Source organism: Cavia porcellus, unplaced genomic scaffold (assembly GCF_034190915.1).
Source record: "Cavia porcellus strain 051 isolate PalLab524CR breed Dunkin Hartley unplaced genomic scaffold, mCavPor4.1 scaffold_11, whole genome shotgun sequence".
In the NCBI taxonomy this organism is placed as follows: Eukaryota; Metazoa; Chordata; class Mammalia; order Rodentia; family Caviidae; genus Cavia; species Cavia porcellus.
The window spans coordinates 45,513,133-45,657,311 of record NW_026947494.1 but is presented as its reverse complement, the minus strand read 5'-3'; the positions used below and the strand labels follow the sequence as shown (position 1 = coordinate 45,657,311).

Sequence of the window (144,179 nt, the reverse complement as noted above, 5' to 3'; positions counted from 1 at the left end):
GCCCAGTATGCCAGCAGCAGAGGCCAACACTGAGTCCCCAGTAGGACAGCATCCCCCGGGGTAATCGACCTGTAAGTTGGTGGCAGGTTGATTATATTGGACCACTTCCACCATGGAAGGGACTGTGCTTTGTCCTCACTGGCATAGATATGTGCCGCACATATTGCTTCCGCTAAAACTACCATCCATGGACTCACAGAATGCGTTATTCACCATCATGGAATTCTACATAGCATTGCCTCTGAACACATTTTACAGCTAAAGAACTGAGACAGTGGGCTCATGCTCATGGAATTCACTGGTCCTACCATGTCCCTCACCATCCAGAGGCAGCTGGATTGATAGAACAATGGGATGGCATTTTGAAGACACAGTTATAATGCCAGGGGTGGCAACAGTTTGCAAGGTTGGGGTAAGGTACTTCAACAAGCTGTATATGCTTTAAATCAACATCCATTATATGGCCCTGTGTCTCCCATAACCAGGATTCATGGGTCCAGGAAAAGGGTCAAGGTGTGAAAGTAGGAAAGGTGTCACTCACCATTACCCCTAGTGATCACCAAAAACATTCTTGCTTCCTGTCCCCATGACTTCATGTTCAGCTGGCCTAGAAGTTTTGGTTCCAGAGGGGAGAAGGCTTATACCAGGAAGCACGACAATGGTACCATTGAACTGGAAGCTTAAGACTACCCCCTGGTCATTTTGGTCTCCTCATGCCTCTGAGGAAATAAGCTACAAAGAGAGTCAGAGTATTGTCAGGCTACCAAGGGGAAGTTGGATTACTACTCCACAATGGAGGAAAGGAAGAATGTACATGGAGTGCAGGAGATTCCTTAGGATGCCTTTTAGTACTACCATGCCCTATCATTAAGGTTAATGGAAAATTACAGCAACTTAATCCAGACAAAGTGACAAGTGGTCCAGAACCTTCAGGAATGAGGTGCTGAGGTGCTTGCTGAAGGCCAAGGGAATACAGAATGGGTAGTGGAAGAAGGAAGTTCTAAATACCAGCTATGACCCCATGATCAGTTACAGAAAAGGGGATTATGATTACTATTTCTCCCCAAATATAGCTTTAATGTGACATAAAGTTAGACTTAATGCTGTTTTGGGGGAATTGTTAAACTTGTGTTATAATGTTAAGGTTATAAACTGATAGGACTAAGCATCAACCAAAGAAAAGTTACATTGTGTATTCTGGTAGGGAAATTATTGTGTTTCTGTTTGTAGGAAGGACAGTTATAACACACTAGGTGCAATTATATGCATGTCTGTGCATCTGGAACTAGTTTTAAAAAATGTGTCTGGTTGCTAAGTTGACAAGGGGGTGGACTGTAGTGGTTGATTCATTGTGTCAACTTGAGACATTTAGAAGCTTAAGTAAATGGGTTTAGCAACTCTACACCCAAGGGTGTAGAAGACCCACCCTAGGGTGGATCATTACTTGGAGGTATAAAAGGGAAGGAGGAAGGAGGAATGCATTCCATTATTGGGGGAAGCTCCAGGCTTCACTTTTGGTTTGTACCTCATCTCCTGGATTCCAGTGTAGACTCTTCAGCTTTCTGGCATCGGCTCTTCAGCCTTTCATCATAGAGCCTTTGGCCTTCTGTTACATACCCATTAGCCTGCTGGTGTGGACTTGCACAAGACACTAGGGTGAACTCCACACTTTGGGTTGAATCCTTCGGCCTCCAGTGTGTAGACATCCTCTGCACGCTTCTTCTTTGGACTCTGTGGCTGACCATCATAAGCCAATCTTGTTTCTTTTACATCTGTATATCTCGTGTTATATCTGTTCTCTCTAGTAAAACACTGATTAATACATTGGCCATGAGTTATTTCAGGTATTCTTTACCATGGAAGTATGTTATTCATCATTTAAAAGATAATTTTGCAGGGCATATTGATCTGAGTTGGAGATTATTTTCTTTTAGTGCTTGAAATATTTCAAGTTCTCCTTAACTTAAGGGTTTGTGTTAAGATTTTGATAGGTTTATTAATATGTCATTTTTTTCTCTAAAAGTTTTTAATATTCTTATTCTTGTGTTAGATTTGATGGGTTTCTTATAGTTTTTAAATAGGTGATTTTTTTCTCTTTAATGGTTTTTAATATTCTGTTCCTGTGTTGAATTTCTGAAATCTTGGCTATTATATGCCTTGGTGTATTTCTTTTTATTATATTGGTTAATTGAGCTTCTGTATGACTCCTTTATATGTAAGTCAAATTTTAACCATGCTTGGGGAATTTTCTGCTACTACTTGTGTGAACAATTTTTTATATCCTTTGTGCTTTGTTCTGATTTTTTATTTATTCCAATTAATCTCAAGTTATTCTTCCTTGCATTATCTAGAAGCTCTTGGATTTTCATGTGTGTGAAATCTGGGTATTTTTAAGAGCTATTTCATTTGGTGACTGCTAACCACAAATCTGTCTTCTGGGTCTGATATCTTGTCTTTCTACGGACTGATTCTGCTTCATATACTTTCAATAGATCTTTTAATCTCCTGGATATTTGTTTGAATCTGTTTTATAGACTCCAGTTCTTTCCTACTGGGCACACATGGTTTCTATCACTTTCCTAAGCTCCTTTTTTTTTCTTTATTTGTAGCTACTCTAGATTCACTAATGATATCCTTCATTATGAGCACCATATCTTTAGTAAACTGCACAGTTATTTATATTTTTTTTCTAGAGACTCATTCATCTGATTTACTACTTTTTTTTGAGACAGAGGTGCTGCCCAGGCTGGCCTTGAACTCACAGAAATACTCCTGCCTCTGCCTCTCAAATGCTGGGGTTATACCATGCTTGGTTGAGTTGCTACTTATGTTCTACCATTTTAGAAAACCCAGTTGGGTGGCTTTTGATTTCTTTCACCTCAATGTCCCCTGCTTTTGCCTTAGGTGAGCTGTAGGACTGGGCTTGCAGCTTGGTTCCATGGTCCTCATTTTCTGTTTTATAGAAATGTGTTTTCTTCATTGATGTTTGTAAATTGCTGATGAAAGACAGCTTTGTTACTAGCACCAAAACCTATTTAGAAAATAATTACTTTTCAGAAATGTCTTCTACATATAGCTAGATTTTGGCTTTTGAGTCTGTCCCAAGTTTCTTCTCTTCAATTTATTAGTGATTAAGCCTTGATGTTTGCTTGCCCTAGCACCCAATTATTTGTTATAGGACCCATGGTATTTTTTATAAGCCCCAGAAAATCATTGTATTGGTATACAAGGAAGAACAACTGGTCAGAACAACTATGTCACTTTGACTAAAGTAATATTCTCAGTGATAACCATAGCATTAGCACAGCCCAGAAATTGACAAACTATGGTTACTATTAATTTGTCACCTTTAACCTTAAGTGCAAACACTGTAGCTATATAATGAAGTCTAAACCCAACCAGAAAATTATACACAATAAAAATTTATTTACTAAAGTAACTTTACCCTTAGGGGAGAGAATTTAAAAGTGATCAGAAGAAAAAAATGGAGACATAAAAGAATCAAAAATAGACTAGAAACCAGGCTGAAGGGCAAAGGAAGATTATGCAAGTTTTGAGAAAACATAAGACAGGAGAGAAAGAAGGAAAAAACAAAAACAAGAACAAAGCAAAACAAAAAAACTAAAAACAATGTTCGAATTCATGAAAAAACAAAATCAAGAAAAAACAAAAGAAAATCAACAAACAACCCCCCCAAAACAAAGGAAAACAAACAAACAAATAAGCAAACAAATGTGTCTCTCACTTCAAGCCTATGGTTATCTATTGGTGTCTACAGCTTTGTCACAGTTAGTGACAAAGACCTAGATCTGTGCTGGGTAGCCACAGTAGGTGTGCAGTAGAATTGGGGTGGGGTGCTGTATAATCCCAGCAAACCTACAGTCGGATTGAGGTGGGGTACTGAGTCTGGTGCTTCCAGCTCCATGGAAGTTCAGCTGATCCTGGCCTCTGGTTGTGGGGTTGGCTGTCTGAGTTGTCAGCCTGCAACAATCTGGGTGTCTTTCAGTGATTTTCTCATCGCTCCCTGATCTTATACATTTCCTATGGCTGTTGTTTACCCAGTTTCTGTGAGATTTCAACTCTGAGAGCCCTAGTTTTAGTTGGGGGGGGGTGCTAATCAATGGCTGCTCTGAGTCCCAGGTTCAGTTGGCTTCTCGTTAAAAAGGCATACAACCCAGCACCCTCCAGGGCATACAGCTTTGCTTGGAGTCATTCACAAGTCCTTGCAGTGCACAGCACCCACTGCACTGCTCCTCTGGCACACCTCACCTTGAAGGCCTCTGGACTCCCCAATCCTCACTGTGCCTTCCCCATAGATTTATACTCCTCTCTCATTTCATAAGCTGGGAGTGGGGTGGAGGGAGTGCAGTTTGCCTCCTCCCTCTGTACCGTGTTCTGTCTCCTCACTTTTTCTGCAGCTTCCAATCTTTCCTTTGGATCCTCCCTGGCTCTCAGGGATCCATTTTTCTACTTCCTCTCTTTCTCAAGTTGTTATTCTCCAGTATCTCAGAGAATAATAAATTTTGGAGAGGCTGGTTTGTTGCTGCTTACCACTCGCCATCTTCCCAGAAGTCTTTCCTTTAAACACATTAGATAATAATTTTTATACTCCTTTGTAAGTCAGTGATACTCTTCTACAATACAAATGTACATGTTTGGGACATTTAGAATAAATAAGAGGAAAATGCCCAAAGATCCTCAAAGGAAAAAACTAAAAGAGGCCATATTAGCATATCAGAGAGGAAAGATCTGCATTATGAAAAACCAAAAAAGACATCTCCTTATTGTCAACTATTCATAATGCAGAAATGATATAACTTGAGAGAAGAAATGAACCTAAAAAGATTCCAAAAGTAGTCAATTATTATAATAATTCTATGGGTGGTGTTAGCAGAGTTGACTAACATCTAACAAGCTATTTTGTAATCAAAAATGAGGAAAAATATTATTATAAAATATTTATGCACCTTCTGGGACAAATATAGAACTCATTTGTTATTTGTTCAATAGAAAAGGGTTCAAAAAATCATTTTCAATTTAGATTATGTTTAACAGACCAAATAATTGAAAAATGCAAGATAGTGAAATGTCAACCAGGACTTCCATCGTCGACATCTTTAACATTATATTTAATGGCTAGACATTTTATTGAAGTTATACGATCCACAGAAAAAAAAGAAAAAGCCAACACAATAAGTGTAAAGTGTGTTGTTCAAAGAAAGACAATAATGCAAAAAGATTTCAGAAAAATACTGTGTTATTTTTCTTATTGCTGGGACAAAATACCTGACACCCAAAATTAAAGGTTTATTTGACTTACAGGTTTTAGAGGTTGCAGACAAACGTTGAATAGCTCCAAGGCAGGGTGGCGTGGTAGAGAGGGATCACTGAGGAGAAACAGTTCATGCAGGCAGAAGGTAGCAAAACAAGCAAGCCACAAGCAAAAAATAGCAGCTTCTTTCTGCCTCTTTCACAGTCTATTTAGTCTACTCAGCTTAGGCAAGTGCCAAACCAATCGGTGGGCTAATGCAGTAATCACACACCCTTAATCACAGAATCTCATATTCTAGCTCTAGTGACCTCTGAAAAAGCCCCACCTATGACAGCGTGAGGCTTTTCGGGGACCTCTAGATACAAACAATAACAGAGATTAGATACTACTGTCCAGATTTTAATCTTGAGTTGTGTATCAACTATTTAAAAATATACCATACACAGAAAAATTATTTCTTGTTCTATTATTGCAAAAATACAATCTTTGATCATCCTATATTTAAATAATTTGACTGGTAGGTGGTTAATTCACAATGATGGGAAAAGATGCCAAATTTTACCTTAAGCACTGGTTTAGCATGCATCAGAACTATCTAGGAGAGTTTCTAGAAATGAAATTTCTAGGCACCATATCAAATCTGTAGACAAAAAGTATCTAAAAATCTAAAAAAAAGCTTGGGTGGAAGAGAAAGGGAGAAGAAGTGTTATGGTTTATGTCTGTGTCCCCCAGGCCTCATGAGTTTGAATTGTGCATTTGTTACTCGTTCAATGTATAGTGCTTGGATTGATGGTGTTAATGCTACACCCACTTAAGGGTGGAATCAGGATGTGATGTAATGGCAGGAAGAAGGTGTGTCTTTGCCAGTTCCTGTTTGCTGTTTGCAGCCGCCATGAATCCCAGCCATGCCTGCCTGCCTTGGAGTCAACTGAGTGTGGACTGAAACCTCCAAAACTGTAAGAAATAAACCTTTCTTTTTGCAGCTTTGGGCTTCAGGTGTTTTGTCTTAGAGACGAGTAAAAAGTAACTAAGACAAGAAGATAGAGAGGCAGGGAGCTCAACTACTTTTTAAATTAGCAAAATAACTTTAGTAAGACATAACAGGTAAATTCAAAATAATTAATGATCAATATGTTAAATAATGCAAATATTAAATAATTGTAGAATAGTAATTAGTATGCTTTCCTTATTAAAGTTTTTATCTTGAGATAATTATAGAGTCACATGCAGTTATAGGAAATAATGCAGAGAGGTCTCGCGTTCCTTTTACCTGATTATATCTTGCAAAGCTATAGTTCAATATCATGACCATATATTTGGATATTGATACAGTCAAGGTATAGAACAGAATATCTCTGTCACCGCCAAGATCTCTCATGTTGGCCTGTTGTACACTTAATTTCTTTATCCCCATCCCAATCTTTAACCCTGGCTACCAGATTTGTTTCCTGGTCATTTCAAAGATATCACACAACGGAATCATACATTCTGTAACTTTTTGTGACTGCTTCTTTTCTCTCAGTATTATTCTCTAATGGTCCTTCCAAAATGTATGTAATCAGTAATTTGTTAAAACCCCAATAACAATACAAGACAAAACAAAAAAATCTGGATTATTTCCAATTGGGGCTATAATGAATGTCTTAGACGTTTTTCTTTTTTTTTATTTAAAGAGAGAAGGGGAAAAAAAGAAAGGACATAAAAAAAACAATGCAGTAAAAGGGTACAAATAATACAGATTTCAAGAAAAAAATATATACAGTACGAAATCACCAGTTAATAGGTTACATATTATCTTCCCAGAAACAGTTGTCCATATCACTAAATTAAAGCATATAAAGTGAACATTCATACAGTGGAATTGGACACAGTTACGTTCAATGATCCAACAAAAGCTGTTATATGGTTTTCTGTCCTACACTCTCGAACATACCTGCGGTTATATCCCTTTGTCCACCTTACTTTCCTTTCTTTTTTACAGTAACAATTAAACTTTTAGGGTTTTATTACTCTCACGGTTCTTATTACTTTTTTGAAGAGAATAAAAACAAATGTGACTAAGCAAAACAGAGTCAGTTAGAACAGAAGGGTGGGCATAGCACATGATGCAAAAATAGAATAGCAGGTGATCAAAAGTGGTTACCATTGTGCCTCTTGCTATTTTCAAACTGAGTTGTCTATATAATCAGGTATAATAGAATTGATCAAAACAATACAGAACAAAACCAATAAAATCTACACTGAGGACCTTACAGGACTTCAAAAAAACAAACAAACAAAGGATGATAGTCAATCCATATTGGGCATCATAATATTTCTTATTGCCTTCAAAGTGATTGCCTATACCCTCAAACTTGATACTATCAAACAAAATAGAATATATAATAGACAGAACAAGATGGGGAGAGCAATACTGGGGTTCAAGTCAGGTTAATAGGACAACAAAAAAGTTACTATAATATGTCTCGTTATTCTTTAGTTTTCCCTTAATTAAAAAAATGAGAGAAAATAGATAAATTTAAAAACAGGGGAAGATTGAGATAAGAGAGGATATTGTAATAGAACAATGCAGGGCAGAACCGAGCAATTCAAGCATCATTGTGTTTCACCACCAGATAATCTAACATAATAGTAGTCACCATAGTGCCTCTTTCCTTAAATTATTTGAGTGTAACTTCATGTGTTATAATATGAAGCATATCTAGACAGTGTGAAGCCTTTCAAGAGAATGCAAGAATTACAGGGTATTTAGAACCTGCTAATAGAAAACGAACAATGATTTCTATATTATCTCTTTGCCTATAAAGAATTTTGTTTATACTATAGCATATAGTGAAATATAGTAAGATACAACATGTTAAAACCAGTGGAAACAGATGTACTACAGCTTGATAGGACTTCAAAACAAGACGATATTAAATCAGCACTAGCTTTTATGTTGTGTTGCTTTCTTCAAAATAGCTATTCGTGCTATCATAGATACTAAAATCAAACAACCCAGTTTAAAACATTAGTGAAAGTGAAAACATTATATGGCTTCAAACCAATATGATTGGGAATCATGATTACTACATACTTCTATGTATTCTTATCATTCCTTACACTAGGGAAACTATTCGGTATTTATACATGTGAGTTTGATTTATTTCACTTATGAGTATGGTCTCAAGCTGTGTCCACTTATTTATAAATGTCTCAATGCAGTCATTCTTTATAGCTGAGTAGTACTCCATTGTATAAAAATACCACAACTTTTTTATCCATCGACTGAAGAGTCAATGGACACTTAGGTTGTTTCCAAGATCTGGCTATTACGAATTGTGCTGCTATAAACATGGGTGCACACATATCACTGTGGTATGATGCTTTCAGTTCTTCTGGGAATATGCCTAGAAGTGGTATAGCTGGGTCATATGGGGCTTCCAGTCCTAGTTTTCTGAGAAATCTCCAGACTGACCTCCACAGTGGTTGCACTAGTCTACACTCCCACCAACAGTGCAGGAGAGTTCCTTTTCCTCCACAGCCTCTCCAGAATTTGTTGTTGGTGGTTTTCTTGATCTTGGCCATTCTTTCAGGAGTGAGATGAAATCTCAGTGTGGTTTTGATTTGCATTTCTCTAATGACCAATGATGATGAACATTTTTTCATATATTTATTTGCCATTTGTATTTCTTCATCTGAGAAGTACGTATTCATCTCAGATGCCCATTTTTGGATTGGGTCTTTGAATTTTGGGGGTCTGGTTTTTTTTAATTCTTTATATGTTTTAGACAGAAGTCCTTTGTCTGAGGGACAGTTCACTAAGATTTTTTTCCCAGTTTGTGGGTTTTCTTCTCATCATGCTGGAGACTTCTTTTGATGTGCAAAACTTTTTAATAAGAGGTGATCCCAGTTGTTGATTCTGGAAAGTATTTCCCATGCGGTTTGAGTCCTGCTCATGAATTCTCTACCTACTCCTATATCTTCAAGGTTTTTACCCAATTTGTCTTCCAACAGATTTAGTGTTTCTGTTTTAATATTTAGACCTTTGATCCATTTAGATTTTATTTTAGTCCACGGTGATAGACATGGGTCTAGTTTTAGTTTTCGACATATGGAGAGCCAGTTTTTCCAGCATCATTTATTAAAGAGACTATCGTTCTCCCAGTGAACATGTTTGGCCCCTTTATCGAAGATAAGGTGGTTGAGTGTGTTTGTAGTTGTGGTTGTATCTTCTAATTGATTCCACTGATCTTCAGCTCTGTTTTGGTTCCAGTACCATGTTGATTTTACTACGGTTGCTTTGTAGTATAATTTCAAGTCAGGGGTTGTGATACCTCCTGCCTTGCCTTTGCTGCTTAGAACTGTCCTTGCTATTCTAGGTCTCTTCTCACTCCAGATGAATTTTAGGAGTGATTTCTCAAATTCTATGAGGTATGTTGATGGTATTTTTACCAGGATTGCATTGAATCTGTATAAAAGCTTTGGGAGAACGGCCATTTTCAGAATAGTTATTCTTCCTATCCATGAGCAAGGGATGTTTTTCCATTTTCTGAGATCATCCTCAGTTTCATTTTTCAGTGTATTATAATTGTCCCTGTACAGGTCTTTCACTTCTTTCGTGAGAGTAATTCCTAGATATTTCATTTTTTTGGTTGCTATTTGAAGGGTGTGGCTTCTCTTATTTCTCTTGCTGTGACTTTGTTGTTAGTGTATAGGAATGCTATTGATTTTTGAGTATTGATTTTATAGCCAGCTACATTACTAAATTTATTTATTATATTTAGCAGTCTTTCATTGGAGTTTTGGGGATCTTCTATATAGAGTATCATGTCATCTGCAAATAATGATAGCTTAACTTCTTCTTTTCCTATCTTTATGCCTTTTATTTCTCTCTCTTGCCTAATTGCTCTGGCTAATATTTCCAGTACTATGTTAAATAGGAGTGGTGATAAGGGACATCCTTGTCTTGTGCCTGATTTTAAAATAAAGGCCTTCAATTTTTGGCCATTTAGTATGATATTGGCTGTTGGTTTGTCATAGATGGCCTTTATTATATTGAGGTAAAGACCATCTATTCCAATTTTCTGCAGGGCTCTTATCATGAATGAATGTTGGACCTTATCAAAAGCTTTTTCTGCATCTATAGAAATGATCATGTAGTTCTTACTTTTGGCTCTATTGATATGGTGTATTACATTTATTGATTTACGTATATTGAACCATCCCTGCATGCCTGGGATGAATCCCACTTGGTCATGGTGTATAATCTTCTTGATGATTTGCTGCATCCTATTTGCCAATATTTTATTGAGGATTTTTGCATCTGTGTTCATTAGGGAGATTGGTCTATAGTTCTCTTTTTTAGTTGGGTCTTTCTCAGGTTTTGGTACTAGAGTAATATTTGCTTCCAGGAATGACTTAGGAAGGATTGCTTCCCTTTCAATTTCATTGAATAGTTTGAGGAGTGTTGGCATTAGGTCTTCTTTGTATTTCTTGTAGAATTCTGCAGTGAATCCGTCTGGGCCTGGGCTCTTCTTTGTAGGTAAGGATTTAATTACATTTTTTATTTCATTAATAGAAATTGGGTTATTCAGTAGTTTTACATCTTCATGACCTAGCTTTGGTACTTCGTATGCTTCTAGGAATCTGTCCATTTCCTCTGTGTTATCAAACGTTTGAGAGTAGAGGTTTTTGAAACAGGTGTTGATGATTTTCTGTATTTCTATAGGGTCCGTAGTGATTTCTCCTCTTTCATTCCTAATTGCATGAATTTGAGCTTTTTCTTCCCTTTTTTTAAATAAGGTTGGGTAGGGGCTTATCAATTTTATTTATTCTTTCAAAGAACCAACTCTTTGATTCGTTGATTTTTTTTTTTTTTTTTAGTCTGTATTGCATTGATTTCTGCTCTGATTTTTATAATTTCTTCTTTTGGTTTTGGACTTGACTTTCTCTTCTTTTTCTAGATGTTTGAGGTGTAACATCAGGTTATTTATTTGTATTTATTCTGTTTTCCTGATGTGTGAACTCAGTGCAATAAATTTTCCTCTGAGGACAGCTTTCATTGCATCCCACAGATTCTGGTAAGTTGTATTTGTGTTTTCATTTTCTTGTACGTAGTGTTTAATTTCTTCTTTGATTTCCTCTGTGACCCACTGATTACTCAAGAGTGTGTTATTCAGATTCCATGTGTTTGTGGGAATTTTGTAGTATCTTTTATCATTAATTTCTAATTTCATAGCGCTATGGTCTGATAGCATGCAAGGGATGATTTCAACCCTTTTGCATTTATTTAGATATGTTTTGTGAATTAATGTATGGTCTATTTTAGAAAATGACCCATGCACTGCTGAGAAGAGTGTGTATTCTGTTGTTGTTGGGTGGAATACTCTGCACATGTCTATTAAGTCCATTTGTTCACAGGTGCGATTCAGTTCTTTTATTTCTTTGCTGATTTTCTGTCTGGTTGATCTGTCCATTGGTGTCAATGGTGTGTTAAGATATCCTGTTAGAATTGTGTCACTGTTAATTTGGTTTTTCATTTCTGTTAGTACTTGTTTTATATAACTGGGTGCTCGAATTTGGTACATATATATTTAAGATAGTTATCTCTTCCTCTTGGAATTTTCCCCTACCCATTATGTAGTGACCTTCTTTATCCCTTCTGATCATTATTGGCTTGAAGTTCACATTGTCTGCAAACAGAATAGCCACCCTCACTTTTTTTTGGGGGGGGGGGTTCCTGTTGCATGAAGTATTGTTTTCCATCCTTTGACTTTCAGTTTGTGACTTTCAGTATCCTTTTGGGTTAGATGGGTTTCTGGTAGACAACATATGGTTGGATTTTGTTTCTTGATCCATTCTGCTGGTCTGTTTCTTTTAATTGGTGCATTGAGACCACTTACATTAATGGTTATAACTGTTATATATTGGTTTATTGTTGACATGCTATCTTTCTGCTGTTGCATCTTTGTCTTTCGGTTCTGTTTGTCTGCTTTGTTTAGTGTTTTTTTTCCTAGATGTGTCTAGGGTATCTTTCAGTATTCTTTGCAGGGTTGGCTTGGTGATCATGTAGTTTTTCAGTTGTTCTTTGTCATGGAAATATCTTATTTCTCCATCCATTTTGAAGGACAGTTTTGCAGTATATATCAGCCTAGGTTGGAAATCATTTTCCTTTAGGATCTGAAATACTTCGCTCCATGCTCTTCTTGACTTTATTGTTTGTGCTGAGAAGTCTGCTGCAATTCTGATAGGTTTTCCTTTATAGGTGATCTGTCTTTTCTCTCTTACAGCTTTTAATATTCTATTCTTTGTTTGATTTCTGGGATGGCCATTAATATGTGTCTGAGTGTAGTTTTATTTTGGTTATGGCTATTTGGAGTTCTATATGCTTCATTGATCTTGATATCGGTTTCCAATCTCATGTTAGGGAAATTTTCAGCAAGTACTTCTCTAAATATCCTCTTGACATCCTTTATGTTGTTCCCTTCTTTTTCATTTATCCATATTAACCTTATGTTGTTCCTCTTTGTGTCATCTTGCAGGTGTTGAATTGTTATTTCCTGATTTCTTGTTATTTTTAAAAGATCTTTCCTTTTCTGTTCACTGGCTGCAATCTTGTCTTTGAGGTCTGAAATTCTATCTTCACATTCGTTGAGGTGGTTTTTACAACTTTCGATGGAGTTTTTGATTTCCTGTATATCTCTTAACATCTGCTTTATATATTCTGTTTGTTTCTTATATTGTTCATCCAGGGATTCTATCTTTTTGTTTATCTCCTCAAATTTTTTAACTGTGTCTTCTTTAGATATGTTCAGCATCTCCTTCATTTCTTTTATCATTTCTTCTTTTACCTGAGAGATTATTTCTAGTTTGATTTCCTTTAAGGCTTCCCAGAGTTGCTTCTTTATTTCAGTTACTATTGTTTCAGGTATTTCAGGTATGTGGCATATATTTTCTTCTATGCACATGGCTCCTAGGCTTTCTTGGGATGGGCTGCATGTTTGAGACTGCATTTTGGTCTTTTGTTTTGTCATTTTCTTATATTTTTGAGCTTTAAGTTTTGTTCCAAGTGAGGTAGAGAGGTCAGCCAGGCTGGGACAGAATTCCCTGCCCCCTCCTTACTCACTGATTTCAACAGGAAGCCGAATCCTGGGCCCCAGACAAAGAAAACAGTCCATTGGCCTAGGGGTTCTCTGCCTCCACTGGTCTTACTGGACCACAGGGAGCCGGAGCCTGACCCGAGGCGAAGAAGAGAGTTCCACACCTCTGCTGGATTTACTGGACCCACAGGAAGCCGAATCCTGGGCCCCAGGCAAAAAAAACAGTTCGAAGGCCTAGGCAGGGTTCCCTCCCTCTGCTGGTCTTACTGGACGAACAGGGTGCTGGAGCCTGGCCCCCAGGCAAAGAAGAGAGTTCCATGCCTTCCCTGGACTTGCTTGACCCACAGGAAGCCCCTTAGTCATTTTTCTATCACTGGAAACAATTACCTGACACCTATAATTTAAAGGATTAGAGGTTTATTTTGGCTTACAATGTTAGAAGTTTCAGTTCTTGGTTGTCAGGCACAAATGCAAAAATGGCAAGTAGAAGGTCCTGCTAGGAAGGAAAGCTGCTCTCATTATGGCCACCAGGAAGCAGTATATCCTTCCAGGTCACACCCTGCATCTTAAGGCCCGGTCTTACTAACAGTACATTCAGCTATTAATGCATCATTGGATTAATCCACTGATAAATATAGCACCCTGTGATTCAATCATCTTCCAAAAGCCCCACCTCTAAACATATGAAGCCTTTGAGAGGCATTCTATATTTAAACCATAATAGACATAGTTACTAAGACATTTGTGGACAGCTTTTGTATGAACATGAATTTTCATTTATCTGGAGTAGAATGCAGTTGCTGGATAGTATAGTAGTTGCATAGTTAGTTCTTGAAGAAACTATCAAAATATTTGCAGAATGATTGTACCATCTCACATTCCCACCAGCAACATATAAGCCATTGGGATTTTCTACATCCCTGATAACATTTGGTATTGTCAGAGTTTTGGATATTTTTAATGGCATTTGTTTCAGGAAGTTTGTACATGCATTTAATACATCTTAATCAATTTTAATCCCATTATTCTCCTTTCCTTTCCGCCCCATTCTCACTTGTCCCCTTTCTCATCTCCAGAAGTATACTTCTGATTTTTGTCCTCTCCTTTTCAGTTTTTTCTTTCTTTCTTTCTTTCTTTCTTTCTTTCTTTCTTTCTTTCTTTCTTTCTTTCTTTCTTTGTTTTTAAGCTTTTTATATAAGATAAATCATTCCATATTTAAATTTCTGGTCTGGCCAATTTTACTTAATATAATGGTTTCTAGTTACATCTACTTCCCTGAAAATGACATGATTTCATTGTTCTCTGTGGCTGAATAGTATTCATATGTATTTCCTTTATCCTTCCATACACTGACAGAAATATGGACTGCTTCCATAGTCGAACTATTTGTTAATTCGACTGCTTTAGACATGGGCATACATGTATCATATAGTATGCACCTTCTAATTCTTTCAGAGTATGATGACACGTGCTTTAATTGTGTCAAATGCTACTTGTATGTGTAGTCCTTGGAGAAAATCTCCATACTGATTTCACTCACCAACAGTGTAAGAGAATTCTTTTTTCCTTGCATCCTTGCCAACCCTGAGTAGCTGTTCTGTAGTTTCACTAATATCACTACCAGTGTAGTTTTAATTTGCATTTGTCTGGTAGCTAGAGATGTTGAACTTTTCTTTAACCTTTTAGCTATCTGGACATCTTCTTTTGAGAAGTATTTATATGTTGGTTTTGCTTTATTTTGATTTGATTTGTTTTTTGAGACAAGGTCTTGTTTTGTAGCCCAGGCTGGCCTTGAGCTTGCAGTAAACCTCCTGACTTGGCCTCCCCAGTGCTGGGATTACAGGTGTGCACCACCACACCCAGCCATTTTCCTTTTTAAATTGGGTTCCCTGAAGTCACATTTACTTCCTTAATCCACTTGTTTATGGAGGTTAATGTTAAGTTGTTTATATATTCTAGATAGTAGTCCTGTATCGAAAGGGAAACTAGCAAAAGTTTTCTTTTGTTCATTGGCTCTGTCTTCACTCTATCACTTCCTTTGATGTGCAGATTTTTAAATTTGATGCAGTCCAATTTGTTAATTCTTGATGTATTTCTTCTGTTTTGGGGGTCTTGTTAGGAAGTCTTTGCCATGCCTATGGCATCGTATGTTTTCATTATGCTGTCTTCCAGAAGTTTCAATGTTTCTGGTTTTGTGTGTGTGTGTGTGTGTGTGTGTGTGTGTGTGGTGCTAGGGAATTGAATTCAGGGCCTTGTGCATGCGAGGCAAGAACTCTGATTCACAGTGAGTCACATTCCCCAGCCGTTATATCTAGAACTTTAATTAGTTTTCATACTAGCACAGAGTGAGAGGTAGGGCTCTAGTTTCAGTTTTCCGCATACTGATCTCCAGTTTTCCTGAGAACATTTGTTGAAGAGATTGCCTTTTCTCTAGCATGTTTTTGGTTTGTCAAAAATTAGAAGACTACAGGTGCTTGGGTTTGTTTCTGTGTTCTCAGTCATTTCTGTTTTGTGACAGTACTATGTTCTTTGCATTACTATCACTTTATGGTATAAAGTGAAGTTCAGTATTGTGGTTTATGGTATAAACTTGAAGGTTATGATATAAACTTGAAATTCAGTATTGTGAACACTCCAGACTTGCACTATTTTTTTTAGAATTGTTTTCACGGCTTTGGAAATTTTCAGATTCCAGATGAAATTTAGTATTGATCTTTCTACTTCTCTGAAGAATTTTTTGGTATTTTAATAGGAATTTCATTGAATCTATAGATAATTTTTAATGATATGGCCATTTAAATGACATCTGTCTATCCAAGAGCAGGGAACATCTTTCCATTTTGTACAGTCACTTTCAGTATCTTTCTTCAGAGCTCTATAATTTTCATTATGGAGATCTTTACCTCTTTGGGTAGGTTAATTTTTAGGTATTTAATTCTTTTTTAAACTATTGTGAATGGAATCATTTTTGCAATTTCTTTCTTGGTAGGTTCATTATTGCTGTACAGGAAAGCAATTGATTTTTGGATATTGATTTCGTACTCTGGTGTTTTAGTCATGCTGATGTGTGTACATTCCACCACATTATGGATTTAATTTTTATTTCCCTAATGACTGATAATGTGGAGCATCTTTTCATATGCTTATCTGCCATCTGTACGTGTTCCTCTTTGAAGTGTCTTTTTAAGCATTTGGTCATTTTTCTAATTGATTACTTTTTCCTTGAAGTTTAAGAATTTTTAAATATATTCTAATTACTAACTCTTTTCATACCTACAAAAGTTTTTCTCCTGGTTTATGGCTTATATTTTCCTCCTCTTAGCAGAATTTTTCACAAAACAAAAAATTTATATTTTATGCTTTTTTAAGAGGAAAAGAAAATGAAGATCATGAAATAATTTCAAAACAAGATACTAGGAAATTAACAAAGGTTAATATATTGTGTATTGCCATCTTCAAAGTAGTTGCTCAGATTAAAGATATAGGCATGCATAACTGATCAAACAGTGTAAGTGTAAACCATTTGTTCAATGAACTAAAAAAAATCAGTAGTATAACCTCAGCTATTTATATATATATGTATAGAAGTATATATATATATATATATATATATATATATATATGAATAGAAAGAAGGGAAAAGAATATATAGAGAGAAGATATATATATATGGTATGTATGTATATACATATATATATGTGTGTGTATGTGTGTGTATGTATATATGTTCTTTTCCTTTCTTTCTCCTTTCCCTTATCCCAGTTGTTCTTTCTTTTTCAGTAGTTTCTTCCCCTTTCACCTTCACAATATCTATTGTACATTTTGTATACTTTTTACCTTTTCAGTTTTTTACAATAGGGAGACAATACAGCTGTTTACACATGTGAGTCTGATTTATTTCACTTAAGAATATAGCTTCAAGGTCCATCCATTTATATAAATAAATATTACCAGTTTATCCTTCTTTATAGCTGAATGGTATTCCATTGTATAAAAATACCACAGCTTTTTTATCCATTCCTTGGTTGATGGACATTTGAGTTTTTTCCAAGATTTAGCTATTACAAGTTGTTCTGCTATAAACATGTGCATATATCACTGTGGTACGAAGTTTATAATTCTTCTGGCATTAATGTTTCAAATATTAAAAATACCTTGAATAGTTGGGTTTTTTTCACTACATTATGGATTTTTCTACCAATATTATGTATTTAATAGGTAGGTGATTGGGAGTGGTGGAGGAAATGGCTGTTTTCAGTAAGCATCCTAAGTGGCTCTGATATGGTCCCAGACCACATTTTGAAAATGTCAGACTGAATTAGAGGTAGAACTAGTTGTAACAACCAATGATTTAGGTACAGCAAGACTAACAGAATCAGGAGAAGCAGTTATAAGCAAAGCTGTCTGTGTAGTCTAGAAGACTTCTTCATGTTAAGAAGATATGACTAAAATGTCAAGGGACCAGGTAGAATACACTTTCCTCCAGAGACTGGGGCTGCTTCATAGCACATGAGCAGTGTTTCTCAGGGCCAGACAAGATAGGCTAGAGGTTGATGTGGATAAAAAATTATAGGATTCTGGGGTAAAAATGCTTTATTTTACCTAAAAGTTTTCTAATCTCAGAATTCATGCAGCTTTGTGTACTATCCAAGTAAAATAACACCAAAGAGAAAGATATGGTCTCTATGAACTCCAGAATTATGAAAACAATTTGGGTCTCTTCTAGTTTCATTAAAATCAAAACCTTGTTTGGTGTAAATAAGCCAAATTTTTTATGATTTCTATTGATCATTTCAGCTGCAGACTAGAGATATCAGAGTGCCTCTAGAGGTGGAGATTGGTGGTGTCAGTAGCTTTCACACCTGGCAAATTTAAATTGCTAGTTGTCTTGAGGAAATTATACAGGAGAGAACTTTGTAGTGCTGGAGTCTGGGACAGCTGTAGTAGCTTATTTAGTTCTTCTCAGAAAAACATACTTCCAAGGGAAGACTGCTGGAGTATTAGTAACTGGAGCAGTTGCCAGATTAACTACCACCACTCCACAAAGAAGCATTCTGGATACATGATTAAAACTCACAAAATGGCAACTGACTAGCACACAGCAGTGTGAAGGCCATCTAGCCAGCGTGCTTCAAAAGAACTGTAACCAACAAAGAAAGAAACTGGGGCCTTCTGGAAGAAGCAAAAAAATGGGAAGAGGAAGCAACAACAAAAAGTCCCCAGGTCCCAACACTGAGAACATGGACCCAGGACAGGTAAATACAAATGAGAATGAGAACAGCAAACATGCAATATCAGACAGTGTCAGTGGACATAAAGAGATATATTCAGGACCTCATAGATGAGTTTAAAAGTGAAATATTTAGCCAAATAAAGCGAGATTATAATAAGATTAATAAAAGAGATACTAAGCACCCCTCAAGCAGACACAGACGGAAGAAGGGAGGAACTCAAACAAAGGAGAGAACCATTTGATGAAGAATATAAAAAAATATAGAATGCATCTAGCAGATTCAAAGAGATCACCAGGAAATTTAAAAATCTATGGAAATATAGCAAATCAGCTTGAAAGAAACTAAGGATAGATTATCCAAACTAGAGGACAATTTTGCAATGTGGGAGTATGAAAGAGAAAACTTTTTAAAAATAACAAGGAAACAAGCAGTAACAATACAAAGAATAGAAGATGACAAAGGATCTATAACTAGAGAATAAAGAATGTGAATGAAGAAGTTGGGGTACAAACAAAGGAACTACAAATGTTATTCACAGAAGTAATTAGGAAAACTTCTCAAACATAGGAAAAGTAAATGATATTCTGATATATGAGGCATACAGAACTCCAGGCACCTACAACCAAAACAGAGCTACACCTAGGCATATAATAATCAAGATCCCAGAAATTCAATACAAGAACAGAATATTAAAAGCTGTTAGAGACAAGAAACAGATAACCTATAGAGGAAGGCCCATCAGAATAACAGCAGACTTCTTGACACAAACCATCAAGTCAAGAAAAGCCTGGAGAGAAATATTCCAAGCCCTGAAAGCAAATAACCTCTAGCCTAGATTGATATACCCTGCTAAACTATCTCTAGAAATTAATGGAGAAACAAGATGATTCCAAGACAAAGAGGAACTTGGGAAATCCACGACCACCAATCCATGTCTACAGAGAATACTGCAGGGCATTCTAGAGAGAGAGAAAAGTACCAGGATTCCAGGAACAGTTGCATAGAGGCCTCAATGAATGAAGCAGAAAACAGAATGAAGAAGATAAGCAAACAACTGATGGCAAAAAAAGCATAATAGAAATGAGGCAGAGAAGATTTTATTCCAAACTGATATGATTGATAGTATCAAATCTGAGAGTATAGGCAACTACACTGAAGATGACAAGACTCTACAATACACATTCTAGTTTGATAACTGCTGGTTTTTGAAGTTCTATACTATATACAAAGTTGTGTGTTTATTAATACTGTTGTGTAGTGACATATTCAGTTATACTCCATCTGATGATGTAGCCAATTCTATTGGTGATAACAAGAGACAACACAGGAACCATAGTAGAACTCTTTGTACAATGGTCTTATATGTTTATTTCATTTCATATGTTTACAGGAATATGTTTTGTTTTGTCTCACTTTGTTTTGTTTCTCCCTCTAACACAGAAAGGATAGACATACATGTTAAGACTCATGCATGTGCATAATCAATAAACAGTTTATGAGAACTGATCTTATGACACATGATAAAATGAACACATACTTTGCAGAAAAGAGACACTAAAATACCCAGTGCTGATCCTGGAGTGTCATAATGTGAAACCCAGCAATAGTATTATTCTTTGTTCAGAGTGATATTAGCCTGCTTGGGTTTATTCAATCTCAACATAATTGAAGATATGGATAACTGCATATATGTTTAAGTGTAGAGGATTGATAACTATATTTCTAAGTTTTTGTTGCATAGTTGAACAAAACTGGTTGCAGCCTCACTGTTTGGATCCCCATTTTATATGCTCCACTTTAGTATCTTGAATAACTATTTTTAAGAAGACAATCTGTAATCATCAACTAGTGATTTCTTACTGTTTATTTTTTCTTTGAAATTATGTATTATTTATACCCATTTTCTATTTTGTTTAGTCTTTCTTTAAATTAAATTTTAAAAAAAGACACTAAAGTACCCAGTGCTGATCACAAAGTGTCATGATGTGAAATCCAGCAATAGTATTATTCTTTGTTCAAAATGATTTTAACCTGCTTTAGTTTATTTAATCTAAACATATGAAGATATGGATAACTGCATGTATGTTTAAGTGTATAGGATTGACAATCATGTTACTAAGTTTTTGTTGGACAGTTGAACAGAACTATTTGCAGTCTCACTGTTTGAATTCCCACTTTACATGTTCCATTTTTGTACCTTGAACAAGTATTTGTAAAACGACAATATGTAAACATCAACTAGTGATTTTTTACTGTTTATTTTTTTCTCTGAATTTATATATTATTTCTACCTATTTTCTGTTTTGTTTAGGCATTCTTTAAATTTAAAAAAAAACACAAAATACAGAAAATTGAAAAAGAAAAAAAGCTATGCAAATAAGACTGTGGCTACTTGGGTGCAGCAGAGCCAGCCCTTTGTAATCACAGCCCAAATTTAACAAAAGCACATTATTGTGTTATCTGTGACTTAAAAAATCTAACAGGTACAGGAAATGCTTTCTGCACATGAGGAATTGTATAGTGATGTATATATCATGCCACAGATAAAAGATTGTGAGCACATTAAATGGAAGCATTGTCCAAAGTCATCCTTAGGGCCAAGTCATCCTGTAGATACCATTTCAGAGCCACCTGTGAAACATTCACAACAAACTGCAAGTCACCACAGTTTTCCATCTTGGATCTTTGTCTATACCGTTCCTACTCTTTAAAACACTTTATCACCTGCACTCATCCTTCCACTCCCAGTTTAGATGTCATTTCCACCGGGGTGCCCTTCTTGGTTCCCAAGTCAAGGCTACGTATCCCTTTGGTTTTTCCACAATAATACTGGTTAATATTTTAAAGTGTATATTGTTGTAAGCACTTTTCTAAGTAACCTCTAGTATGTGTTAATTCATTTATTCCTTACAACTGTATCACAAAGGTGCTATCGTTAGTCCCAATGTATTTGTTTAATAATTTACTTTTTTTTGAGACACGGTTTTATTGTGTAGTTCAGGCTGGACTTGAACTCACTATGTAGCCCAGACTGGCCTCAAGCTTCCAAGTGCTGAGATTACAGGCATGTCCGACCATACCCAGCTACACCCTTAATTTACAAAGGAAAGTGAGTTATGAAGCAGTTAACTGACCAAAGTCACACATAGTTAATGATGGGCCTAGACTTGGTGCTAACAGACAGAATCTAGAACCCACACTGTTAATTACTGGGCTAAATTACTTCCTGTCTCAAGCTACACTTGGGCCTGGAGCACTCACAGTGCCTGGTACACAGAATGTACTTACAAATTCTACCAGATTTTAATTAGTCAGTTTATTAGTCTGTGTAGAATTAGAGTCCCAAGTCAGTTTTGGCTTTTGTTTTGTTTTTTTAAAGAACGCTGGGAGAGAAGGATTTTTTTCCTAGCTTTTGTTTTGTTCCCATCAAATTCTTACATAAGATTGTGTTTTAATGTCAAAGATCTGGCTAAGAATTTCTTGCACACCAGGATTTATTATCCAGCTTGCTTTGGGGAGTTTCAGTGTTCATGTGATGAAGGATCTAACAGCACAACTGCAAAAACCATTAATGGTATCCACTTCAGCATTTATTTTTATCATTTCTCAACTGGGAATTCAAGCTCTATCCTTTGCTCACATGGATGTGCAGTAACTTATGGATCTGATGTAGTGTCTGACGCCACAGTTTCTGCAAAAACCATTAGTGGTGTCTGCTTCAGCAGTGAGGTACAGGAATTGTTTCTTGAAAGAAATCAAAGAAAGGAGGAAGGTGGCTATGTAGATGAGTTGTGGGAAGATGGCCTAATGTACAGGAAGAAAACCATTCTAAGGGGGAAGATAAAGATGGCATATTGGATTTAATTAGATGAAGAGTTAAACTAGGCTGTTATGAAAATGAAGAGTCAAGACACTAAAATTTTAGAGTACACCTTTTATATGACAGGCATCACACTTTAAATTATTCATTTAGTAATTTGAACAACACTGAGAGCTGTTTTTTTGTTTTGTTTTGTTTTTGTTTCTTTTTGCTTAAATGAAGGTCAGATAATTTAAGTACTCACCCCTGGTTATCCTGAAAGTGGCCTCGGTGGAATTTAAGGTCTGCCTTCTTTCTAGGGATCACAACTGTCACAATGCATTGCTTGGTGCTATCATGTTAAGTACAGAGGCTAACGCACCATTCAATTACTCATTTATTCATCCCATTAAACAAATACTGACTGGATATGCACACTGTGCTAGGCATTGCAGTAAGGGCTAAGGATATTACTGGGAAGAAAGCATATTCACAGCTTCAAGAATTACATTTATGATTGTGTGTCATCCAGTGATAAAATGCTATCCAGTGCAAGAGCATCTACTACAGTCTTAGTGACAGTGGAAAGAGACCTTGACCTCAAGAAGGTTTGTAAAGGAAGTATACCCTTACTCAGTCTTTGAAAACTAGAGTTGTGTGAGGAAGAAAGTGGGGCAGGGAAAGTTTACAGCTGGTACAAAAGCCTGGAAATTTTCCAGAACTACAAATAGCTCAGGTGGAGGTAGGATGATTGCTAAGAGATAAGGTGGGACACTTAAATGTACAGTCTTGTCTAATATATAAAATTTTGGATTTTATCTTGAGAATTATGAGGAGCTAACAGAGAGATGATCAAATCTGCATATGGAAGGATTGCCTGCATGTAATGTGAAGAAGAAACTACAAGACAGGAATAGAAGCAAGAATAAAAAGCTGAACTAGCACAGTGGTAGTGGGAGGAGCAGAGATAGATGGCAGGTACCAAGAAGGCAGAATCAATAGAAGATGCTGACTACCTGGCTGTGGTAATAAGCTGGAGAAAAGAATTGATCATGATACTAGAGTTTCTGATTTTTACCAAGGAAAGGAGAAAAGTATTGACACTGAAGTAGGGAACATACGAGAAGAATGGCCTTAGGGTAGATTGTTTGGCTTTAATTTTGGGACATCCAAATAGGAAGATCCAAGAGGTAGTTAGTTCTATGGAACTTGACCTCAGGATGGAAATCTGGACTGAACAGAACAATTTGAGTTATCAGCATACAGATTATTGCTCTTACAATTGATTAGGAATCAGAATTACCCTTGTGACTTTTTTTTTCAAATGCAGATGTCTGACTTCATTCTAAACCACTGGATCAAAATTTTCAGGAATCCACATGTTGTATTTTTTAAAGAGCTCCACTGAGATCCAGTCACTCTCCTAAGATTGACATTTATTGGTATGTGTGATAATATTAATATTAACTTCATTATTATGAGATGCATTGCTCAGACCTCCTACAAGAATCAGCACCGGCTATGTGAAGCATAGTTGACCAATAGAGCAGGCACTCCTTTGGATTCACCTGTTCACTCCAAGACCATACTTCCTGTGTGCTACAAGGCTACACACAGGCAACTGGAGCTCCAGGAATCCCTCTGGGCCTGACTGGGCCCTCCTTAGAACTGCCTGACAGTCTGAGACTCTTCCTACTCAGTTCTATTTTTTTCTCCTTTGCTTTCACAGATGTCAAAGTAATGCTATAGTCTGAATACTTTCCTAGGCTATACTTGCTCTCTCTTTATCCTTCACAGACACTAATAAATCTCTTGCTATAGTACTCTTGCTCCAGAATGTTCCAAAGGCCCATGTGTTGAAGGCTTAGTCCCCAGCGTGGTACTATTGGGAGGTGGTAGGATCTGTAGGAGGTGGGGCCTAGTGAGAGGTTTTAGGTCACTGAGGACCTGCCCCAAAGTGGATTATCTGGTCTCTTCTTTCTCTCACTTTGCTTCCTGGATGCTGTGAAGTGAACACCCACTCCTTGCAATGATGTATTACACCATCAAAAGTAACAGAGCCAACTGACTTTGGACTGAAACCTCCAAAACTGTAATCTAAAAGAACCCTTTTCTCTTGATAAGCTGATTATCTCAGGTATTTATTATAGTAATGAAAAGCAAACATCTAGTATCTTGGTGGATGCTTCTTGGAAAATCTAATTTGATAGAATATGGATGACAATTGAAGGCATCCAAGTGTTGGAGATCATTTAGTAGAGGACAGAGAAGAAACAAAGTAGAACTCTGAGGACCTCCTGCATTCACCAGGTTGGCAGCCTATAAAAAAGACTAAGAAGGAAGTCCAGAAAAGAGAGTTTATAAAAGGGTGATATAGTTAAAGAAGCCAAATGTAACCCACTTAAAACAAGGATGCAGATGTATCCATTGAATTTGACAGTAAAGATATTTTTGAGTGTTTTCAGTAGTGAGCAAATTCTAGACTGTAGTAGCAGAAGAATCAATGATAGGTGAGGAAGCAGAAATAGTGAGGAGAGTTAGAACCTTGTCTGTGAAAGGGAGAGAATAAGAGTCTGAATATGGAGTTGACAGAGGGTTTTTTGTTATTGTTTTATTTTTTGTGTCTTCAAGATGGCAAACACTGGAGCCTGTTTAAATGCATCCAGGAAAATGGTACAGTGAGTTACAAGTGAAAGTATAGTGTTGAGAGGTATCACCAAGTGAAATCAGATTATGAGAAAGAAAATTTAAATCAAAAGACAGACAACTTTCTCATTCTGGCAATGGAGAGAATAAGGAAGAAGAGGAATACATACATGCATTGGAAGCAATTCCCATGCAATTTCTTGTTCCTTGAGGTAAAGTTCAGTGTGAGTGGAGAGTAAGCAGTGCTTACATATAGGTTAAAAATAGAAGGGAGAAGTTTAGCATTTTTTTTTGTAGACTTTTGGAGAAAGCTATCCAAACAACCAAACAATTTCTAGGCAGCTACTGAGGATCTGACTGAAATCCATGAGTTCAGAGTGGCCTATATGTATTCGTACAGTTTTTGTTTTCTCTCTCACTCATGCTCAAAAGACTATGAAGCAGAAAAAGGTAGGAAACTAGTTGTTCCAGGCTTGGAGCTCTGTGGGGCAGCCGCGATGGAAAGACCACAGAAAGAGGCAATAGAGGAAAGTGGAGAGAAAGTGGTAGAAGTGATGAGCTAGAAGATCCAGATTAGATCGAAGAGAAAATGCAAAGAAGGTGAAGAAACAAGAAAATCAAGAATAGTAGTGGAATTTTCAGAGTAAGAGAAATATATTCATGGAAGATCATGATCAAAATCATGAGATGTCCAAAAATTTTAGAAATAGACTAATTTCAGATTGTAGTGAGATTTAAGGTGTAGCCATTAGCGTAGATATTTGGAGTTAAATAGGTAAATTATCAAGTTCTTGCCAGGTATTTTATATGGGCATTGAAGTAGTCATCAGTGATGATACATATGAGAGAAGAAGGAGTGGTGGGTGGTGAGCCAGGGTCTACAGGACATGATGAGACACACAAGGCAGTAAGAAAAACAGAGAGATGAAAAAGAGAGGGTAGTAAATGCAAATTCTGGCCTTAAAGGGAAAGATGTCCTCAAGAGGAGAAGAACAATGGTTGAATGTAGTATTGTGAAAAGGTTCTATCAAGCTAATCTCTTGATTTCCAGACACATCAAGTGTAGAAGAATGAGTGCAAGTGTTCAAAGGGCTGCTTCAAAGTTTTCTTCAGGTCTGGGTTTTAGTTTAGGCAAGAGATATACAGAAATTTTGTGATGCTAAAATTTCAGTGGACTTTGTATGTAGAAATATGACTTCTCACGAAGGCAGTGGATAGATTTGGGAAGCAGAAAAAAATTGAGGATAGAGAAGAGTAAAGAAGGACAAAATGGCATGGGAAAAAGAGTAGGAGAGAAGAGGTGATAAAGACTGCTGCGTCCAGCATAGCTCTCCAAATCCTCTGCAGGGAGGACTGTGGAGAGTGAAGGCAACTGTGAAAATGCAGAAAGCTGAGGTCAGGGAGAGCCCACGCTTGGTGGAGAAGAGGAGCTGCCCAGTGACTGCAGTGTGTTCATTTATACACTTGGCAGCTCATGTCAGGTGAAACCCCTCTGCCTAACAGTTTGTTTGCCTAGCTCACCCCAGGCGCCTTCTGTTCTCAGGGCTAGATCACGATTGCTCACCTGGTTTACCTCTGTCTGGTACTCTGAGTTCTCTGGGTTGGCCTTGCTCTAGCCTCACACATATGATTGAACTTCAGCTTCAGCTGCTCCCCACAAAGGACTTCATCCTGAGTGGTGTGCAAGACAGAGGTTAACCAAGAGGCACTACCAGCAGGATTTCTGGAAGAATTACTTTTCCACAATAGCTTTAAACAGAAGGGACTTGGGATTCTGAAGAGTCAGGCATGCCTCCATTCAATTATATGCCCAAGGAAACTAGTTGGAATGATCCCCTGAACCCATAAGCAAATGGTAGTATGCTGATTTCTCTGTTCTAAGATAATATGACTTGTGAGGCCATCCAGTTAGGAGCATCTTTTGGGGGATACAAATCAAAGCCTTACAATATGAAACATTTAAGACAGATTTAAGAAAGTATGAAAGCTTCATTATGACTCGTTGTTGAAGAGGAAAGACACAGGCCTCACGGGAAGATTCTACATTTCTTAAATAAAAACTGGAAACTTTGAGAGGTGATCATTCAGAGAGAATAGAGAAAATGATATGGAAGTGCAGCCAGGATAAAGGTGAGAATTTCCTGGCACTTATCATTCTGTTTCAGGCTAATCTTTGTTAATCGCAAACTGGGTTTATACAAAAACTTGGTTGTGTCCTTCCAAGGGACTCTAAAATATGGTAGACTTTTTACTCTTTTGAAATGAGTTTTCTTACTATAAGACAAAATCTAGATAATTTCTCAAATTCTCTACCAAGGTAACTATCCTCATAATTCCTAACTCTGCTTATACCTATAGCACAGTTTGTGTAAATAAGTCTTCATTCAGTCTTTCTCTGAGTCTTGTTTCTTTAAATTCTAAAAGAAAAATTAACAGAAAATTCTCCTCCACTCTACTTACATATCAAAATGAGCCCAATCTTGGATTTTTTTTTTTTTTTTTTGTATTCTCTAAGAGGAAAACAAAACCCCTACTTGGTGTAATTTACTTAAATGCCAGATTCTCCTGAGGAAACTGGGTTGTCTTTATAACTTGATTCAAATAACTACTCTGATTCTCAATAGCTTTTTATGAAATTACCATGTAGAACCTAAATTGATGCAGCTGAATTAAATAAATATCAGAGCTTAACATTCTTAATCACAAACCCTCAATTTAAACAACCATTTATTATAATCAAAAAGCAATCAATATGTTGATTGTGGTGACATGCAAAATGGATATAGAATTATTAGTAATTACCCTATATTTGTGGTTCAGTGTGATGGAGGAATAACTAGAAAGAAATTTTAAAGTACATTTCGGTTAAAATACTGGCTGTTATGTTTTGGAGCAGCGTGCTATATTGATTGTAGTTTTTAAATAAATTAAATAACATAAGTTGCTGTCAAACATATGAATTATTCATAAAGTACAGTTTTGGAGCACTAAAACAGCTCCTGTTTATGAATATTCAGATGTGTCAATAGATGAATGACTGACCCAACGCTCAACAATTCTTGCCTTCAAAAGAGGTATCTGGCAAACTCAGTCACTTGATTGAAATATGATCAGTCTGAAGGATGGAAAAAGAGCTTGAGCCCCAATTCAGAGAGGTACTAGGTCATGATGGGAAGCATGAGGAGCATTTGCATCGTGCATTTGTGATTGGTTCATTGTCTAGCACTTAGATTGGGGGTGTGAGTGCTACACTGGCCTAGGGGTGGAGCCAGGATGTAATCTAATGGCAGGAAGAAGGTATGTCTCTCCCTCTTGCTGGTTTCTGCCTTGCTGTTTGCAGCCTCCATGGACTGGGGCCCTGCCATGCCACCCTGACTTATAGCCAACTGAGTATGGACTGAAACCTCCAAAAACTGTAAGAAATAAACCTTTCCTTTCCCAGCTTTGGGCATCAGGTATTTTGTCTCAGCGATGAGTAAAAAGTAACTAAGACACCTGGCATATTTAGAAGCCTTAAAATATGAGTTAAATGAATATTATCTAAAGTTACGATCTAATGTCTCTCCATGAATGGTGAAGAAAAAAATGCCAAATTCCTACTCTTAGTTCTTCTTTTTACTAAATTCTTTGAAAGTCATCTCTATTTTCTTCAGGGGGTCTTGCATCGTTAGGTTGCAAGTTAACCTATTTGGTTGCTTTAGTGTCTGTTCCACATTTCATCTCTTGGTATAAAAGTATTTCTAAGATGAAACCAAAGTCACCTCAGTTCAGCATGAATGCTATCAGACTTTCATTCATTTGCATCTAACAAGTCTGGTTTATGTCATAGACAGCATGAAGCCTTTCTATTCTGGCAATGTAATTATGAGTTAAGTGTTTAAGAAAAGTAAATCTTGCAAAACAAGGTGATAATGTCCACCTTCACAGTGTTCATTGGATTCTCTCTTGTTCACTTCTTAAAGAGGTGAGCATTAGATAAGTTTCTTGCATTTGGTTTGGTGCTGCCTTGATTGTTTCATTTCCCTATTTTCTAGTTCTTAGAAAGATGTCCTCTTTCACCCTTATTACTAAGTAGAGTTACCATGAAGAAGTTGGCCCTATTATTGAACATTGATATTTTTCTCATAATTACCTGCTATAATGACCACTGTATGTTAATCTTTGTTCTCATCTTTATTGTCTTAAAAAAGTATATTTAAGTGGGCATTGCAAAATGTAACATTTTATTCTTGTAACTAGTTCACTTGCTTGGTTTCACTAGCTTTGACCAAAACCACAGCCTCATTTTAATTTCATAGATTGTAAATGAAATTGAGGGTGGACTTGACGACTTTTACTGCAATATCCTGGGCAACTGAAGAAGAAATGTTGAGTCTTATCACTTAGAATTATAATCTCTTACCATAAAATGTTTCTTGGGGATAGTGTACTGCAGCTGGAGCTCCTTGGACTAGCCCATGAACTGCAAGGCCATGCTGGGGCACAGAGGATCACTATCATTCCTTCACACATTCCTGTGCCCGAGGTCTCTTGGCAGGATGTGGTTAAATATGATACACATTAACTTAAATGCTTCTTTTAGCATTCTGTAAAAATCATTCTAGTTGGAAGGCTATTTGTTTTCAAACTTGTATGAGTGAATATTTGGTTAACAAAAACTTTTAAAATTTTTGATTATTTTAAGTAATTGACACCATATCTAGAGAAAAATATGAGGGAGTGGGTAGTTTTCTTTATCTTAGAATAAACTTGTAGAATGCTGTATGTACTGCAAATCTGGCCTTTTGAAAGTCTTTATAGCATAGTTGACTGGTAGATTTAATACATCAGTTATCTTAAGGCAAGCAAGGCAGTACCACATATTTCTTAGTTTCAGAACTGACTCCTTGGTCTCCTGATACCACCTGTCTGGTCTCACGGACACCGTGCATTGAGCAACCATGTAGCTGCACACGGTTGCAAAGACTTTTATCTTCCATCTACAGTGTATGTTATATTGGGTGTGATTAGTCAGCCTAACTCACAGGGAACATGTTTCCCTAAATATGTTCTAAATTTGTAATCAGGATTAAACACAAATATTCAAAATATTTCAGATGTTGATACATAGTTTTGGTTTAAGCCATTTGAGTGGATAGAAAGCTCAAAGACCGCTGGTACAAGGGTTTCATGGAACCCAATGTCAGAAGGTGACCATGTTATCACAAGGATATCAAAAGGGGTCATTTGCTGGATAAAGTTGCACCCCACTAAATGTGCATTCCCTTCTACTTGCTCAAATACTAAAGGAGAGTGTGAGATTATTGTGCCCCTTCTATAACTTCTCTAGGTAGTGTTTTAATGGCCATGTTTCCCTCCTGAAAGGGAAAGGAAAGATACAAAATTTGTTTGTTGTTTGCTTAAAGTAGCAACCTGCTTTCTAGCAACCAAAAGCCAAGTGGATTTGTTTGTAGAACTTTGGAGTATGAAGAACTGAAATGAATTTAACCTCAAAATGGAAGCTGTGGCTTTTATTTTGGACTTTACCTACTGAAAAAGATGTAATTCAGAGTTGAATTATTTCTTAGATCTTGACAATAGGAATAGGTAGCTTTACCCTTGAAATTTATAGATGTGTTACTATCACTTTACTGTTGCTTTATAAAAACATGTTCTAATAATCATGTAGGGCTTCATAATTGATACCATAGGTCTCAAAATAAGCCCACCTAAATTATTCTTGCTGTTTGCATCTCTCTTGGAATCTTCTCTGAAGCTCTTGTGAGTTCCTATTCAATACCTGCTCCCTTTCTCCTGATAAGATGATAGCTTTCTGATAAACCATGCACCTGTGCTATACTTTGTAAGAGTTCAGAGAGAAGGCTTTGTTGGCAGTACAGCTTCCCAGAGTGGAGAAAGCAAGAACTCAAGGGGGCAAATCAATGACCCTTGACCTTCTTAGACGAGTGTGATCCTAGCATACCTTTTCTTTCTTCCAATCAGTTCATCTGTCCAGTTCCCTAAAACTGATGCTCTGCTCTTTGAGAAAAGTTACTGATTAACCTATACATTTACACTTACTATTTGAATTCTGCAATTCTGTACCCACATTCAGCCATTTGTTAGATATATAGGACTAAACAAAAATTTAACTATTGTGGGCCTAATTTCACTATTAAATGATGAGGTAATTGATTAATGTCTAGGATCCTTCAAGCTCTAAATTATTTGATCATTTTAAAATCTAAGTTTTTCATTTATTAAGGAAACACCAACCCCAGTCTGTGTGGCAATTGCACTGGGTGTCAGTGACACTGCAAACAACATCTGGTCTAGTCTCACGCAGTCCAATACCTTATGTCTTAGGTAGGGGATATGATAACAAGGACTGGGATGACTGGGGCATGTGAAGTTTAATGAAGCTCCCCAGATGATCCTGGTGCTCACTTACTCACTTCCTGTAACATTTGGGAATTTGATGTCCACTCAGAAGAGGGTGACCATCACAGGCTGTTCAGGAACTTTTCCTTCTAGACTGGCTAGATGACATCAAACTGGGGCTAACCCCGCTCTGAATAGCACAGTTTTACCACTCTAGAATGTTTTTAAACAGTATTGTTTCAGCCAATGCTGGGTCCTTAGTCTTTCAGAACATTGGATTTCATTTGCATTTATGCATTAGTTACAGAATCTGTGACTGTCCTTTTGTGGCATCAGTGAGTTAACTTAGGAACTTATCAGAGAAAGGGCTGGTTGAGTGGCATGTCCTTGGACTTGGGCATCTCTTTGCTCCATTCTTTATGGTTGGGTGGGGGAAAAGAGAAAGTTGAACATGATAGCTGTCAGCTGTGAGAGCACAGCTGTTACACATGCCTGTACCCCATCTAGGGTTGAGAATTTCTGAGCAACTTTGGGACTCATGACTCGCATTTAGTTTGTCTAAATAAGACAACATGCTGTTTAGTTTCCCTAATTCCCCTGTTTACATTCTAATCCCTCTAAAAGAGCCAGGGTAGCCTTCTGTACTTATTACACACATCAACCCTTTGAACTGTTTCTTCTTCATACACACACACAAACACTGACACACATGTTCATACTACCATTTTCCTGTACACACCAATTATTCACCAGTCCATTGACTCTTGATTGATTCATTGACTTGTTCAGTCACCTACAATTCACTTACTCATTCCTTTGTAGATTAGACCTCCAATTCCAACACAATATACTTGGGACAGCCTAATTTCTCTCTATACCACTGCCTACTCAGTGCCTGTTTCATTTAGACCTGATACTAGAGCTAATCCCGTCCTCCTTTTTTCCTTTTCTCCTGTCTTCCCTTCCACCTTGATGCCTCTGATTGCCTGTGTTCCAGGTTCCTGAAGAAAACCTCTGTGAGTTAGTTAGTGGCATACTTAAGGTGACACCAGGGAGCAAAATAAATTAGCTAATGATCCATTGCAGAGAATATTACAAACACTTAAAATTTTAACCCAGCATTTCCAAATTTTCCTTTCCCTTTCTAACAGTGGTTCTGTCATATCACCTGTGAGAATACTCTAAGGACATACATTGTACAGGAATGTGCTGGATCCTGAGTCGCCAGTGTGTCTGCTACAGTGCTCACACTAGGGCAACAGAAACAAGCAAGGATCCCATCAGCTCCTGACAATCATTAGTCCTCTTTCACTGTGTCCAGAATCTGATTCCTTTGTTTTCCATATTCTAGCTCATCTACAAGCAACTTTCACAGAATCTTAAGCAGTATCTACTATGTTCTTGATTCCTATCTTCTTTCACATGCCACATTTCTTGCATGTGGGCCTCTATCTTTGAACCTGTTCTCAGTAACTTGGCCACTCCCTCCCTGCTCAATTCTTAGAACAGGAGCCTCCCTTTCCCTTGCCAGTCACATTCCCAGGTTCATAAATATCCCCATTGCTAACCAATTCCTGACTTAGCCCGGACTTCCAAGGACGTTCCACTTTCAGTGAGCCATCCCTGTGCTTCATACACCTTTACCGCTTTCCTTCCCTCCTCCGTAGCTTTCTCAGTTCTTCTACAGTTGCACTTTCCTGGCCTCATACTCAAACCAAAATTAGCCGCAGCTGCAACTGCTTAGTTCCTCCTTCCTCCCTCGTGTTTTACCACTGGAGACGGAGAAACTTCCAAGTCCCGGTGCCTCCTTCCCTCCCATCCATCTGTAAGTATGCTGGGCCTGGCTGAATCCCACAGACTGACGAAGGCAACAGTCATGCATGAATTAAAAGTTATAGCATTTGCTGCTCTGTAGATTCATGCCGCAAAAAGAGAGCCAAAACTTGAATGAGCAGAGAAATTTTAGGGCCCCTTGCAAATCCTCTCCAAGTAAAATGTTTCAAAGCAAGGAAAAGACAACATGCTGTTTAGTTTCCCTAATTCCCCTGTTTACATTCTAAAGTAGGCCTATAAGTGTACCCTAAGGGTATGTGCTACACAATTCCCTTTTATGCCAACACCCCTCAGAATGTGATTATTTTGTGTTATTTTGTCTAAATCATCTTGATATGTCTTAAAGGGACCTGCTTAAAAACAGGATTTCAAGGCCACCGTTGGGACTCTCTGGCAGGTCGCCAGTACAGCAGGGAGAAACAGTCAGCCCAGCCCCCACTTGCACATAGGCTTCCATCGAGATGTCCCGCAGGCAGCCAATACAAACCAGCAAAACCAGCCAACAACAACCTCAAATGTCTGGAGAAGCGTGCATCACACCCAACCATCTCCTGTTGAACCTGGGTTAGGAGAAACCCAGGGGCCTGACCCATCCCCTGTGGGTGGATAGCCAATGTGGGAAGTGCCTGGGACCCCACAACCCACTCAGCTAGAGGAATCCAGGAAAATATGAAGACAAAGGAGCAAAAGGCAATCTCTGGCCTCCAACCCAAACAAGTCTAGGAGACACGGACCTGAAAGAAAGCAAAGTCACACACCTGAAATTTCTGGGATGATGGCGTCTGAAGTAAGAAACTGCTTCATGAGGCTGTAAAAGAAAGCAGACTAGAAATACTATCTCAGGTATAAGAAGAAATGACAAACCTAATAAAAAGGTTGCTGAGTGTATCTAAAGAAGATATAGATTTATGCACAGGTTTATCTCAGCTGTGCTTTCACAGGTTTATCTATGCTGAGCATAGAATAATAAAGGAAACCTTAAATGAACAATATAGCAAATAATTGGAATGCATGAAACAGACTCAGAACTATCTATGAAATTAAAAACTCCATTTAAAGGTAGCAAAACCATTTGAAAGAAACTGAAGATAGACTTTCAGACCTTGAAGACAGGATGGCAGCTTGTGATTGTGAAAGGAAAGATCTTTTAAAAATAATAAGGAGGGGCTGGAGATTTAGCTCAGTGGCATAAGCGCCTGCTTTGCAAGCAGGCAGTCGTGAGTTCGATCCCTGGTACTGATAAAAACGAAAAAGACAAAACAACAACAACAAAAAAAAATAATAAGGAACCAGAAAATAAAATTCAACATCTGTAAGACAACTCAAAGAAAAGTAATTTAAGAAAGATAGGTGTCAGCAAGAAGGAGTAAACATAAATGACATAAAGAGATTGCTTATAGAAGTAATAGCAGAAAATTTTCTAAGCATGGAAAAGGACCTGACATGCAGAGACATATAGAAGGCCAATAAATAAATAAATAAATAAATAAATAAAATCTACACCTATACAAATAATAATCAATTAATAATAATAATCAAGATTGCAGAAATTCAGCACAACAGAATATTAAAGACTAATAGACAAAAGAAACAGCATGCCTATAAAGGAAAATCCACCAGAATCATGACAGACTTCTCAACATAAACCATCAAGTCAAGAAGAGCTTGAATTGAAGTATTTCAAGTTCTGAAAGAAAACAACTTCCAACCCAGATTGATATACCCTACAAAATTATCTTTCAAAATTAATAGAGAAGCCCAGGCATGGTGGCACACTACTGTAATCCCAGCACATGAGGCCAAGGCAAGAGGATTGCTGCAAATTCAAGCCAGCCTTGGCTACAAAGTGAGCCCAAGGCCAGCCTGAACTACATAGCAAGACCCTGTCTCAAAAAGACAAAAAAATTAATGGAGAAATAAAATACTTCCATGACAAAGAACAACTGAAGAAATTCATGACCTCCAAACCAACCCTACAAAGAGCACTAAAAGATATTCTAGAGAGAGATCAAAATTACTATGGTCCCAGGAACAGCAGCAGAGTGGGATCGCTGAGCAGGGCAGGCAATTGAATGGAGAGAAGAGTAGGAAGCAAACAGCGGGAAGAAAGCACAGCAGAGATAAACCTGTGCATGTTGGCCATAGCCAATAATGTAGATGGCCTTGATTCACCAATAAAAAAGAAGAAACACAGGTAGAGTGGATTAAGAAACAAAATCCATCAGTTTGTGGTATATGAGAAACATATTAACTTGAAAGGAAATTCATAGATTGAAAGTCAAAGGAGAGAAAACAATGCTCCATGGGACAGGGAACCAGAAAAAAAGCAGAAACAGCTTGTTCATCAACTGCAGAATGTTAAGAAAGATACGGCATTTTCATACAATGGAAAGCTACTCAACTATAAAGAGAGATAATCATGAGGCTCTTATAAGTAAATGGCTGCAACTTGTGATCATGCTTTTGAGTGAAATGGTTTGGACTCATTAGGTGAACATCATGCTGTCTCCAAGACATAAGGGCATCTATGCCTTCTTAAGTCATCTGAGGATTATACCCAAGGACAAGATACTTCTAAGCATAAGATCATCTACACCTTCTTAAATCAGCACAGGATTATACTCGGGTCAAGATACTTCAAATGTAAAGTTAGCTATGCCCTTTAGAGTCAGAGTCTTTGGATGAATTGTAATCCTTTGCTAACCCCATTTATCACTGTATAGAGCAAGTAATCAGTGGCTGTTTTGGGAGTGGTAGAGATCAGATCCAGAGACATTGACTTCCCAGCGGTTTTTGGAATATGATACTTGTCTCTGTTTTTTTATTTTTCTCACTACATTCTTGACACTGACAATCTGGATTGTTGGCCTGGTTCTTGATATTGACAATTGGGACTCTTGGCTGAGTTCACAATGAAACAACAAAGTACCACAAGCCTCAATTTGAATTTCACTTCAATAGCTATCTTTGCAGCCCATGTTTCTCTGGATCAGCCGGTCAATTTTGGGAGTTGGTTCTTCTTATTTGCCAGCCCATGTGCTAGAAGGGGCTAGGATCTGGCTGTCCCTCTACTGGCAAGTGGCCCGCACATGGCATTGATTCACAGTGGGACCTTGCTTCCAGTGAGACCTGGTTCCTTTTCCATTCCAGTGCCCTGAGAATGGTGCTGACTCATGGGGAGAGGGTTGGGCCTGGCTGTCCCCAGGCCAGCAACAGCCCATGCATGGTGCTGATTCACAGGGTGTCTTGCTTCTTGGTGAGGCCTTGTTCTCTCCCCCTGCAGTCCACAAATGGCCCTATTATCTTGTTTTGAAGTCCTGTATCGCTTTCACTGTTTTATTTTGATTGGCTTTATTCTGTTTTATTTTGTCGTTTTATTCTCTTAAAAATTAAAAAAAAAAAAAAAAAAAAACCAAACAGGATTTCGTAGTGGGAAGAGCCCCAGGCTGTGAGCTAGTCCAGTCTTCCTGAAACGTATTAATTTGTATTCAGACTGTGCAAAGCACTAGCTTTCGTGGTACTCAGCTTTTCCACCTGTGAAATTGGAATAGCATTTGTTTGCCTGACTTCCAAGATCATGAAAATCAAAAGATAAATCTCTTTATTCAAATGTCATATACGGGTGTGAGAATGCAATAGTATTAAAGTATTAAATCCTTAACATTTTTAAATACTTAACAGTGTTTAAGCTTTAAAGATATATAACCTGTTTTCTTTAACTTTGTTACCAAAAATATTTATGTTAAATTATTTGTAAACCTTTCTGAAAATCACCTCTGTCTTTATTATTTTAATCCAAACCATTTGTGAACTAGAATGAAAAGTATCATCGTTTCCCATTTTATGGATGAGAAATCTGAGATTACAAAAAGATAAATAGGGGATTTACCCAAGATATTGCTGCTAAGTTGTCGCTCTCAGTGAGGCTTCTTTTATCCTCTTCACTTTGTCCTCTCTCTAGCCAGCTTTAACACCCACGTCTGCCCCTTGTCTAGTTTCTGCCCTATGGAAGAGCAGAGGTAAGCTGTTGGTATGAGGCAGGAGAGTACAGAGCTGAACACTAGAGGACGGGTGGAGAGATGGGCTCTCCAGAGCAGTGGGCCAAAGTTGAATTGCAGGGAAGGAGCAAAGTGCAGACGATCTAGCCTGAGATCAGTTAGCAAAAGAATAAAAAAATCCAAGTGAGTAAATTTGACATGCAAAAGCTTTATGAGCAGATCAGGATATACTAACTGTATTTAACCAACTGTAATAAACAGGAGTCAGGCACAAGGGTCTGGGTCAATTTTCTGGAAAGTATCTGTTGGCACTCCTTTTAATCTCAAGCCTACCTGTGTGCTCTTACTCATCTGAAAGGCCTCTCACTCATTTATTCCGTTTGCATTAATGCATCAACACAGATTCCTTGAGATGTGGTAAGTGCTAGAGAGGAGTAAATACATGTACAGCTCTTGCTCCCCTGAAATAGTCTAGGGCAGGATCTCCACCTAGGCACTATTCACATCTTGTGATGGAGGAAACCTCTGCAGTGAGGGTGTAGAGGATGTCTGGCCTCTGCTTACTACAGACTAGTTCTACCTCTCTAGTTGTGACAACCAAAAATATCTCCAGATGGTATCAAGTGTTCCTAGGGGAAAAGGAACAGATCATTGAAGGTGAGAATGGCTAACAGTTACTAAACATTTATTAAGTACCAAGCAGTTTTTGGCACAACCAGTTGAAAAGTGGATATTGGAAACATCTATGCAGGCCTCCCTTAAACAACACATCAGATTCTTCAGAGCTATCCCTTTGCTCTGTTAATCACAAGCACCAACTATGTGGGTGTGGAAATCATTTGCAGCCAAAGACATTGGTTTGCCTGTATGCTCTTGTTTGGCATGATGCATGCTGGGTCATTTGCTTATAACAAAATGAAATTTTATTTTTCCCAAATCTTCCTGTCCCTATAACAGTACTTATTATCATTTTACAATTTAATTAAATAATATACAAACTGATGAAGTATGACTGTGGAAAATGCTTCCTAATAAACTTAAGTGGAATGCTCTGGAAAAATAGGATAACTTTCTGATAAGTTAATTGAAAATAAAAGCAAAGAAAAGGCAAAGAAAAATGTAAAACTATAGAAGATAAAAGTTCTTGCTACATTTTAAAGAATGGTAATTGTCATTAATGCATTGTGGACCTGAATTAGGTAATAAAGATATGGAATTTAATTAGCTGATCATTTTCAAAGAAGAAACCTGTGTCCTATGCAAAGACATATAAATAAATGCATAATTTTCATGTTTTAAATTAAAAGAAAATGTTTAATTCATTTGTGATATTTAATGATCATTTTCAGTTTATCAACCAGCTATCTCAGTTGCTTCACATGAAGAAGATTCTACCATGTTATCCCCATTTTTGAAATAGGAAGTTGAAAAACAGAGAACTTGCTAGGCACTTATTAGAGAAGATGTAGTCCTCAGACTAAGCAATCAAATGCAGAGCATGGCTATCAGACTAAACCATGATATCCATGATGTGAGTGACAAATTTAAAAAAGAAGAATTAAAGAAATATCCTTATAACGCTCCTGTTTCCTCAGCTTGTCATATAGTAGATATTGTAGCTTTAAAGACCAGGAAGATAAGGAGTCAAACCTTTGCTGTAGTCAAGAAACTCAGCTAGTCCATACATGCCTTGAGATAGCTACAAGAGTTTCCATTTTATGGTAAACCAATGCAAAGCCAGTATTCAAAAACATAATCTAGGGCAGAAGCCATACTGGATCTGGGAAGAGTACAACAAGAAGCCAATCCACCTTTCCCATAAGCCATGCAAACCATGCAGGGCCCAGGAATTGAGAAGTCATTTGCCCTTTCTGTGAGTTAGCAGAAGCCATGCTGGATCTGGGAGGCATACAACAAGAAGTCAATTCACCCTTCCCATAAGCAACACAAACCATGCAGAGCCAAGGAAGAGAGAATCCAGTTCACCCTTCCCATGAGCCAACCAGCATGTAGGCTGAAAATCAAAAAGCCTTCCCTCTGCCAAGAAACCAACTGGTTTGGAGGACAGGCTGAGTTGATAGTAACTGAAACACAAAAACAACTTAATGTCTGTATTGTTCGATTGACTTTGCAGGCCTAAGGCTGGTAGTCTGAGTATCTATTAGGAGAATAATAGTATTCAATATAGCAAATATGGTAGCTATCTTTCTGCCTTGTTTTTGAAATCCAATATTGCTCTCACTGTTTTGTTTTGTTCTGATTTATTGTTTTGTTTTATTTAATGTTCTGTTTTGATTGGTTTTATTCTTTTTTCAAAATTTTACTATCTCTGATGGTATGGACAACAATTGTGAAGATAACAAGGTATATTATGGTAGTCATTGTTGATTTTTTATTATGTAGGAGGTTGTTGAAGCTGAAAATTGATCATGTGTGGGACTAAAGCAAAGACCAGTCCTCAAAACACAGAGAGCCCAAACAAGCCACCTTAAACAAGCTGTTCCAGCTCCAAGAAGGCAAGGGGCCCAGGCCAGCCAGGCAAACACGTTGTTAGGTAGCAGGGTTGAAATTAACATCTTCTTGAATGTATAAATAAATGTGCTACAGTGGTGAGCAGGTCTCTTCTCTCTCATTAGGAGGGAGGACTCCACTTGACCTCAGCTTTAGTAACTTTTCTTTATTTTCTCATCCTCTCACTTCCCTTTCCTCTGGGAACATCTAGAGCTGCAGCCAGTGGCAACACTATTATCCTGTTTTGAAGTTCTGCACCACTTTCACTGTTTTGTGTTGATTGGCTTTATTCTGTTCTATTTTGTTAGGTTTTATTCTCTTTAAAATAAAAAAGAAAGTACACATTAATGGTAACAGATTTCTGGGAAAGATGAAAAGAAGACAGTTCAACTCAACTCCCTTAGACAAGCTTCAGACTGTATCCAGTATCATGAAACATACCCACATTCTGAAGATAAAGCCAAGCATGAGATTCATAATGATTGCTGAAACAGAGCCCCACACTTGATCCACTTCATCACTTCCTGGTAATAAGTGTGGGATACAAAAAGATTTTATTCTGCAAGCAAAAACATTTTTATTCATATATATTTTATTCATGAATTTTAGATCTAAGGCACAGATAAGAAAAAAGAGAACCTAATGAAGCTCACTTAGGAATTGTCAGGGAAGCAGTGCTACCTGGGTTAGTGGCTTAGGGCCTGGCACAAGTTCCAGGGAAAGGGTTTTTTGTCCCTTAATGATGCAGCCAGGAAGAAAGACCTTCAGATATCTGGATCTGGACCCACTACCTTCTCACAGGTATCTGTTTGTCTCTCATTTCTTTTGTTTCTTCCAAATAAAGTATTTTCATTTTCCCTTTAAAAAAACATTTTTTAATATCCAAAAAGAATCTCACTTTGCTGACATTGAAAACAAAATCTCAGAATTTTGAAGCAGAATACAACTATCACAATGACAAGCCTGGTCAGCACACACCAAGCTCAGTTACTATTCAAGAAAATTCAAAACCAAACTTCAGTTTCTTGATTACCCTTAACACTATATTTTATACCTTCATAATTTACTAGCAGAGACTAATGGGATGATATTATCCATGCTGTTTAACAGGTTTCCTGGTTTAAGAAAGTACAATTAGGACTGGGAGGCATGGCATTGATTTGCTGAATTTGAAGTGACAGGCATTCTGGAACTGCTACAAGTATATATTAAGATTGCTTTGTCCCAGGTCATGAAAATCGCCCCACCAAGAACTAACACTTGGGAAGGTCTTCTTTAAAGCACTTGGGGTTTTTCAGTGCTTTGGAGGTAAAGTTTGATTAGATCATTTTAATAGTTGGGGTGCAGAAGTAAGTTAATTAGGTAACATCTAGAACATGGGGAGCCTGAAATGAAGTTTTGGTGTACCTGGCTATGGTTCAAATCTTTTACTAAGATGGGGTGCATAAACTCCTCATACCCCGTAATTATGCTCTAAATTACATTAAAAATAAGAATTTCTGTTCAATCAAAGATGTGGACAAAGTTACTAGATAACAAATTGAAAGATTTTGCAATCTCAGAAACAAATATAATTTCAGTATCTGGAATATACAAGAAATTCCTAAAATCAAGAAGAAAAAATAGTAATCCAAACATAAAAATGGGCAAGGTATATAATAAGCAATTGACAGAAAAGGAATACCAAAAGACTAATACGCATGGTAGACATGATCAATGATTTTATTAGAGAAAGTTCAAACAACAGAGGGATACTATTATATGCCTTTTAGGGAGGTGTAAAGTATCTGGAAAATGCCCTGAATATTAAGCAGGGATGCAGGGATTTTCAGCATTACCTGCTTGTGAGAATAGAGGGAGCAAAATTCTAGAGATAATCTGTCCTAACCTGTGACCCAATACCTTCCCTTCTAGGTGTGCATCCCTGAGGAATCTCTGTGCGATTCTTACTAGAGGATGTGTATGAAGACATTCGGTGTAACAATTTGAACTGACATGGGTCTTCTAAGACACAACTGCCAAAATATGAATTTAAGCAGTTAAGTATACAAAGATTTCCTGAGGGAATACCTGGGAGTGCAGATGGGGAGGGGAGGGACACCCCATTCCATAGCAAAAGCTTGCCCCAACTGAAGGGGACATGGAAGAAAGATTGGTGGATTTATTCAAAGAAAAGTAGTTAAAATCCTCCAGAAAGTCTTCAAGCTTAACTAACCATGGCCAGGAATGGGCCTGCTTTAATGTCTTGCTGCCTTGGTCATTGGCTTGGAGCAGTCCTTGGGGAGTGTGGTTTTGGGCGAAAACCAGAGTTGAATTTTACAGTGCATTTGCTGAAGTCTTTTGTGTTACATTCCTGTGGATGAAGTTCTGTGAGGCATAGATGCCAGACATCGTCTGGAGTAATAGTTACAAAGACTGTGAGTAGGTAATATATAGTAGCACACATAGTGAGATGCAAAGAATTAGATGTATACCTAAGAGGATGGGTGGACCTTAAAAGTACAGATCAAAAAAAAAAAAAAAAGTATAAATGAGACAGCCAGGCTTAGGATTTAGCTCAGCAGTGTAAGTGCCTGCCTTGCAAGCACGAGGTCTTGAGTTCGACTCCCTGCACACACACAAAAAAGACAGCCCGTATAGTAATACTAGTAATACTTACTGTCTTGGTAACTTTTTACTCGTCGCTGAGACAAAATACCTGAAGCCCAAAGTTGGGAAAGGAAAGGTTTATTTCTTACAGTTTTTGGAGGTTTCAGTCCACACTCAGTTGACTCCAAGACAGGCAGTTCATGGCAGCCACAGACAGCAAGCTCGAACCAGCAAAGAGCAAGACACACCTTCTTCCTGCCATTACATCACATCCTGGCTCCACCTTTATGTGGGTGGAGCACTGACACCATCAATCCAAGCACTAGGCAATGAACCAATCACAAATACACAATGCAAACTCATGAGGCCTGGGGGACACAGACATAAACCATGACACTTACCAAATTTAACACACACACATACATATATGCACTCAATAAGCAAGTGTATACATATCAACAAAAATATTCTCATTATACCCATCAGAATGACTGTTACACAGGAGTAAAAAGGACTAAATAAAAAATGTGAAACCAAAAAAGTTCCACATAAGGTCAAAAAAGGTAAAGTGCCTTGAATTGCATCTAAGTATCTTAATTGCCTAATTCCAAGGATTTAAGTGAACACAGAAGCACAATGCCCACCTCCTGACTTCCCCAAAATCCTGAACACAGAATCAGTATCTTTGAAGTTCTTTCACAGCCACCACTCTAACACCTGCTTTTTTTAAAGCTGCTTTTTCCCCCCCTCTGATGCTTACCCCATTGTTAGACCTTTAAATAATTGTGCCTAATTTTGCAGCAAATACAGACCCAGGCATGGCAGTAACAAACAATACCCAGCCTAGCACTGCCTTAAGTCACCTACATGTCTACTTTGTCTCTCTCAACCTTTCCCTTTTGGCTAACTTTTGGGTTCTGCATCCCTACCCTGGTCTCCTGGTTCTTTTGTTTGTTTGTTTGTTCTTGCAATAACTTTTTTTGGGGAGGGGGTACTGGGGCTCAAACTCCTGACCTTCCACTTGCCAGGCAGGCGCTTATGCCACTGAGCTAAATCCCCGGCCCCTGTTCTTGCAATAATTTTGTTCAAATATAGGTCACACACTATACAATTAATTCATTTCAGGAATACAATTTCATGACTTGTGGTATAGTTGCAGAGCTGTGTAATCACCACAATCCGTGCTAGAACATCCTCTTCATTTTTAGATGTACACTTATCTATCACTTCCCAGTCCCTGTACTCCCTATCTCTAGCCTTAAGCAACCGTTAACCTACATTCTGTCTTGGAAGATTTGCCTGTTTTGGTCATTTCATATAAGTGGATTCATATAGTATGTGGTCTTTTTGACTGGTTTCTTTCATGTAGCATAATACTTTAAAGATCCATCCATGCTGTAGTACATACGTCATTCTTTTTTTAGGACTAACTGTTGTTTTGTATGCCACATTTTGTTTACCTGTTCTTCAGTTGGCAGATGTTAGTGTCATTTCTACTTTTGGCAATTATTAATAATACTGCTTTAACATTTGTCTACAGACTTTTGTATACGCATATGTTTTGGTTTCTCCTGGGTACATACCTAGGTATAGTGGAATGACTGGGTCATTTAACTCTATATTTAATCCATCAAGGAACTGCTACACTATTTTCCAAAGTAGTAGCACTATTTTGCATTCCTACCAGTAGTATATAAAGGCTTCATGTTTTTTATATTTGTGTCAACACTTGTTATGATTTTTGATGCTAGTTCTCTGGCTCCTGTTATTGGTCCCTAGCTCCTCCTGGACTTGCTGAACTTAGCTGTCCTGTATTATGTGGCATATACTTGTGACTGCAATGCACATCAGAGTTTCCTGTGAAAGGTGTCCTCCCTCACCCTAGAAGAACCCACCCCTTAGCATCCTTCAATAGGAAAAGGACATTGAAGATAGTGGGATTCTCAAATTTCTTCCCCAAAATGAAAAAGTAGAAAAAGAGAAAACCGAATGTGACTAACAGTTACTTTGTACCTTGCAATTAATTTTATGTTAACTTGCCTGAGCTAAGGGATGCCCTGATAGCCAGAAAAGCATTATTTCTGGGCAGTCGGTAAAGATCTTTCTGGATGAGATTAGCACTGAATCAATAAACTGAGTAAAGACTGTCCTTCCTAATGTGAGTGGGCACCATCTTATCTATTATACAACTTAATAAAACAAAAAGGCTGAGCAAGATAAATTTACTTTCTCTTCCTCAGCTGAGAGATCCATCTTCTTCTATCCTCAGACACTTAATCTACTAGTTCTCAGGGTTTTGGACTTGAAATGAAACAGCCTTGGGCTTCCTGAATCTCCAGCTTCCAGAAGACAAGTTGGAGTTTCTTGACCTCCCTCACAGCAAATGCCAATTCCCATAACAAATCTATCCATCTTCCATTGTTCTCTCTCCCTCCTTCCTTCCCTTATTTCTGTTCTATTATGCAAGAGAATCTTGACTTATACAACTCTGTTCTTTCTGTTCTGTGCCAGCTGCTGGAATGACAGGTTGAGGCTGCTGGAGGGGCTGAGCTGGGATAGCTAGTTTTCTGGATTTCCAACCTGACAGTGACGAAGATGATAGCACACTCAATACAATTACCAATATACAGGTGGACTCTCGTTTTCTTTTTGCAGGTGCAACTGTAAGAGAGGGAAGGATATAGTAATAATTGATAAACCACAGTTTTCACTTTTACACTGGATGATGTCATTTTTTTCTCTTCTCAGTGACTTCTCTTTTATGGCTGGCTCATTTAGAAATCACTATTGGCAGTTACAGAATTTCTATGTGTTCCAGGCTGAAGAGTCTTAGTTCAGAGAGAAAAGGATTTCAAGACTGTCATAGCTAAAGAAGAAATCCTGTTAGTGTAGAGAAAAAATACCAGAAAAATTGTGGATTAGGTTTCTGTGTATCCTGCCATTTTGAGACGGGGTCATTGACTAGAAGTTTCTGCCTTGGAAAGTTGACCTGGGTTTTGACTTCTCAATATATTTGAATTTCATCCCAGGAAAGCAGTCTCAAAGAGTGTACTTTCCTACAGTAGCACTACTATAGGTGACAGAAATCTTCACTTGGTATCTTGGTTATTTTTCTCACTGCTGAGATAAAAACCCAACACCCAAAATTAGAGGAGGAAAGGTTTATTGTAGCTCACAGTTAGTAGAGATTTCAGTCCATAGTTGGCTGTTCCATGGTTCCATAGGTAAGGGGGCATGGTAAAGCAGGCAAACAGGAGGTGGTAAGTGACAAATGATGACTAGAGCCACCCTCTTTCCATGTCTTCTATTTTATGCACACTGTCTGCCCTTAGGGCCAGTATCACTCATACCCTTATTCCTTACATCTCACTGTAAATCAGTCCCGCATCATATCCTTGATCCCAGCATCACACACTCTAGATCCAGCCACTTCCAAAAGCTCCATCTATGACCTCATGAGGCTTTGGGGGGACATCTAGATACAAGTTGTAATACTTAGCAATTATTTTACTGTGAAAATAGATTAAATCTATTAATTAAGCCAGTGTTTTCTCCTTACTGTAGTCATCAACCAAATTTTTAGCTTTATTTGGATTGTTGTAGAAAACCATATTTAAAGATATCCTAGATCTGTTGTTATAATATTTTTATTTTTACTTATTTCATTTATTTATTTATTTATTTTCGTGGTACTGGAGATAATTACTCATGACCTCACACTTGCCAGGCAGGTACTTACACCACTGAGCTAAATCCCTAGCCCTAGCATTTTTATTTCAATAGGCATGACCAAGAAATACATTTTAAATTCTTTTAGTTTTATAGAGTTCAAGTATAAACTTTTCTTTTTATTTTATTTTTCTAATTTTTTTGAGATAGGATCTTGCTTATATAGTTCAGACTGGTCTTAAATTCATTACTGGTGTGCAACCCAGGCTGGCCTTGAACTTGGAGTAAGACACTTGCCTGAGTGCTATCATTATAGGTGTGTGCCTCCATCCCATCCCAAGCATAAATTTTTATTTATTTATTTATTTTTTGTCTTTTTCTTTTTTTATCGGTACTGGGGATCGAACTCACGACTGCCTGCTTGCAAGGCAGGCGCTTATGCTGCTGAGCTAAATCCCCAGCCCCCAAGCATAAATTTTTAAATCACAAACTCTCTTAAAGTGTAATTCACATATAAAGTTCATTTATTTTAAGAGTTATAGTCAATAAGCTATTTACTTTCATGAAACCACTACTGTACCCTTTCCTTCTGCCCTCTGAGGTCAACCCCTACCTACTATCTAGCTCCAACAATCACTGATCTACCTTTTTGTTAATAAGTTAATTTTTTATCATTTCAAGAATTTAATATGAAAGAAACCACATTGTTTTTGAGAATCATCAATGTTGTTGAATATACCAGTTATTGCTTCATTTCACTCTGCACTAAGATTCCATTCTGTGAATGTACTTCAGTGATAAGGTAAAGTGCATTCCAAGAATGACGGGTTTAGCTGGGCGTGGTGGCTCACCCCTGTAATCCCAGCACTCGGGAGGCTGAGGCTGGAGGATCGTTGTGAGTTCGAGACCAACCTGGGCTACAAAGTGAGCTCAGTGCCAGCTTGAACTGCATAGTGTGAGACCCTGTCTCAAAAAGACAAAAAAAAAAAAAAAAAAAAAAAAAAGAATGACGGGTTTGGTTTGTCACTGAAAATCAGTGAATGTTCATATGACCAGAATAAAGATGAAAAACCATATGATAATCTCAAAATACATAGAAAAAATGCTTGACAAAATCCACATTTATTAATGATAAACACTTCAACAAACTAGTAATAAAAGGGAATGTCTTCAGTATGATAAAGGGCATCTAAAGAAAACATGATCCTTAATGGCTGCATTGATTATCTGTTGTTGTATAACAAATTGCTTCCAAATCGTAGCAGCTTAAACAATAAACATTTATCATGTCACAATTTCTGGGTGTTAGGGATTTGAAAGCAACTTAACTGGGTTGATGTGGCTGAAGCTTTCTCAGGAGGATGTAGTCAAAACATCAACTTGAGGCTATTGTTATTAAAAGGCTTGAAGGAGGCTGGAGGGTTCAGTTCTAAGATGGTTTGTTTGCATAGCCATTGGCAGAATACTTAATCAGTATTTAAGGGGATCTTCCAGTCTTCACCATCTGAATCACTTCACAAAGTTTAAATCTTGACGGCTTGGCACCTGACTCCCCCCAGAATGTATAATCCGTAAAAGCAGAGTTGAGAAAGAAGCCACAGTGACTTCTATGACCTGGTCTTTGGTAGTCACATGCCATCATTTCTACCAGTATCTGTTCATTAGAAGCCAGTCACTAATTATAGCCTTCATTCCATGGGAAAAGAATTTGCTCCACTTTTTGAAGGGAAGAATATAGGGAAATTGTGCAAATACTCTGAAACTACCACAGTGGTAAAAGATAGATGTCCCCCCCCCCAGGATTATCAGTGATAAGGAGGGATAAGCACTCTGAACACTGGTTCAACATTATCTTGGAGGACTTAGCCATTGTAACACAATCCCTTTTGTAAAACAAAAGGAAAAGGATATGTGGATTAGAAATGTGGATTAGAAATGTAGAAGTAAAATGGCCTTTATTTGGAGATATGTCTGTGAACATAGAAAGAACATAGACAATCTTAATCATTCTACCTAAAAACCTAAAAATTAACAGCAAAGTTATAGGATATGAAGCTAATACAAAAAACTTTAATTAAATTTCTATATAATAGCAACAATGAATTTTAAAATATATTTTAAATGCTATTTAAGATAGTATCAAAAGTACATAAAACACTTTCAGGTAAGTTTATCAAAAGATGTGCAAGATCTTTAAACTTAAAGTTTTAAAATCTTACTGAGATAAAGTAAATAAGCCTTAAATAAATATCATGTCTGAGGATTTGAAGACTTGCTGTTTCTCCAACATCAGTTCTTTCCAACTTGATCTATAGATTCAGCACAATACAAATCAGAAGAGAAGCAGACATTATTGACAAGCTGAATCCAAAATGGAAAATAACAAAGATGAAGAGTGTATGTTACATGATTTCGAGATGTATTATACGTCTATAGCCAACAAAACAATATAGGATTGACATAAGCACATATTTAGAACAATGGCACCAAATGAAGAGCCTAGAAATAGATATTCGATTGATTTTGTTTTGTATTTGGAGACAGGATCCCACAATGTAGTTCAGATTGGCCTTGAACTATGTAGTTTAGCCTGGTCTTGAAATCAAAGTGATTCTCCTGCCTCAGCCTCCCAAGTGTTGGAATTATGGATGCATGCTATGATGCCCATCTTCAATCAATTTTTAACCTCACTATTTTAATGGGAAAATTTTTTTAATAATTGGTGCTGGAACATACATCACTTTGTAATAAAAATAATTGAATTTTTACTTTTAAATCATACCACAAATAAAAATTAACTCACAATGGTGCATAGATCTAAATGCCAGAGTCAAGGCTGTAATATATTTTGAAGACTTTGTTTTGTCCAGATTTCTCAAAAAAAAAATAGAACCAATAGACAATACAATAGATAGATAGACAGATAGATAGATAGAGACTTAAGAGATTTTGGAGGCTATTAAGACATATGGACAGGCCATCTGTTAGCTGAAGAACCAGAGAAGTCCATGTCTCAGTCATGTTATGAAGGATTAAAAACCCAAGAGAGGTTCTTACATAAAAGTCCCTGGTACCAAAAGTCCCGCGGAGTCCAAAGACTGGAGTATTCGGAGTTTTGATGTCCACTAGCAGTAGAAATAGCTCTAGAAGAGACAGTGAATGTCTTTCCTGTGCTTTTTTGTTCTATCTGGGCCCCCAATTCATTGAATGATGTTAATCCATCCTTGCATTGTGTGAAAGGCATCTTCTTTACTTAGTCCATTGATTTAAATGCCAATCTTAAAAAAAAAAACAGCACCCTCACAATCTCATCTAGAAACAATGCTTCTGAAGATATCTGGGTATCCTTTAATGCAATCAAGTTGGTACCTAGAATTAACCATCAAAAAGTTATAGAAAAGAATCTTTCAAAACTTGGATTAGGCAAAACACTATTTGGGTACAAAAAGAACAAACCATTAAAGAAAGAAAGAGGCATTTGGTACTTCATGAAAATTAAAACACCATTCTTTGAACATAACTTTAAAGAAATACCAGGAATCAAGTTGAAGAAGGCGATGTGTACATTAGTGCAAAGGCCTTGTTGATGAAGGAAAATGAACAAGTAATCAATATGACAGTGGTGAGGAGTGGAGGAAGTATGAGTGAATGTTCAGGTTCTCAGAAGACAAGTTATCTTGACTTAGAATCAGAAGAGCAAGAACACAAGGCTGACCTTCTGACACTGAGCTCAGTCAGCGCAGTCTGAAAGTTTGGGGTCCTGGGGAAATCCAGGAGAAGAGGCAGATTTCGACTGTGGCAAGTGGTACAGGAAAATAAGTACCCAGGCAAGGGCATTGATCAGAGTGTTTTAGTGTGTCAGGGCTGCTACAACAAAAATACTATAGACTGAGTTGTTTACAAACAAATATTCTTCCCATACTGTTCTACAGGAGAACTGGAAGTCCAAGCTCAAAATACCAGGAGATTCAGCTTATACTGAGGTCTGCTTCCTGGTTCATAATCAGTCTTCTTTTCCTTGTCTTCACATGATGGAAGGGGTGAAGGAGCTGACTGGGGTCTCTTTTGTAAGAACAGGAACCCTGTTCCTTATGGTACAATTGCCTCACAAAGGTCCCACTTCCAAATGCCATCGCCTGGGAAACTAAGTCCCGACGTTGGAATTTCAAAGGCACACAAACATTCAGCCTATAGCACACAATGTGATTCCCAGAGATCTGGTAGAAGAATTTGAAGGAAAATGAGCCAAGAGAAGAAGCAGCCCTGAGGAGAGAGAATTGGGGAGACAAGTTTTGGAGCTTAGCTGCAAGAAACAAGGTCATCAAGCCAGGAAGAGTTAGTCCTTTCAGTATCCCAAAGTACTGCTCTTTAAATTTTTTGCCTTTTTTTCTGCAAAAGAATTTTGAAAATTGAAATATAACTTAAATAAGGTATCTCTAGAGCTGAGACGCAAGGCTCAGGGAAGTTTGGGTCTGTGACTCTGACCCAAAGGTAGATGCAGAGCCTTTCCCACACCTCAGCAGGCTCCCACACACTCCCTTCTTGTGCCTGCCTGCTTTTTGTACCCACTGTTATCTTAGTAAGTAGCCACTATCTTGACCTCTGTCAGCACCTCCCATGTGCTAATATGTAAAGTGTTCTATCATCAGTGCAAGTAGTTACAAAGGCATATTGTATATTGCACCTTGTCCTGCTGGTTTATCCAAACTAGTTTATGAAAATGTGAGTCATGTGATGTAACTGGCAAAGTTGGTCCTTATGTTCAGACCAATTAACTAGATTGGATGTTGAGTGATAGACTTCATTTACCAATTCCTATACAATGTTTATATGTTTCTTCCTAATTCTATTTTTATACTCTAGCTCTGAGATATAGAGAATGGGCACATAAAGTTCAGAGATTTGCTGGGAGTTTGTCATTGGGATAAAACGAGGTGCTGCCTTCTCAGTATTTTTATAAAACTCTTTTACTTTGCCTTCATGATGCTACCTCAAAGTTTCTCCTCAGAGGAGAGAGTGACACATTCTTAAACTGTTGATGAGTGCCCTGGACACTTTTTTACCTAGGATGTTGTCATGGTTTATGTCTGTGGCATGTGCATTTGTGATTGGTTCATTGTCTAGTGCTTGGATTGATGGTGTCAGTGCTCCACCCACATAGGGGTGGAGCCAGGATGTGATGTAATGGCAGGAAGAAGGTGTGTCTTGCTCTTTGCTGGTTCCTGCTTGCTGATTGCAGCCACCATGAACTGCGGCCCAGCCATGCCTGCCTGCCTTGGAGCCAATTGAATGTGGACTGAAACCTCCAAAAACTGTAAGAAATAAAGCTTTCCTTTCCCAACTTTGGGCTTCAGGTATTTTGTCTCAGCGATGAGTAAAAAGTAACCAAGACAGATGTATACTTGGGATTTGGAAGAAAAAGCATTGTGAAAAGGAGGTAGGAAACTGTGGAGGGCTGAAAGGAATACAGATGAAAATTTAAAATATGACCAAACAGCTTATAGTGACCTGTGCCTACCCACCCCTGGGAAGCTGATGAGTAACTCTACGGCAGGACCAAGCATTGTTTTATTTTAGGGAATGTCTTGTGCCATACTGGCATGATTTAGCAACATCCCTGACCACTACGTACTACAAGCTGGTAGCATTGTCCCTACCTAAGTTGTGACAACCAAAAAAGTCTCAAGACATAGTTAAATGTTCCCTGGAGAGCAGTAACAATGTTGCCCTGGGTTGAGAACCAATGCCATGGGGTTCTCCAGTTTGATAGAGAAGATGGTTGCTTCCCAGAACTCTGAGACCTCGAAAGGGACTCAAAAATTGCAGTGTGGGGCCCACTTTTCCTTTTCTTCTTGGTCCTCAGGAGTGGCATCTAAACTTTATTTATCAGTAGGGGGTAGCATCAGGGACTGGGGGGCAGGGAGTGACAATATGGATCACATGGTCATTCTTGCAGAAATAAAGGATATGTATAGAGATCTTCTCCCTCGTTTGGCTTGTTGGTATAAGAGAAAGGAAGGGCAGTGTGTAAATGTGTTTTAGTAGCTTCATTAGTGATATATCTATGAGGTTGCCAGAAATACCAAGTAAGGCTGGTTGGAGGTTAGGGAACTTTTAACCAAGAAGGGCAAGTGTTTGAAAAGCTCTATTTTGCTCCTAAGTCCACCTTTACTAGATTATTTTTATTATTGTTTATTTGTTTTTACAGTGCTGGAGATTGAACCCAGGGTCTAACACTTGCTAAGTCCTCTACTACTAGGCAACATTCAACCTTTAAGCCTGTTTAAAAAGGACTCAAGTGCAGTATGGGTGATGCTACTCAGCTGTGGACCTACAAACTCAAGGTCACCAATCTCTAAGTGGTTAAAGGATTAGAGCCAAAATGTCAGTTAGCACACACTACTCATTCATTGAGAATGGCTTATTATAAAAGTCAGCTGACATTAGTGTTTAACAACTGTGATGCACAGTGCTATAGATAACTCACATTCTTGTTAACAAGACAATGACCTTAAGGTCATTGTCGTTGTAGTAGTCCACACTCTGAATAGCTGAGATGATGAAGTAAGGGCCGTTAGATCAATTTTTGGAATTTCAAACCTTCCTAAAACATCTAATAGAACAAGAAAATAGAATATGTTCTATCTAGAAAGAGTGAGATTTGTTTTCTTTTCCATGAGTATTGGGTCACAATCTAAAGTATATTGCTAACATTGGGTATGGTTTAGAAAAGTTTGAGAACTGATGCAGGAAAATGTCAAAGTACAAATGTGCTGCTTTAAGGCTGGATTATAATTCTAGATTTTTCAGCTATGCATCAGCAACAGGTATTGACAATAAGTGAGCCATCTTCCTAAGGCCATGCTAGAGTCTCCTGCAGCATGGTTCCAATATCTCATCATAAGGGTATTCTCTAACCGAGAGAGTAGGCTCTGCTCTAATGAGCAGGGTAAAATTACCCAAGAGTTAGTGTAGGAATAACATTCAGCATGGGTGAAAATGGGATAAAATTCCCACATCAAAATACTTTATTATTCTAAGATGTTATGCAAAGTTCCTAAGAGAGTCCTAGATAGGACTGAATTCTCTTACCCACAGAAGTAATCTCTCAATTTAATTGGCATCATCCCTTCTCTGTCTCACCCCTGGCAAAGAGATCCTATTTCAAATGGCCTACTTCATCCAAAGCTATTGCTTTTGGAAGAATCCAGACTAACACAACTAGATATTGGTCTCTGTTTTATTCTTTTAAGAATTTCCTTTTACTGATCACTTACTAGGTGAAAGGTAGTATGTTAAGCACATTATATAGGTGAGCTTCCATAATCTTAAAAACAATGCTTGATAAGAGTTCTCAAGTTCAGATAAATTAAATGTTTAATCTGAGGTCTCATGGCCAATAAATGGGAAAATATTGTACCTAAAGTCGGGTCTCTTTTATTCCAATGCTATAACTGTATTATTTTTTTCTCTCCCAATGTACATGTCTCTGACTCATAAAGTTATTGATCATGGTGGTTATGGTGGTATTTCTACTTGCTTGGCTTTGGGATCCATCCCAGGATTGGTGCAGCATACTTTCAGGTGTGTCCGAGTAGGTTGTGTAGGCATGGCCTGAGGTCTTTATCTGGTCCCTCACCCCTGCTTCTCTGATTCTCTTCTCTGCTCTGCCTCCTGGCTGCCATGTACTAAGTTAAAGCATCCTTTTGCCCTATGCCAGTGGTGGCACACTTATGGTATGCTTGCTGCAGAGGGCACACAGGACTCTCTCGCTGGTACAGGAGCTAAATTAATCCAGCATTGCCCCAGCAGCTGGATATCGGACAGCAGCACACACAGGGACTCTGTGCATGCTCAGGAAGGAGTAGTGGCACCAAGCAATGATCTCACAAATAGTTTGGGCTCTTGGTTTCTAAAAGGTTTGCCACCACTTCTACGCTTCTGCCATGATGTTTCTGCCTAGGAGCCGGTTAATCATGGACTGAAACCATGAACACGTAATCTTCTCTTTTAAGATGTGGGTGTTGGATTTTTTTTTTTTTTTTTTTTGTCTTTTTCCTTTTTATCGGTACTGGGGATCGAACTCATGACTGCCTGCTTGCAAGGCAGGCGCTTATGCCACTGAGCTAAATCCCCAGCCCCTGGGTGTTGGATATTTTGTCTCAGTGAATAGAAGGTAAAGACGTTCACCATCTGACATTTTCTCTAGGTTTTGGGGAGCAGATCTCAGCCCTTGCCATTTGCTCCATTTGGTCTTTCCTGTATGAGTCTGTATGAGGGAGGCACCAAACCCCACAGCTGCATTTCTCAGCTAGCTTCTTCTTGGGCTCAGGCACTGGACGGAAACAGCAGAAAATTACAGGGAGAAAGAGAGAAGCCAGAATATGCCTCCCTCTCCTTCTGCCCTAACTGCATTTCTAGCCCAGGTCCATCTTCATCCTCATTTAGTCAGGCACACTCTCGATCCAACTTCCCCCAGATGCTCTGCCTGTAGACTCTGGTGACACCAGTTCCTCTTTTTGTCTCTTAAACTTAGAGGTAGGAGCAACTTTCTTTTTCTGCAAACATTTGGATTGCAGTCCTCCATTTGGCATCACAGCTCTTGCATTCCCTGTGTCAGCAACTCATAGATTCTATTTCTTTGTGTTTTTTTTTCTATTTCTTTGTTTTAATACTTAGAATGACTTCTGTTTTTCCAGTTGGAACTGACTGCTGTACTTTGTAATCCTGCATTTTATGAAGAGTGATGCTCGGTCATCTGAATGCCACATGCATAATGCAGGAACTTGTCATTGATGAAATGATATGCAGCAAAGAAGCAGTCCCAAGATTCTGTGTCAGTATTTATATCTAACTATCAGAGTTTTTATTTTGTTATTTTTTATGTCTGACTTTAGAGCTGACAAGTATGTCAGTGTTCTAGCCAAGGCTTTTATTAAATAGAGGTGAGGCAAGGGTTAAGTGATGATGGTGAATTTAGAAGTGGTTCTGGGGAGGTAGAAAACCACAGCCGGAAGACTTGGGTGGGGGGAGGAAAGTTTAACAATCCGATATGAACCAAGGCATGATGATGAATTGCTATGAGAGTCAGAGTCTCACTTCGTAGTGTTGGTCAGCCCTGAACTCACTATGTAGGCCAGGCTGGCCTCACACTTGCTCTGATCCTCCTGCTCTCAGCCTCCTGAGTGCTAGGATTACAGACATGCACCACTATGCCCAGCTATTGTGTAACTATACAAAATACCTAAAGCTAACCCTATAAAGAATTCCGTTCACAATTTTAGAAACTGAAAATCCAACGTTAAGTGGCCCTATCTCTTTGGCCTCTCTGATGAATACTGCCTCAGCTGGGTCACAGTGTGGCACAGATGCAGAGAGGGAGATGGCCATGTACAGAAGAGGGCAAGCATGTAGAGTGGTCTGGTCTCTCTCTGTAGCAGTTCATTCAGTCCAGAACTCACGCACTCTATGAAACCAGCACCAGTCTCCTCTGAGGGTGGTTCCCCCAAATGACCTAACTATTTAAAGGTTGTACCACCTTTCAACATCTCCAGACTGCAAACGAAACTTCAACCCCAAAATGATTGGAGGACACACCAAAATGTATCCAACCACAGCAGTACTGTGCAACTCTGCTTTCCCTAAATATACTATTATGGTAGTAAAGTTAATCTGATATTCATTTTTCCTTTCATCCAGTTCACAGGTTGTTCCCAAACTCAGGTTTCTCAGTTTGGCACATTTTTCCCCCTCAAGTGAAATTGTTTAATCTCATTCCTAATCACCAATTTCTCACATAAATGTTAAATGTTAAATGTTAAAATGATATTAGAAATTGAATCCAGGCACTCTACCCCCCCCCCCCGCCAAGCTTTTTTTATTCTTTAATTTTGAAACAGGGTCTTTCTTGACCAGGCTTGATCTTGAATTTTCAATATTCCTCCTGCCTCAGCTGCCTGAGTGGCTGGGATTACAGGCATGCACCACCACTGTGCTCAGTCTGTTTTTTGTTTGTTTGTTTTTTAGTGGTTCTTGGTTTAATCTTTAACTCCTTGCAATGAAGAAAGTTCTTAGCCTTTAGGTTCTAGGAGACTTGGGCCCAAATTTAGCTTTATCATTTATAATCTGTGTAGCTCTTAATTTCTTGATTTAATTTTTTTAATCTGTAAAATAGAGATAGTAACACCCATATCACAAGTGAGTAATATAAAGTAATATGCATTTGATAGACACTTCCATGTCTACAATGTGAAGTCAGACTATATTCACATTTAGTTTGAACAAAAGGAAAGAACTATTTAATGCCATATTTTGTATATTCCTGAAATATTTCATAATAATAATTTTTGAAGAAATTAAGTTTTAAAAAGAAATGTTAAGAAAGTGACACATTGCCAGTGGATATACAGCCCCCCAACAAGTCCAAGGCAGCCAACTGTCTGTGTGTTTCCTTAACTGAATGACAGCTGATGGTGTTGTCTTGTTTTCACAGACCATATGATCCCCCACCCACAAAATGTTCCTTTAAAGAATTATACTCAAGGCAGCAAAAGGATCCCACTATGTGAAGCCAACCAACACTATGAAAGATTTCACTCTTCCATCTCAACCTAAAACTGGAAAGAACTCATTGAGGGAACAGAGGGCAGACGCACTGGAACTCCTAAACTTGTGCTTCTTTCTTCACAATAAGTTTTCCAGCCACTGAGTAAGACTGGTTTTGCCACTCCTTGTTTTGAGAGGGTCTAGCAATCATTCATTAAAGGAAATCCTCAGTTCTCTTGCAGTGAAAGTCTTAAACTGCAGTTGAAGCTTCTCCAAACTTTCACTAATGCCTATTCTCAGTCAGTATAACATAGGATTACAAAGAACAGTCAGTAATGATGGTTGGTTTGTGGATCCTTTTTGGTCACTCTTCAAGGAATGAAAAAAATTTTTATTCTAAAGAGGGTAAAATTAAACAGAACAAAACAGAACATAAGAAAACAATTTAAGAGACACATATTTCAAAGCTAGACAACCAGAGATCTTCACTGTCTATCGTATTTTCTTTTTGTTTTCTTCCAAATAGTTATCCATATACTCACATACAATGAATTCATACAAACAACATAGTGTAAAACTGATCTGAACAGGATGAAGAAGGCATTTTATGTCTTCAAGACCAGACAATAAGGAAGTCAACAGTGGCTGTCATAGTGTTACTCATTCTCTTCAAAATAGCTGTCTATACCTTCACGTATGTTGAAATTAAACAAAACAAAACAGACTAAAATCACCCTGAAAAAAGAAGAGTAGTGTTGCTGGATTTCACATCATGACACTACAGAATCAACACTGGGTACCGTAGTGTCTCTTTTTCTTCAAAGTAGTTGTTCATTTTATCATGCATTATATAATCAGTTCTCATAAACTGTTTAGAAGTTCTACAAATACCTCAGTCTCTACATGTATATCTATCCTTTCTGTATTAGAGGAAAAAAACATAGCAAGACAAAACAAAGCAAATTCCTAGATAAACATCAAATGAAAAAGTCATATAAAAACCACAATACAAGATGATCAACAATGGTTACTATGATGTCTCTTGTTATCTTCAATAGAATTGTCTATATCATCAAGCATAGTATTGAACATAGTAGTACATAGCACTATTAATAAAAACAAAACATTGTAGACATTATAAGACTTCAAAAGCAGGTAATAATCAAACCAGAGAGGGTATCCTCATGACTCTTGTCATCTTCAGAGTAGTTGCTTACACTCTCAGACTTGATACTATCAATCATAACAGATTAGAATAAAATAAGTCAGTAGAAAACAGCAACCTAACAAACCAGGTTCAAATAAGATAAGTCATAATAAGACAGTGTAAGCTATACAGGGCTTCAGATTAAGTTAATAGGTAATTAAGGGTGGTCACTGTAATACATCGTGCTATTTTTGGGACAGCAGTCTGCATCCTCAACTCTAGGATAAGTAAACAAACTGGCACAGAATATAAACAAACTAAACAGTGTGGTGAGAATAATGTGGATTTTAAATCCTGATACACTATTAACAATATCTTCTGCCTTCCTTTTTTAGACAGTTCCTCCCCTTTCACTTTCACAGGGTGCATTGTACATTTTGGGGCCCACTAACTCCTTTAAATTTTAGTTAAGGGTACAACCTGCTGTTTACCTAAGTGATTCTGAAACCTTTTACCCCTGGGCTTGATCTTAAGTTGTATTCCTTCACCTACTAAAGCCTCAAGGTTTTCTTTCATTATAGCTGAGCAATTCTCTACTGCACAAAAGTATCATGTCTTTCCAACCTATCTGCAGGTGCTAGACAAGTTTCCCCTATTTCTCTCTGGTTCCCTGTCACATAGAGCATTGTTTTCTCATATTTGACTTTCAGTCCATAAACCCTCTTTCAGGTTAATTATATTTGCCATATAAAGCATCTTGTTGGACCCTTCTCCTGATCTACTCTGCCTGTGTTTCTTATTGTTATTGTACCAAGGCCATCTATGTTAGAGATTATAGCCAACCTTCTCTGCCTCATTTCTGCTATGCTATTTTTCTATCATTGGTTGTCTACTTTTCTCCTTCATTCCACTGTCTGTCCTGTTCATTGATTGCAGCCTCTCTGCCACTGTGCCTGAAATCCTGGTGTTTTTTTTTTTTTTTCTCTCTTTCTCTAGAATGTCCTTCAGTATTTTTTGTAGGGTTGGATTGGTGGCCACGAACTCCCCCAGTTCCTCTTTGTCATGGAAGCATCTTGTTTTTCCATTAATTTTGAGAGACAGTTTTTTAGGGTACATCAATCTGGGTTGGAGGTTATTTTCTTTCAGGGCTTTCAGGGCTATACTCCAAGCTCTTCTTGCTTTGATGGTTTGTGTCGAGAAGTCTATTGTGATTTTAATGGGTTTTCCTTTATAGGTGATCTGTTTTTTTCACTGACAGCTTTTAATATTCTGTTTTTGTAATGAATTTCTGGGATCTTGATTATTATATGGGTGTAGCTCTGTTTTGATTGTAGATAGCTGGAGTTCTGTATGCCTCATATATCTGAATATCATTTCCTTTTCCTATGCTTGGGAAGTTTTCCTTAATTATTTCTGTGTATTTCATTTGTGTTTACCCCTGCTTCTTCACTCACATTTTTTATTCTTATTATAGATCCTCTTTTCATCTTCAAGTCTTTGCATTATTACTGCCTGTTTCCTTGTTATTTTTAAAAGATCTTTCCTTTCATGATCACATATGGCAAACCTATCTTCAAGTTTTGTGAATATATCTCTAGTTTCTTTCATGAAATTTTGCCAGCTTTCAATGGAGTTTTTAATTTCCTGGTAATCTCTTTGAATCTGTTACATATATTCTAGGTTTTTAAAAAATATCTTCATTGAACATTTCTCTCCTTTTTTTGTGTTCCTCCATTCTCCCATTTGTGTTTTCTTGAGAGGTGCTTAGCTTTTCTTTTATTAATCTTCTTATATCTTGCTTTACTTGTATTAATGTTTCAGTTTTGAGATCATCTATGATGTCACGAAGATATTTCTTTATGAGCTGATGCCATGCTCAATATTGCATGTTTGCTGCTCTCAATCTCTTCTGTATTTACCTCTCCTGGACTGATATTCCCTGGGACAGAGGCTGAGGGCTTTTTCTTATTTCTTTCTCTTGTCATGTTTCTGATTTCTTCCATACAGGTGTATAGTGGAGGTCTCAGTCCCTTTCCCTTGTTGGTTATAGTTTTTCTGAAGTGTGCTGGCTAAGGATTTCTGCCCTCTCCAGTTTGCTGTTGGTCATTGAGGTGCAAACAGGGGCGATGTAGGCTGGCCCTTCCCCTCCGAGCCAGTCAACCAGTGGGGGCCTTCACCACATTAGTGTGTGTTGCATGGGCAGAATCGATTCAGGACAACTTTGAGGACAGTTTCGTCCCTGGCTATTGGATCCTGGCCAGGGACATGACCCAGCCCAAGCAGATCCCACCAGTTTACTCTGGGCAGGGAGCAACCAACTGAAGACACTGTCATTTCTTATTCAGGCCCATCCTGCCCCATACCAATATGTTGTCCAGTTGGTCACCCCTTTCCTGCAGGAGTGTCAGGTTCCAAGCACTCACCAGAAGTGGGTTAATGCAGGTCCCTGTGATGGCTCTGTTCTGCATTGGAGTTGCCTACCCCTGACATTAGTGCAACTGCAGCTCCCATGGCAAGAGCACCATGACCACAAGTCTGAGCAGCCCTAGTGAGAGGTCATGACCATGAGTTTGACCACCAGCTCTTTCCCCTTTAGTTTCTTCCTGGGCTAAGAGGATCTATCTCCCTCAGTTTGATCTTCTCTAGGATGTTTTATTCCTGCATCTGAGCTGTTTTTCTCAGGGAGGCTCCCTATTTCACTGCTTACTGATCTGCCATCTTTAGCTCCACAAGGAATGAAATTTTTAATAATTAGATTTAAGCTATAAAAGTAGAAATTGTCATGGTGTATAGAGTATATTTTTCTGTATTTTACTCTTTCTTTACCACTGATTCTGTAGAGCGAGCTTGCTGGGTAAAAGAAGAAAAAGTAAGATAAAAGAACACTCTGAACCAGGAATATGGTTCAGTGGTGCAGCACCTGCCTGGCAAGCATAAGGTCCTGAGTTCAATCCTTAGTCCAAAAAAAAAAAAAAAGAAGAAGAAGAAAACTCCAGAGAAATCAGAGTGGGTTGTCATGAGGAAAACTACATTTAATATGATCACTTTAACTGTTCCAAAAAAAACTCAAAAGAGGTCTAACTAGGTTAAGTGGCATTTCTATTTTTTTAGTTTTTTGAGGAATCTCTTACTGATTTCCCTAGTGGTTGTATAGTTTACATTTCTGCCAACAATGTCAAAGATTCCTTTTCAACCCACAACCAGCATTTGCTATTTTTGTTGTTGTTAGTGTTGTTGGGAGTGTTTTTTGAGGGGAGGGGAGCTTTAGTAATAGCCATTCATATGGAATGAAATGGACTGTCAATATGGTTTTGATCTGTATTTCTCTTATGACTGAGGATGCTGACCATTTTTTCATGTACCTATCAGCCATTTGCACTTCTTCTGAGAAGTGTCTATTCACTTAAATTGTTAATTTTTTTAAAATCTTATTGAAAAGGAAAAAGAGAAAAAACAAAACAAAAAAAGGGGTGTAAGGGTACAAGTAATACATAATTACATAAAAAAACCACTAAGAAATCACCAGTTAATAGATTACACATTATCATCTTAGAGATAGTTGCTAAAGTCACAATATCAAAGCATACAAAGTGGACATTCAAACAGTGAGACTGCAAACAGTTGTGTTCAATGATCCAACCAAAAACATTAATATGGTCATCTATTTAACACACCTAAACACACTTGCAGTTGTATCCTTTAGAGCACTTTTTTTCCTTTTTTACAACAAAATTTACACATTTTGGGTTTTATTACTCCTTAGTTCTTACTATTTTTTTTTGGAAGAGAATAAAGTCAAATATGACAAAACAAAGCTATCAGTCAAAACCAAGGATAGATATAGCACATGGTGTAAAAACAGAGTACAAGGTTATCAACAATGGTTACCATAATGCCTCTTGCTTCCTTAAAAAGAATTGTCTATCTCATTAGGTATTATAAAGTTGAACAAAATAGTAGAGAACAAGACCAATAAAACCTAAATCTTGTAAACATTACAGGACTTCCAAAGAAGATAATAGTCAAACCAGAATGGGCAACATAGTGAATCTTATTGCCTTCAAAGTAGTTGCCTATACCCTCAAACTTGATACTATCATACAGAACGGAACAAAGTCTAATCAGTCAAAACAAGATAGTGGGAGTATTACAGAACTTCAAATCAAGTTAATAGGAAATCAAAAAAGTTACTATAATATATCCTGCTAATTTTTTTGATTTTTCCCCTTAATTAAAAAAATCATAAAAATAACTAATTTTTTAATGAATAAGGGAGAGATTGAAATAAAAGAGGACATAACAACAACACAGGTCAAAGCATGACAGTTTCAGCAATCTAGTGCTTCACCACCAAATAACCCGACTTAATAGAGTTACCATAGTGTCTTTTTCCTTGAAATATTTGAATATAGTTTCATATACTATAGCTTCAAACGTATCAAGTCAGTGTAAAACCATCCAAGTGGATGAAAGCATTGTAGGGTATTTAGAACCAGCTAACAGAAAATGAGTAATGGTTTCTATATCATCTCTTTGCCTTTTGTTTTTACTATCACATATAATAAAATCCAGCAAGATACATCATGATAAAACCAATGGAGACAGACGAGCCATAGTTTGGTGGGGCTTCAAAACAAGATGATAGTAAATCAGCACTAGCTATTATGATTACTTATTTTCTTCACAGTAGCTGTTCATTTCATCACAGGCAATAATATCAAGCAGCCCAGAATAAAACCATTCCATTTAATAAGTGACAACTTTATAAGGCTTCAAGGCCACATAATGGGGAATCATGACTACCACATATTTTATATATTTGAATCATTACTTACATTAGGGAAACTATTCAGTATTCACACATGCGAGATTGATTTATTTCACTTATGAATATGGTCTCAAGCTGCGCCCATTTATTGATAAATATCTCAATGTGATTCTTCTTTATAGCTGAGTAATACTCCATTGTATAGAAATACCACAACTTTTTTATCCATTCCTCAGTTGATGGACACTTGGGTTGTTTCCAAGATCTGGTGATTACAAATTGTGCTGCTATAAACATAGGTGCACATATATCACTGTGGTATGATGCTTTCAGTTCTTCTGGGAATATGCCTAAAAGTGGAATAGCTGGAACAAATGGGACTTCCAATCCCAGCTTTTTGAGAAATCTCCAGACAGACCTCCACAAAGATTGTACCAGTCTACACTCGCACCAACAGTGCAGGAGAGTTCCTTTTTCCCCACAGCCTCTCCAGCATTTGTTGTTGTTGGTTTTCTTGATCCTGGCCATTCTTTCAGGAGTGAGATGGAATCTCAGTGTGGTTTTAATTTGTATTTCTCTCAAGACCAATGATGATGAACATTTTTTCATGTATTTATTTGCCATTTGTATTTCTTCATCTGAGAAGTGTGTATTCATCTCAGATGCACATTTTTGGATTGGATCTTTGAATTTTGGGGGACTGAGTTTTTTTTAATTCTGTATATGCTTTAGACAAAAGTCCCTTGTCTGAGGGGGAGTTCACAAATATCTTTTCCCAGTTTGTGGGTTTTCTTTTCACTATTCTGGAGGTTTCTTTTGACATGCAGAAACTTTTTAATAAGAAGTGGTCCCAGTTATTGATTCTGGGAAGTATTTCCCATGTGATTTGAGTCCTGTTCTTGAATTCTCTACCTACCCCTATGTCTTCAAGGTTTCTACCCAATTTGTCTTCCAATAGATTAAGTGTTTCTGTTTTAATATTCAGATCTTTGATCCATTTAGATTTCAATTTAGTACATGGTGATAGGTGTGGGTCTAGCTTTAGTTTTTGGCAAATGGAGAGCCAGTTTTTCCAACACCATTTATTAAAGAGACTGTCATTCTTCCATTGAACCTGTTTGGCTCCTTTATCAAAGATAAGGTGGTTGAGTGTGTTTGTAGTTGTGGTTGTATCTTCTAATCTATTCCATTGATCTTTGGCTCTGTTTTGATTCCAGTACCGTGTTGATTTTACTACTGTTGCTTTGTAGTAAAACTTCAAGTCAGGGATTGTGATGCCTCCTGCCTTGCCTTTGCTGCTTAGAATTGCCTTTGGTATTCTAGGTCTCTTCTGGTTCGAGATGAATTTTAGGAGTGATTTCTCTAGATTTATAAGGTATGTTGATGGTATTTTTATTGGGATTGCATTGAATCTGTATAACAGTTTTGGGAGAATGGCCATTTTCACAATGTTTGTTCTTACTATCCATGAGCAAGAATGTCTTTCCATTTTCTGAGATCATCTTCAGTTTTTTTTTTCAGTGTACTCTAATGTTTCTTATATAGGTCTTTCACTTCTTTCATAAAAGTAATTCCTAAATATTTCATTTTTTTGCTTACTAGTGTGAATAGTGTGGTTTCTCTTATTTCCCTCTCTGTGATTTTGTTGTTAGTCTATAGGAATGCTATTGATTTCTGAGTACTGATTTTTGTATCCAGCTACATTACTGAACTTATTTATTATATCTAATGGTCTTTCAATGGAGTTTAGGGGGTCTTCTATGTAGAGTATCATGTCATTTGCAAACAATGATAATTTAACTTCTTCCTTTCCTATCTTTACCCCTTTTATTTTTCTCTCTTGTTTAATTGCTCTGGCTAGTACTTCCAGTAAATAAATAGGAGTGGTGATAAAGGACATCCTTGTCTTATGCCTGATTTTAAAGTAAAGGCTTTCAAAATTTTTGGCCATTTAGTATGATGTTGGCTGTTGGTTTGTCATCAATGGCCTTTATTATATTGAGGTAAAGACCATCTATTCCAATTTTCTATAATGTTCTTATAATGAATGAATGTTGGGCCGTATCGAAGGCTTTTTCTGCATCTATAGAAATGATCCTGTGATTCTTACTTTTGGCTTTATTGATATGCTGGATTACATTTATTGATTTACATATGTTGAACCATCCCTGCATTCCTGGGATGAATCCCACTTGGTCATGGTGTATAATCTTCTTGATGATTTGCTGCATCCTATTTGCCAATATTTTATTGAGGATTTTTGCATCTGTGTTCATTAGGGAGATTGGTCTATAGTTCTCTTTTTTAGTTGGGTCTTTCTCAGGTTTTGGTACTAGAGTAATATTTGCTTCCAGGAATGACTTAGGAAGGATTGCTTCCCTTTCAATTTCATTGAATAGTTTGGGGAGTGTCGGCATTAGGTCTTCTTTGTATTTCTTGTAGCATTCTGCAGTGAATCCATCTGGGCCTGGACTCTTCTTTTGTAGATAAGGACTTAATTACATTTTCAATTTCATTAATAGAGATTGGGTTATTCAATAGTTTTACATCCTCTTGATCTAGCTTTGGTACTTCATATGTTTCTAGGAATCTGTCTATTTCTTCTGTGTTATCAAACCTTTGAGAATAGAGGTTTTCGAAATAGGTGTTGATGATCTTCTGTATTTCTATAGAGTCTGTAGTGATTTCACCTTTTTCATTTCTTATTGCATGAATTTGAGCTTTTTCTTCTCTTTTTTTTAATAAGGTTGGGTAGGGGCTTATCAATTTTATTTATTCTTTCAAAGAACCAACTCTTTGATTCATTGATTCTTTGGATTGTTTTCTTAGTCTGTATTGCATTGATTTCTGCTCTGATTTTTATAATTTCCTCCCTTCTGTTGGCTTTGGGCTTGACTTGCTCTTCTTTTTCTAGTTGTTTGAGGTATAGCATCAGGTTATTTATTTGTATTCATTCTGTTTTCCTGATGTGGGAACTCAGTGCAATAAATTTTCCTCTGAGGACAGCTTTCATTGCATCCCACAGATTCCGGTAAATTCTATCTGTATTTTCATTTTCTTGTAGGTATTGTTTAATTTCTTGTTTAATTTCCTCTGTGACCCACTGATTACTCAAGAGTGTATTATTCAGTTTCCATGTGTTTGTGGGATTTTTGCAGTATCTTTTATCATTAATTTCTAATTTCAAAGCGCTATAATCTGATAACATGTAAGGGATGATTTCAACTCTTTTGCATTTGTTTAAATATGTTCTGTGAGCTAATATAAGGTCTATTTTAGAGAATGGCCCATGTACTGCTGAGAAGAATGTGTATTCTGATGTTTTTGGGTGGAACATTCTGTATATGTCTATCATGTCCATTTGTTTACAGGTGTGATTCAGTTCTGTTATTTCTTTGCTCATTTTCTGTCTGGTTGATCTGTCCCTTGGTGTCAATGGCGTGTTAAGGTCTCCTGTTACAATTGTGTTACTGATAATTTGAGTTTTCATTTCTGTTAATAGTTGTTTTATATAACTGGGTGGTCTGGAGTTTGGTGCATATATATTTAAGATAGTTATCTCTTTCTCTTGGAGTTTTCCCCTAACAAGTATGTAGTGACCTTCTTTGTCCTTTATGATCATTGTTGGTTTAAAGTTCATGTTGCCAACGAACAGAATGGCTACTCCTGCTTTTTTTTTTTTTTTTTTTTTTTTTGATTCTTATTGCGCAAAGTATTGTTTTCCATCCTTTGACTTTCAGTCTGTGAGTATCTTTCTGGGTTAGATGGGTTTCCTGTAAAACGTATATGGTTGGATTTTGTTTCTTGATCCATTCTGCTAGTCTGTTTCTTTTGATTGGTGCATTGAGACCATTTACATTAATACTTATAGCTGTTATTTGCTGATTTATTGTTGACATGTTATCTCTCTGCTGTTGCATCTTTATCTTTCTGTTCTGTTTAATTATCTGCTTTGCTTAGTGGTTTTTTCCTTTGTGTATCTAAACTGTCTCTCATTATTTTTGCAGGGTTGGCTTGGTGTTCATGAAGCTCTTCAGCTGTTCTTTGCCAAGGAAGTATCGTATTTCACCATTGATTTTGAATGATAGTTTTTCAGGGTACATCAGTCTAGGTTGGAAATCATTTTGCTTTAGGATCTGGAATACTTCACTCCATGCTCTTCTTGACTTTATTGTTTGTGCTGAGAAGTCTGCTGTGATTCTGATAGGTTTTCCTTTATAAGTGCTCTGTCTTTTCTCTCTGACAGCTTTTAATAATCTATTCTTGTGTTGGATTTCTGGGATGGTGATTATTATATTTCTGGGTGTAGTTTTATTTTGGTTATGACTATTTGGAGTTCTATAGGCTTCACTGAACCTGATGTCAGTTTCTGATCTCATGCTTCGGAAATTTTCAGCTATTACTTCTCTAAATATCCTTTTGACATACTTTATGTTGTCCTCTTCTTTTTCATTAACCCCTATCAATCTTATGTTGTTTTTGTTTGCATCATCTTGCAGTTGTTGAATTGTTATTTCCTGATTCCTTGTTATTTTTAAAAGATCTTTCCTTTCCTGTTCACTAGCTGCAATGCTGTCTTCAAGGTCTGAAATTCTATCTTCACTTTCATTGAGGTGGTTTTTACAGCTTTCAGTGGAGTTTTTCATTTCCTGTATATCTCTGTGCGTCTGCTTTATGTATTCTGTTTGTTTCTTATATTGCTCATCCAGGGATTTTATCTTTTTGTTTAGTTCCTCCAATTTTTTAACTGTGCTTTCTTTAGATATATTCAGAATCTCTTTCATTTCTTTTATCATTTCTTCTTTTACCTGGGAGATTATTTCGAGTTTGAATTCCTTTAAAGCTTCCTGGAGTTGCTTGTTTATTTCAGTAGCTATTATGTCCGATATTTGAGGTGTATGGCATATATTTTCTTCTATATACATCAGTACTAGGGTTTCTTGAGATGGGTTGGAGGTTTGAGGTTGTAATTTGTTCTTTCGTTTTGTCATTTTCCTATTTTTCTGTGTTTCAGGTATTATTCGAAAGCTTCCTCAGGGCCTGTTGGAAATCCACTTCTATGTTTGCAGCTCCTAGGACTCTGGCACCCAGTTCCTCCAGGCCACTGGGCCTCTGGAACCAGTGCCGTCTTGAGCCTGTTTAGAACTCTGTAGTTCCAGATAAGCTGGGCTCAGGGGATATTGTGAGCCTGCCTGCTTGCTGGAAACTCCACAGTTCTCCAGGCGCAGCTGGAATGGGGAGGCAGATGTAGGTGCCTCAGACCCACTTAGCCACTTCACTCTACCCGGAAGCCTGGAGGGTCCCAAACAGTCTGGGCTTGGGGCAGAGTGCACTGGGCACTTAACCACAGGCCACGGGGCCTCTGGAACTGGTGATACTCGTCTGCTTGCTGAGAAATCCACAGTCCTCCAGTCACACGGGCAGGCGGATGCAGGCACCCCAGATCCGTCCAGCCCTTCATCTGCACCCAGATAGTACAACAGTCCCAAATAGGCTGGGCTCAGGGGATAGTGTGTGCCCACCTGTTTGCTGGAAACTCCACAGTTCTCCGAGTGCAGCTGGAATTAAATTGTTCATTTTTTTAATTGGGTCTTTTATTGGCTTGGGCTAACTTTTTGAGTTCTTTAGTCTAGATATTAGCTTTCTGTTTGAGAAATAGCTGGTTAAAGTTTCTCCAATTCTATAGATTGTCCCTTTCACTGTGTTGGTGGTTTCCTCTGTTGTCAAGACACCATTTAATTTGATATAATTCTATTGATTGGTTCTTGGTATTATATCTTGTGCAACTGAAACTCTACTAGGAAGTCTTTGCTTATGCCTACGTCTTTAAAAGTTTTACAATTTTTCTTCAGCAGATTCAGTGCTTCTTTTTTATATTTAAGTCTCTCATCTGTATGTATAGATTCATTCCTGTGCCCATGGATAAGCAGCCTTCACCACTTCATTTGTTAGAGAGGCTGTCTTTATTACCAGTGTATGTTATTGGCTTCTTTGTCAAAAATCAGATAACTTGAAATCTGGAATTGTGATATCTTCAGCTTTTCTCCTGTTACTCAAGATTGCTTTGGCTTCTCTGGGTCTCTTCTGGGCCCATATAAATTTTAGAATGATATTTTTCCACCCTTGTAAAAAGTATTGTTGGCACTTTGATTGGAAATGCACTGTGTATGTAAGTTTGGATAATGTTGCCATTGTGACAGAATTGGTTCTGCCAATTCAAGAGCATGGAATGCCTTTCAATTTTCTAATGTTCTAATCAATCTCCTTTTGCCCCAGAGCACTATAAGTTTCGTTATATAGGTCTTTCACTTCCTTAGTTAGGTTAATTTCTAGTTGTCGCTATTGTGAACAGGATTTCTTTGTTGATGGATTCATTGCTGTGTATCCTGCCACTTTGCTGAATTTATTTGTTAGTTCTACCAGTTTTCTGGTGGAGGTTTTTGTATCTTCTATGTAAAAGCTCAAATAAGGAAAGTTTGTTTTCTTTCTTTCCTATTTGAATCCTATTTATTTATTTATTCATTTATTGTCTGATTTCCTGGCTAAAGTTTCAAGCACTACCTTGAACAGGAGTGGTGAGAATGGACACATTTAGTTCCTGATTTTAGAGAGAATGCTGTTAGTTTTTCCCCATATGTATGTTGTTAGTAATTGTGTTGTCATAAATGGCTTTTATCAGTTTGAGGTAAGATTCTTCTGTACCAATTTTCATAAGCTTTTTGTTATTATTTGGATTTTGTCAAAGGCATTTTCTGCATCTATTGATGTTATTATATGATTTTTATCCTGCTTATACTTACTGATTTACCTATATTGAACCATCTTTGCATTCCTGTGATGAAGAAATTTTGGTCATGATGTTAGATCTTTTTAATGACATTTTAATGACATTTACAGCATTGTTTATACATGTCTTATTGAAGATTTTTCCATCTAAATTCATTAAAGAAAATTGGCATGTACTTTTTCATTTTTTGTCCTAGTGTAGTTTTGGTATGAGGGTAATACTTGCTTCAAGCAGTGAGTTTGGTAGTGTTCCTTCCTTTCAATTTCATGGAATAATTTGAGGTGTATTGACATTAGTTCTTCCCAGAAGTTCTAGTAAAATTCTGCAGTAAAACCACTGAATACTGAGCTTTTTTATTTGGTAGGATTTTTACTAGTTCCTCTATTTCATTGTCTATTATTGCATATCCTAAGTAGTTGTATCTTCTTGATTCAGTCTTAAGTGTTCATATGTGTCTAGGGATTTCTTCATTTATTCAAGATTCTTCAATTTATTAGAAAATATGTTTTCAAAGTAGTTTCTTAAAATCCTCTGTATTTTGGTAGTGTCCTCTATGGTTTTGCTTTTTTTATTTCTAATCGACTGATATGAGTGTTCTTTTCTTTTTTTCTTTTGTTAAATTTGGTTAACAGTCTATCAGTATTATTTATCCTTTCAGAGAACCAACTTTTTGATTCAGTGATCCTTAGTATTAATATGTTTAGTCTATATTTCATTAATTTGTGCTTTATAGTTTCTTTCTTTCTATAAGTTTTCAACTTGGATTGTTTCTCTAGGACCTTGAGATACATCATGAAGTTTTTTTGGGGGATCACTCCATTTTTCTAATATCAGCAGTAAACTTTCCTCTTGTAATTGGTTTTAGTAGGTTCCATAGGTTTTGGTATCTTGTGCTGCCATTTTAATTTCTTTCTTAATTTCTTCCATGATCCATTGACTATTTAAGAGTATATTATTAATCTCCATGTGTTATATATTCAGTTAGTTTCTGTTGTTTCTTTTACTATAGATTTCTAGTTGCATTCTGCTATACAAGAGATTTCAATTTCTTCATATTCACTTGAATATGCAAAATTAATTAAATATGGTCTCTTTTGGAAAAGGCTTCATGTGCAATGAGAAGAATGCATACTCTATTGTTGTATGAAATACTATAGATATTGTTTTTGTCTATTTATTTGATGGTATGGTCCAACTCTTATTTTTTGCCACATTTTTTGTTTGGTTGACTGGCATGTGTATAAGAGTAAATTCCCTACTATTATTGTATTTATGTTTATCTGACCCTTTATGACTAGTAGCATTTGTTTCATGAAACTGGATATGCTGATATTCAGAGCATATGTATTTATGGTTGTTATCTCTTCCTATTGAATTTTTCTCTTTACCAGTATGTAATGACCTTCTGATCAGTTGTAGCTGTGTCTGAAAATAGAATAGCTATGCCTGTTTGCTTTTGGGCTCCTGTTTCTTGGAGTAATATGCATTCCTTTTGTTTTTGGTCTATATATTTCTTTCTGGATGAGATATGTCTCTTGCAGGCTATTTATAATGATTTTTATCCAATGTGCCCATCTGTGTCTTTTGGTTGGGGAATTAAGGCCATTTAAATTGAGAATTATACTGAAAGTGCTTATTAATCCTGTCATTACATGATTTTTCCACTGATGATTCTTTTATTCCTTTTGTTTTCCACTCTTTCTAGGATTTTCCTGAGTAGTTTCTGCTGTGTTGGTTTGATGGCAATGAATTTTTTAAAGTACTCTCTGTCAAGGAAAATCTATTTCTCCATGAATGTTGAAACATAATTTTAGCTGAGCATGGTGCTTCACATTTATAATCCTAGCACTCACAAGGTTAAAGCAGGAAGACTGCTGTGAGTTTAAGGCCAGCCTAGGCTACATACTTCAAGGCCACCTGGATTACATAATGAGACTTTGTCTCAGACAAAAAGAGGGGGGGGGTGGGCCAGCACTGTAAAGGACAGTGAGTCTGTGCTGTGCCCCTCCATTCCATTCTGGAGGACAAACCTGTTTGAAGTCAGTGAGTTTGTGATCTGGGTCTCACTCATTGGCTCCCAGAGGATGAGTTTGCTATAAGAATGTAAGACTGAAGGAAATCTCAAGACGCACAAATGCCAAGATCAATTCCATACCCAACACATCTTTGGGGTGCAACACAGACATTTGCACAGAATTATGAACATCACATCAGAAAAAGAAACTGAACCTAGACACCCCTATGAGCCATCCAGCAGCAATCAGGGACCAGTAGCCAGTTCCACTGAGGAGAATCAGCCAACCAAACTACCATGCACCTGCTACCATCAGAGGAGCCTTGTAATAGCTGCATATGTCTGGAGAAGCCAGCCCTGCACCCCAACATTGTCCTGGGAATCTAGCATAGGAGAAACCCAGGTGCCTGACTCATTCCCTTACATTATGGATGGACAGCCAACATGGGAATTAACAGGGTCCATACAATCTGCTCATCTGGAAGAACCCAGGAAAATGTTAAGATAAAGAATCAAAGGCAGTCTCTGGCCTCCAACTCATGCAAAGCAAGTCCTGAAGATGTAAATATAAAAGAGATTTGAAGTCACACACCTGAAGTTTCTGAAGTGATGGCAACCAAAGTAAACAAACAACTTCATGAGGCTATAAAAGAAATTAGATCAGAAATGCTATCTCAAGTAAAAGAAGAAATGAAAAACATAAAATAATTGCTGAGCATACCTGAATAAGACATAGATTAAAAAATAGAGGAACACAGAAAAATGAGGGAAACCTTGAATGAATAATATGAGAGATACAGAACACATGAAACGGATTCAAAGGGATATCCAGGGAATTAAAAACTCTATTGAAAGCTGACAAAATCAGTTGAAGAAACTGAAGATAAACTTTCAGACTTTGAAGACAGGTTTGCAGTAAGTGACTGTGAAAAGAAAGATCTTTTAAAAATAACACAAAATACTTGGCAGGCTGAGGCAGGAAAAGTGCTGTGGGTTCGAGGGGAGCCTGGGCTCCAAAGTGAGTTTAAGACCAGCCTGAACTGCATATTGAAACCCTGTCTCAAAAAGTCAAAAAAAAATGTAGAAAGAAAAAATAGCAAGAAACCAGAAATAATAATTCAGTGGCTGCAAAAAAAAAAAATAATTTAAGAGTGATAGGCATCAGCAAAAAAGCAGGGGTCAACACAAATGAAATAATAAGACTATTTATAGAAGTAATAGCAGAAAACTTTCCAAGCATGGGAAAAAGACCTGACATACAGATAAGGGAGGGGTATAGAACTCCAACTAGCTAAAACTAAAATAAATCTATACCCAGACATATAATAATCAAGATCCCAGAAATTCAGCACAAGAACAGAATATTAAAGCCTGTTAGAGATAAGAAACAGATCACCTATAAAGGAAAATCCATCAGAACCATGACAGATTTTTCAACACAAAACATCAGGTCAAGAAGATGTTGGAGTGAAGTATCTCAAGTCCTGAAATAAAACAACTTCCAGCCTAGACTGATGTACCTTGCAAAACTATCTTTCAAAATTAATGGAGAAACAAGATAGTTCTATGACAAAGAACAATTGAAGAAATCCATAACCATTAAACCAGTTCTACAAAGAATACCAAAGGATATTTTAGAGAGAGACAAAAATGACCTCAGTTCTAGGAACAGCAGCAGAGAGGGATCCTTAATCGAGGCAAGAAGTCCATTGGAGGGGAAAAGTAGGGAGCCAATGGCAGTAAAATAGCAAGGTGGAGATGAGACAGGACATATAGGCCATAACCATTAATGTAGATGACCTCAATTCACCAATAAAAGAAAAACATAGGCAGTGTGGATCAGAAGACAGGATCTAGCAATATGCTTAATACAAGAAACAGATTTAACTCAAAAGGAAATTCATAGCCTGAAAGTCAAAGGAGAGAAAACAATGCTCCTTGTGACAGTGAATAAGGAAAAGGCAGAGGTAGCTTGCCCATCAACCACAGAATGGATAAGAAAGATACAACGTTTTTATACAATGGAGAGCTACTCAACTATAAAGATAACCTTGAGGCTCTTGCAGGTAAATGGATGCAATCTGTGATTATGCTCATGGGTAAAATGGTTCAGAGTCACATGGGTGAACATTGTGTTGTCTCTTTAGTATAAGAGACTGTGGGAGTTAGTGGGATCCAAAATGCACAATGGATATTGTGAAAGTGAAAGTCAGGGAGGCTCTGAAAACGGAAGGTGGTAGCCTATTATCTTGCTTTGAAGCCATATGTTGTTTTCATTGTTCTGTTTAGTTTTATTCTGTGTTGTTTTGCTTGATTTTATTATATTGGATTTGGTATGGGCAGCTATTTCAAAGATAACAAAATATATTATGGTAGCCATTGTTGATTTCTTATTATCTATTTTTGAAGCCATACGTTGTTTTCATTGTTTTGTTTTGGTTGATTTTATTCTATTTTGTTTTGCTTGATTTTATTATGTCTGATGGTATAGGCAGCTATTTGAAGATAACAAGAGGTGTTATGCTAGCCATTGTTGATTTCCTATTGTTTTGAAGTCCTGTGTTGTGTTCACTGTTCTGTTTTGATTGACCCTATTCTCTTCTGTTTGGTTTGGTCTTATTCTCTTCAAAATAAAAATAAAAATACATTTTAAAAAGATAATTTTCAGGCTATTTGAATCTAGGTTGGCAGCTATTTCCTTTAGGGCTTCAAAAATTTTGCTTCAAGTTCTTCTAACTTTAAGGTTTGTGTTGAGAAAATTCATGTTATTTTGAAAGTCTTGCCATTAAAAGTTGACATTTGTTTTCTACTGGCTTTTAGTATCCTTTCTTTATCTTCAGTTTCTGAGATCTTGACCATGATTTGTTCTGGAGAATTTGCTTCCTGATTATGGCAATTTAGGAATCTATATGCCTAGTTTACCTAGATGTTGAATTTTTTCCCTGGATTTAGAAAGTTTTCTGCTATGATTTTTATAAATACATTTTTTGTCTTTTTTAAAAAATTTAATTTAAAGAAAGATTAAACAAAACAGAAAATGAGTAGAAATAATACATAATTTCAAAGAAAAAAATAAACAGTAAGAAATCACTGGTTGATGATTACAGATTGTCTTCTTACACATAGTTATTCAAGATACTAAAGTGGAACTTATAAAGTAGAGATTCAAACAGTGAGATTGCAACAAATTCTGTTCAAATACCCAACAAAAACTTAGAAATATGGTTATCAATCCTATACACTTAAACTTAGATGCTGTCATCCATATCTTCAATTATGTTGAGATTGAATAAATCCAAGCAGGCTAATATCACTCTGAACAAAGAATAATACTATTGCTGGGTTTCACATTATGACACTCCAGAATCAGCACTGAGTATTTTAGTGTCTCTTTTTCTTCAAAGTATCTGTTCATTTCATCATGTGTCATATGATCAGTTCTCATAAACTGTTTATAGATTCTACATATGCATGAGTCTTAACATGTATTTCTATCCTTTCTATATTAGAGGGGGAAACAAAAAAAGCAAGGCAAAATAAAACATATTCCTATAAACACATGAAATAAAATAAACCTATAAGACCATTGTACAAAGAGTTCTACCATGGTTCCTGTGCTGTCTCTTATTATCTCCAATAGAATTGGCTATATCATTAGACATAGTATAATTGAATATGTCAGTACATAACAATATTGATAAAAACACAACTTTGTATATAGTGTAGAACTTCAGAAAGAGGCAGTTATCAAACCAGAATGAGTGTTGTTGAGTCTTGTCATCTTCAGTGCAGTTGCCTATACTCTCAGACTTGATACTATCAATCTTATCAGTTTGGAATAAAATCTTCTCTGCCTCATTTCTGTTATGCTCTTTTTTTGCCATCAGTTGTTTGCTTATCTTCTTCATTCTCTTTTCTGCCCCATTCATTAAGGCCTCTCTGCCACTGTTCCTGGAATCCTGGTACTTTTCTCTCTCTCTAGAATGCCCTGCAGTATTCTCTGTAGACTTGGATTGGTGATTGTGAATTTCCCAAGTTCCTCTTTGTCTTGAAAGCATCTTGTTTCTCCATTAATTTCTAGAGATAGTTTAGCAGGGTATATCAATCTGGGATGGAGGTTATTTTCTTTCAGGGCTTGGAATATTTAGCTCCAGGATTTTCTTGACTTGATTTTTTTGTGTCAAGAAGTCTGCTGTTATTCTGATTGGCCTTTCTTTATAGGTTATCTGCTTCTTGTCTCTAACAGCTTTTAATATTAGGTTCTTATATTGAATTTCTGGGATCTTGATTATTATATGCCTAGGTGTAGCTCTATTTTGGTTGTAGGTGGCTGGAGTTCTCTATGCCTCATATATCAGAATGTCATTTACTTTTCCTATGTTTGGGAAGTTTTCCTTAATTATTTCTGTGAATAGTCTTTGTAGTTCCTTTGTTTGTATCCAAGCTTCTTCATTTACATTCTTTATTCTCAAGTTATAGATCCTTTTGTCATCTTCTAGCCTTTGTATTGTTACTGCTTGTTTCCTTGTTATTTTTAAAAAGTTTTCCCTTTCATACTCCCACATTGCAAAATTGTCCTCCAGTTTGGATAATCTATCCTTAGCTTCTTTCAAGCTGATTTGCCATCTTTCCATAGATTTTTAAATTTCCTGGTGATCTCTTTGAATCTGCTTCATGTATTCTATATTTGTTTTATATTCTTCACCAAATGGTTCTCTCCTGTGTTTGAGTTCCTCCCTTCTTCCATATGTGTCTGCTTAAGGGGTGCTTAGTATCTCTTTAATTAATCTTCTTATATCTTTCTTTATTTGGCTAAGTATCTCACTTTTGAACTCATCTGTGAGGTCCTGAATATATCTCTTTATGTCCATTGGCATTGTGTCTGGTATTGCATGTTTGCTGTCTTCATTCTCCTTTGTATTTACCTGTCCTGGGTCAGTGTTCTCAGGGTTGGGGCCTGGGGACTTTTTGTTGCTGCTTCCTCGTCCCATCTTTTTTTGCTTCTTCCAGAAGGCCCCAGTTTCTTTCTTTGTTGGTTATAATTCTTATGAAGTGCGCTGGCTAGATGACCCTTCACACTGCAGTGTGTTAGTGAGTTACAGACAGGGACAGCATATGCTGTCCTCTCCCCTCCAGATTAGTCAAGCTGCTGTGGCCTGCACTACTATACTACTTTGCACTGCCTCCCTCCGGACCAGCCAAACCTCCTAGGCTTCACTGGACCAGTGTGGTTAGTGTGCAACACCACTGCAGGGGCTTGACCGCCAATAACCTATTGGGTCTCAGCCAGGTCACATGACCCAGGTCTAGCTCACTCCACCAATCCTGTTTGGGAAGGGAACAATTGACTGAAGTCACTGCTGCCCCTTGTACTTGCCAGTTCTGCCTGGTTCCAGAAAGTCATCTGCCAGGGCACCCCTATTTATGGAATGGCTCCACTCCTGTCACTCACCACACGTCGATGTAGGCTCCCTGCCAACTCAGCTCTCCATTTGGCTTGCTGACCCCTGAACTCAATGTAACTGTGCCTCCAGTAAGTCGAAGCAGTGGGACCTCGGATGGCTCGGCAATTCATGGTGGGACCCCTGGCAAGTCTCAGCGGGGCCCCGACTAGTCACGGCGGGACCTCTTGGCAAGTCATGGTGGTACCCGGCAAGTCACAGTGTTGGCCAGTCACGGCGGGACCTCAGATGGTTGGCAAGTTGCCTTAATTTCTTCTTGGGATGAGAGAATTCATCTCCCTCTGTTTGGGGCTCCCCATTCTGTATTATGTTGAATTCTAAGTTGACCATCTCAGGGAGCTTCTGTAGCCAGTTGTTATCTATCTGCCATCTTTGCTCCTCCCCTATCTATTATGCCAATTTTTGTAAATACATTTTTTATAACTTTTGCATCATCTTCTAATATTTTATTAATTCTTATAATCAGGAGAATTTTTTTCTCATATACCAGCTGTTAGATTCAGATTCCAAACTGTCTTGTTATTTTTAGGATATCTCTGAGTACACAATCCACTATGTCAACCTTGTCTTTTAGTTTTGAAACTCTCATCTCACATTGATTTTTACTGGTATTTACAATTTCCATTGAATTTTTTTTATCTTGGGCATCTGTTTGATTTCTTTTCATGAACTCTAATTCTGTGCTAAAATGACCATTTATATTCTAGTGTCATCTTATTAAAATCAATCAGCTTTTTGTCTCTTCTTTAAACTGACTGAACATTTTATTGAATAAATACTTTATCTGTTTATTCACATCCTCTTTGTGCTCACTGAACATTTATGGATTTGCATATTTAATTCTTCTTTGATCTTTTTCAAATGTTTTAATCATTTTTTTTTTTTTTTTTAGTTCTTTGCCTGTAACCTCCTGTGCTTCCGTACCTGTAAGATCAGGTTTTAGAAACTAAAGAATTTTTTGGAGGCTTCTTGTGCCTTGTTTTCTCATATTTCTATTGTTTTTGTGCTGAGGGTTGAGAATCAGAGTAGAAAAATTGTCATTACTGTGAAGATTTCATTAATTGGTGTATGCTTCCCTCTTATGTGACTTTGGTTATATTTTGGTATTTATGTACCTCTTCAGCCTACTCAACATAATAGGATCAGACTTGGTCACTGCATTCTAAAGAGAGAGATCTAATACCAGTAATATCAGCATCTGCAGAACCAATAATAACTAACAACTTTTAAAATCTATTTTAACAACTTCAAACATTTTTAGATAACCCAGAAAGACTTGATATAGTACTGATGACAAGTAGACTCAGGTATAGTAGACAGAGACAGAGAACATACATACAAAAACACAAAGAGTCCTCTCAGCCCTATTTACACTACAGAATTCAAGCAGCATATTCTTCCATCTTCACAAATGGAGAAACTTCAACTTGTAGCAGTGTGAGAGTTGAGTTGTAGTCCTCTGTGGCTGAGTCCAGGAGGTTGCATCTGTCTACTGGTGCTTGAGCTGGTTTCCCTCGTATGATCTTTCCTCTTATCTGTCAGTGAATCTGGATGGATTGCTGAGCCTTGCTCTTATTTCCTTTGCAGACAGCACTCTGAATAGTTTTAGTTGTGTTCCTCATGGCTAGTTGGAGATTTTATACGTTGGTTATATGATCAGATATCTCAATTCATCAGATTGAGGGGAGGGTACTTTGTGGCTGTTCACACGTTCAAGCATCTGCTGATTTCCAAAGAGGCTTTTTCAATCTTCACCCCCTTCCCTCCAATATAATTTCTGCAAGCTGTATGTGTCTTTTCTTTCTGTACCACTGGAGGTGATCACAATGTACAACCCCTTCTGGCTGTGCTACTACTCTCTGGCTTTCTACCTGCACCAAACTCAAACTCTCTGCTACACCTCTTACAAATCTCTATCTAGCCTATGAACCAGTGGTGTTTAGGGGTATGGAGCTCATATTTTGGCTAGTAGTAGCAGCGTTCCCATGTGAGCACTAAGCCCTGGGGATTTGGCATGCGGGGGGTGACAGACACGAACTTGCTGGCGTTTTGGGGAGTAGGGGAGTGATTACTTTAGCACTGCCACAGTGTCTTCTCTCCTCCCCCTGATCTTACCAGTTGCAACCACTACCTGCCCCTGCAGCTCACTGACTCATGCATCTGTCAGTGCCTGATTTGGAGTCCACAGCCAGCATGATGCCCTTCTTCCTTTCTTTCTCAAGGGCCTGCTTGTTCTAGCTTCATCACAGATTTCTGACTGATTCACTAGCTTTTGGTTTCATTAGTATCCCTATCTGTGGCTATCTCTCTTCTGGGGCTCCAGTGAAAAAGGAGTTGGTACAGGGGGAATTGGGCGGTGACTACAAGGTTCGGCACTAATTGTAGCATCTGGGAACCACTCCTGTATTTGGCTTCTTACCTTAGGGCCTTGGATCTTTTCCTAATATGGCATGTGTGCCAGCCCAGTGCTGGGATGAGGAGGCAGCCTGCTTCTTTCCTTAAACATACCTCATACTGGAATTCATCCAGTGGGTTTCTTCAAGTTGCCTTCCTGTAGTTGGATCAGTGTTGGCCTCACATCCCTCTTTCTGAGCATCTGTGTCTTGGTGCACATTTTCTGAGTGCCTAATGGGCACTGCTGCCTCTAGTCAGCCATGAGGATCTCTCCACAGTATATATTTCTAAATACACATGTACTTTTCTAAATACACGTGTATTTTTAAAATAATGAGTTTTAGACCATCTTTAACACATGGTATATTTTACTTCTTAAACATACTTTAAGTAAAGGTTAAACATGGTGTGAGGAATGGAGTATTTTTGGTCCTTGTTGAAATCTTCTAATATCAGATTCAGTATATTATGTAGTAAAGGCAGTGGAAGGGACAGAACTTTTCACTTAATGATTTTCTTCTTTTGACTGTTATCAAAGTATGCATTGCTCTTGAAAGAAGATCTAAAAAGAGCATAGTAAAGAGGCTAGCATGGATACGATATCATTTTAATAGTTACATGTAAGCCATGGTTTTGAGAAGAAACTGAAAAAGTTTCAGAGACTTCCACGTTTCCATGAACATGGGATAAAAGCCATATAGATTAAAAATCTTATACAGTTTTTCTATTTCCTGTTAAAATGATAGTCTCCCTCCTGCACTGATTATTTTTAGAATAATGTATCTTTTATTATCATTAAATATATATGAAAAGTTTAAACATAAATAAAATTAAATCAGAGTTTCTGGATTTTTACTCATAATTATCTTTTGAAGGCAAATATCAGAGTTTAATGAAAACACGTACATGTGTTGTCACAGTGTACTCCAACAAAATATCACAGACTGGGAGACTTAACACACAACTATTTTCTCACAGTTCTAAGGACAAGAAGTTCAGTGAGGTCAGTCCATGGTGAGAACAACCTTCCTGGCTTGACAATGGCTGCCTTGGACTTTGCTCAGTACAAACATGTGCACATGTGTGTGTGTTGGGGGATAATTAGAATTCTTTGATATCTTTGATAAGTGTCCTTATAAGAACACTAATCTTTGGATCAGGACCTGAATTTTCCCATGTCTGGACAGAATACCTGATACTCATAATTTAAAGAAAGGTTAAAGAGGTTTAATTTGGCTTGCAGTTCAGGAGAGTCATTCAGTCCATGGTTGGCTGACTTCACAAGAAGAGACATCATGATGAAAGGCATGGCAGAGGAAAACTCCACTCATGGCAACTAGGAAACAGAGTGAATGGAGGAACCAAGGATAAGAATACACACTTTCAAGTCATACTCCAAGTTAGCCACTCCTACCTGGGTTCCACCTCCTAACAGCACATTGGTTACTGAACTCAACAGATGAAGTCACTGATAAGTACAGTGACCCCATGGGCCAATCACCATCCAAACACAGGAGATTGGGAGGCATTTAAACCTAAGTCATAACAGGCCCCATCCTTATGACCTCATTCAACCTTAAATAATTCCTTAAAAGCCTCATCTCCAAATACAGTTATTGCCTAACTGTGGGGCTATGTTCTGAAAAATGTGTCATTAGGCAATTTCATCACTGTAAAAAATCATAAAGTGAATTTATACACATCTAGATGGCATAGTTTGTTGTAATTCTAGACTAGCTACTGGATACAGTATATACCATTTGTTTTTTGACCAAAGTATCCTTATTCAGCACAATACTATACACCCACAGTGTGTGTGTGTATGTGTGTATGTGTGGGCTTTAACATTTAACATGAATTTGGAAAGAACAGAAAAATTCGGCCTATAGCATATTCACCAAATAAAGTACCTTGTATTATATTCTTTGTAATATAAACAACATCACTTTTAGCTATGTTATGTTGTATTGCAATAAATTAAACAATGAGGAGCTATAGGTTGAGTACTTTGTAACTTACAAAATAAATTAATTCTCTTAGGTCTTTATTCTTGAATTGTCTACTTTTAGTAATCCATCTTATCATACGTATTTTGTATTTTTTTCTCATTGATTTTAAATATATCTCAAAATAGGAATTAATGTACTCTCAGAGCAGAAAAGTGGAATTAGACTTTTTCTAAAAGAATGCAAGTCTGCCTTGGCAGTTTACGTGATAGACATTTCTCACAAACCAACGGAGCTTTATTTGCTGTTCCAAGGCTTTGACAAAAATATATTTTCAATGCATGATGATTCAAGCAATTTATTTAAAAATACGATACTATATTGGCAAGGGAGTACTGAAGTTAAGAATATTTCCACTTTCCTTTCCTTTTCTGTGTGTGTTGCTGTAGATGAGGGCCTCTAAGTGAAAACAAACAATATAATTAATAGTTACTTGATAAATCTGGGCAAAGCCTGTTTTAGTAATACAAAAATGGAAGCAAAGTATGGTTAACAAAAAACTAGAGGGCTCAGTAACAAACATTTTTTTGAGTCAGGTGTCTTTTATTATCTGCTTCAATGAAAGTTAACAAAGATATTTAAACTGCCAGTGTACAGATCCTTAAAATAATGTTTAATACAAGATCATAACCTGATAGATTATGAAGGCTGTTAAAGAATTGGGTAATGGTTTAATAACAAAACAATTTCATTTCTATCTACTTATGGTTTCCAAAATATTATTTGTGCACAAATAAAAAGAATCAGATTGATAGTAAAATAAAGTCTCCTTCTAGCGCTATGTATTATTCATCCATGGGTACATGAATTAATTTTTTTTTTCTGTAACTCATCCATTCCAGAATGAATTAATTTTTAAAGGTCTTTATCTTATCAAGAGTTTGATTTCCAAAGTAATTTTTATTTAATAAGCTTTAATTAAAATTTATAATGTATATATATTGTTTGTATTAATTATAAATTAAGAATAATGACATTGGTAACTCAATCTGAAGAAAAATTATTAACCACTGCTGTCAATTTATTGAGATATTTTTATTGCAGAGAAAGTAAGATAAAGCAAAGATTTCTAAGCACAAAGCATATTATAAATCATTTAATGAAATAGAATGGGACTATGTTCCAGGAGAAAAAGGAATCATGGTAAAATTCTCTACTTTTAACAAAGATATATGTTTATATTATCTTTTTAAAGAATGATGGAATACCAGATTCATGTGATATTTAGATTCTATTGCATACATTTTTAAAGCATTTTCGCTTCATTTTTAAATAGCCATCATTTCAATCCATTGCAAAATATGTATCATTTGCAACTATTTCAACTTATAATGGAAAAATTAATCATCAACTTGAGTATATGAGGAAGAATAAAGTTATTAAGAATTCTTCTGAGGGGTTACCGTAAACGTAAAGCCACCGCATTAGAAGATTTAATTGGGTCCACTTAAAATCTGTTCAAGCCCAATATAGCCATTTTAAGGATGGCCTTGAATTATGAGTTGGACAAATGCTCATATCTATGGACCAGGTTCCCTTCTCCTTTGGAGTAAATTAAGGAGCATCTTTTGATCTGTGTGAACCAAACTTTTCTCTCTTCCTCTCCCTTCCTCTTTTCTCCCTTTCTCTTTTTCTCTCCTTTTTCTTAAATTCAGGCCATTTATCTTTTGTTAGTTATCTTTGTTTAGGCAAAGCTTATTATAATCAATTAGCTTTCTCAGAGAGTAGAGTTTCATTCCAAAAAAATATTTGTGTATCACACAGAAGTAGGTCCAACTTAAAATATGCAAGTAGTTTGACCTAATTGTTAGCATTACAATCTTATCCAAAGCCACACTGAGAGGAGTTGGGTTTTTTGGTTTTTGGTTTTTGATGCTAAGGATCACATCTAACACTTCACAGGTGCTAGGCAAATGGTCGATCACTGAGTCAAACCTCCAGCATGAGGTAACATTAAGAGGATGTTCTAGGTCAGATTTTGCAAATTGAAAACTTGTGGGCTAGCCATGATTTGCATAACAGGATTTATTTGATCTGCACTGTGTGTGCATATTTAAGTACTTAACAACCAGGAGGTTTCACACAAAAATTCTGCCTTCAAGCTTTTCTTGGGAATCTGTAACATCTAGAAGCCCCAGGCCCACACTTTCACAGGGTAAGAGCTGGTGATGCTGCCCCATTTAGGCAGAACAGTCTCCAGTTCTTGCTTTTTGTGTATGCTAGCCTGCTTCATTCATTCTTGATATCTGTCCTACTACTACAGATATGAAAGATTGAGGTATTAATTTGTATTTTCCCTCAGGCTCAAGGGAATTTGTAGAGTTAAATATGTATTTTAGATTTCTGTGACCCTGTTAAAAACTGGTTTCAGTAGGTCATACACTCATACTGTCCCCTCAACTTTCAGAGAAACAGCGAAACAGTGTTGTGTAACCTGCTAGTGCACGTGTGGAGGAGGTAGGGATTTTCCTCTATGTTACTGTTACTATACAGTATAGGCAAGTTATTTATTTTAAAGTCTGCTGAAAAACTGTTTCTATTGAATACTTTGTATACCTCTTTTGAAAAACCATGACAGTCAAACAAGTGATTATATTTACTGTTTGTTTGTTTGTTTTGGTGGCCAGAAAAAAGCCTAAGAGAAATTTATGGTTTAACTCTCACTTATTTTGTGTTCTACCTCATAATTGATATGTTGTATTCTTTCCTGGTCTCTGATCTGTTTGTCTCTGTCTCACTTCTCTGTCTTTCAGACTGGAAATTGAACCCAGAGTCTTCATATAGAACTACATCCTTGGCCCTTTTTAATTTTGAGACAAGTCTCATTAAGTCACTAAGTTGCCCACACTGGGCTCAAGCCTCCTTGCTAGCCTCCTGCCAGAGTGCTGGAATTACTGGCATGCATCATGCCTGCTTGTTGTTGGCCCCTATTTTTCATTCATACATTTTCCTATCTTACTGTGTTTTCTGAAAGCTGTCTCAATCTATAAATATGTATGACGTACATACATAATCTTTTCTTGAGGTATTTCATTTCTAAAGATGGCTGGAGGATATATCACCATTGTGGCTTTTCTTACAGGGTTACAATAACTTTGAGATTTCCTTGCTTTTATACCCATCTATCACCTACAGGAACTATTTAGATTGCAATCTTTTGGGAGACAAGGACTTTGTGGTGGTCTCAGCATTGGACTTCTTTTGCATGTAATGCCACCCATTTTGTAGCAATAGGATGATAATAACAGTAAAAATTATACTTTTACTTCAATATCCTGGAAGAAAAGGACTTTTATCTAGAAGTCGTGTCATAAAAAGATTAAAAGAGACATCTACATATAGTAGACTTTAGACACTTTATCATAAAAGGAATGTGTTATGGAAGACTGGGAGTATAAACTTTTTCTTTAGTGATCAAGACTGGGAGAGTACTAAAGTGCTGTGATTTAGTTTCACTTATATTTGTATGGATTATAAATACATACCATGGACACAGACTCCTTAAACTACATACTGTGATGGAAAGCATATAACTCTAATATAGCAAACACAGTAATACCCTGCTTTACTAACATTTCTTTTTGCTACCAATTTGGTTCCTGACCAGCATCTGAAATGATTTAAGTCCCTGAACAGAGGTACTACTGTACCTAAACAAAATGTTCAAAAAAAAATTTGCAGAACAGAAACTACAAAGTTACGCATGTGCAGAAGTCCATGTATTTCTGAGTTGGAGAAATGTTATCTGAAGCCACATTCATAGCACAGATTTGTCAGGTTTGCTAAGAAGAAACATCTGTCTTGTTGAAAAGTGCAAGGCAGGCTGCTGGAGACATTTTTGACTACATGGATCCCAGGTTCAGACAGTGCTTCTGCTGCTCAAGGTACTGTCAAATGACTCTGCCTCATTTCTAAAGTTTATCACTTGCACTTAATTGCACTTAATTTCAGGCCACTTTTTTTCTTTGAAAACTCTGAACATCTCATTGAGGACAGCATGAACAATATGTGCCAAGCCTCTGGTTTCAAAGTTCAGCTGCTTTTGAATTATGTGACTGGATAAAAGGTCGAAAGATATCTTTCACAGAGAGAAAGTGTAACTTTCCACGTCTTTATGGTATTTTGAATTGATTTTTCTCTAAAACTTCCATAAATAAGTAACTTTTACTGTGGTATAAAATTGATCATCAGATGTCCTGGCAAAAATTTCAAAAGTTACCCTTTCCCCTTCTCCCATAATCCAATCTCCAGCCTCATCCTCAGTATGCACCTAGGAGTGCAGGAGTTGGAGAAGATTCCAGCTTAAAAGTCTAAGGATTGGATTAAAAGTAGGTAGTTTTAACTTTTAAAAAGTCTCCGAACTTGTGAAAGTATAACCTAAACCTCAACTCTGTTGTTTAACATTATGCATGCTTCAGCAAACAGCTAGAAGAGCTCTGGTATCTTGAGGTTACACTTTCCAAATACCTGTAGGGCCCTGCCATGATTTCCTGATCGTATTTGCCTTTTACACATCCACGTACTCTTCACAGCAGACTTTTGCTTTCACACATATGATTATTTCTGGATTTCCACTCGGAATTCCTGTCTTCACCAGGACAACCGGCAAAGACCAGTTCAACTCCGTGTGCAATCTACCTCAGTGGGCCACCAGCCAGTTGTTAATGTCCACTTTTGCTAGCTTAGCTCAGTTTGTAGTGTGGATATGGACCCACCAGAAGTTAGACTTAGCTCTAAACAGCAAATAGGAGCAGATGTAACCTGTTAACACTTGTACTTTTCCTTCCAGACTCACCTAGTCTTTTTGAGTGGGTGAAAGGCATTTGGGACTCCATTCGGGATCTCTGATACCCTATCCTATCCTTTAACAGGTTTATTGAGCATGTGTCCCTGCGTCATCTTCTACATTATTATTTGTGATTAACAACCCTTTGAATTGGTCTAATTTTTTGGAAAGCCTATAGTATATATTTTATGAAATGTGCCAAGTACGTTCATCAGGTCTCTGGCCCATTGATATTTTTGCCTTTTCGTCTGCACTGTCACCATCTCTAGCGCCTGTCTGCTTCCACAGCTCACTCTCTGAGTGGGTGCAGCCCGCTCTGTACACCGATTCCCTGCAGCTCTCGTCCAGGGAACCTTAGCCCGGTGTGCGTTCTCCTCCCCCGAGGTCCCCCGGCGCTTCTCCCATCTCCTCCCAGGGCTTCCTCCCATCCACGGGCATAGCCCATCGCTCGCTGCCTCTTCTCGCTGAACTCTCCGGAGTTGTCCTTCGCAGAGCCTGCCAGGCCGAGCAGCCCCCGGCCTCCTCCACGAGAGCGGCTGGGGGTCGCGCCCAGGCCGCTCTGCCCTCGGACCTCGCCGCCTGGACTTGGCCCCGTCCCGCGTCCGCCCGCCCTCGCTAGCCTCCAATCCGCAGGAACTTTCTTTCCCCCTCTTGGCAGGGACAAGCGTGGCGGAGGAGAGCGGGTGCCGGCCGGCGGGCGGGCGCGGGACGCCGGGGGTGGGCGGCGAGCGGGCCGGGGGCGTCGCGGGCCGCGCTGCCCTATAAGGGGCCGGGCCGCCTCTGCCGCCGGGCGGGTGCCGGGCGGACCGCGGCGGCGGCGGCGGCGGCTGCGATTGGCTCAGGCGCCCCATCCGGGGACTGGGCTCGGCGCTGCTCGTTCGCCCTAAAGGTACCAATATGGCGGAGGTGAGCAGGGAAACCGGGCAGGAGCGGCCGGGCTGGGGCGGGCGGCCGGCGGCCTCCCGCGACCCCTTAGCTACCTCGGGGGACCCAGGGCTCCTCTTGCGGCCCCACAGCGGGCGGCTTGGCGGCGCAGGGGTCGCGGGCCGGAGACGGGCCGCGGCGGGGCCGGCGGGGGGCGGGAGCGGGCGCGGGAGCGGTCTTCCTCCGGGACTAGGCCGCGGAGGCTCCGGCCCGGTCCGGCCGGACGATTGGGTCGGGGAGAGGCGGCGGCCGGCGTCAGCGAGCCCCTTCCCGGGAACGGCGCCGTAGGTGCCCTTCGTCGCCGCCGCGGGCCGCCGGCTCCTCCGCGCCGCCTCCCGGGGCCGGGCTGGGTGGAAACCGGCCGAACGCCCCTCCGCGGCCGGGCTGCACAGCGGTGCGCGGGCTGCGCCACTGCCCTCGGAGCACAGTGCGCTGAGCCCCCTGCCCACCGGACCCCGGCCGCGGCGCGGAAGAACTGCGCGCTCCACTTTGCCTTGGGCGCCGAGGCGAGCGGGATGCGCGATCGCTGGTCTTCGCGGGAGAAGAGCAGACTCCCCGCATCCCGGGAGGTGCCGGCGCCCCTGGGTGAAAGGGGCGGGCCACGACCCTGGGCGTTCTGTGCTGGAGCGCGGCCCGATAGTCTTTGCATTCCCGGGCTGGAGGAGGAGAGGCTGGGGGAGCGAGGCTGCCCGGGCCAGGTCCCCCGGGACAGGAGCTGTGGGGTAGTCCGTAGAAGCTCTCTGGGCGAGGACGAGCTGGCGGGCCGGGAGTGAGACTGAACCCCTGGGAAGGACCCAGCGTCTCCGGGACTGAGGGGCCACGTCTCTAGACCCTGGAGAGAGGTTGAGGACTCGCGTCCGGCTCGAGCTGGCCTGCGATCGGAACAGAGGACAGCGTCGGAGTTGGGCTCTGGGTCTGGAATGGGGAGGACGCGGTCTCGGAGAGTCAAACCTTTCCAGGAAAAGGTGCCGCGCTGTGAGTAGTTAGGGACCGCGGAGAGCTAGATGAGATTTGGGGGACTCCGGAGATACCGCGGCTGAGGGACTGATGCCGCGAGCCGACTGCTTTGGATTTTGCTTCTTTGCTTTGTAACTTACTGAGCTCCAAAGAGCGGCGTGGAGTTGGTTGTTAGAGCGGGCTTCATCCCGGGTCTGTGAGTCTGTACACTGGGGACTCGGGGAGGAAGGCGAGGCAGCCAAGAGGGGGCCCGAAAGGGGCCGGGAGCGATTGGAGCGAAGCTAAGTCTTGCACTTTTTGGCAGCTGCGGAGGAACGCTCGACTCCGCCCCTCTGCGCCCTGTTGCTGAAGCTGCCTCTTTCCTGGCTTCGCGATCTAACCTCGCGTTTTCTTCTCTCCCCTAGGCTTCATTTGGAAGTTCGAGCCCAGGTTTGTCATATTTTCTTACCTCTTCACTGGGTCACAAAGGGTAAACGGGGGTGGGGTGGAGTGGGGGCTCAGAGATCTATTGCTGAAGAATTCTGCACAAGTTTAGCGATTTTTTAACAATTTCAGTGTACATTTGATTGTTAAGTTCTTTGGGGGAAAGAACGGTTATGTTTTTTTCTAGAATGTTAAATAAAAAGCTTAGTAAGCTGCTGACAGATAAGTGTTCTTCTAAGTAATATAGCTTTAGTTCCTGCATCTCTTTTGCCCTTCAAGACCAGATCAGTGAATCCTAAATCAACTTTCCACCAACTTCAGCAAATTGGTTTTAATTTTGGTTTCTTGGAAAAATTGACCCTAAATTGTCAGAACTTTGGGGAAGCTTGTATTATTGGCCATAACTCCCCTTTTCCTCTTGTGTCTTATTTCATAGTTGAAAAATTTCTATAGATTGAATTACAGTTGAAAATTAAGGGTTAGACAAGCCTGTCTTTTTTAAACAAAACAAAAGCTTTTAAATGTGGTACCAAAAAGTGTTGATAAAAGGATTTTTTGAACAGAAACAACCTTACATCGTCTCCTACAGTGTTTCCTAAACAGTTTTGAGGTCAGAAAGCCCTGACAGAATCTGATAGAAGCAAAGGGGGCACGCTCCCCTGAACTCTGCGGAGAAGCGTGATGTAGAGTTTGTGAGGCTCCAGTCATGTCCGATGCGGGACCCTTCCCTTTTGTACTGAAATGTAAAGCTTCAGTTTTTCAGTTTTTCATTCCCTTTTCCAACCACTTTTGGCTGCCACTTTTCCTTCTCATAAACTAGTCCACTTCCTTTATTTGACAGTGGGGAGACTTTTAATTACTGTCTGTACTGAAAGTCACCAACTTAGTAGCAGAACATGGATGTGCTAAGTCTTTCATTGCAACATGTTGCCTTAGGATGAATAGATTATTTTATTTGCAATATTTTTGTATTTAAGTCAACTTCTAGAGTATTTCCTGTCATTTAAAACATTTAAAATATTAATATTATATTAAAATTTAACATTAAGTATTATAAAATAATACCAAATAGGAATTAGTGATCGTTTAATAAATAGCTGTCTACAGCTCTGTGTCCAAAATTTGTTTTAAAAAGTGTCACTAATTTTGAAACAAACATTTCTTTGTTATGACTGGTTTCAGAGAAAGAATATTTATGTACATGCTGCCAAACATCTGGATGATAGTGGAATTTTTCCATTTTGCATCACTCTCCTTTAAGAAGTTGCAGTCTAAAAATTCAAAAGGCAGTATTGTTTTGTTGTCTAAAGAGACATGTAAAGCCTATTTTTAATCAGTTTGACAATTTTTAAAGAGAATTTTGGAGCTGGAAGGGACTATTCAGCCATCTCAGTCAATTCTATGTATTTTATAAATGAAAAACTGGCATGAAACCTAGGAAGTTTGAATGTCTAGCTTCAGGTCCCAGAATGTTAAGGACAAAGCCAGGGATAGGCCTCTTCTCTTTCATTCCACTGTGTCATACATATAGGTTTCCAAGATCACCACAGAAAAAAACATTTGTAATGGTGGATGTTCTGTTAAGTCCCATAGATATTGTTATTTTGAGGACTAATTATTATCAGAGTCCTCAGATGTCAGAATTGAAACATTAAATTACATCTGTAGTTTTTCCATAGCAAAAATTTTGACCAGTGCACTGTTTCAGTAATGTTCTTATGCTGTGCTTACAGTTTGAAATTTTAAAATATTAAAAAACTGGACTAGAAATAGGTCAAATTTCTTTTGAGTGGGGAAGAGAAATTATTGTATTGGGACTTCTACATGAAGGAACATTACACATCACTTTGTCCCAGTCTGGTTCATAAATGAGGCCTCAGGAGCATGCAGGCTAACAGTGGTCCACCACAAATTAGACTGCAAGTGCTACCTTTGGTCATGCAGCTGACATTAGGGCTACTTTAGGGGTGGTAGGTCACACATTTTATGTTGAATGTGTTCCTGTGTATTTCTCCTACTTCCAGATTCTGAGAATTGCTGGTCTAATTGAATTAGATACTAAAGTAAAACAAGCGGAGAAAATCCTATTTTTATGCATGTCATTTCATTCTCTTAGAATTATGGGTTTTTTTTAAAGTATTTTATTGACTTCATATTTGCTATTAAAACAATTTTATAAACATTACAATTTTATAAACAAATATGAATTGACCAAAACAACTTGCAATGGGATGTATTTTCTAAAACCTTCAGATAGGACTTTTTCTCTTCACATAATGCTAAGAACTTTTTAGTAATCCAGTATAAAGAATAGACTTGCAGTTTAATCCCTTTCTGGTTAATGCTAGGAGTTTGAAATACTGTTGCAGATGTGTACAGTGATGTGCTTTTTAAAGACTGAATTTCTGTATAGCTGCTGCTCAAAAGCTTGTATTAGTCAAATTTCATTGAGTTTTGTGTTTTCATTTGAAGATAAGAATTTGAGTAAATTAATGTTCTTGAATAGCAGATTCTTGTCTTCCATTCATAGAAATGTAATCCTTCTGGCATTTTGCTATTACTTTTAAACAAATGTATTTAACTAATAAACAAGTTTGACTACTTTTCTATTAGAACATTTATTTAAGACCACGCCATTTAAATCACTTGGCTGCTATTATAAGCTTTGCTGCTTGCAGTCCTTGTAAAAGTGTTTCTAAATTACTCTGCCTTGTTCTTTTGCTGATTTAGATAGCTTTTCAGAACCATGTGGTTTTACTTTATTACCTGTAAAGTACATAGTAAATTCATTTAATAAAACCCATATGTAAACATTAAAAGGTACTGGCAGAAGAACAAATTTTTACTTTTGTAAATAACCTTGTGAATATGTAAAGTGACTCATAGTTTGTTTCATTCCAGTTGGGTCTTTGTCTTCTGAGGATCATGATTTTGACCCTACTGCTGAGATGTTAGTTCATGATTATGATGATGAAAGAACTCTTGAAGAGGAAGAAATGATGGATGAGGGTAAAAACTTCAGTTCTGAAATTGAAGACTTAGAAAAGGTAAAGGATTTTATTTAATATTTCAATGCAACCTTTGGTAAGGATTTTGAACTTCTGTTGTAAATTATTTTTTAGTCTACTGGAAATAAAAATAAGGTGCATCCATATTTTTAACCTCATTATATAGAATGTCATTTATTTTCTTATTTTGAAGATAGCCTAATAAATGCATTTACATTTAATTTTTAAAAATTATATCTGTCAACTTGATTTTAAATTTACACCAGTGTGGTGAAGTAGGTACAACTAATTTTCTTACAGATAAAAAACCAGAAATATAAAGAACTTTTGACTTAAAACTTAGTTCTAAATTCTAGCCCAGCCCTTCCTTTATTATATCCTCCCATTCTGCTGAGGAGCAAACTTAAGTCTAACTAAATGCTATAGTAAATACAGAGAAAAGTCTTTTTTCTTTAAGGTAACTTAGAGTTGGTAATTAAGAAAAGTGTAAGGTTTTTCTGTATTTTCAAATGTAAATTAGTAATAGCCCAACCTGTACCTTCCAGTCATCTTTTCAAAGTTTGCAGAATTGAGTACAGTTTATAACTTTTTAAACCCAAAGTCAATATAAATTCAAATGAACTATATTTTAGACCTCTTATTTTTTTTTTTTAAAAGAAAGCAAAGCATGTTCTTATGTAATCTCTGTTTACCTATCTTTCTGAGTCTCAGGGTTGGGGTATTGCATTTCTTCCCTTTGTGTTAATACATAAGGAAACAGAAGGCAGATTCTTAAGGACCTGTACACTAGGCTTGCTTCAGAGGCCTGAAATTTTCCAAATACATTCATTCATTAGGCCAGTTAACCAGCATGATTGTACTTAGGTTTTTTCACTTAGAAAAGTATCTGCTATAAAAGCCAAATAGATTTAGAAATATAAAGCTAAAATTGCTATGAAATACGCAAGTGGTAGAGAAATCTTTTGCCTGATACTCTTTTCAAAGGGATGGTAAAATAACCCAGAGTGTCATACCCTTCCTTGCTTGTCTTCATCCAGACAATCCCTTTCTATTCCTTACGAGGGACATCTGAGACTGAGAATTACAGTTCGACTGACATTATAACTAGGCTAAGGTCTGTTGTACATTCTAGGATTGCAAAAGTGAGCAATGTTGTTGAACTCTAGGAGTTTAGAGTTTAATGTGGGATGACAAATCAGAACAAGATTTTTAACATGAAATACAGTTATGAAAGAGGAAAGCACTAAGAGGTATGGGAGGAAAAGGTATATATATTTTGGGAGAGATAAGTTAACCTGTTGCTCCAGTTCACAGAAACCTTAAGATAAGATAATGCTGCTTTCCTGTAGTTTAAGAAGTTAATGTCCCCACCTCTGCACTGCTGCAACCCCAGCAGCATCACACCTGCAGATCTCAGGACAGCCATAAGAGGTATAATCACCTAGCCACACCATTCCTAGATTTCTGACCTACAGAAGCCAAGATGCAGGCTACCCCTGCACACCTACTCTTTGGGCTTGAACCCAAGATATGACCGTGAACATTCCCAACAGATGCTGCTGTGGCCATGGGACAGAAGTCCTACATGGTTTCCTGGTATATCTTCTTTGATAATATGTTTATTGTGCAGAGGCAGTCTAGTTACAACATGATACAAGAAAATGTTTGGAGACTGCATTTTAGGCTTGCAAATAGCTATTTGTAGTAAAATAGAAACTACAGTTCATTTATCCTGTTAACTACTGCTTGAGTGTGAATGATCTGTGAGATGTTTATAGGCTAGTAAAGTTTTATTTTTCAGACTAAGTTTTATTCTTTCAGATATTGTAGCAATACCTGCTTTAGTCTATGTTTCAAGAAGAAATTGAGCTGGGTGTGGTGGCACACACCTGTAGTCGCTACTACTTGGGAGGCTGAGATGGGAAGCTCACTTGAGCCAATGAAGTTGAAATCAATCTGGAGCAACAGAGCAAGACCCTGTCTTGAAAAAAAAGCAAAAATGAGGAAGATACAAAAAAATAAAAATAAAAACCAACAAAGAGTTAATAATTTAGCTATTCATTTTATCTGATAAATGCTGGTTATAAAATCTGTTTTATCATATGTGTTAATGAATTTGTGCATTCAGAATTACAGGATTTTAAATGTTTTAGCTTCTCTCTGTGTATGTGGACACTTTTTGCTTCTTGGCAAAATACAAGAGACCTTTAAATAAATTCAAGAGAAGATCCATTCATAGGGTCAATCTTTCTCTCATGGAGCAGTGGACAAGAGGAGCTGTTTCTACGAGTGACTAGCTGCCCTCTTTTCCTCTGTGGTTCTTATCTGTAGTGAAGTGTATCTCTGTAGATCAATCTCTGATTTACTGGGGTTTAATGAAACATGAAAAAGAATTTTAAAAGACAGCAAGATACACAAATATAAAGAGTAAGGATTATTAGTCTTAGAAGGTTTATATTGATTATTTCTATGCAATGTAAAATAATGTGTTATATTAGTCTTTTACTATCAGAACAGTAATTTAGGTATTAATACCTGTTAACAGTCCTAGGGACATGATATTAATTTTCAAAAATTACAAATGAATTTCATGCTCAAAGCAAATAAATTTGGTTGGCCCTTGACTATATACCTGTATGTATGTATGTATGGATGGATTTATTTATTTATCTATACCAGGGATTGAACTTACGACCTTGCACTTTCCAGGCAGTCATTAATGCTGCTGAACCAAACCCCCAGCTATGCCTATATTTTAAACGCTGGCAAATTTTTAGTATAGCTTATAGTATGGAAAATAAGATGAGAAATACAAAATCTTTTGGTATAGTAGCTCTTGGGGTGGATAGTATATAGATTATATGACTATATTTTAGTTATTAAATATACTACAATGAGGTTATATCGTTTATTTTTTCATGTTACTGATTTTTGAGAGCTTTTAATAGTCCTAAATATAGATTTAGAACTTTTGAGAACTTACCATTCTTTTATCAAGATAGATTTCCCCCTGATGTTTAAAATTTTGAAAAAATTTCAGAAAAGCAAAATTGCAAACTAAAAAAGTCTCCTTTTTTTAACCAGTTATTTAGGTGCTTTAAAAAAATAAAACAAGCCCCCCCATTTATAAAAATACATGTATACTGTTTTACAGAATATCAACCATGTTACATTAGTTACTAAAATTGATTTGGTCCTCACATAACTTCATTTTGCCTATCTAACAATGTCTTCAAGTGTATAAGATAAGTACTGACACTATTTCTTTGGTTCGGCCTCAGTGATTGTTGGAGGTAGTGTTGATTTAGAAATAGCATAGATTAATATGTGATGGAATAGTACTATGTTGGTAGGGGAGTGCATCCTGAATTCTGATATGTGAGGGTTTGCATCATAGGATCTAGGAAATAATGGTATTTCCCTTTTTACAGATAAAAGAAATGAAGGTCAGAAGGGTTAAGTGATTTGACTAAAGTAATGGTTAGCAATTAGTGTGTCCTCTGCCTCTAAATATAGTCTTCCTAATGTAGACCCTTTGACTTACAAAGCGGTGTATTTGAAAGTGTGACTAGGGTGAACTCTATCCTTTAAAATTAAATAGGTTCAATAAAATGCCCAAGAAAAAAATCCCTGTACTTGCATGGCTGGGAAGGGCTTGAATCAAACTTTTAAGTTAATCTAGCTACAGTAGATGTTCAGACACCTAAAGTTTACTAGTTTAATTTTTAAAAGGTTGTTTATATGCTTCAAAGGATTGACACTTTATAAATAGGCTCTAGTAGAAAGCTCATTTTTAAAGCGGTTCAGAAACTGGAGTCACCTTTAGTTTTGCTTTGACAGTTTTAGTACTAATAATTCTGTGTTTGGGCACTATCCCTTTCCTCCAACTTAACTTTTATATACTTTCCCTCCTATTCCAGAATTGTCTGCCATATTTCAGGCTAGCTTTTAGATTTCCAACTCTTTGCCCTCAGTTTATTGTTTTACTTAAAAATCACAAAAAACAAAACAAAACACAAAACTCAGCATAGAGCTCCACTTTCATATTTCCCACATTTAGAAGAGATTGTCCCTTGACCCTGTGTTACCCTTAGTCATTCTTTGGTAGCTATGGTTTAGAGACATATTCATGCTTCCTTCTCTCACATTGACTCTTTAGCTTAACTTCTTCCACCTTAATCACTGTAAGGCCACCAATACTTCCTGATTGCCAAATACTAACAATTCTTGTCAATCTTTATCTCAGTTGAGTTTTCTTTGATATTTGACTCAGGGCCATTTGTAATTTTTGTACACTTCTCTTTCCTTAGCTCACATAATCCTGCTTTCTTCTAGTTCTACTTTTATTCTCAGATGACGTCTTATGTATGGGCTTCTTTTTCTCTCTTTTTTTCCTTTGTCCACATTTTAATTGATGATATTCTCCTCAGTCAGCCACTCTGCTTTTTCTTGTTGATATCACTAAAGCCTGCTGCTTCAGCTTTCACCTTAAACTCATCATTAGTATCACAAACTCATTCATTTATGAGTTTACTTTGTGTTTCTTTCGTGTAATGGTGCTATAATTATCTTCTCAAGCCAGAAATACCATTATGTGTTTAGATCACTATGTTGCTTTCATTCCCTCCATCAAGCCAAGAAACGGATTCTTCTCCCTAAATTTTGTGCAAGCAATTTTCTTCCATTTCCTTTAGAATGTTATGCAAATCATATTTAAAATTTTGTAGACATACCCTGTTGCCTATAGGATATGAAAGTTCTAATAAAAGCTAACCCCCCTTTTTTCTTTCTGCCCTCTCTATGAGAGAGCTCATCAACTCCTGTGGCTTTAAATATCATCTAGATGCTAATGAATACCAGATTTATATCTTTAGCCCAGCTGGATTCTCTGTGCTGCAAGCTGCTGGCCAACTTGACTTTTCTGCCGGATGTCTTCCCGTTCTGTCAAATTCAACTTGGGTCCTCTGCAGTATTCTTTATTTTTTCCCTTCAAAAGCTTTAGTCCTTAGGATTTCACTAAAAGTCATCAGCCTCAAGGCAGTTGCTCAGGCAGAAATCTGCAAAGCTGTCCCTCACTCTCGTAACTGATAATCCATTTGATTCCACTCTAGAGTGGAATATCCCAACCATTCACTTCTCTCTATGTCTGTATCACTGCACTGAGCTAGCAAGTGACTTCTTAAGTGATCTCCCTATCTCTCCACATGCCCCCTCACCATCTTTTCTTCATGCAGCTGCCCAGTAATTTAAGAAGAAATAATGTCATGCCATTCCTTTCTTATAGTTTGCCAATGGCTTCTCATTGTGCTGGGAATAAAGTTTGAGTTCTTTTCCTGGGCCATGAGACCCTCTTCGGTGTGTACTGCCTCTTTTGCCTTTCATCTCTTGGGCCATTCATTCTACTTAATGCACTTTGCCACTCAGCTTAGTGGGAAACCATTTTCAGGCTTCACTCTGTTTTCTCCCTTGTTTGGAATACATTCTGCATGACTGGCCATAGCTCAGAATTTGTCTCAGCTGAAGATCATGTCATGTCTTTCCCTGATATTTTATGAAAGTAGTCCCCCAACATTACTCTGTGTCTCAGTCATTATCACTGATGTGGGAGCACACACCTTGGGACACAGCGTTTTTCTGTCAAAATCCTCTTCTTCAAGACTTAGTGCTTACCCTCTGTGTACCTTCCTGTTTTATACCATTTATCCTGGGGTGTGAGTTTCCCTTCTCTCTACTCAGAAATTCATAGCCCTAATTCCAGGACTGGTCATTGCAACCACTACATTGTATTGTAGTTTACTTACCAGTTTCTCTCACTAGCACTAAATTCCTTCAGAGCAAGGATAAATTTCTCTACCCATAGCCAGTAATCCTGAAAAAAGTACTTAAAAGTTAGCAAATGATAGAAATGTGGACCATCATGATAACAAATAAAATATGAGTATATAATAAGTGAAAATTGTTATCTCAGCTCGGGAAGGATTGTGTTTTGAAGTCTTGGGAAAATGTTATTGGCAGGTAGTTGAGTGGTTGACAAAAGACTGCAACCCAGACACCTTTTACAGTGTAGGTAGTGTGAACCAAACGGAGTAGGCCACTGTGGAGAGACTATGAATTAAATTCTGGTCACCTTTAAAGGGATTCTTTGATTTAGGAAAAGATAATCAGTCCACAGAGGTTTCCCATTGATGTGAGTGAACTGTCCTACCATCCAACTTATTTTATGCTGACTCTTTAAGTTCCTAAAGCTATTTTTTTATTTCAATCCCAAACTGAAAAAATTTTGTGAATGATGTGATTGTTACAGTCATTAGAAAGACTGCTGCTAGTGCAAATTTATGAATTAGCATCCCATTATGTGCTTCATTCTGAGTTCATTTACCATACTTCTGTCTCTAGTTAGGCACAGAGATATAATACGAGTTCTATACCTAAGGTAAAGGTCAGATTTTTAGGGACCCTCAGGGTCTGTATCACCTGTGGCCTGGTGAGCTCTCAGAAGTTCTCTATGAATCTCAGCTTAGTTTATGATCAGTGTGGACAGGTTTTTATACTTTACTTAAATATTTGTGTATTTTTTGCTTTAAGAATTTAGGTGTTTTGTCTTAAAGGGAAAACTGAACTGGTAAACAAGCTTTAAAAACCTATTGATGATAAAAATATCTTAAAATAGTTAACAAATTATCTAGTTTATCCATATATTGTTTTGAAATTAATTGAAAGTTATAAATAAATAATTCTTTAGTAATTCAATTAAAATGGCTTACAGGAAATGTAGCATATCCTTTCGGGTGGATTAGTTGGGGTGAAACAGTGACTTGGTGCAAATATGAGGCATGACATAGATGCTCTTACCAGTAACACAGCAGCACTAAAGCAGAGTATGTGATTTTATCAGAGCAGTGTTGTTAATAAGAACATGGAAGCCTGGGATTTGAACCCAGAGCTAAGTTTCAGTTTTCTCACCTGTAAGAATGAAGTAATACAGTATTCATAAGATTGTTGTGGAAAGACAAGATTAAAACTGGCATGCAATCTTTGTAATAGTAAGAATATAGATGAATATACTTTGAATATTAATATATTAATAATGCTGGTGGTAGTAAATGTTGAGTCAACATTTCTTATCGGGTGAAGCATAGAGGGGTTAACTGTTATTTAATTGCAAGAAAGCAAGCTGCAAATTACATGAAGTTACTAATTGATTGATTAATTGGAATATTTTAGGACAAGTTATTATACCAATGTAAAAGCTAAAAGATCTTCACCAAAGCAAGATGTCTGGGAAATTTTAAAAATTATGATGTTATTAGGCTTTTGTTAGCATATCAAATATAATTCTCCGAGTTTAGATCTATTTTTTGACAGTAATCCGAAAAGAAAAACTAAAACTTGGCTTTGATTGATACTACTGTTTTGGTTATGAGATTTACAAACTTACGAGTATTGCAGTTTACCTAAAGTTAAGTCTTATGATAGCTGCTGAGTTCATGTTTGTGTCCTGGCTTAAATAGGAAGGAAACATGCCTCTAGAAGATTTATTGGCATTCTATGGCTATGAATCTACCATTCCAGCAGTTACGAATTCCAGTGCAAATAGTTCCCCAAGTGAACTTGCTGATGAACTACCAGATATGACACTAGACAAAGTAAGTATATGAATTTAAAAGAAAATTTGGCATCCACTACAATTGACAATTTTTATTATAGTTCCTTTTATTTAAAGCATTTTATAATCCTAAAATGTAAACTTGCTGTTGACTCATTGCTTTCTATGACTGGTTTAAGCCATCATTTCCATGACTGGTTAAAGCATTGATTGGTATTATTTATTTAAGGATAGTAATGGCTTCTTAATATTTTGCATGCTTGACTATTCTGTATTTTTGCATTTTTACTTTGTAAATATTGTATCTGAATTTAGATTTTGCTTTAACTTCTTTTGATCTGTAACCATGAATGATTGATGAATAAATAGCCCTGAAGCCTTTGAAGGCAACTGACTTTAGATGTGGAGTAGTTCTGTTTTTTGGTTCTAGGGAGCAGATTGACCACACCAGCCAAGACCACTGTGACCAGTCTATAGAGAGACCCACACATGCTGAGGAAAACCTATGTAAACTGGGCTTTGCTGACAGATTCTAGGAAGTTCTCTTTGCCTTTCATATCTCAGGCAGGGAGAGGAATGCACATCTTAGAACCTCTTCCTATGAGTTATATTGTTCCCACTTTTCAGTAAATGTGATATTGATGTACCACAAGCCTTCATCTCCATAATCATTCAATATTGAGTGCTTTCTGTCTACCAGACATAAAATTGATAGCACTAATGTAAAAAATGTTTCAATCTGGCTTCTTTTAAAACACTACTACCTGTTAGAGCTCTACATTAGTTTGACTTTTTAAATTGTTGAAAGAGGAGCTTGGAGACAGTTTTAAAATTTTATTTGTTGGCAGAAAGTAAGCATATTTTAACCACTTAGAGGTCACATGTTTTTGTTTTTGTTTGTTCATCTGTTTGGGAGATAAGAGTCCCACTGTGTTGTCTAGCTTGGCCACAAACTCTTGGGACGTGATGATTCTCTTGTCTCAGCTTTCCTCAGTAGCTAGAAGTACAGGCATGCACTACCAATGTCCTGCTAGAAGTTAAAAGAGTTTTGTAAACTCATTGAAATCTGCAGCTTCAGATAAATTTTGTGTACCTAAAAATTAGGTAGATTGTTTGTTGTAAGTAATTGTATATGTAATTGTACTCTTATTTAACGGTATGGTATTATACATGTGATTAAATGTTATTAAATATGTACATGAAATACAGAATTTCAGATTTTCTCTTCAAAACTAAGAAGACATTAACATTTCTTAGTTATACATTATGTATTATAAAAATACAGGCCCTTTTCCAATGACGTACTCATTTCTTACTGCACTGCTTTCTCCTAGGAGGAAATAGCAAAAGACCTATTATCAGGCGACGATGAAGAAACTCAGTCTTCTGCGGATGACCTGACACCATCTGTGACTTCTCATGAAACTTCTGATTTCTTCCCTAGGCCTTTACGATGTAAGAAACCTAGCCATTATTGATTAGTAGTAGCAGTGATACTGTAGCTTGAATACATAATTATTGAAGTCAGTAGTTTATCTTGGAATATTCTGAGTGATTTATATAATTTAGTACTACTATAACCTGAACAAGATTAAGTCTGCTCATTAGGGTAGAAGTGAACTAATACACTGTTTAAAATGATGTGTTCCCTGGGCTTTGCAAGCCATATATATTTTTCCCAAGGCTCATCTGTTGCTCATCTTAGTGCAGTCTTGAAATCCTGTATACTAACTTTGAATTTCTGTTGAAAGGCTTTTCCTCTCTGGTTTTGAAAACTTATCAGTGCTCAAAAAGTATTTTTATCTTTGATGATTTTTTGTTTTTCTTTTAGCTCTTGATTTTACCACTTAGTGTATCAATAACATTTAAAAGATTTTGTACTGTTTATGTACAATCTCATTTACTTTTTTTTTTTTAGGTATTTTATGGTAGAAAAGACTAATTAACAAGTTAAACGTGCTTATGAATGTGTACACAGAAAGCAGCTTTGATGGGTGCTCTCTTTGTGTATATTTTCTTCTGGACTGGATTAAGAGATATATAAAATACATATCTTCCATGCTTTGCCTTCTTTTAAAGATGGTCACAGAAGCCTCCTGTTATCTCCCAAAGTAGTGGTACACTTAAAATTACAAGGATAATATATACTTTACTAGAATTTTCGGAGTCTTCTTGTTTGATTACTGTTATTTGTAAAAATATTTCAGGTTTCATGTACTTGTTTATGCTGATCTAATTTATTCAACAGTTTGTTATAAAACCCAGTATATCGGATTTTCTCCCAACTCTTAGAAAATTCAGCAATAAAAATATGTATTTTCTTTTTTTAAGCAAATACTACATGTGATGGTGATAAGGAATCAGAGGTTGAAGATGTTGAAACAGATGGTGGTAACTCACCTGAAGATTTAAGGAAAGTAAGTCAAATTGTCCTCATAATCTAGTAGACCATTTAACTACCTTACATTTCTAAAGTGGTTTCTGATAATTTTGTTGTTGCTAAATTGTTTCTATTGATTTATAAAAACCAATGAATATTTGGGACCTTGTTTTCAGTTTTTTTTTTAATATGTTGTTTTTACTTCTGAATTTTCTTGTAGGAAATAATGATTGGTTTACAGTATCAGGCAGAGATTCCCCCTTATCTTGGAGAGTATGATGGTAGTGAGAAAGGTAAGAAAAGCTTTTGATTTGGATAATGTATAGAGGTTAAACTATCACTCACTGTGTTTATTTAAATATCTGATTATATATCTTGGCATCTAAAGATAGATTTGAGATCAGAAGAGCTTCCAAAGTCTACATATTTAGACGTGACTTAGGAAAAATGTATCAGAAGTAACCATAAGAATGAGAGTTCCTCCCACACATCCAGTGCTTCTCAGTGAGTGTGCCTGGGTTCAAACCTGAAAACTCTGCTGCAGGGCCACTCTTGCACTTGCATCCTGCTTTGCTTAAAGTGGATAGGTCTCCTCATCTGAGATAGAGAGGCTGTTATAGGTATATAATTGTGTGGGTAGAAAGTCTTGAGTAGAAAGGAGAGTAGGATTCTTTTACTGAAGTCCTCAAAGAACCCAAAGTGGAATATAAGGATTCTGCTTCTTTTGCTATCCACCCCTACTGTGTGTGCAGTGTTTTCCCTCACACTTTGGTAGACTTGAAATGTAGTTCTCAAAGTATGGAGGGAATAAAGTGGTAGAAAATAAAAAGCACCAGTCAGCCTTCCTAGCTGATCTTGGGAACCAAATAGATTTGGAATATTTCTGTGGTCATTTAGTCTTTCCTGATGAGTTAATGCAGTCCTGTGAAGTCACAATAGCAGAAGCCACATGGTCAAGTCCTTTTTTCTTCTCACCTTGCTAGGTCATCCCATTTTAAGGAGGAAGGGCTTGCTACTCTGGGGTCTGAAATATGTACCTTGGAAGCCCCTAGCAGCAACATTTTCATAAACTGCTTTCAAACTGATGGAAGAAGTGCCCCAGGGGCATGATGGAAAGCTGATGATTTGGAGTATTAACCTCTTACTCCCCCTATCCACCCAAATGCCACATATCCCTGAAGCCAAGTGCCTGCTTAGCATTCTTATATCCTTAAGTCAGATGTAGAGGAAATAATGTGAAATAATGTTTTTTCCTCCCTGTAAGTTCAAGAAGGGGGATGTACCATCTCTACTTTTTGAGGAAAATAACCCAAACTGTCTTTCCTATTTTATTTGTGACCAGAGGGTGAAGAAATTCATTCTAGAAACCTGTAAAAAGTCAGTTTTTAGCCAGTTTTTAGTCAGATCCCAGTACTTGGGAGGCTGAGACAGGAGGATCACTGAGTTCAAGGCCAACCTAAACTACACAGTACAACTTTGTCTCAAAAAAAAAGTTAGTCTTTATACTTCATAGGCATACTTCATTTTTTACTTTCCTGCCAACTGGAAATAATAGTATCTGTTTCATATAGTTGTGAATGTGAAACACATATGTTTCTGGCATATAGAGAGCTATCAATAAATTGTTTTCATTAGCTGTATTTATTAAGTATTATATACTTGAATAAATTCCACTTGCAGCACTAAGATAAGATACTTGGGTCATCGTACGGCTTTATTGTGCAGGATAGAAACTTTGAGCAAGGTTGATAGGGTGGATTTATAAATTATAAACCTTGTTTTAGTGACATTTTGTTCATTCATATATCTATCAGTCACCAAAGAGATTGTAGAATGGTTAATTCTTCTGTTTCCCTTTTTTTCAAAAACCTCGTTATGGAGATTTGATTCATCTGCTTCTTTAAGTAAAAGTTCTCTTTATGGGAGGAAATCAGAAGAGAAATATTCCTTTGATTTCTTGTTATTGTCTAATAGTTTGTTACTTGTTTTTGTTCATTTGCTTTGTTTGTAATTTCAATCTGGAGATTTCATAGACCCATTTAGAGAATGCAAAAAAAAAATCCAGTGAGGTTATTAAAAAATTTAATAGATCATTTTTACCTTTTCTTAAGAAGAAGGTATCAAATGGAGTTTTGACTTTTCTAGGCATGGAAAGCCTCTTACTGACCCATTAATCCAGCCACTGAAAAAAACACCTTCCTCTGGCCACTGACCTTGGATAATACAGTTTTTTAAAAAAAAATCATTTTATGCTGGTAATGGGTCTGCTCACCTAATAGAGTAATTACTAGTGTCCTCAGAACTGGTGACTTACCTCAATGGATAGCCTACTGAGAAAGAGTAATAATTAATGTGTTCTTTATTTTCATTCTGTTCTAATGGAATTGTGTTTATTAGTATATGAAAATGAAGACCAGTTACTTTGGCGTCCTGATGTGGTTTTGGAGAGCAAAGTTAAGGAGTATCTTGTTGAGACATCATTAAGAACTGGAAATGAAAAAGTCATGGATAAGATTTCTGCAGGAACACATACAAGGGACAATGAACAGGTACACTTGTGTTGGAACAGCAGCTGTCTTTGTTTCTTATGTTTGATCCAATTATTTCTTGCATGAGAATTGGATGTCTTTCTTACATATATTTTTAATTTTAATTTTCAAAATACTGGTTCCAAAAAAATAATTCTGAGACCTCAAGGTTAATCACCTTACATATAATAGTTTTGTGTCTTCTTTTTATATGTATACACATATTTTAAATACTATTTTATATCCTTTTGATCATTTAATCTTAAATTTCTCATTCTTGATGACTATACAAAATGTGATCAAAATATATGGTGAATGTTTGAATTTAAAAACTTTTATAGTAAAAGACATTATCATTAATCCTCTAAATATTACACCTTACTTTGAAGATGCTTGTGCTATTATCATTACCACTTTCTGAAGCAGTGCTGGAAGTCTTCTTTTGGGAGTAAAAGTCTTCTTTTGTGCGATAAAAATCAGTGAATGCTACTGCTGAGTGCCATCTGCTACAGTTTGTGTCTGGATATCCCCCCAAAGCCTTATGTACTTGTACGTGAGGCTCTTTGGAGCTGACTGGATCTAACATAGGTGATGCTGGGAATAAGGGTGCCCCACCCAAAAGAGAGGTTGCCTGGAAAGGATAAAAGGGACAGAAAGAAGACAGATTTGCTGCAGCTGCTTGGCTGCCTTCTGCCTGTGAAGAATAGTTTCTCCTTTACAAGTGCCTGTCTGTCATGCTACCTTGCTGTGGAGCCAGCAGACTTAACTGAAACCTCTACAAACTGTAAACAGAAATAAAACCTTCATTCTTTAACTTTAGGTATTGGATATTTTGTCTCAGCAATGAGAAAAGTGACCAAGATAGATTTTGGTACCCGGAATGGATATGTACTACTTCTGCCAAGACTGTCATCCACGGATCCATAGAATGTCTTGTCCACCATTATGGAATTGTATCTATACAGCATTAACTCTGACCAAGGAACACATTCTACAGTCAAAGAAGTGAGGTAGTGGGCTCATGCTCATGGAATTCACTGGTTTTGTGTGTTCCTCACCATCCAGATTGATAGAAAGGTAGAAGGGTCTTTCTAAGACACAATTACGGTGCCAGCTGGGTGGTAGTAGCTTGTAGAGCTGGGGAGAGTTCTTCCAAAGGCTGAATATGCTTTGAATCACTGTATGGTACTCTGTCTCCCATAGCCAGGATTCATGGATCCCGGAATCAAGGACTGGAAGAAATGGGAATGCTACCTCTCACCATTAACCCTAGTGATTCACTAGCAAAATTTTCCCTTGCTCTTCTCTCAACTTTATGCTCTGCTGAATTAGAAATCTTAGTTCCAGAGAGGAAAAGACTTGTGCCAGAAAGTGTAGCAGTAATGCCATAGAAATGGAAACTAAGACTTCTCTCATGTCATTTTGATCTCGTCTTACCTCTGAGTAAACAAGCTAAAAAGGGAGTTACAATATCGGCGTACGCTTTTGACCCAGCCTGTCAAGGGAAAATTGGACTATTATTTCATGGTGAAAAGAAAAGAGTATATTTGGAGCCCAGGAGATTCCTTAGGGTGCCTCCTAGTATTACCATGCCCTGTTAGTAAAGTCAGTGGGAAACTAGACCAGGCAGAGTGACAAATGGCCCAGAGCCTTCAGGAGTAAGTGTGTGGATCACTCCACTCCTGATACTGAAATCTGTTTTAGTTACTTTCCTTATTGCTGAGACAAAATATTTGACCTTCTGAGTTATAGGAGCAAAGTTTTATTTCAGCTTTTAGTTTGTAGAGGGCGTCACAGAAGAGAAACTTGTTTTTGGCAGGCAGTAGGCAGCAAAGCAGTAAAGAAGCAACAGCAAGCAGCAGAAGCAACAGACCTCCTTCTTCCTGTCCCTTTTATCGCTTCCAAAATACCTGCCTTGAGGTAGTGCCACCCACACCCAGGATCTGGCACCCTTAATCCCAGCAGCACATCCTTAATCCCAGCAGCACATAACCTGAATCTTCCGGTTCCTCAAAGCCCCACTTAGTGGGTGCATGAGGCTTTGAGTGGACATCTCCATGCCAGCCATAACACCATCCTGTGGAAAGACAACTTATAAAAAGGTTATGATATCTTTTCATCCACCTCATTCACCAGATCTGGCTTCAAGGGACTGATAGCGCTTCCCCAAAGTCAAAATTATGATGAAAAGGTAAATGCTTTCTATTGATTCAAGACATCAAAGCAGCCATAACAAAACAACTAAACAGCACAACTTATAAAAGAACAACATCCAGAGCTGCTTCAGACAGTGGCAAGAACAATGAGATAAATACATTTAATGTGTGTGTGTGGGGGTGGGTGTTTTGAGGATTATTAATATCAGTTTGTCTTTTATTATAATTCACTTTTTAAAAATTATTCACTATTTTTATTGTACTTCATGTGTTATCTTTTATTATCTTTTATTTGAACATCTTTTTAGTTAGTCTTTCACATTTCATTATAAAGATATTCTTTGAATTGTTGAATTTTATTCAGGAGCTGATTAAAAGGTATGGTCTTTGGACTATATACTTGACTTAGGAACATTTGCTGAGGCCTGTGTGCCTGTAGATACAGAAACTCTCCTGATGATGTGTGGAATGGGAAAGTGGAAATATTGATTCCTAAGCGTTTTTTAAATGCCTTTTGTTTTACCTGTGACATAATTTTTCCTCTTTTCGAACCTTTTCACTCATATACCTAACCTAGGTGATCCTAACTAGTACCCAGAAGTAAGTAGACTCAAATTTGAGTAATACAAGGAAATCATATAGCTTCAAAGTAGTTTTTCAGCTGTCAAAAAAATAACTCATTGACATTTTGTACAGATAGTTTACGAAGTTTGTAGATTGATTTTGGATAAATGTTTATCATTAAGACATTAAACTTTTCACTCCAGGAATATTGTCTGACTTTATTTATTAGATTTTTTTCAGTCATTCAGATATTTATTTTTTGATCTTCATAGTAGCTAAATTGTTTTCATTACCTTTTATGTATGTGTACATGCATTTAATGCTGTTATAAGTAAGATCTCTGTTATAATTCTGTTGATATAGGGAAATAATCAATTTTTTAAAATTTACTGTATCTTAAGCTATTGAAACATACTTTGATTTTTTAGTTGTTTCTCTTAGGTTTTCTAGTTTTTAAAATTATTTTAATTAATTGATAAAGTCATAATTACATATATTTTTGTGGTGGTTTTTTAGTTTTAATGCCATTATTATACTTTTATTCTTCTCTTAATGTCATTTTCTTTTTTATTCCTGTGACGATTGCACGTGTTAGCTGTAACTGTCAGAGATGTTCGGCAGTAGTAGTGATTTGGGGCTTCCATCAAAAGATGGAAGCAATACATCTAGGGTTTTAACATGAAAAATAGTAATTTCCTTTTCTTAACATGGACTTTCTTTATTATAGTAAATCAGTACCTGTTTTTAACTGTTACCATTATGTTTTTGTTAGAAATGAATATTCATTTAGTGATTGGGTACTTTTTAACAGCTGTTGTGATAGATGATCATTTCTAAATGTAATCTATTGATGTATTAAGTTTTTTTCTAATATTGAGCCATCCTTGCCTTTTTGAAACTTACTTAAAAATGTTGATTATTATTATCTTTAGGTTGAACTTTGTCTGCTGTTATTCATAATTCCAAACAGACTTACAGGAAGAAAATCTAACAAGTAAATGATAGTTCATAGTAGATAGAAATAACTGAGCCCATTATAAACCCTAGTCTTTTTATTCCAGGCCTACTTATTTTCTCTTTTATTAAAAGACAAAGAATAAATGACATCAAGAGACAGACACACAATTCTAATTCTTCCTAATTAGAAACAAATGTAAAATAGGGGAATTGCCCAGCAATTGAGAGTGAGTCAAGATTCTTGAGGTACCAGTGTCAGTCGGCAGGATGGGTACATAGACTCAGTGTCTGAGAAAACATATCTTAAATCATCATGACGTTAATGGTATTTCAGGCAGTGTTTGTCAAGACTTTTATACTTGTTTCTTAAAATACTTTTAGATATGAACTATTGATAATTTTTACTGAATTTTTTCCCTGTTCTCATAGGCATTATATGAACTTCTCAAGTGTAACCACAATATAAAGGAAGCCATTGAAAGATACTGCTGCAATGGAAAGGCATCTCAAGGTTAGAAACTCTTGAATTTGAAAGAGGGAGATGAGAAGATGTCACTTGGGGTCAGAATAAACGAAGTATTGTGAGGGACAGAGCAGTTGTTTAACACTTCTGTAAAAATTGGTTCATCTTCCTAGCAAACATTATTTTTTCTTTTTCTTGCCCTCTATTTTTAGACGTACCAGAAATTGTTCAAATATAAATTAGTTGCTCTTGTCACATCCTCTTTCTTGAAGAAAGTTACAGAACAAAGCAGACCCCACAGATGACAATACATCCAAAGTAATTAAAAGAATGATTTTATGATTTTCATTGAAAAAAAATCTGTTCTTTTTTTAAAAAGCAGATAGAAATGGCAAAGAAAGTGAAGATAAAAAAAACATAATCCATTGAATTTATTGTAAGAAATGTATTTTTAGTAATCATATAACATGATTTTTACAGTGCTAAGATTTTTTTAATGCATGTAAAAAAGAGTTAGTTTATTTCAGTATTTTTTGTCATATGACTGCATTGCGTGTAACATAGCTTATATTAAGTATATATAGGGTAAAAATAATTCTTAGTAGCATTCTATAAATGGGTTGGGAAAATACAGAAGCTGAAAGCAGTACATTAAACTTTCAAGGCTATCTCACTTTACTGAAAAAGTACCTTTGTTAAAGCTGCTGATTTGAAAATATTTTAGCTGTCAAAAAACTTGCAAAAGCAAAATACTGATTTTTCTATGCTTAAAATTATTTTTTGTCTTTATTGTAGATTACTGTTAATCACTTTGAGAATAGGCCCCCAATGCTACTGAATGAGAAGATTCAGAAATAAATATGGTCTGTGTGAAGACCTTTGAGGTCTTTGCAAGTAGATTTTTAATTGATAAGAATTAAGATCTGGGGGCTGGGGATTTAGCTCAGCAGCATAAGCGCCTGCCTTGCAAGCAGGCAGTTGTGAGTTCGATCCCTGGTACCGATAAAAAGAAAACAGACCAAAAAAAAGAAGATCTGCTGGGAAGCTTAATGGGCTTTAATATTTTGAGAGTATGGACTTTTAATCCTTTCGTATTTCCACCATGTAGCAGTCACCTACTAACTTTAAGGAAATATGTGTTGATTATACATTATGGTCTGTAAAGAACTTGCAATGGTGATGATGTAAGGCACACGAAAGGCTTTTTGCATTCCATAAAGAAAATGACTTTTTCTAATTTAAAAACATTGTATGTTCTAAAAAGTTAGGAAATAAGCAGAAATTATATTAAGTAATCTTAAATTCTTAACCAAAAATGCCAAGGAAAAACTTGTTTATATTTATTCTATAGAATCTGCCAAAAAAATGTTTATATATTTCAGGAAAAGAAAAACTTTCATAAATATTTTAATACTAAATTTATTGAGACATCATAAGATTTAATACAAGTTACTTTTGGCCTCTATAATTGCAGGAGGTACTTAGAGAAATGGCCATTAGCTTCCAGACATTTATTAGCACTGCTTGAGTTGTCTTGGTCATTGAAATTGCTGCGTGTGCATTTTCAGTTTCTTCTCTAAGAGATAGGAATGTAGTGGGTTTTCTGGGATACATGACATCCTCCAGGGTCCCTGTATGAGGATAACAGCATCTGTTGAAAACACATCACACTGTTTTTTCTTTTCCTCAAATGTGTATACGGTTTTTTGGTGGACTCTGTACGTTAATAGTGTGCATACTTGTGATAATCTTACTTGATGTCTCCAGTATACTGCACTTGGTATATAGTGTGTGTTTATTTGTATGTGTACATGTAAGAATTGTTAAAAGTGAGTTTACGGCCTTTTACAGGGCAAATATACTGAAAATAAACTGAAAAGTTTTGAGGCCAATTAATTTCTGTAAAACAATTTTTTTAGAAGGAATGACTGCATGGACAGAAGAAGAATGCCGAAGTTTTGAACATGCACTCATGCTTTATGGGAAAGATTTTCATCTTATACAGAAAAATAAGGTGAGTATTAATAACGAGAAATTATTTACAAATTACAACGAATTAGTTAATTTTAAGTTGTTTAAATACAAAAAAAGCAACAATTTGTTAATGTTAGCTGCCATTAACATTTCAAATACTTCTCTAAACAGGACTGGGATTTGCTCCTTACATAGCCTGCACATGTAATGGTTGATAGTATATTCACATGTTTTGAAAGCAACTGACTCTAATATTCTGCTCACAAGAAATGGATTCAGTATATTTTTCAAGATTGTTTAATCTTTCATGATTTTTGCTTCCTTCTAAGCTATTCAGAGATTCCAAAGCCCCAGAAAATTTTCTATTCATCACTGAGCACAGTTGCTGAAAGATGAAACTTTGTTACCTAAAGTGACCAAAATGTAGACTAACAATATCAAATGCTGGGGAGGATATGGAGCAACAAGACTCTCATTCATTATTGGTGGCAGTAAAAAATGGTGAAAGCATTTTTGGAAGATTGAATTTTTTTTAAATTAAAAAAAAATAACAGAGAATTTCAAGACAAAATAAGAGATAAACAGTGGCTGATGTGTATTGTTATCTTCAAAGTAGTTGCTCACGTTATAAGATACAGGCGTGAAAAAATGATCAAACAATGAAAGCACAAGCTTGGTACTTACTTATAAGTCAGTCATAATCTTACTAAATGATTTAGTAATCTGCTCCTTGGTATTTACCCAAATGGGTTGAAAACTTACATCCATGCAAAAACCTGCACACAGATATCTAGAGTAGCTGTAATCATAATTATCAAAATATGAAAGGAACTAATATTGCCTTTGAGGTGAATGGATAGATGAACTATAGCACATCCAGACAGTGGAATTACTGTTCAGCACTAAAAAAGAATGAGCTATCAAAAAAAAACAGGCATTTTAAATAGCTATTACTAAGTGAAGAAGCTAATAGGAAAGTGTTACATACTGCAAAATTCCAACAATATGACATTGTAAAAAAAAGCAGCACTACAGAGTGACTACTGTAAATAGTTCACTTGTTGCTAGAGGTTATAAGTAGCGGCAATACAGAGGATTTTAAGAGATATTAAGATATTCAGTATGATACTGTAATGTGGATACATGTTGCCAAAGCCCAGCCTTAATATAAACCATAGACTTTGAGTGGTGTGTTCTGTCAATTTAGGTTCAACAGTTTCAATAAATAACTCTTCTGGTGTGGGATAATGATAGTGGGGGAAACTGCATGTGTGCGAGCAGGAAATATATGAGAACTCTGCTCTTCTGCTCTGTTTTGGTGTGAACTTAAAACTACTCTGTATTAAAGGAGTGAGGCCTGTCTAGATTCAGTTTTTTGCGAATAGATGTCCAGTTCTGGCACCATTTGTAGAAGGCACTATTCTTCTTCCTTTGAATTATCTTTACTTCTTGGCCAAAGACCAATTGAAGGTAGTTGTGTAGGTATATTTCTGGGCTCTTTCTCCTGTCCTGTTGGTCTGTTTTTCCTTAACAACACCTTGTCTTGATTACTGTAGCTTTAGAGTAAGTTCTTAAAAGTTAGATGATGCGTCTTTTGACTTTGCTATCGTAGAATTGCATTTGCTATCGTAGAATTTTTACTTTCCTGTATAGAATTTGTTTGCCAGTGTCTGCAGAATAACTTGCTGAAAGTTTTAATGGGATTACACTTAATCTACATATCAAGTTAGGAAACAGTGACATTTTGACAGTAATCAGCCTTCCTATCCATGAAAATAGACTTATCTTCATTTATTTAATTCTTTAATAAGAGTTTGATATTATCTTTATAGATCTTGCCTCTGTTTTGGATTTACACACAAGTATTTAATTTTGTGGGATGCTCATGTAGATGGTGTTGTATTTTTTATTTTATATTTTAATTGATTACTAGTACATAGCACTTGACTTTATGTATTAATGTTGAATCTTGGAACCTTGTTATAATTGTTTACTAGTTCCTAAAGTGTTGTTGTTGTTACTGATTCTTTGGCATGTCCAATTTGGATCATTGTGTTATTTGTAATAGAAAAGTGTTTTTTTTCTTTGTAATCTGTATACCTTTTCTTCTGCATTAACTACATTTTTCATTATAACACTGAAAATCTCATGCTTTTATTTATAATAAAACCTAATATCTTCTCAAAGATAAGTGAGGTATTTAATGTAGTAAATAAATAACTAGCTATTTATTAATTTATTTCTACCAGGAATCGAACTTGTGACCTTGCACTTGCCAGGCAAACACTTGTGCTGCTTAACTGTATCCCTGGCTATGAATAAACATTTTTAAAGAAGTCTGAGTTACCCCTTTAAATTAAAGTAAAGCCATCAATCCTGTAGTGATGTGAAGTCGCTCTGCCCATTCACTCTGGAGACAGTAAGAAGTTCCACTCCCTGGACATTGTAGGCACTGAGGGCACAGCAGTGACTTAGCCTGTGCTCTCTGCAGTGACTCACACTTGATGTATGTGGACAGATCTGTGAATTGGAGCTCTTACATTAAAAAACTTGACCCCCCTGCTAGTGATCTGACATCACAGTTCTTTCAGGGTCAAGAAAAGGTTGTGAAACTTTTTTGGTACTGATTAAGCAGGGAAGAACTCAGATTAAGGAAGTTTGCTTGTATGTTTAAAGTCATGCCTGTAACAGAGCAGCTCTAGTTGGGATATGGACGAAGTTTGTGAGGCTCAGAATGTTACCATTACCGTTACCATTATCAAAGCCTTTTGGAGCTAAGCACCAATGCTGAAGGAATAGCCATCTTGAGGAAGCAAATCATTTTAAACACAGATGCTATAGATTGCTGATCCCTTTGCCACAGGGTCTTGATTCTCTTTTGGATAATGGAACTCTTTGATAAGTGGATGAAACTGTCTCTTCTCCCAGAAGAGTGTACTTGTACGTAACTTTGAGAATTAATAGATCCCAATGAAAACCATTCATGGACCTGTTACAGTTTGGTTAATCCAAAGCTAAGAATCCCTTCCAGCAGGGTACAGTGGCATATTCCTATAATCCTAGCACTGGGGACGTTGAGGCAGGAGAATTGCCATGAGATTTGAGGCTAGCCTGAAGCACATAGTAACACCGTATCTCAGACACACACACACACACACACACACACACACACACACACAGAATTACTACTTTAGTGAGAATCACGATGAATGTTGAATAAAGAAAAGTAGTTAGAGGATTTCTAGTAAGCATGTGAGATAATTTCTACAAGCACATTAGTTTTATAAGTTAAATATTCTGCGGGTTTTCTTTTGACCTTGGGCTTTTGGAAACTGCCTCATTATCACATCAGGACATTACACTAAAAAAGTGTTCAGTATTTTATAATTGGGTGAACAAAAAATAAGACTCATGGATTAAAGCTGTTGTGGGGGAAAGAGTGGCTAAAAGTCAGTTTTGTGTATTGATTTTTTTTTTAACTCTACCTTTTTCATTAGGTGAGAAGTAGAACAGTTGCAGAATGTGTAGCATTCTACTATATGTGGAAAAAATCTGAACGTTACGATTACTTTGCTCAACAGACAAAATTTGGAAAGAAACGATTCAACCATCACCCTGGAGTTACGTAAGTACTGTGGCTTTGACTGCAGTGATTTTTTTAACTAGTGGTACAGTCATAAAATTAATTAGTGTGTGTTTTTCAGGGACTATATGGATCGCTTGGTAGATGAAACAGAAGCTTTGGGTGGAACGGTAAATTCTTCAGCCTTAACTTCTAGCAGGACTGAGCCTATTCCTGATCAACAGCTGAACATTCTTAATTCCTTCACTGCCAGTGACTTGACAGGTAAAATGAAGATCTTTTTGTGTTGTGTAGTAAAGCATGGTATAAAATTGTGTCTTACTTGTTTTACATCAAAGACCATTATTTAAACCATTTGCCATCTCTTTTTAGCTTTGACCAACAGTGTAGCAACTGTCTGTAACCCCACGGATGTGAATTGTTTGGATGATGGCTTTCCTCCATTAGGCAGCGCACCACGTGGACAAATAAACCATGTGCCTGTTGTAACAGAAGAGTTACTCACCTTGCCCAGCAATGGAGAAAACGATTGTTTTAACTTATTTGAGACTGGATTTTATCATTCGGAACTAAATCCTATGAACATGTGCAGTGAAGAATCAGAAAGACCAGCAAAGAGATTGAAAATGGGCATTGCTGTCCCCGAATCCTTTATGAGTGAAGTTTCTGTAAATAATTTGGGTGTGGACTTTGAGAATCACACACATCATATCACCAGTGCCAAAATGGCTGTCTCTGTGGCTGACTTTGGCAGTCTGTCTGCCAACGAGACTAATGGTTTCATCAGTGCCCATACTCTGCATCAGCACGCCGCCCTTCACTCCGAGTGACGTGAGGAGCCAGAAACAGTGGGTGCACAGTACAAGTAAACTTGAGGGGAGCTATCAGGTTTGCATAGTCTTTCACTGGAAGTTTGAACCTTTTTCACTATGACATCAGTGATGTCTATATGTATAGAACTATATCTTGATTTATCAAGAGTATTTTCATTTTTCAATCCATAAATGTGGAAATGAACTATGATCAGCAGAGTTGGGAACTAAGATTGAACTCTGTGGTGCAGCTTTAAGCTCTGCTTATCTTTTCCTCATCCCCTAGTACCTCTCCCCCACTCTCTTTTTTCTATTACTTTTTTTCCCACTGCCCCCATACCCAGTTTTAAAACCTGTAGACAGAGGCCACCAGCTCAAAACCAGCACAGATATTCTGAACTGAATGGTGTGACTTCTTTTCATGTAAATTCCTTTTGCCGAAATGGATGCAGTGGAATAACAATGTTTACAGGTACCAATCCCAGTCTCTGCTCAATGTAGCATTTTTTCAGTTTTAATTTCTTTATTAATAAGAGCAGGGGAAGGTTTCTTTAAACTGCACAAACATGCAAGGATTTTTTTAAAATGGAAACTTCTCTCATGTTATTCACCTAGAGCACTTCAGTTTACAAAACAGCAAGTCCATCTTTATGGAAGCCAGCGCAAGGAACTGTGTGCAAATTATGAAGACTCTTGCTTGGATCCTCTTTGAAAGTTTTAGACCAGGGCTACCTTACACAGAATTGGTCATTTTACTGCCAGGATATTTCTGTGTAATTTCATTTATTGGCTAAAAAAAATTGATGTTGGAAGATGTGATATTTATATTGGGTTTTGTCCATTATTATCAAGATTATAATCTTAAAAATCATACCGGTCACTGATAGCTTAATTTATCCTGAGGCAATTGACTTGCCAAGCCTAGGATAATGCCACTCAATGGTTTACATTTTGGGACACCTCTTAAGTGTGTAGTACTGCAGTTCAAAGTGTTAATATTTAGAGGGACTTCTAGATTTTATGCATAATGCAGTAGAACCTTGAAGTATATTTAAGCTATTTTGTTTAGCTTGAACAGTTGGCAAGAAAAATGTGAGTTCCTATCTGAAATAGAATGGTACATTACCACTTTTAAGTTTTAAAAAGTGATAGACATTCAGATGCATCTCAAACTCAATTTTATTTTTATTTCAAACGTCGTGAATGAGAAGCCATCATAAACTTTGGCCATTTTTGCCCTAAGGACATGCATCTTTAAGTTATAAAGGTGAATCAAACTATGTAATACAGTATTAGGAGATAAGCTTTGCTTTTATAGTATAGTTAAAACAATTACTTTTTTGCACCGTCTTTATTGAAACTTTTGATTTTTACTAGTTGTGTTGCTTTGCAAAAAACTTAAATATTTGGCTGCATTGCTAATATTTGTAAGTATAAGTTGCTTCAAGGTTGTGCTGAAGAGTAGATAGGATGTAGTGGTCTTAGTGATCGAAAGGGAGGGTATTTATTATACAAACTGTGAACTGCAATGACATCCTTAGTTTTGGATGATGTGTATTCTTGTTTTTCTTTGCAGCATTTTAATGAAGATTGCTTTGAAGTGTTTACGCAGTAGCACATTTACTATAAAATTTAGTTTAGCACAGTGGACAAAAGAAGTTAAATTAATAACTTAAAATCAATCTCTAATTTATACATTTAAAGTCTAGCATTCCTGTATGCATACAGTAAATATGGGTAGCCTGGGCTCTTTGTTGCTTTCTGACATTTTTATCCAACTTGTCAGCTTCTTATTGCTGTGTTGTGCTAAACTTTGAACTTTTTGTCTTTTGTCAAAAATCAGTACCCTTTTTATAATTTAGTAAGATACTGGCCATAATCTTCCATTGCTAAAACTTTAATTTTCACTCTGGGTTTACAGTGGCTGGTCTGTATAAATAATTTACACAAAGATGACTGAATGCTAATACCAGTTGCACTTAAATAAACATGCCCATTCTCATTAGCTGATGCAGTAATATATTCAGTTTATCTATGCATTGCTGGGATCTTGATATAAGATGGAAACAGTGTTTCTTATCTAAAGTTTTGATTATCAGCAAGTTGAATGGACACTTTAGTTATTTAAATAAAGATTTTTGACCAAAATCCAGAAAATGATATGAGAGAAAAATAAATTCCAGCTAGTTTAATAGATTTTTTAATGCCAATCTGATTTTAGCCTCTTAGAGAGTGCTAACTAGCTGGTAACGTTTACTTTTAATTCCTTGTTAAAATGAGGCAATAATTTGCAAGATTTTTGTATATATGTGTAAATCCTTCATATCTTTTTAGATCTAATTCAATATTTTCTGACTACTTCTGCCATGTATAATACCATTTTTGTGCATGCTTGATGTGACATTCATAAATTGTACCACTATGACTTTAGCCATGTAAAATAGCTATTTATTGAATTTCCTTTTAAAAGCTGGATTTACTGGTTTTTTTCTTTCTGTTTAAACATCTTAACAGAATTTGTTACTGTTTATTAAAAGAATTGCATTTGAAAACATGAAAATACCTGGTTAGCGATCATATGAGGAAACAATACCTTTATTATTAAGTGTTAAGCACAATTCTTATAACAAACTGTGATAAATTCTTGGGTTTTTTTTTTTTCCTTTACCACATTATTTTCATATGAACAAACCAAAAATTCATGGTGAGAAATTGCAGTGTTGGCTGATACATCTTTTATGTACAGGGAATTTGAAGAGAATGGTGGATTCATTTAGAAGTGTAACTGGTGCTGTGATTATAGCAATACTTTTGTTAGTCGTATTTCAGATTTTCCATGCTAGCTTTTTAAATGTTTAGTTTTCCTCTTGTCATGGTCAACTGCTGAATTTACTTGAAGGATGTAGAATACTGTTTTAAAAAAAGAACTAAAGTCTGTACAATTAGGTCAAAGAATTGTGCAATCATTTCCTTTTAATTTTAAAATTGAGGGGCATAAATATTTGAGAACATCAATCTAATGGAGCATAGTGATATATATAATATAACCAAAGTTTCTAGTAAATATTTCAACTTTGAATGTAAACTAACAAATAAACCTGACCACCAAGGAGAATGTTTGCCCAGAGTTTCAAAGCACATTGCCTACAAATGGAAATTGAAATAATTTATAAAAATATTGACATTACTATGTTTTTTAAGAAGTTCCTGATTTTTTCACTAAAAGGAGGAACCTATTAGTTTTGTTAAATATGGTAGATATTAATATTCCTCTTAGATGACCAGTGATTCCAGTTGTCCCAGTTTGAAATAAGTACCCCATGAATATGAGATAAATTAGTGACAATCAGAACAAGTTTTAGTATCCGGTATTCAAGAGGAATGCTATGTTGCATTGATTTTAATATTTGTACATAAAACACTGATTTTTTTGAGCATTATTTTGTATTTGTTGTATTTTAATACCTGGTGTACAGTTCCAGAAATAAAAATCTGGAAATCTTTTTTTTTTCTTGGTTTGTGTGAATATTTGCCAAAATTTTCCATGAATCTTTAACATATACCAAATGGGTAGATGTTGTACCAGTTTAAATTGGTTTTAGATGTAGTGACTAATATATGATAGGTAAGTAATAAAAGTTCATTGGGTTTTTAAAATCATCTGTAATAGCTTCCCATCTATAATAAAATTGTAACCATCTCAAAGTAAGGATTTCTGGTTTAGTTTAGGAAATATTTACTAAATGTTTGTTATGTTTCAAACACAGTTCTAGGCAGTTGTCTTTTTGGAAGATACGGTAGGTACTTGAAATTTGATTAGATACTGTGATTTGACAAGATGATAATATTTATGGTCGGGGGCTGGGGATTTAGCTCAGTGGCATAAGCGCCTGGCTTGCAAGCAGGCAGTCGTGAGTTCGATCCCTGGTACCGATAAAAACAAAAAAGACAAAAAAAAAATTTATGGTCAGATATCTATATTATCAGTAGTTTCATCAATTATCATCTTTCCTAAAGTCTTTTTCAAACTAGATATGCTATTTAGCTTAATACCATACTTTGGTCCCCATATTTCATTTGCTTTTTCTAAGCATTCCCTGGTTCCATTTTTAACTTATAATGATCAGTCTGCACATATATTCAGATTTTGTAAAATTCCAAGAAAGGGACAAAATGAAAGTAAAAGCCTCATCTCTTCTGCTTTGGTTACCTGTCTAAAACCAGATTACTTAATTCTTAGAAACCAAAGGATCTTACTGTGAGGAATCTGGATAGCCACATGCACAGAAGCACCACAGCTAATTTGAATACAGCCAAGAATGCAGTTAAATGCCATATGAGAACTAATAGTACTTTAGGCTTTAAGGGACAGAAAAGAACCCTCGTGGAAGCAGAACAGTCTCCAGTAACTTCATTGACACCACTGCCAAAATGACTATTTGGCTTCCCTGTTTCACTCCTGGAACTTATTAATTGTATATCTGCTGTAATGTAAATGTAAGCTTTCTGGTCATAATTACTAGAGAAATAGGCAAGTAGACTGGGGAGTACTGGTCAGAGTAGAGGACTAGATTTCGGTAAGGATGGTAAGTGAGGTGATTCTGGGGAGGACTTCTGCAGGCAGAGAATGAATCCCCCAAGGCAGGCATGCTGCAATGGAGTGAACAAAAGAATAGGTGAGACCTGAGGCAGTACGCAGCTAGCTTAGGTTCTAAATGTATCATCTGACTTGCATTTAAAATAATCGCTTTTGGGGGGCTACTCTGTCATGGCAGGAGTAAAGCACAGAAGCCAATCAGGAAGCTGTTGGCATGGCAAATAAGGTAAAATGAAATAACAGTGAGGGGGGGTCAGAATCTATGCTGCTTCCATGATTTGAGGGGCCTAACAGCATCTTCCTTCTGACTCATGTTTGGAACTGTTAGTTGGTACAAGTCAGGTGAGTGAGGCAAAAGTTAACTATTGCTAATACAATTCTAGGGGAGTTAGAGCTCCAGCTGGCCTGGCTTGCTTAATGCTCCACCTTTGGACTAAACATTCACTATCTAGGCTGGCTGCAAGCTTCTTCCAGCTCAACCTAGGGCACATTCTTTCTACTGCAAAGTAGGGGCTGCAGAGAAAGAACTAGGGGGATGTGGGCAATGAAGTGTCTAGTTCAAAAATACTCTCCGAAAGTCACTTCTCCAGTGCATGGAGAGGCTAGGAGCATATCTAATGAAAGTCTTTGCACAAAAACATGAGAGATGGAAAGCAGGTTCTTCCTCCCACTATCCTTTAATTATATTCCCATACTAAAACATCTCTTACAGTGAGTAAAGAGGAAAATGACATGTTTTGCCCTTATGTAGGTATAACAATCTTTAGGTTATATATAGACATCAATTTACTCATGACAACACTACATACTTTTTATTCTGTAAAACTAAATGTTTTTACAGAAATTTGTACACATCAACATAAGAATTGCTGGTGTTTGCCTAAAATTTTATAAATCTGAGGTAGACAAAAGTTACAGTGAGTAGTCTGTTTTAATAAGCCAGTGTGTATTTAGGTATTTAGGTGAAAACCATTTAAACTGCAATTGCATTAAAAATTTTGAAATTGTAATGAAACAAGTCACTTTTACCATGAAATTGGAACATAACTATAATACCAATAAAATAATTCTTATTTCAATTAAGTTCCAAAATATTTATTCAGCAGGTGAAATTCAAAATGATTTACAAAAGAACCTTTTAGAGTTAACTCAATATGGTAGCTAAGTGGAAAACCTAATTTCTAATTCACCAAACTAGCTGACAATTGTGTAGTAGTTTGAAAACAGCTCTTCTCCTTGCTTGATGTCTCTCAATGCAACAAGAACAACACATCGAAGTGGGCTGAAAAGAGAAAAATGTTAAAACGGTAGCATCTTAACAAATACAACCTCATATTTTTAATATAACTAACGTGGATTTTTATAAATAGTTTTCTCTCTACTTAAGATTCCTTACTTTGTTTTTTGTTTTTTCAGTAGGGGGATTGAACTCAACCTTCTGCTTGCCAAGCAGGTGCTGTGCTGCTGAGCTATATCCCCAGCTCAGATTCCTTACATTTTAGTATGCATCTTCAATTTCCATGAGGAAATAGTTACCTTCCCTATACAGGTACAGTATTTAAAGTATACTGTATGAAACAATTTGAGTGACTACCCTTAACTGCATTATAATGCTGCAACACTAATTATATTGAGGCTTATTTCCATATACTGATACATACAGAGCTGATAATGGCATTTCCTTCTCTCTCCAGTTGGTTCTAATCATTGCAAATAAGGCTGGCTGAGGTACTGATATGTAATCTCTAAAACCATCAGTCTCCTGCTCCCTCACATAGTGGTCTCTATAAATGACATAAATACAAAGGGATGGCTGAGCTAGTCAGCTCCAGAAATGTCAACTGAGTATGAGCCTCGAGATAAAGGGACTATGAGTCCCCAGGACATGAAAGTTTACATATCAGAAACTGAAACAATGACCTCCAAAAACAAGTCAGTAGCTACCTTAATTGTATTATGCAAATTGATCGTTCTGCATATTGTTAACCCTACATTTTGCAAAGATGCTTTTCTCCCCACCTGACTAGCCAACTCCAGTTGTCTCACTATCAATCATCCTTGAGCCACACCCCTTTTTACAAGACAATAAATTCTGGGAGAGACCTTGGATCAGGGTCTTTGTCAGAATATTCTCTCAGGGATTGGGTTTAGGACTCCTTGGCTGCCCTTAATGTTGAATATGTCTTGGTGTCTTTACTCTTGCCAGTTGCACTGAGGTGCTAGACAGGAATTAAGTTGCCAGGATTCCAATAATATTTCAATGGATCACAAATACAACTTTGTGGATTGTGAGGAAGACTGGAAAAGGGACTACAATACTTGGATTACCATACTCAATATTTGGGATTACAATAGTGGATCTGTTCTTTGTCACTTAAATAGAACACAAATCAGTGAGTTTATGTAACCAACCACCTCTTCTGAAAACACTTTCCGTGGGGTCCCAAAACTGGAGTTTTAAAGAGATAGTTTTATAAAGAGATTACAGTTTTACACTCTTTTATTTGTATTTCATATTCTGAAAGAAACATTTAAAATTAGCTGGAATTTTTAAAAATACTTTTTTGGGGGATACAACAAGACACTGTTACATGTACCTTCAAAGTTCTAACAATACACCCCAGAGTATATAGCTAAGAAAATCTAATTGCTAGCAATTCAGAGGGATGACATAAATAATGATGGTATCTTCCTACAGCACTTTTTATTACTAAAGAACTCTTAGGGCTGGGGATTTAGCTCAGGGCATAAGCACCTGCCTTGCAAGCGTGTGGTCATGAGTTCAATCCCTGGTACCAGTAAAAACACACACAAAAAAGAACTCTTAATAAGGTTCCATGATGGCTGATCAGGTGGCAGAAGCAAGAGAGGCTCCAGAGGAATTCAGGTATACTGAGCCATGGGCAATAGAGAAAGCCGGATATGGGAAAGTACATGGAAGGAGAAACTTGTTAGATCTAAATCCAGTATCACAGGGCTTTAGAAAGGGAAGCCAGTCCACTCCTGGACCACAGCACATCTTACACCCTAGCTCAGGCATCTGCACCATTTTAGGAGATGATCTGGCACTGTGAGTGAGCCACTGAACTAGGCTCCTAGCATTTCCACCAGGAATAGGAACAGGCATACCACAGCACCAGAAAAACTAAAAGCCAGTGAGCAGTGTGTGAGAAAGCACCAGTAGGTCCTTGGGAAAGCTGAAAATAACTGCATAATTCTGACGGGATCAAGATCTGAGCATTGGGAAAAACCATGGCCAGGGGACTATGTGAACAGGCAGCATCTTGTGAACAGTAAAACCTTGGGGACCAAAGTGACCAGACTGCCTCAGGAATAGGCACATGCCTGTTCTTCCCCCAAACTTGACAAATGTTGTGCACTCACAACATCCTAATCATTGCCAACATGCCACTGTCAGATGCCATCATGGGAGGTCCCACTACTTGTTGCCTAGGGAGGCTGAGTGCAGAAAAGTGGCACTTTGGCCAGAAGGAGTCTGACAATGTGACTGGTGTACAGATTGTCAAGGGAGAATAGGTACAGAGGATGGAGCAGGGATTCAGGGGGCTCTGGCAGAACTGGGTTCTGTGTCAATCACATTGTACCCTCTCCTTCTGGAATTAATCGAGCAGGTCAGACATTGGGACAGAGGCAAAAGTCTACAGTTAGACACGCTCCAAATGGCTTCCAGCAGGGAAACAGATTTAACTATTGGAATCAGCAAGCCTTTTCACTCACAGGCACACAACAGGGCAAATCACAGGGGGAACAGTTTGAAGACCTGTAGTAATAAGCACACTCGAGTAAGGATGAGGGGACAATGAGCCAGACCTAGAAATCCATCTAGACCCTCCTTCCTCACTACGTTAAAGCTTCCCTATGTGCGAATGTGGGGAGAAAAGCAGTCCCCTAGACTGAAATAAAAATGGGACTGCAAGGATGCTTTGTGTTTTTGCAACTGCATGGGGCTTTTATTTTTTTTGTTGTTGTTATTGTTACCGTTTCTTCTCTTTTTTCTTCTCTTTTCTATTTCTTTATCTTCTTCTTCCTTCTAGTATATATGTGTGTGTGTGTGTGTGTGTGTGTATATATATATATATATATATATATATATATATTACCTCATACATATTATCAGATCACAGTACAATGAAACTAGAAATTAATGGCAAGAGAAACCACAGAAATTATGTAAACACATGGAGAACAAATAATATATTCTTGAATAATCAATGTCACAAATTAAATGAAAGGAAAAAATAAAACATTTCCTAGAATCAAATGATAATTCCAGTATAATACACAAGAACCTATGAAACACAATAAAAGCAGTTCTAAGAAGGAAGCGTATAGCTATGAATGCCCACATCAGAAAAACAAAACAATCCCAAATAACCTAAAGATGCACCGCAAGGCCTTAGAAAAACAAGAACAATCCAAATTCAGAAATCAAAAGAGAGTGGGGGCTGGGGATTTAGCTCAGCGGCATAAGCACCTGCCTTGCAAGCAGGCGGTCGTGAGTTCGATCTCCGGTACCGATAAAAATGAAAAAAAAGACAAAAAAAAAAAAAAAAAAAGAGAAATTAATGAAATTGAGACTAAAAAAAAATATAAAATAATGAATTGATGAGCTGGTTCTTCAAAAGTTAAACAAAATAGACAAATTCTTAGCCAAACTTACCAAAAGAAGGAAAGATAAGGCCTATATCAATACAATTAGAAATCAAAGGGCAAAATCAGAAAGAACGTCTCAAAACCCAGAGCATTATAGTAATTACTTAAAAAAGTTGCATGTCAATAAATTGGAGATGCTAGAATACATGGAAGGATTATTCTAGAGGCATATAAATTACCAAAATGAAATCAAGAAGACACAAGATAGAACAGTCCAGTAAAAAACTATCAACTAAGACTAGCCCAGGACCCAATGGATTCATTGCTGAATTGTCCAAGAACTTGAGGGAAGATCTAATGTCAGTATTCCTCAAATTCATCAATGGAATTAGCAGAGAAGGAGTATTGCCAAACTCATTCTTGGACACTAGAATTACCCTGATACTAGACAAGTGTCATGGTTTATGTCTGTGTCCCCGAGGCCTCATGAGTTTGCATTGTGCATTTGTTATTCGTTTATTGTCTAGTGCTTGGATTGATGGTATCAGTGCTCCACCCACATAGGGGTGGAGCCAGGATGTGATGTAATGGCAGGAGGAAGGTGTGTCTTACTCTTTGCTGGTTCCTGTTTGCTGTTTGCAGCCGCTATAAACTGTGGCCCAGCCATGCTTGCCTGCCTTGGAGCCATCTGAGTGTGGACCGAAACCTCCAAAAACTGTAAGAAACCTTTCCTTTCCCAACTTGGGCTTCAGGTATTTTGTCTCAGCAATGAGTAAAAAGTAACTAAGACAACAAGGAAGGAACACAAGAAAACTACAGGATGATCTCTTTAATAAACATAAATGTGAAGATACTGAACAAGATATTGGCAAAAAGAATACAAATCGTTGAAAAGATCATACATAATGAACAAGTGGATTTCATCTTTGGGATGCAAACATGGTTCATACAAATTAATAAAGATAGTATAATCCCAGTACTTGGGAGGCTGAGGCAGTAAGAACCATGGGGTCAAAGCCAGCCTGGATTACATAGCAAGACTCTGCCTCGAAAAAAACAAAAACATAAATAGAAGAAGAAAAACCACCTGATCATCTCAATAGACATAGAAAAAGCCTTTGACAAAATCCAACATCCACTTATGATTAAAAAAATTGAAAAGGACCTTATAAAATCCATTTAGGACAAGTCTATTGCTGATATCATACTAAATTTCCCTGAAAATCAAGAATAAGACAATATTGTCTACCATTTCTGCTCAATATAAGTACCTGAAAGTTTAGCCAGAGTAATAAGGCAAAGGAAAGAAACAAAAAGAACATATTCTGGAAAGGAAAAGGTCAAACTATCTATATTTGAAGATAATATGATTTAGAAGATCCAAAAAAGTCAACTAAAAGACCCATAGAACTAATAAATAAATTCAGCAAAAGAGCAGGATACATACAAAAATCAGTATTCCTAATGATGAACACACTGAGAAAGAAATCAAGAAAACAGTACCACCCATAAAAGCTTCAAAAAAACTAAATACTTAGGTATTAATTTAAATAAGGTGAAAGATCCCTGCAACAAAAAATATAGTACTCTGAAAAAGGAGACTGAAAGGGACCTCAGAAAATGGAAAGACAATCTTGTTCCTAGAACCAATACTGTCAAAACTAATACTGTTTAAAATGGCCATAAACTGACATTGAGACTTATTGTAATTTCAGTCAAAATACCAACAGTGTTCTTCACAGAACTGGAAAAAACCACCCTAAAATTCACATAGGACCACAAGAAACCCAGAAAAATAAAAGTAATCCTAGGCAACAAAAGCAAAGATCACAATTCTAGATCTTAAGCTATATTACAAAGCTACAATGATAAAATCCTATAAAGCTTTGTCTTAGAAATCATATATTTTTAAGTACAGCATAAGATAGAACATACAAAAATGCTTTTTCAGAAAACTAACCTTTGTGTGTCATAGCTGTAGGCAATGTTTGGAAGATACTGCTTTAGTTCTATAGGGAAAACTGCAGGCACTTCAAATTCCTGGTAACAGACATTAGCTGCTCTGTCTGTGAACAAGGATATAATTTTTAGAATAAGGTTCATGTATGAGGTCATGGATTGTAACACCTGAATGGTAACATTTGATGTATGTTTTTCTAAATTAAATTTCTAAATTGAATATGCCCAAATAAATAATTAGTATTACATTCCAGACAATATTGGATTTTATATATTTACATCCATCTCTAACTTAATGATAAACAATATATATAATAAAATAACACCAAAGATAAATTAAAAAGTATCTGTGTTTACATATACAAACCTATATAATAAGCATATATATTGTTTTATTGTTTATTTCTTAAGATTCAGGAAATAGAAATTCAGAATGGTTAAAAGTTAAATAAAGAACTCAAGGATTTAAAAGTTCACATCTCCCTAACATCAAAAGACTACATACTAACTATAGTCAGATGATCAAACTTTTACCTACAGAAAAATCAAGTCTCAAAAAAGGCATATTACTCACAAATTTAGCAACAAAGGCTGTGTTAGCCTAGTGATTAACTTAGGATAAGGCTATTTCAAGACATTTATAAAATAATCTCTATTAAAAATGCTTGTCATGGTTTATGTCAGTGGCCTCCCCAAGCTTCATGGAATTATGGATGGGATCAAATCTAGTGCCTGTGATTGATTTATTGTATAGCGCTTGGATTGGTAGTATAAGTGTTTTACCTGCCCAGCGTGGAGCCTTAACAGCTGGTTAAGCTCTTTGAATAGTTGAGATGCTACTCAACAGTTTTTGATAGTCATATGGCAAAGGAAAATTATCCATTACTGTACCTCATCTCACATCCAACTTACCATTTGAACAATTGTTGACATACTGTCCAATAGCCAGTGGATTATGAATTTCTGATGTTAGCCATGTAGCATCACTCATTTTTAAAGGGCCAAGCCGATCTCTTCCACTGCAAGATCTAAAATAGGCAAAGATATTAGCTAAAGAACTGTTTTGAATGTTAAAATAGAACTAACAACAATTAAACTAAACTAGTATGCTTTCTCTTTTAAAATTTTTTGTGTAATCAATCAGAAAACTGAGAAGCCACCTAATTGACTTTTAAAATTAAAGTTCAAATGTTCTTAGACTAGAATCACATGACAAGTGTGGTTCTGTATCCTATAATTAAATTTGGGTATGGGCATCACTTACCTGTATACAACTTTTGATATTCCTTTGTCATTTCCATCAATGAGTGTTCCATCCAGGCATCTAAAAATAAATGGGTTTCCAATGGACTGGAAAAAGATCGGCTCATACTTCTGATATACTGTACCTATTATATAACAAAATAAAGACATATAGCTCAAGTAAAAACTGAAAACTGCAACCCCAGTGTGGTGGTGCACACCTGTAACCCCAGCACTCTACAAGATTGAAGGAGAAGGATCTAAATTTCAGCCCAGCCAGAGCACTCACTGAATGAGTCTCTGTCTCAAAAATAAACAAACAAATAAATAAATAATTTAAGTCTGGGGATATACTGAAGGCTCTTGGTTCAATCCCCTGTGCTGAAAAAAGAAATCCAAATAAAGACCTTTCTCTGGAACATAAAGATGTACTCGAAAAATACATTTTAATTCCTCTATCCCTTTTTAAATATTTTACCTCCAACATAGAAATCACATTCTCTTAGGTTACTTTTCTCCTTTAAAGAGTCTGTGCCCAATAGCAGATGGAACATACAACCAACTATCCACACAGGAGAAAATATGCTTCATTTGCTTTATGACAATATGAACATTATATTTTAAGTTCAGTTTTACACCACACATATGTTTTAAAAACTGAGTGTGATATGACATCAATGAAGTCTTTTACAAATGTATCTTATTAATAAATAATATAGATATATCTCAAGCTGTTTCTTTCTTTACTCAAAGGAAGAAATGAGGAAATTACATTTATAAGGTGCTTCCTATTTACCAGCCATATTAATGTATTTATTGAATTTATTTTAGTATTATTTTGTTTTTTTGGCTTAACACTGAATCTTCACAGAGTTAGGTTAGCTGTAGAAAAGTTTTACAGTTGCTTAGGAATATAAAATAAAACAGAATGACTTTTTAACAGCATATGTCATCTAACACAAACATTTACAAACACACACACACACACTTTCTACTACACCAAATAACAAGGTTAGTATAACAAATAACATATTCTAATGAATACTGTAGCCAGTGATCTTTGGCAAAGAAGCTGCTTTAAGTTGTAAATGTAGAAAAAGCAGGAAAGTATTAAGTTATTTAAATCCTTTCATGTTTTAACTCATCCCTTTTTAATCTTTATCAATTAAGCCAAACTGACTTACTCTCTAATGCTTTTAAGAAAGTTACAGGAAGCTATACTGGGTTCTAAATTTAACTAGTGATTCAATAAAATATTTCCTTAAAAAAAGAAAAATGCATTTATTCCAATAAATACTCCAGGATACTTTCTAACAACATAAAATATAAATATTTAATTAACAAATTCAAATTTTTAAAAATCTATAGAAAACTGAGTTTCTAGTTCAATTCTTTAAAGATTAGAGGGCTAAATATTATCACTATACAAGGAACTCTTGTCAGTACTAATTTGAACTGTTACCAGGATACATAGACACAACTGCGCCTTTTGGTACCAAGCCTTTAGTAACGAAGACACCTCTTCCTGCAGAAATCAGCGAGCTAGTTGCTCGGGCAACACTGAAACCCAATGTCTTATAAAGAATTTCTTCTGGTTTAAAAATATTTTGCAGTTGATGTCTATTTTCAAGCAGATTCACCCTGTGATGCTGAAGTGCCAGTAGATCTTGATATTTTGACTTAACAGATTGTGGAAGTAGGGTCAAGATGTCCGATTGTTTATTGAGATCGTTTAAGAATAAAGCCTGGAAAACTTCCAGTAATGTTTCTAGGACATCTTCATCTGAGATAACTTTGTCTTTGGATTCCTCTGGAACATATCGAAGGGTCCTGAAAATGGGAAAAGTTTTCATTCACTACCTTTCAATTGATAAAAGCCACTCATCCTTTCTGAATTACTGGTTTTAATAAACTGTAGGATTGTCACGTTGTGTTTGAAGGGTATCACACTAAGAAATTCCATAAAGAATTGAGGTGTAGCTCCAGGAACCTAGCTTCCAACAATGCCCATGCAAGCAGCCAACGTTTATGAAACGTTATGAAAGCAGCCAACGTTTATACCATATGTTGTGGGCTACTTACATAGTTAACCCCTTTCTGCAAAGAAGCAGCCTTGCATAGATGTTCAGAAACTTGCCCAACGCCCTAAATCTGCCAAGTGAGAATTAGATGCAGAATCAGCTCTTTCCCTCACCCAAAACAGCCTCTTGAATGTTATACCTAAGGAGAAGCCTCACACTGTTTTTTGTATAAGGTTGTAGTTTCAAAGATAAATTTAACATTATATCCTTGTGGCATCCCGTCCCAGATGAACTTCTTTAACGACTTTTATTTCCATAACTATAGTATTTTTTTTTGTAATTGTATTTTTACTTCTGAATAAAAATGGAGCAAGTCCTAAAACCCTCACAGTTCTATAGTAATGATGAATCTGAATTCACATTTCTGTTAGTATGAAACTTAAGTTTCAGAAACTGGCCTTCTGCAGACTAATCTACTTGGTGAGCAGTGCGCTGACTTCTTGCACCCTCGAGCGTGTGGCCACTACAGTCCCCAAGGCGACCCACCAGTGGGTCAGATGCAGAACCATGTCTAACACTAGTGCTTTCAGTTGCTTTTTGCACGTTTCTGTGTGTTAGCTACTCCAAGCTGTTATCCTCACAGCCCAGCTGGGTTTTCAATACATAAATTACTTCTAAGAAGCTGTGAAAATAAAGCTTGGCTTTTTTGAGGAGGTTCAAACACCTAACTGTGCCTTGGCAGAGAAAAGGCCTGTTGTCACTCAGTAAAATAAAACACTTGGAGTTTCTGAGTTTTTATTGCACAAATGCTAAGGTCAGGCAATACGGTCCGCAGAAAAAACACCACCACACGCGGAAAACCCCAGCCTCGCAGGCTTCCAGGAGCAAACAGGTCCCGCCCACCTAAGGCCACCACTGCCTTCAAAGACTTCGCAGCCCCAGACTTTGCCTTGCCCCTCTGCTCCGCCCACCGCAGGCCCCATCTGCTCCGGACTCCCAGATCTTCTAGTTCCGCCCTCGACGAATAGGCCCCGCCCTCCCCGGGCCCCGCCCGCCCCCTGCAGCCGGCTTCCCCGCCTTAGGCCCGCCCACTCAGGTCCCGCCTCTGGCCGCCTGCGCCTCCTCTGTGTCCGCGGCGCCACAATCTCTTGGCCCGGCCACAGTGGCGGCGTCAGGGTCTGAATGAAGGAAGATATGTGCTTGGAGCGCCCTCTCACCTCGGGTTGTGGCTCAGATTCAGCGCGATCCAGGGAACGAAGCGGTACTTGTAACGGCTCCACCGCTGCCACAGGCCCCGCAGCAGGCGGCCGGGCATGGCTGCCCGCGGCCCCGTGACCGAGGCGGGCGCGGGTGCGGTCCCGCCCTGCCGGGGAGGAGCGGGGACCGGGCTGTCCCGCCCTCCGCGCCCTCCACCCGGCGTCGTTCTCGTTTTACCGACCCAGCTTGCTGAAAGTGAGGCGCGCGGAGGCAGGGCTTGCTATTCGCCTTTCCTTTTTCCGGCTCCCGTGCGGGGTCGCGCACACGGGCGCCACGGTTCGTTCGTTCGCCAAGCGCCGTGGCTTTGAGCCTCTAGCCCGCGCCAGGGAGGCGCCCTCCCAGCTCCTTGGTCGCCAGCGCCTCGCGTGCCCTGTGTTCCGCACCATCCCCCGACCATCTGTCTTCTCCACTGCCTCCAGCAGCCTGAGTTCCTGAAGTTTCAGTCCCACTGGGAATGTCAGGCTCTTCAACGCGTCTTCCAAAAAGTCACCCGTGTGAGGGATTTGCAAATATCTAACCATGAAAGAACAAAACATGGTAACGCCCCTTTGTATTCTAGGTTTCTCTTCATTCTCACTAGCAACCGAAGGCAAAATTAAAGGAAAAAGACAAAAAAAAAATTACATAGGCAAAGAATTTTATTTTTATTTTTTTTTGCTATCGGAGATCAAACTCATGACCTTGAGTTTGTCAAGCAGGCACTTATGCCACTGAACTAAATCCTAGACCCTAATATTTATCTTTAAATCAGCTAATTGAGGTATAGTTGGTATATGATTAAACTGCACATTTTTAAAGTGAACAGTTTATCTTTTTGACATACGTATACATCCCTGAAACTCTTACCATAATCAAGATAGTGAACGTATCTATCACTCCCAAAAATTCCTTTATGACTTTCTGAAGCCATCTGATCCTGCCCCAACATCCACCATTGATTCACGTTCCTGACAGTAAGTGAGTTTGATCATGATGCATTACCCGTTTAATAGTTTCTGGATTTATTTGGTAAAATTTTGTTTAAAATTTTGTATCTGTGCTCATGGATGATACTGTTTGTAGTTTTCCTTGTTTAATGTTAGTCTTAGTTGTTTTCTTGTTGCTGATACAAAATACCTGACACCCAAAGTTAAATGAGGCAACAGGTTACAGTTTGTAGAGGTTTCAGTCCATCGTGGGCTGGCACTAAGGCAGGGTGGCATGGCAGAGGAGAAACAATTCTGGGTAAAGCAGACAAGAGGCAGCAAGCAATATCTGGGACCTGGTCTAGATCCCCAATGTCCCAAAGTCTTAAAATAAATGAAATAAGTGGTATGATTTTAGGGCTCCAGGAGGATCAAAATCCTTTGCAGGGTTCTTGACCCTGGTGGCTAAGACAAGGAATGTCTCTAGGCAGCTGTGTTTATTTGGTATTGGAGTGAAATGCCTCCATTACAGTCATTTAGTTCATTGGAGTTGGAGCCAGGTGTCCTCAGCAGTGGCCTTATCTTTCCCTTTGAGGCATCTCTTTGTTCGCAGGTTGGCCTCTCCCTGACCATTCAAGTGTTTCCGATTGCCAGTTTCAAGGGCTCCCAGCAAAACAACCAGCAGCCTGCCAGCAAGTAACAAGCAGCAGCCTGCCTTTTCTGTCCCTTTACAGTCCGTAGAGTCTACAAGCTTATTGGTTGGTTCCACCCACCTTATGGTGCCCAGGGTGGGACTTACCATATACTAATATCATCATACACTTAGTCTACATTCACACATCCTAATCCAGCCGCCTTTGAAACTCCTCACCTGTGATGCACAAGGCCTTGGGGAAGTATCCAGAAATAACCATACAATGCCTTGTATCAATTTTGACCTTTAAATTAACTAGCCTCAGAGGAAGATGTTAATTAGTGCCCCTTTAGTGAAATTTGAAAGGATTTCCAGTTCATCTTCCCGACACACACACACACACACACACACACAATTCAGACAAAACTCACTCCCAATAGGGACAAACTACAAGACTCTCTTAACCATATTCGAATCAACACATGTTTATTAAGAAATAAATATATTAGTGCCTTTTTCTTCAGACTGGAAGGTTAACTTCTTTGATTTTTTTTTTCTTTTTTTTTTTTTTTTTTTTTTTTGTCTTTTTCCTTTTTATCGGTACTGGGGATCGAACTCACGACTGCCTGCTTGCAAGGCAGGTGCTTATGCCGCTGAGCTAAATCCCCAGCCCCAGCTTCTTTGATTTTGCATGAAAGTGATGGTGAATCTCAAAGTCAGAATTGTACAGTTTAGATCTAGTGAAAATCCACAGGTGCCAGTGGCCTTAGGAATAATTGATTCTATTCTGAAAGAAAGGGAAAAAATATTCTAATGTCTATTTCGCTCTACTATATATGGTGTTGGGAAACTAGAGACTTTCTCATCTCACTGATTAGTCCATATTTGCTAAATGGAGTTAGTTCAGCTCTAGGATGATTAATAAATGAAGAAAAAGTTGTGTATTTTTTAGTGCTTGTTATTTACGTTATGATAACTTTTATTTAGCTAATACATTCATAAATACAGCATTCTTCTCAGACCAAATGGAAACGTGACCCTAACGTCTCCTTTAAACACTCTGTACTTCACACCGCCACCAGTCCTCTGCAGGCCTGTGGCTTCTGCCAGTCTTCTTTCTATGCATTTATATTCCTGACATGCCCCATAGAACATAGTATTTGCATGAATGTTTTTAAAATAATGCCATAAGTGTCAGCAATTTTTTCTTTAAACTTTAAAACTTGTTTTCCAGTACTGGGGAATGGGCCTAGAGCCTTCATAATGAGCTATCTAGTCAAACTTTTAAATTTTGAGTCCAGGTTTCACTAAGTTTCCAGGTTGAGCTCAAATTTGAGATCTTCCTACCTTATCTTGTTATATTCTGGAAATTACAGGCATGTAGCCCTATGCCAAACTGTGATTTCCCTTATGTACTCAAAAATATATTTTGGAAATCTACCCAGTTAAGTTTGTGCAAGTCTACTTCATCCTTCTACTTCTAAGGTTTCACCTTGCAAGTTTAATGTTTTTTGTAAGTTTCTGGTAGGTATAGTTTATGTAATTTTTTGAAGTTCTATTTATGGCTGTCCAAGAATTTTTATCTGTTTTAAATTTGAAGTGAATGATGTTGGGCGCAGGCGCTCAACATACCATACCCCAGCCGGGACTAAGGACCACGCCAGCTTCCGCAATGCACTACGTTCCTCTTTAAATTAGCCAACCCGTGCGCACCCCGCGCTCTACTCCGTACTCTGTGGCAACTCCTGATTGGCCACAGCTGGATATAGTAGCCAGAGCCTGCATCCCATTCCCGCCCTGCTTCCTTGTGACAGCCTGTGATTGGTCACGGCCAAATATATAAACCAGAGCCCGCGTAAATAAACTAGCAGTTAACTGTCGTCCACAAAAGCGTCTCCTGTCTCCTGTTTCATTGGAGCTGCGCCGGTCAGAATGATGCATACCAAATGCTTTTCTGTGCTACTCACTGGATGACCATATAATTAATTGCCTTCTTCTGTTAATATAGTAAGTTAATGACCCTTTACAAATGTTAAACCATCCTTGGCTTTTGAGATAACTCTACTAAATTAGTTCCTTTTTTGACCAGACTTAGCAGTTTTTTAATTTGTTTTGTTTGTTTGTTTCATACTAGGAATTGAATTCAGTGCCCTAGATTTGCCAACCAGGTGCACTATATCACTGAACTGTATTCCCTGCCCTTTGATAGTTTTTGTATGCTACTGTTGCCGTCCTGTATCTGTTTTGAAGTATGTTTTTGAAGTTTCAGATAGAATTTACCAGTGAAAACATCTGGGCTTGTAGGTTTTTTTTTTTTTTTTTTGGATAATGAATTCAATTTCTTTTAAAGATGTAGGACTCTTCAATTTTTGTTCATCTTATGACAAGTTTTGTAAATTATATTTTTATGAAATTTGTACATTTGTTGTCTAATATTTTGGCATAACTGTTTATACATATTTTCTTACCATCCTTCTAATGCCTGTATTATGTACAGTAATAACCCCTCTTTTGTTCCTGAATTTGGTGGTTTGTATTCCATTTCCTATTAAGCGTGATTAGGAGGTTGTCAGTTTTTTTAAGGAAACAATCTTGACTTTATCAATTTTTCTTGTTTATTTTGTTTTGTGATTTGTGTTCTCATTATTTTATATTTTCCACTCTGTGAACTTATTTTTCTTTGCTTTTACCAGTTTTTTTTAATTTTTTTGTTTTTTGTTTGTTTGAGACAGGGTTTTACTATGCAGTTTAGGCTGGCCTTGAACTCACTTGGCAACCCAGACTGGTCTTGAACTCACAAAGATCCTCCTGCCTCAGCCTCCCAAGTGTGCTTATCAGTTTCTTAAGCAAACTATTCAGTGTCTGATTTTCATCCTTCTCTCTTAATATAAATACCTAAAGTTATAAATTTTCTTCTAAGCACTATTCAGCCAAATCCCAGGAATTTTGATATGTTGTATTTTTATTATCACTCAGTACAAAATATGATAAAATTTCCCTTGTGATTTGTTTTTCAGTCCATGGATTAAAAAATGTTTCTCATTTTCAAATATTTAGGATTTCTAGATATGCTATTATAACTGGTTTTTAATTTAATTCTGGTATAATCAGAAACATGTCTGATTTCAATTTTTAAAAATATATTGACTTATTTTGTGCCTCAGCATGCACTCTCAGTGAATATACCATCTGCTGTCAAAAAATGTATTTTGTCATTGTTTGATTTAGTGTTCTATAAATATTAATTAGGTCATGGTGGTTTATAGTGTCCTTTAGATCATTTGTGTCTTTAATGATTTACATAAAATTTTAAATACAGATGAATAAGGAACAAAAGAGTGGTTGATGATTTTATAATGTAGCATATATTTCAAACAATGTGGTAACACTAGGAAGTCAGGAGATACATTGCTTTCCCAAATTATCCTCTTTGAACTCTATTCCATCACTGGGCAACACCGGCAGGAAACTGCAGAGAGAGGAGAGAAGGGTGGAGGTCTTTGCGAACTGAAAGTATCCTGACAAAAGGTCCTTTTCAAACAGCTTTGTGTTTCTTTTATCCTAGAGACAGTAAGAACACTTCATTATTGGCAGCTATATGGATCCTTATCAGTTTTTGTGGTTTCCTTCACCATGTCTGTGCCTTTATACAGTTCTTAAATTGTCTTATATTGTGTATATGTCACCTATTCTCTGCTTGTACTCTGCTCACTTTATGTGGGTTACCTGGGTTGAGAATAAGGGTAGTAACGTTGGATAGGGCAGTGACATGACCTGACAAGAAGTGAACGTAGTGGGGGAAATACGTGGGGAGAGTCTCTGAATAGAAATGAGAGGCCCTGGGGTGGGAGGAACTTCACCTGTGTAAGCAAGGGAAAAGGCCGGTGTGGCTGGAACATGGGAAGGGAAGGAAGGGTGAAGTCAAGGACAAATTGAGACCAATCCTGAATATCCTGGTGAAGATGTGGGATTTTTTGGTATAATGCAAAACTAAAGGAGGTTTTTTAAATCATGGAGATGATGAAACCTGATTCATAGTTTTTTAAAAATTTTATTTAAAGAGCAAAACAGAAAAACTAAGCAAAACAGAAAATAGGTAGAAATAATACAGACATTCAGAGAAAAAAATAAACAGTAAAAAATCACAAGTTGATGTTTACATATTGTCATTTTACAAATAGTTGTTCAAGGTACAAGAGTGGAACATGTAAAGTAGGAGTTCAAACAGCAAGACTGCAAACAGTTCTGTTCAACTGTCCAACAAAAACTTAGTAATATGGTTGTCAATCCTATATACTTACACAGACATGCAGTTATCCATATCTTCATTTATGTTTAAACAGACTAAAGCAGGTTAAAATCATTCTGAACAAAGAATAATAGTATTGCTGGATTTCACATCGTGACACTGTGATCAGCACTGGGTACTGTAGTGCCTTTTTTTAAAATTTAATTTAAAGAAAGACTAAACAAAACAAAATGGGTAGAAATAATACATAATTTCAAAGAAAAAATAAACAGTAACAAATCACTAGTTGATGATTACAGATTATCTTCTTACAAATAGTTATTCAAGATACTAAAGCAGAGCATATAAAGTGGGGATTCAAACAGTGAGATTGCAACCAGTTCTGTTCAACTATCCAACAAATACTTAGAAATATGGTTATAAATCCTATACACTTAAACATACATGCAGTTATCCATATCTTTAATTATGTTGAGATTGAATAAATCCAAGCAGGCTCGCTAATATCACTCTGAACAAAGAATAATACTATTGCTGGGTTTCACATTATGACACTCCAGGATCAGGACTGGGTATTTTAGTGTCTCTTTTCTGCAAAGTATCTGTTCATTTCATCATGTGTCATAACAGTTCTCATAAACTGTTTACAGATTCTACACATGCGGAGCTGGGGATTTAGCTCAGCAGCATAAGTGCCTGCCTTGCAAGCAGGCAGTCATGAGTTCAATCCTGGCAAAAAGGAAAAAGACCAAAAAAAAAAAAAAAAAAAAAAGACACACAGATTCTACACATGCATGAGTCTTAACATGTATTTTTATCCTTTCTATATTAGAGGGAGAAACAAAACAAAGCAAGGCAAAACAAAACATATTCCTATAAACACCTGAAACGAAATAAACATATAAGACCATTGTACAAAGAGTTCTATCATGATTCCTGTGTTGTCTTTTGTTATCTCCAATAGAATTGGCTGTATCATCAGACATAGTATAATTGAATATGTCAGTACATAAAAGTATTAATAAACACACAACTTTGTATATAGTATAGAACTTCAAAAACCGGCAGTTATCAAACCAGAATGTGTATCGTAGAGTCTTGTCATCTTCAGTGTAGTTGCCTATACTCTCAGACTTGATACTATCAATCATATCATTTTTGAATAAAATCTTCTCTGCCTCATTTCTGTTATGCTGGTTTTTTTTTTTTTTTTTTTTTTTTTGCCATCAGTTGTCTGCTTATCTTCTTCATTCTGTTTTCTGCTTCATTCATTGAGGCCTCTCTGCCATTGTTCTTGGAATCCTGGTACTTTCCTCTCTCTAGAATGCTCTGGAGTATTCTCTGTAGATTTGGATTGGTGATTGTGAATTTCCCAAGTTCCTCTTTGTCTTGGAATCATCTTGTTTCTCCATTAATTTCTAGAGACAGTTTAGCAGGGTATATCAATATGGGCTGGAGGTTATTTTCTTTCAGGGCTTGGAATATTTAGCTCCAGGCTTTTCTTGACTTGATGGTTTGTATCAAGAAGTATACTGTTATTCTGATGGGCCTTCCTCTAAAGGTTACCTGTTTCTTGTCTCTAACAGCTTTTTAATATTCTGTTCTTATATTGAATTTCTGGACTTTTGATTATTATATGCCTGGGTGTAGCTCTGTTTTGGTCGTAGGTGGCTGAAGTTCTGTATGCCTCATAGATCAGAATATCATTTACTTTTCCTATGTTTGGGAAGTTTTCCTTAATTATTTTTGTGAATAGTCTTTGTAGTTCCTTTGTTTGTACTCCAGCTTCTTCATTCACATTCTTTATTCTCAAGTTATAGATCCTTTTGTCATGTTCTAGCTTTTGTATTGTTACTGTTTGTTTCCTTGTTATTTTTAAAAAGTTTTCCCTTTTGTACTCCTTGCAAACCTGTCCTTCAGTTTGGATAATCTATCCTTAGTTTCTTTCAAGCAGATTTGCTATCTTTCCATAGAGTTTTTAATTTCCTGGTGATCTCTTTGTATCTGCTTCATGTATTCTTTTTTTTTTATATTCTTCATCAAAGGGTTCTTTCCTATGTTTGAGTCCCTCCCTTCTTCCAACTGTGTCTGCTTGAGGGGTGCTTAGTATCTCTTTAATTAATTTTATTATATCTTGATTTATTTGGCTAAACATTTCCCTTTTGAACTCATCTATGAGGTCCAAAATATTTCTCTTTACATCCACTGGTGCTGTGTCTGATATTGCACGTTTGCTGTTCTCATTCTCCTTTGTATTTACCTGCCCTGGGTCAATGTTCTCAGGGTTGGGACCTGGGTACTTTTTGTTGTTGCTTCCTCTTGGCCCCGGTTTCTTTCTTTGTTGGTTACAATTCTTCTGAAGTGTGCTGGCTAGATGACCCTTCCCACTGCAGTGTGCTAGTGAGTTGCAGACCAGGACAGTGTATGCTGGCCCCTCCCCTCTGATCAGTCAAGTGCTGTGCTTGTACTGTTTTACTTGGCACTGCCTCCCTTCCCGGTCAGTGGCTGCAGCGGGGTCAGAGGGGGGTCAGGGGCGGGAGCAGCCAGTGGGCGCCCAGTCACTCCCAGACCCAGGGGGACAGGTATCGCTGGTTTCCCAGGGGCCTGGAGGTGGTGGCTGGAGTGTGGCAGCACAGGGATCAGTCAAATTGCTGTGATGTGCACTGCATTTCTCTGATTCATAGTTTTAAGAGATCACTTTTGTTAGATATTAGGTTCAGAACTGGTAGGTAGTCACCCCAATTAGGAAGCCAGTTCAGTAGTTTAACCAAGAGATGATGGTAGTGTGGACTAGAATGGTAAATGGAGATGGAAAAGGTGAGTGGATTAGGGTGGTATTTTGGAGGAGGAACTTCTAGGACTTGTTGATATATTAGAAGTGGTAGAGTGAAGTTTGAAATGCTTATGAAAAATGTCAAATTATTAGTTAGATATTTACATCTGGAGCTCTAAGCCACAGTTATAGGCTTCAACTAGAGGACCTGAGTAGATCATTTAGAAAGAAAATGAATATAGGTTGAGCAATGCCTATGAGTTTCCAAAAGTGCAGACCTTTGATGGCTTGACCAAAAGCAGTTTTAGTGGTCAGTTCAAAAATGTGTTTGAGGGGCTGGGGATTTAGCTCAGCAGTATAAACACCTGCCTTGCAAGTGCATGGTTGAGTTTGATACCCTGTACCAATTTAAAAAACAAGAAAAACAAAACAAAACAAAAAACCAAAAATGTGTTTGAATTGGGGAAGATGTAAGGGGAGGGAGGGGAAACAAGTGTACACATTTCTTTGAATAAATTTTACTGAAAGGAAGGAAGAGAAGTAGTGACAAAGTCAAATTTTGGAAAAGAGGATGTTTAGAGATGGTGGATATTCAGGAGGTCGAGTACCTATGTGTCAGTTGATGTGGGTGACATAACTAGTCAATACTTATTCATTAACAAGTATATGCCTGGGCATAGGTTTAAAAGATTATAATCTAGTTCAGGAACATATAATTTAGAAAAATTAAATATTACTATGGAATTTTAATGTGAATTATGGGGGTTAGGGAATGCTTCAAGAAGTAATTAGAAGGGATTTGGAAGGGAGGGATAGCAGCAGGCGGCACCTCTCAAAGTGTGACGCTGGAAGTTGATCTTTCTTGTAATTGGCAAGGCCAAAATTGTTTTCATCATAGTGTGACAGTGTTATTGGTCTCTAATTTTGTTCTTCCACAGGAGTACAGTGTAGTTTTCCAGAGCTTACATGATTTGTGATAAGACAAAAAAATCGAACACAGAAGCAGAAATGACAATCTACCTGCCTTTTATTAAGACAGAAATTAGATAGACTTGTAAACATTAAAAAGTACTACTCTTTTATTAGTGGAGAGGAATGCACCTATTTTTCATGAAATTATGTTATCTATTTTAACATCTAATAGATTATTACATTTGATGAGTTAATAAGTAAATATTTTAAAATTTATTTTAATATTGGATATGAATAAAGTAATTATCTATAGATAAAAGCTACATAACAAAAATTACTTAGTAGTTTTTGATAATTTTTAAAATGAGATTTTTATTTTTGCTGTTGGTGATTGAATCCAGTACCTTGCCCAGGCCAATTGAACACAGGCTCTACGACTGATTTATACCCCTACCTGAAAAAAATTTGTAAATTTTGTATCTGGAGACAAAACTGTTTGAGAATTGTGTTAGAACCACATATTATGATTCAAAATTTTGACAAGGAAAGGGTGTGACAAGGCATTTCGTCAAGTTGTAAAGTTAATCCCAAGTCTATGAATTGTAGGTATATGTGGCATGTTAATGAAATAAGGCATTAAGTATGTTGGGGGTTATTTTGTGTCCCATGACCCAAAATAGTACAAAAAAAAGAGGAGAAAAATGGTCTCGTTTGTTTTTGTGTGAAATAGCAAAAGCTTCATTTTCCTCCAGTTATTTTACTGCCATCTACTGGAACTTACATGCAAAATATTCACAAATTAATAGGCTTGCAGTGTGCATGATCCGTGGAATTGTATGTTACACAACTGACTATGGCATCTTGAGTGCCCACTGGAAGATTCTATGGCAGCTGTTAGTTCTAAACTGTGGACTAGGAAGTCTGAGAAGCAGTGGCATGAGCAAAGGGGCAGAGCTGGGGTGGAGCACAGTAAGTTCAGGCAGTAAGAATGCAACAATAAAGCAGAAATACTGTGTTTCAAATAGTGAGAAATAAAGTTTCAATCAGAGTAACTGGAAAACTTTGATACTTAAAATAGTAGACATCAGATGGCCATTGAGGATCCTTAAGCAGGTCACAAGCCAGAATTAAGCCTCTGGAAAGCCCCAAGATATAGTGATTGGCAGGATGATTGGGAGAATAGATGGATGAATGGATGTGTGGATGGATAAATAGCCAGCTGGAAGCAAAGTGGTCTAAAACCAGGAGACCAGGCAAGAAGGCCTAAAGTTTCTTGATATAATCTCTCGGGTTTTTTATTTTTTTCTTTCAAAGGGGTCTAGGTATTTAATAGTAACATGCTGTTTAAGTAATAAAAAGTAGACCTAGGTTTTAAACTGGATAGATTGGTTGTTCAATGATTGCCGTAAAGTGTTTGCCCCACTTCCAGTTTTGTAAGAACATTGAAATTTTTGTGCTGTTCCTAAAAAGGGGTGAGGTAAAGTTGATTTTGAAATATTGCCCAAGTCAGCACACTAAGATTGCTCCCACAGGGGTTAGGAGGCCTGTAGTTTCCTCCCTCCTCACCCTGCCTCTTACTTCTAAATAAAATAATCTTTTAAACTAAAAAAAAAAAAAAAAAAAAAAAAAATTGCTCCTACATGAGAAATTATTCTGCTGCCCTCTACTGGACACTGCATAATTATAAAAGTAATTCTTTTACCGATGATTAATGAAAGCTGAATTATCATTTGAAATTCAGAAACTCGAGCCCTAAAAAGAAAAGACTCAAAAAAGAAGTCAAAGTATAATACAAAAAGAAAATTAAGTCAAACCAAAAAATACTTTCTCACTTTTTATTTTGAAAGGTTTTTTTTGGTACTGGGAATTGAACTCACAACCTCATGCTTGCTAGGCTGGTGCCGTGCCTCATATCCTTGGCCCTATTTTGAAAGTTTCTAGCCTACAGAAAAGTGCAATGAACAGCCATCTATCTTTAGGTTCACTAATTGTTTTTTTTTTTTTTTTTTTTTTAATCGGTACCAGGGATTGAACTCATGACTGCCTGCTTACAAGGCAGGCGCTTATGCCGCTGAACTAAATCCCCAGCCCCAGGTTCACTAATTGTTAACATTCAATATTCTCCCTCTTCTCTCACATGTATATAGAGATATGCATACATACATGGATATATGTACTTTTTCTTCTGTAAATTTGTCATTAGCTTCCTAAGAATGACATCTTTTAAAATTAACATTTATTCACCACCATGAATACACAGTCCATACTTAAATTTTTCTATTTGTTTAAAAAATACCTTTTGCTTTTAAAATATGAATCAAAGTTCATATTTTGCATTTATTCTATTTTAACTTAGTCTAATGTACTCTTTCTTTTATCTATTTTTTATGCTATAAAACTTTTACAGGCCTCTTGTCTTGCATAATGATCCATATTCAGCTGTTTTCTGATTGTTTTTTCATAATTCAATTCAACTGGAACAGTTTTTTTTTATTTTGAAGGTAGTAAAATACAACAGACAAGACAGAACAAAGCCAATTGAGACAGTGTAGTGAAATTGGTACAGAACTTCACAGCAGGTTACCGGGATAACAGTAATAGGTACCCTAGTATATCTTGTTATCTTCACAATAGTTGTTCTTTCAATCACATATAGCAAAATAAAATGAAATACAGAACATTATAGAACTTATCAAAACAGAGTTGAATAGAGCAGTACCATTAATCAGAATAAAGCAAAACAGCAGTAAAAATATTTTCATTCAAAGAGAAGATAGAAGAAAATCCCCCCTTATTTGCTATATTGCATATGGTCATCCTCCCAAGAGATGCTCAGATCTCTGGCTCCATTTGCTAACAGAGGACAGGGGAAGTGGGATGTTTGACTCTCAGCCTGTGCACCGGTAGTTTTGCTACCACTTACCAGGGAGGCGGGCTACGTGCTTGGTTTCCCAGTGTCCTAAGTTCCAACATGGCGCAGATCTCAGGAGACGCTGGTGGTTCTCCCCGTGGAGGGGCCACAGCCTGCCACACCATAGCCGCTTACCAGGGTGGAACAGTTTTTTTGTACACACACAGTGTTTAGCTTCAGGCTCTTCCACTGTTATTGATGCTGTGACCATTTTCTTTTTTTATGAAAAAAATAAAGCAAAAATTTCAAGTGGCACTGAACAGACCATCATTGAAAGATAGTTTTCCCTTTGCAGTTAATAATTAATCTGTGGAGTGATGCTCAATGGCCATGTGAATATCCTGGTTCCCAACATTTCAATACATGATTTCAGCATCAATGAAAATTATTGTTTTAGTTATTGCACTGAGGGGGGGTGTCACAAAATGACCCAATTCTAATTCTGTAAGTTTTTCTGTATTTAATAGGTATTGATTGTTTTTTTCCTATAATACACAATTTTTGTTTTTCTATTTCTTACCCTCTAGTACTCACTGTGGACTCGTAGATGGCTGTAATCTAGATCCGAGTGTCCCTGAAAGCCTCATGTATTAACAGCTTGACCCATTGTGTGGCATGACCAGGAGATGGTATTATAGAAGAAAGTTTGGCAGTTGGGGGTGTGCCCGCGAGCCCCTCATCTTCCTTCCTCATAGTAACTGGAAAGCAAAGTTACTATGAGACAGATCGGCCTTCTGTACCATACATGTCCCCATGACAGACATGAAAGCAGTGGGAACAAGTTATCATGGACCAAAATCCCAAAACTGTGAGTCAAAATAAACATTTCTTTCTTTTCAGTTATGTCAGGTATTTTTTCACAAGTAAAAATTGACTAACATGCAGATCTTTTTAAATCAGTGAGTTAGTGTTATTTTTCCAACTGATGGTCAAATGTCCCAATTTTTTATTTGTTTTTAGTTTTTTGAGACAGAGTCTCACTATATAGTTCAGGCTGGCCCTAAAATGACTATGTATTCCAGGCTGGTCTTGAACTCATGGCAATATTCCTGGATCAGCTTCCCATGTGCTGGGATTAACAGCAGCTCGATCAAGCTGTAGTCTTTTTCACATATTCCCATTAATTTTGGAGCACTATGTACTTTCAGAACAACAAAACACACTAGACTCATTTTCTGTTTTATTGCACCAAATCAGGAACAGCTATTTATATAAGACCCATTTCCTTTTACTTAGAAGTTAAGATCTAGGAAACATCATTACTCAAAACTGTATTTTAAAAATCAAAGCTAGGCATGGGTTTTACACACCTGTAATCCCAGAATTCTGGGAGGCTGAGGCAGGAGAATTTCAAGTTTGAGACCAGCCTAGACAATCCTTAGCAAGAAACTTTCTCTTGCTAACTTAGCAAGAGCCTGTCTCAAAATGACAAATAAAAAGGGCCAGCAATATAACTTAGTGTGAAGGTCCTGAGATCAACCCCAAGTCACAAACAAAACAAAACAAAACAAAACAAAGCAAAACAAAACACACAAAAACCCTCTACCCCAGGTCATGAGTTCATTTTCAGTTGAAATTTAATACCACTTGATTCTTCTCTGCCTTTTGAATTCATATTTGTCCTTTTTTCCCCACAGTGAAAACTGTGTTTCTCAAAAATATCAACATAAAGCCAAGTGTCCTGGCACAAGCCTGTAATCCCAGCACTCATGAAGCTGAGGCAGGAGGATCATTGTGAATTCGAGACCAGCCTGGGCTACAAACTGAGCTCACAGCCAGTCTGAACTGCATAGCAAAACTTTGTCTCAAAAAGAAAAAACAAAACAAAAATATTCTATTCTGTTTTACATTAAACAATTTCAAAATTAT

The 144,179-nt window shown here is 37.3% G+C and overlaps 2 protein-coding genes across 5 annotated transcripts; one reads left to right on the top strand and one right to left on the bottom strand.

Moving 5' to 3' along the window:
* The first annotated feature begins 51,288 nt into the window (after positions 1-51,288).
* Positions 51,289-117,740, top strand: Mier3 (MIER family member 3). 4 transcript variants are annotated; one of them, XM_063258193.1, is made up of 13 exons: positions 51,289-51,306; positions 88,187-88,211; positions 91,107-91,252; positions 98,725-98,859; positions 100,154-100,274; positions 101,151-101,236; positions 101,420-101,492; positions 103,597-103,748; positions 107,834-107,915; positions 109,787-109,881; positions 113,339-113,466; positions 113,546-113,688; positions 113,797-117,740. In XM_063258193.1, the coding sequence occupies exons 3-13, from the start codon at positions 91,154-91,156 to the stop codon at positions 114,252-114,254; spliced, it is 1,572 nt and encodes a 523-aa protein (XP_063114263.1). In that variant the 5' UTR covers positions 51,289-51,306; positions 88,187-88,211; positions 91,107-91,153; the 3' UTR covers positions 114,255-117,740. The 4 variants fall into 4 exon arrangements, with proteins under 4 accessions (XP_063114263.1, XP_063114261.1, XP_063114260.1 ...); XM_063258191.1 differs by lacking the exon at positions 51,289-51,306 and adding an exon at positions 86,687-86,807 and having other exon boundaries at positions 109,790-109,881; XM_063258190.1 differs by lacking the exon at positions 51,289-51,306 and adding an exon at positions 86,687-86,807.
* Positions 117,741-119,900: 2,160 nt separating this feature from the next.
* On the bottom strand, positions 119,901-130,063 carry Setd9 (SET domain containing 9). Its single transcript, XM_003470247.5, has 6 exons — positions 129,887-130,063; positions 128,111-128,478; positions 126,671-126,794; positions 126,319-126,434; positions 125,408-125,513; positions 119,901-120,115 (listed from the first exon to the last, which is right to left on the bottom strand). Exons 1-6 carry the CDS (start codon positions 129,982-129,984, stop codon positions 120,028-120,030), a joined length of 900 nt encoding a protein of 299 aa, XP_003470295.1. The 5' UTR covers positions 129,985-130,063; the 3' UTR covers positions 119,901-120,027.
* Between the last annotated feature and the right edge of the window lie 14,116 nt (positions 130,064-144,179).

Excerpts from the sequence above, each read along its gene's own strand:
- Mier3 (XM_063258190.1), top strand. Across the intron at positions 100,275-101,150 it reads CTTCCCTAGGCCTTTACGAT|CAAATACTACATGTGATGGT; the intron begins GTAAGAAACCTA and ends TCTTTTTTTAAG. Across the intron at positions 107,916-109,786 it reads CAATGGAAAGGCATCTCAAG|AAGGAATGACTGCATGGACA; the intron begins GTTAGAAACTCT and ends CAATTTTTTTAG.
- Setd9 (XM_003470247.5), bottom strand. The coding sequence starts at position 129,984 with ATGCCCGGCCGCCTGCTGCGGGGCCTGTGGCAGCGGTGGAGCCGTTAC. Across the intron at positions 126,795-128,110 it reads AGTTGTGTCTATGTATCCTG|GTACAGTATATCAGAAGTAT; the intron begins GTAACAGTTCAA and ends GTTATATAATAG. Across the intron at positions 126,435-126,670 it reads ATATCAAAAGTTGTATACAG|ATCTTGCAGTGGAAGAGATC; the intron begins GTAAGTGATGCC and ends TGCCTATTTTAG.